We start from the raw sequence: 105,929 nt of genomic DNA on the forward strand, positions 1-105,929 counted from the left end.
GATGTATTAGATGACCTTGAGACCTATGTTAAAATTATGCTTTTGTTACTCTCTTTTGAATGAAATGCTACCTTTTAAACTCTGTTGTTTCTATTATCTTGTATGATGTATGCTAAGTGGCTTGTGTAGGGTCTCTCGGGGTCTGATACGTCATGTCACGTCTAGGGTGTACTTTGGATCGTGACAATCAGTATATGAGATTAGATTTGGAACCAGATCGAAAAGTTAAGAGTTTTGGAAGTTTTGAAAACTTCTTTTTAAAATTGGTAGCATAAGGAGTTTTGAAGGCTTTTGAGTTGGAAATGGGTGACTTTAGTCAAAATCCAGAGCTATGAGCATCAGAATGAAGTTTTGTCAGTTCCATCAACTCCGGAACGTGGAATTTAGTCTAGGAGGGTTGTCACTTTCAATTCCAAGGTTTTGATATGGATTTGAGCCTGTGAGTTGAGTTCTTGGGAGACTTTCGGCCAAAGTTCGACTTTGGTGAGCATTCGAGGTTCGGACGCTCAAATTCAATATCCATCGATTATGTTGGTTTCATGTGGTGATTTTAGGCATAGGTAGGACTTTGGTTCAGTTTACGAGGATTCCGAGAGCATTTTGGTCTTTTTGGTGAAGAGTTAGTAAGTAGTGGCCTTAACAGGTGTCGCGATCGCATAGACCAAATATAACACCTCGAAAACTAGAAGTTGAGTTGGAAAGGAAAAAGGTCAGTTTTGGGCGCTGATGCAAAGTCTACGAGTCCTACCTATGGATCGTACGAAGTCCTACGGGACTAGCGCTAGGCATAAATACCGAAAAACTGAAATACCGAACCGAATTTTTTCGGTATTTCGATTTCGGTATATGTTTTCGTATTTTCGGTGTTTCGATTCGGTTTTCGGTATGTATTTTTGTATATTTTGGTATCTTGATTAAACCGAAATATATTATATTATAATATATATTAATATTATATTAATTATTAATATTAAATATTATAGAGAAAATGCAAAATTAAGTTAGGTTTTTCACTTTTCATTTTTCAACTTTTAAAAATTAGCCATTAGGCACCAGCGAGTAGTTACGTGGCACTTCCCACTTCCCTGATCCCTCACCATTCTTTAATTACCCCCGCCGACCAGTGACCACTGCCAACCAGCGACCACCGTGACCAGCAGCAGATCAGCAACCAGCGGCGGCCGACCAGTGATCAGCGGCAGCTGACCAGTCAGTGTCTCAGCAGTCAGTGATTTCTCATTTCAGTGACCAACGACCAGCGGCAGCAAGCCGACCGGCGACCAGCCTCCAGGTATTTGATATTATTAACAAAAATCTGAATAACAAGAACCGAACCGAACTAACAAAAACCGAACAGAATTGACAAAAATCGAACCGAGCTGAATTATTTCAGTTCGGTGTTTGGTTCACCTATTACAAAAACCGAAAAAGAAATACCAAAACCGAACCGAATTATCGAATGCCAAGCCCTATACGGGACGTAGGAAGGAAGTCGTAAGACTGGGTTTGAGTTTTGAGCCATTGACCCCAACAGTTTGGAATGATCCGAACAGAAGTTATCACTCTGTTTTCTATAGGCATTCATCTCATGGCAAACATATCTTTTAATTGCTTATGTTGATAATATTGTTATCACATGAGATGATTATAAGGTATTGCTAAATTCAAATAACACCTCTCAAGTCACTTTTAGACTAAGGATTTAGGCAAGCTGAAATACCTTCTGGGCATTGAAGTGGCACAATATGGCCATGGAATTGCTATTACACAAAAATATGCCTTAGACATTTCGAAGACATTGATATGTTGGATTGCAAACAACTGAGCAGTCTCATGGATCCAAATACTAAGCTTATTCCAGAACAAGGGAGCCATTAAAAGATCATAATAGATATCGGAGACTTGTTGGCAAACTCAACTATCTCATGATCATGCGACTAAACATCTCATTTGTTGTTAAGTGTAGTGAACCAGTTTTGATAGTCACTGGAATGTAGTGATTCGCATCCTGTGATATATCAAAAGCTCTCCGGGACAAGGTTTATTGTATGAAGACAAGGGACACACCAACATAATTGGATATTCTAATGCAGATTGGGTGGGATCTCCTTTTGACAAGTAGTCCACTTCAGGTTATTATGTTCTAATAGGAGGCAATCTAATATCTTGGAAAAGTAAAAAAGAAAGTTGTTGTAGCTAGATTAAGCGCAGAAAGGGTATTGAGCTTATGTGGTTGAGACAAGTTCTCCAAGAATTGAAAATGGGAGGAGTTAAACCGATGACATTGATTAGTGATAACCAAGTTGCACCACATATCACTCCTAATGTCGTGTTTCATGAAAGAACGAAGCAGATTGTCACTTTATTCGAGAAAAGATAGAGTTTGATACATCGGCACGAGTTTTGTCAACTCAAAGGATTAACTGGTGGATATTTTCACAAAATCACTTTGAGGATCTAGAATTAACTATATTTGTGGCATACTAGGAGCATATGACTTACATGTTCCAACTTGAGGGGGAGTGATAATTATGGTATAATTGAATAGTGTAGATATGAGAATATTTAAAGATGGTATAATTTATTTATTTTTTTGAAAAGGTAACTTGTATTATAAACACAGGAATACTCAGGATGTATTCCAGTAATACTTACAATCAGAAATACAAAAGTGTTGCTATTTTCCTATGAACTCCTTAAGGATTCTAACATACTAGTGATATCCTCATCTTCATGAGGATATTCATGTTTACACCAAAAATAGAAAAGAGCTAAACATTTCAACTTCATCTTCTCCATAGAGCAGCTCTTGTTCTCAAAACATCTTTGATTCCTTTCCAGCCAAATAGTCCACCAAATGCAGGCTGGGACAATCTTCCATCTCTCCCTGTGCCCCGACTGATTTCCATCCCGATTCCAACATGCCAAAGCCTCCTTTATGTTTCCTGGCATAGACCAACTGATGCCCCTTTTATTGATGAAAATTTGCCAAAGTTTCACTGTCTCCTTACAGTGTAAAAAGAGATGATTTATTGTCTCTGTCTCACATTCACAAAAAAAACATCTGGAGCACAAATCGAGGCCCTTCTTCATACGGTTATCCTGCGTGAGAACAACCTGTTTTGCTAAGAGCCAAGTAAAACAGGCCACCTTGAAGGGCACCTTAACTTTCCAGATCATTTTCCATGGCCAGTAGAGCTTGATTGAGTGTGTGTCCTCTGTGAGTTTCTGTAAGCTGTTCCAACTGAGAATCTCCCCTGTGTATCTGGAGCCCATAGCAGTTTGTCTTCTCTGTTACTGAGTTCCTTGTATCGTTCCAGAACATTTAGAAATTCAACCATTCCATTCACCTCCCAATCATTTAAAGGTCTTCTGAACTTTAAATTCCAACCTTGAGCATCTCTCATTTCTTTGACAGTGGCCACTTTCTGTAGACTCAAGCTGAATAGGTCAGGGAAACTAGCTTTGAGTGAAGATTGTCCCGCCCAAACTTCCTCCCAAAATAGAGTTTTTCCACCATCTCCTATCTTGATTGTGCACTTGTTTATAAGTTTTGGCCATAGATTCCTGATTGTCCTCCACACTCCGGTGCCATATGGTTGTGTTGCTATGTTGCTGATCCACCTTGTCTCCATTCCATATCTAGCCTTAATGGTGTCTTTCCACAGCGACTGTTCTTGTGATGCAAATCTCCACAGCCATTTCATTAGCAGGCTGTGGTTTTGTATTTTCAGATTCCTTGTTCCTAGTCCCCCTTCTTTCTTGCTGACTAAAACTTCATTCCACTTGACCAAGTGAAACTTATGCTTATTTGGATCGCAGTTTCCTTGCCAAAGAAAATTTCTTCTAATGGCATCTAATTTGTCTCTTACACTTGCTGGCATAGGGTACACCGACATCATGTAGGTAGGCAAAGCATCAAGAACACTGTTGATGAGAGTAGCTCTGCCACCCAGGGATAAATACTGACTTTTCCAATTGGCAAGCTTCTTCTCGCTTTTCTCCAGTACATTGTTCCATATGCCTTTTGATTTGCTCTTATCTCCTAGAGGCATTCCCAAATATATTGTGGGCAGCTCCCCTATCTTTCCTCCCAGAATATTTGCCAGACTGTCAATTCTAGGTACCTCATTGACTGGATAGATGTAACTTTTGCCCCAATTAATGTGTAGACCTGAAGTTGCCTCAAACAATATCAATATTATTCTTAAAAACTTCAGTTGACTGATGTCTGCATCACAGAATATTAGCGTGTCATCTGCATAATGGAGATGTGAGATAGCTAGACTCTGTCTATCCCCCATGTTTGCATTGAAACCCCTTATCCAGCTGTTTGTCTGGGCTGTTCTTAGCATATCATTGAGACCCTCCATTGCCAAGATAAAGAGAAAAGGAGATAATGGATCCCCTTGTCTCAAGCCTCTCTCAGATGAGAAGAAACCTGTGGGAGAGCCATTAATCAAAACTGAAAATTTCACTGTAGTGGTGCAAAATTTGATCCAGTTTATCCATCTTTCCCCAAAACCCATGTTTTCCAAAGTCTTCCATAGGAAACCCCAATTTAAGTGGTCATAGGCTTTCTCTATATCCAGCTTACAAAGAATGCCTGGGACCTTGCTAATTTGCCTCACATCTACACATTCGTTGGCAATCACAATAGCATCCATGATCTGCCTGCCCTTAATAAATGCCATCTGATGTGTATCTACCAGTTTTGAAACAACTTTTTTCAGCCTCTCAGTCAACACTTTTGAGATGATCTTATATATGCTACCTATTAAGCTAATAGGTCTAAAGTCTTTTAGTTCTTTGGCCCCCAATTTTTTTGGGATCAAGGCTATGAAGGTGGCATTGAAGCTTCTTTCAAAAATGTTCTGATTATGAAAGTTCTGAACTGCTGCCACTACTTCTTTGCTTACTATTTCCCAGCAATTGGTGAAGAATGCCATGGTGAATCCATCCAGCCCAGGTGCCTTGTCCCTCGCACATGCCATCACACATTCTTTGATCTCAGCCTCACTAAATTGACTTTCTAGCATTAAGTTATCTTCTTCGCTGATAACAACACCTGATCTATGATTGAATTGAGGTCTCCATATCTCTGATTCTGTATACAACTTCTGATAAAATTTGACAATCTCCTCCCTGATCACTAATGAGTCCCCTGTACACTCACCATCCACCAGAAGTTTGTCTATATTATTATATCTTTTGTGACAGTTTGCAGTTCTGTGAAAAAACTGTGTGTTCTTGTCACCTTCTTTCAACCATATAGCTCTGGACCTTTGTCTCCACGCGACCTCCTCCTTTTTTGCATTTTCCTCAAACTCCACAGTGAGAGTTGTTCTTAGATAGATCTCATCATCAGATAACTGTCTCTGGTCTTGTATTACCTCAAGCTCTGTCAACTGACTTAGGATACTCTGTTTTTGTAGTCCCAGGTTGCCTTGGCTAGTCCTACTCCACTCTTTTAGCTTGCCTTTCAAATATTTTAGTTTGTCAGCTAAAATATAATCTGGTCTGCCTCTGCAATGGTGAGATTCCCACCATAACTTTACTTTCTCCTTGAAATTTTCTGTTTGCAGCCACCAGTTCTCGAATTTGAAGAAAGAAATTGATCTCTCCCAATTTCCACATTCAAGAATTAGGGGACAGTGATCCGATGTTACTCTATGTAGGACTGATTGCTTGATGTTCCTAAAAGAGTTTTCCCAAGCTTCAGAAATCAAAAATCTGTCTAGTCTGGCTGCAGCATCATGGCCTTCCCCTTTCTTCCAAGTATACTTGTTCCCTGCTAATTGTAAGTCCACTAGCTCCATATCCTCGATGAACTCTGAAAAATCCCTCATGGCTTTATTATATCTTGAACAGTTCTTCTTTTCTGAAGGAAATCTAACGGTGTTAAAATCTCCCGCCACCACCCAAGGACCTGTGAAAAGTCCTAAAGATGGTATAATTAGATAGTGTAGATATGAGGATATTCTCTAATCCCTTCAATTAGGCAGTTAAACAGATTATGTAATATTTTATTAGTTTCTTTCCTTATTTACATTATTCGTAACAACTATTCAATTCCATCAACATGAGAAAATAATCAACGAATTCAATTCCCAATATCTCCTCCTCCTCCTCCTCTTTTTCTTATTCTTCTTCTTCTTCTTCTTCTTCTTCTTCTTCTTATTCTAATTTCTCAGAGTTAAATAAGTTAAATTTGACTTGTACATAATATTTGCAATAATTGGGTAAAAATCAAGGGTTTTTTTAGAGAGTCTGAAATAAAAAAATCAAATCCAAATTTAAAATTTGAATATTAAAAGGAATTAGATTCTTGAAATTTGTGAAACTTATAGAATAATGCCAAAACTGGAATAGTGTAACATTTTAGAACATCCAAAGTAGGAGTATCACACAATTTAGGGCAGATAGGTCATTATTTTATACAATTATCACAAGTTTCAAAATTTTACATCCCTGATAAATTAAACTTGGATACATTGGTTTTCTCTCAAACTAATTTCTTAACAATCACTTGGGTATTTTTATCTGCCACTCATATATTAGACGAGTCAAAGTTAAACGTTGTACAATCCATGCTCATTCAGATAATGTCAAAAGAGATGGATTGGATTACGTATTGCTAGAAAAAATAACTCATAAAAATTCGATCTTCCTATGTTTTCTCCCTATAATCTACCTTTTCCAGCTTCCACCAAAATAAAATAGCACCTAAACAACTTCTCCTATTTTTTCCATTGCTTAGTATCTTAATCATATTCCAGATATCAAAAATCTCAGAAACACCCCATTACTACACTGAATACTTTCACCCCCAAAAAAAAGTGAGAACAGGAAAATATCTTAATTATGAGGTTCTCGATGGAAAAAAAGAAGAAGACTAGAACAAACAGAAATTAGGAACTCGAGAATGAAACAACAAAAACTAAAAAAAAAAAAAAAAAAAAAAAAAGGGAAAAGCACAAAATTAATACCAATAACTAAGAAGAATGAAGAATATGAAAAAACATGTATAAGGAAAATAGGGTTTAGGGTTTTACATGGAAGCAGAGAGATGATGATGTAGCTACTTCTGAGGTGAATCCAGTGGCCGTTGGAGAAGGCAAAACGAATAAAATAGTCTCTCTATATTTATATATACCTTTTTGCTTCTTTCGTTTTCTTAATTTTAATTTAATAAATTTCTAAGCATGAATATATTGCACCGAATATATGAGGCAAAAAATAATATTCATCTTGAATTTTTTATGTTGAAATACATCTGACGTGATAGATATGGTAGACATCTTTAAAGATAATAACAAACATTAAATCGAGATCCAAATAAAGATAAATATATTTCTGTCATTATTTTATGGTGCTTAAAAATATATTTTATGTTTACACAAACATATTTTGATTGGATCAATTTAAGGCAATAAAATTTGAAATCTATTCATGAGTATATAACTTTTCATTGTTTAAAATTATTTCACAATTGATATTGTGATAAGAATATCATTAATGATATCTTGGAAAAACCTTCACCATATTTTGAAATAAATTAAGTGAATAGTCATTCACATTTGGAAAATTATTTAGTAATATTATAAATTGTAATTGTTCTAATATCAATATGATAAAATAATATATCTTAAAATATCATTTAAATAGTTTGACTCTCGAAAAATGAAATCAAACATGTATTACGAGATAAATGAATTATAACTATTCAAGTACTAGTGGAGTTCATATTGGATTTTGCCTCAGAATCCAAGGGAGCTAAGGTAAAAAAGTTTTGCTACTCTATAATAATCTTTTATCGGGTATAAGATGTGGGTAGTTTAAAAGAGCTAAAAAAAATATTATTTAGAAAAAAAAAGAATAATGTGACATTTCATCTCATAAGGCGAGATAAGGATATTTTTACTTGTTAATATATTTTGAGGAAAATAAAAATAACATGGTGATATTATAGTCCTAAAAGAAACAAAAGTAATATTACTAGAAAATTTCCTAAATGTGAGTTACTATTTAGAAAATATAAATGCGTACCCAACAAAAAATTATTTATCAGTTTGATGTCAACATTATTTTTGACCAGTTATATAATCTAGAAATATAATGATTATTTAAGTTATATAAAGATTGTATCTGAAATATTTCTAGTTTGAATTTAGGATCGAATAACACACTAATATACCGATACAATGATACAAAGTGATTTGATCACAAATTTCAGAAAGTGTAGAGTGATACTGCGTGTGTTTCAATAAGTATAAAAATCTCATCTACCCTGAGTTACAACCAGTAGGAACAGAACTTTCTAATCTCTAGAAATTTTACATTAAAACTGCAAATCCAGCAAAGATTAATCTAAAGTAACACCAAAAGGCTCAACAACTGTGTTCTACCTCTGACCACAAAGAGAATCTGTACACTGGGAAACAAAAGGTAACAATAAAACAGAACCAACCAACGACCTTACATGTAAATCTGGTAAGCAAAGGTTAGCTAACACATGATGCAGGGAGCAGTAATCTTGAAATTCGACCTGCAATGATCAGTTACTTCCTTAAGAGTCCACCAAAGAAGAACAACTCTAGGAATCAGCAGTTGTTCATGCTCTTGGTATCAGAAGTCGCAATATGCTGCATCTAATAACCAATTTTAATAGCAATCAACGTTTTTGCTTCTGAGATACAAAACGTATTCCTTGCTTTCCAAGTTCCAAGTTCTTCTTCTTCCCATCATCAAGAGCAACAGACACAACCGATGACCCTTCAAAGACTTCTACGACTGTCCCTCTATGCCTGAAAAAGAAAATGAATTGAAAGGTCAAACTAGCACACATCAAAGAAAGTATGGTACTTATTTATATGAATACTCATCTATTTGATAGTTAAAATCCCAAATGAAAATTGTAACTACATAATGTGTTCCTTTTTTTTTATCCTTGTATTCCAATGCAATCCACTTGCTCTATTAATTGCCCTTTTCTCATCGCTATCATGATTACTAATCCAGAATATCACAGCACGCATTTCCATTAAAGTTGCATAAATTTCAAGTATGCATAGTAGTCAGCTTGATGTGACAATTAGCTTACCAGGTATTATCAGACGAATGATGAACTTCCACTCGCTTTCCTTTTGCATCTTTTCCCAACTTCTGCAGTATCCAGTTAGCATCCAAGAACTCATCCATTGTATTGTCTTCATACCGCTGTGATGAATTATCATCTGCCCTGGTTGATGCTTTTTCTCCAAAGGTTGGTGCTCTCTTTCTCTTAGACCTCTGGCCCTTAACCATGCTTTTATCCTCCTCTCCCGGAGAAGCCCAGGCATTTTGATTTTCATGGTAAGGATTCTTGAACTTGAGCTTTAGGAGAGGTTTTGGATCCTTTCTCGTTGAATTTGATACTGAAGGTGTGCTATTTTTCTCGTCATTCAGGTCATCACAAGAAGCGGGCCCAGCTTCAGCATGTTTTACAGAAGCCAATTTGTTGTCCCTTGTAGCAGGAACTTCAGCTCCAGCCCTTGTAATAACACTACCGTCATTGCTTCTTTTTCCTATTATACCAAAAGTCTTGACTGGAGGATAAGGTCCAGATCCATCGGCAAAATTTCCACCAACTTTGGCAGGCAAATTAGTACCTTCTGAGCTAACTTTCTTGATCTTTATTAAGTTGCTTTCTTTACCCCTATGATTTTGACCCTTTATTTGGTCCATATGATCCACCTTATGTCCTTCAGACACAGAAACGAGAGCCAAAAGAAAAGTTATTAATAGAACACCAAAAGTATGGTCCTAAAAGCAACAAATACAATATTATCTTCTTTCCCCACCCCCAACATAGAAAGTAAACAATTTACAACACGTCTTACCTTTTCCACCACCAAGTTTAGCTGCAGTGTCATTCCTTTCCGAGTTCTCATTCTCTCTCAGCTGAACTAGATCCTCACTACCTGATTAACAAAGAAGTACATCTAAGAATATTTTTTGAAAAGATAAATAATGTTGTTAGTGTTGGGAAAATACCATATACAAGAGGTATACCAAAAAGTAGAGAATCTACACCATATAAGAACAGAGCATGGAGTATTGAAGCTAATGTAGCATAGAGTATTGAACAGATGCAAGTATTCACGCAGAGGAAAGAATCTCAACTAATGTAGCATAGAAATTAGAGAAGGAACACCATAGCAGAACAAGAATTGGAGAATTTAATCAGGCACAGAACAGATCTTTCATTACCAGACCAAAGAAAACTAAATATACATGTCATGTCACCTTTATTGTACTAAATATATACACACACACACCTTCCATTTGCTTTACTTTCACAAGAATTTCTCACTTAGGTCAAGAAGAAGCAAAAAAAAATAAAAAATAAGAACAAACATCATTTCACATGATTACCAAAGCACACAGTCTTCATATGCCAAATAAGCAACCAATTAACCAAGGAAAGGAGAAGAAATATGCTGCATAAGTTTACAGCCATGCTAGTTTTTTATCTAAAACAAAATGCATTGCAAAAACATACATTAGAGATACTTTTGACTTCTACTAACAAAAAGCAACCCAAGAATCACGGTACTGTATGATATTCCTTAGCCAACTTATATGTCTATTCTTTTTAACCAAGTATATTAGAAATATTTATGACTTCTACTAACAAAAAGCAACCCAAGAATCATGGCATTTCATGATATTCCTTAGCCAACTTATATGTCCTTCCTTTAAAACAAGAAATCCTCGATGGCCAGTGACATAAGGTTCAAAACTGTGGGGAAAATGAGCGCGCCCATCTACTCTTCTTCACTTAAAATAGGCCTTTGTCGACAGCAGGGTTTGAACCAACGAATTGCACTTAATCCACATATCACGCGATGCGCTCTTAACATTTAAAGCCATAGGGAAACTTATATATGAAGTCTTACCAATCATAGAAGAAAATCACCAAGAAATAATAATGCACAGAGGAAAACTATATACATCTTTCTCACTGGCGGAACCTTTTATCTGGATGAGACAACAATTTAGAAAACCATAGCTTTTGTGTCATAAGTGACGCAAACTAGTAGAAAAGAATATTTACAGACATCAAATTCTAGGGAGAAGGCATAGTTTGTAGACAAGATTCATCCAAGTAAGAAATTGGAAAGAAAGAGGAACCCGAAGACAATATATAGAAAGAAAATTACCATTTGAAGTAGTCAAATCTTGCTCTTTCTGACAGCTTGAAGCATCGGACTTCGGGGAACCTGCTATGTTTTTATTCCGCGAGCCCAAATGTATAACAAGCTTTGGCCCCTTAGAGGTCTTTGGCATGCTTGTTTGAATTCCAACATCATCCTCATCCAAACGTTGAGGCTTGCTACCTTTCATTTGGACTGTCCTCTTACCCGTGTTTCCAGTAACCTCATCTATAAATTTGTGCTTTATGACCCCTGCCTGATTAATTGAACATATACCTTCTGTCAAGCTACCAACAGGAGAAGAAAAGCTATCCAATTCCCCATAAGCCTGCAATTCTTCATTCTTGACATCACCAGCACTATATCCACCTGATGGAGCATCAGGGTGTCCTTCATTTGGTCCAGTTAACCCCTTCTTTTTACCATATTTCTTGTAAGAAGATTTCTTTCCATATTCCTTGCTCTTTTTGGGAGATTTGTCAACTAAACCTTTAAGAGAAAACTTCAAAGATCGACTATGTTCATTTTTTACTACAGGAGTACTATCTTCATCATCTGAAAAGGGTGAAATAGAAAATATTTCATCTTCTACTGGCAACCCAGCTCCTGCCCTCAAACTTGCAATTAAATCCTTATCAGCTACATCTCTCCTCCTCCAAAGCTCCTGAACAGCATCCTCAAGATTTCTCACCTGAGAACATTAATAGAAAACTATCATGATAGAGTTCTCGTTTAACTTTTATAGTGAAATTAATCACTGCCGTAAACAAACCTGATAACTATTTCCGCGGCATGTTGGACAAGCATAAGGCAAATTTCCATCCACTTGAAACTGCAAATATTTTTCATCGCTGCAAAGAAAATACCCATTTTCAAATTCAAAGTTCCCATGGAGTCCCTCTCTCAAAGCTTCAGTGGAAGGTACAATCAAGGTTGCATAAGTTAACAGCTTTATATCGCATGAATGACAAGAGAACAAATTGGCAAGCCACAAAGATGTCAGGATATTTATATAGTGAAGGGAAGAAGAGGAGCTTTCTGGAAATCAGAACTAGCGCCCAGTCAACTGACTCGACTCTTAACAAGGCAGAATGCAGCATAAACAGCAGTTCCTAAAATGTCGTTCAATCATTCAATGAAACAATGAAAGTCAAGGGGAATGATGAGAATATTCTTGGAAATACTTCCCTTAATTCGAGTTTAAGAGACACAAAAAAAGTCCAAGTTCTTTGTTTCTCTTGTTCAATTAAATTTTATATTTACTCATATTAATTCATTTCAATAACTATTCCAGGAAAAAAAATCATTTCAATAACAATTCCTGGATTATTTTTTTCGAATTCTTCATTTAAGAGAGAAATGTAAATCTTCTGAATTGCTCCAAAAAAAATTAACTCAAATATAATAAAAGACTTCTCTTCATTAGAATCAAATATAATTGATCCGTCCATTTGCATCTTTCCAATTTCCAACAAACAATTCATCTAGTCAATGAAAGATTAACAAGCCAACACATTATGTCATCACGACTTTTGAAATTTGTGGCCTACCATTTGTATGACTATAAATCATTTCATTAAGGCTGAAAGGGAAAATTCTAAAGTTAAATTGTTTCCAATTATAAAAATTGTGACATTCTTTTAGAGACAAATTAACTTCCTCCACAACTATCAACAAATTATACTATACAAAATGTTCATAATGCCAATTGTATGCCATTGTTTGAAACGATCTGTCATAAGTTAATCAAGATCTTGAAAGGCCCTTGACCCTCCAATGGATAACAGTTCTCCTTGCCAAAATTTAACCCTTCTAATGAACTCAGTTGCCATATCTGTGAAGCAGTTCTAATCTTTTTCCTACCAAAATAGGACAAATCCTAAATAGTTGAAGGGTAGAGGGCTTCAGTCATAATGCAGCACACGGTAGCTTCGCGTCACTTGCTTTTCGACCAAGCGCGATGACCCATTGTGTGAATTGAAAGTACCTCTCGTGCTAGGTTAAACCTGCCTCCTTGGGACTTGGCTCTAAAAATGAATTCCAAGTTAGCCGATTACCTAGCCCACTGAAGCTTATCCCCCTTAAGCACTCACTTCAACTCATGTAAAACAGACCAGAAGCTTCCTCTTTCATATTGAGGAAAGCGCTAGGCACCTCTTAAAAGATCCAACTTCCCCCTTGACAGAGTACAAAAATGTACAGATCCTAAATAATTGAAGGGGACTTTTTTTGTTTAGTATCTAAATAGCTGGAGTTACAAACAGAAGGAGCCCGAGATTGCAATGCTATCAAATCTCTAGAAAATTTAAATTAAAAGTCTTAACGTAATGCACATTCAGTTATGTAGCATAAACAGCAGTCCCAAAATGCCATTCAATTATTCAATGAAGCAATAAAAGTCAATGGGGAATGATGAGACTATTCTTGGAAACCCTTTCCACATGTTAACATAGCAAAATCTGCTGCAAGAACGCCATAAAAGGTACAGGATACTGTCAATAATAAATTTGTGATATTTAATTCCAGAACAGAAAAGTCTTAACGTAATGCACATCCATATTTGCCCCCATATTAAGAAATAAAATTGCACTTCAAGAGAAAGGCACCAAAGCAAAACCAATAAAGTAATAATATTAAAAGCAATATCTAAGGTAAACCTGATGCCATCGCATTGGCAGTGCACCCAGCGCTGGCAAATGTCACAGCAGACCATAGGGGTTGATTCAGAATCTCTATATACCTACAGTATATAAAACAATTAATTGCATTCCCCATAAAAACATGAGAAGAAAAATACTCAGTTGCTTAGGAAAGGCAATGAAAGCAAAAGACATCACGTAGTACTAGCCGACAAATTTGCTACGCCGCATAAGTAAACCACCATAGTACAAAGAACCTCATTGTAAGATTAAACAAAGAGAATCTCAGATAATAAAAACCACCATAACATCTACCTTCAAACAAACAGGACAGTAGTTTCCCTTCACAAATAATCTTCCACAGGCATCACAACAAGTGTATCCTAAAAACCACCTGCCAGAGATCAAGATATCAATAGTTCAGAGGCAATAGAAAATGCAATGCCTTAAATGATTTTCATAGGATATGCAAAGCATTAAATAATTTGCATAGGATATGCAATGCCTTGAATGATTTCCATACATCACATGCAGCACACAATATTATTTTATGCTATTGCAATAATTTGTATTTGGAATCTCAAAAAGACATTAGTGTGGAAAATTCACGGTGCTACAGGCAAGCCAAAAACTAGAGAACTGAGTTATATTGCTTTCAAAGCCCTTATCAGAATATATAAGGTGAACCGGAACTCCTACATGATGTTCCTCTGTGAAGATACAGAAAAAACAACATAGAGAAGTACATGAATAAGCATTTTAACTGAAATGGAGTTAATTAGAGTGTTCAATTAACATTAACAGCAAAACTTGAATACAAGAGAATGTCCCACTAGCTGCTCATGGCCCCATACTACATACCTCACGCTCAGTCCGTTTCCTGGAACATTAGAACTACAGCTGTGACACTTCGTGTGTTTGGGGCATAAATAAGGCCCACTGCTGACGTTCTGCACATCCCAAAAACAACTAAGTATAATCTACTTTTATCATTATACAAAACTGAAAGAGTAAGACACGAGAATCAACCTTGTGTGGAGGCTGCATACAGTAACAGTGATAAGCTGCATCACACCTTTTGCAAAACATGAACTTGTTTGGATCTCCAGTTCTTCGACAGCCCTACACCAAATGACCAAACAAGGAGCATACATACAGTCAGTATATATGAGCAATATAGTGAGCATAAGAACATGAGTTGAACAACGACATAGACATCAAATAGCCAAAAATGCAATAATCACAAGAGAATGATCCAGAATGCAAGTCCAATTATCAAACAGAAGAGTTTCTTTATGCAAAAGAATACTTAAAAAAAAAAAAAGACCAGCCCATAGTTTCATTTATAATCCTACTCGATAGGGACAGTTCCTCACCCGCTACCATACACATGTAACACCAACTGACGCAAACAATGCGCACCTTCCTCGGCACCCTTGAGATCCATATTGCTATATGGAAAAGGTCATCTCCTCCCTAACCAATAGCTTCTCATGAAAGGACTTTACAAAGGACATTCCATTATTTCCAAACCCCACCTCCAAACATTGGAATCAAAGAACATACCATTGCTTCCAACCCTCCCCCCTCTCTCCCTCCAAACATCGAAATTATCAACCAGATTGACTTGTCTATGTAGTAAGGCAAGGATTCTGTATATCCTTAAAATTTCTTTTTCATTTTTCTTCTTCAAAGATGACACTTTCCTTGTATGCAAGTCCCCATCTTCAACTACTGCTAATTTTGAGCTTCTTTTTGCTTCCCTTTCAACTTTATGTATAGTTTATAAAGCAATTTAATATGAAATTGGATGCTGCAAAATAATTCTTCTTATAGTTGATTAATTCTTTTTATAGTTAATTTATTGAGAATCTAAAATCAATGCTGCTATTGACCATCACTATTTTGTGACCTTGTTGAAATTTATTTTATTTCTACTTCAGTTTATGTATTGAGTTTATATATAGTCATTGTTGTATAACAGGTACTGAAAATAATGATGTTAATCACTATTTGATCTTATAAGTACTAAATTCATTTATTTAGGTAATTTCATGTGTTTGATGAATCTAACCAATAGTGACTCATTTCACATTAAATGACTTCTTTTTAAATAATTGTGGCGCCCCGACCAACTTGCAGGGACTTCAACTAATTCCACTAGGTACCTTCCACCAGCCCACTTTCTAGGTAACTGTCTAACAACCCAAGAAATCATCTAGTGTCATCAAATAACTTCTCACAACCAGGGATTGGGGTTTCAACATGGGTTTATCATTATAAGCTATTATCGCTTGCAGCTAATTAGCTTTGACATGGTGCTTATCTGAATTGGGTCCACTTGATCTAGCGGAAAGTAGTCTTACCCTGTTTCTTACAGGACAAAGGATAGTTGATATGGCAAGTGTATGATTAGTGGCTAATGGGATTGCGTATAAGTGGGCCATGGGTCAAATGCTACTTGTTTCACTATCTCCATTGACTGTTGTACACCATACACATATAGACGGATCCATTTAAGATCATTAACTTAAAAGCAATATCTTTTTCTCAATTGACTGTCCATGCCGACAGAGATGTTGAAAAAAACCTCTTTCCGTAGTTTTGACATCGCCTTTGCCAGGATCTTATTTTTAATCAGTGTACCTAACCCAAGATTTGTGAGTCAAAACTGACATGGGTGACCTATCATAGGGCTAGGCAGCAGGCTAGAACCAAAAATGCCTAAATATGAAAACCTCCGGTTGTTACATATGGCTAGCAAAGAAAATTAGGGCATCAGTTAATATCTCTGATTAATTTATTATTTCCATTTTGTTAGGTAATAAAAGTCAATGTCTTGTCGAATTAGCTTTGACCTTCTTATTCTCAAAAAAGAAAAAGAAAGCAACTCATAGTACAATTGCCACGTTTTGGGCAGCTATTAAAAAGCAAAATCAACTATGTTTTATCATTTTATTGAAATGAATCAAAAGTTTTACCTCACAAAGCCGGCATGACGGACATGTCCATGAACTCCAATGGAAGAGATCTGTAGGAAGGGGCATATTAGCAAAAGTACCAACACTAAAAACTGACAAATCTTGTGGCCTATAAAAGTACCTCTATGTTGACCCCAAGCTTTCAGGCAGTTTCGGTGATACTTCTTCCCGCAACTTTTGCATGACATCATTTTCCTTGCTCTTTCACCTCCTTCATTTTCACCGGAAAAGCATAGCCTACACATCACTTTGACATTCGATAGACCCTGTTCTTCTCCACCAACATCTTTCATGGAGCCCTGAGGGCAGATATTTATTTGTAAATAAAAAGATTGAATGGTATCATGTAACAATTTATGATTCCAGCTCCCAGCCTCCACACCCCCAAGAGGAGAAGAAATGAACATCAGTAGAATGAGTAATGAAAAGGGGTTATTACATGTTCAGTAACAGTGCACCTTTAGAATATGAAAATTCTGCTGGTTAGTGACAACATCTATTTGGTTGAATTTGAGGAACGACAAAAGAAACATCCCAACCATTGTTGAGATTTTAAATCCAAATGACTTCTAGACCACTGCTGTTTGGAGCACTAGCAGACCTGTACTTTTACGGGTCACTTGGTTGGCATGCTAGTTATGTGAGGAGGAATTGTTTATATGGTGATTAACAATGATGGGATTGTTAATGCAGTCATTAATAGCAAGAAGATTGTTATACATGAATTACTTACTTTAAAAGGGAATTTTTGTATTGGGATGGGTTAATCCCCACATTGCGAATATATGTATTCTTATTCCACATTCTATTCCATATAAAATAATAACCGTTTCATACACAACTTAATGCAGGTATTATTTAGGGAAAAAAGAGAAGAGAGGGGGAGAGGGATTCATCACCAATATTTGATTGGATCTCTAATGCCGTCAACCAAACTTTGTATTTGTTATACTTTGATTAACTTTTTTCATGTGGCCAACCAATTAGGGGTTGTTTGGTAGAGTGTACTAACAAATACAATACATGCATTAGCTCTGTGTATTAGAAATGATTGTATTAGTTATACACTCCATTGTGTATTAAAGTGTGCATTACTAATACCATGAATTTCTAGGTATTAGTAATGCAAGGGGATAAAATGCATGCATTAGCATGGTTATTGTGGAGGATATCTTTATAAATAAATATTTTTATGCAATGCATGCTATTTTTAATCCACCAAACCAAGCAATGCATAAGAAACAATCTATGTATAATTAATGCAAGCATTACTAATACACTCTATTTAGCATTATTTTTATACACCCTACAAAACGACCCTTTGCTTGATTATGTTATGCGGGGTTTTATGTTGATATTAATGTTAATTATTGCAATACATCAACCACAAAAAACTTAGAACATTATGTCTAAAGTTGTCCACTTCATAGAACATTCTCACACTCTCAAGTCATTATAGCCAAATAACTTAAATGTACTACTGTGATATAATACAAAGTTTTGGAAGGATAGGTGGATGGACAATATCATTCTGATGGAGGAATTCCCATGTCTCTTTCAAATAGCATGTGAACCAAATTCCTCCATCTCTCAGAATAGAGAAGACAACACCTGGAATGTACTATTAAGGAACCTACAAGACTAGGAAATCAAAGAAGTGGTCAAGTTGTTTTTTAGGCTAGAAGGCCAGGTGATAAATGTCTGGGAAGCAGACAAGTTAAGTGGGGCAGTGACAAGGTAGTAGATACTCGGTGAAAGCAGGCTATGCAATCTCATATGCTCCTAATGAAGTGTTTGATAACTGGCCATGGAAGTTGATATGGAAGACTAAGCTCCTAACAAAGATCATATGCTTCAGTTGGACAACTCTTAATGAAGCTTGCCTCACTCAAGACAACCTTAAGAAAAGGAACTTTCAGATTGCTCTATGAAGAGTTGTCCAACTGACTAACCCATAAATTACTCAATCCTATAGGAAGCACCATGAAAAATCTTTCTCAATCCTGTAGGAAGCACCATGAAAATTCATTCTCTTTTGAGATAAGATATCAGAACAGGCTAAATATTCTGTTGTATCTTTTCTCCTCCTATAGTGGAATACTATACAAACACTTAAGAGTCTAAAATGTAAATGGAGTTAAATTATCAAGTACCCTAAAATCATTCATACAAACCAGAATATCTATACCTTTGTGGGCCACATAAATTATTTTCTCCCTCAACAGAACAAGCCAGCATTAAAATAAAAAGAAACACAATAGTCATGGCATACAATCCACATGAAATATAAACAGACAAGTGATCTGAAAACAGATCTTCTCAGCAACCATCTATGTCAGTATCCTGACTATGATAAATAGGACAACAGAGAAGTCAATTGATTTAACAATCACAATTTTCACATTCCACATTCAAATTCATGCAAATCTACGTTTTTTAGAACTGCGGTTCCTAACCTCCACATCACCAGACTCAAATCGTCTAGCAAAATCCTCAGCCACCATAGATGCAGCAGCAGCTTTTTTCTGCAAAGCAACACGCTTAGTCTGAGCTGAAGCAATAGCAGCCGCCTCCTCACCATCCCCGCCGCTTCCACCTCCCCCATCACCTACAGGCGCCTGTGGGGGTGGAGCAACATTAAGCTTGGGCACCTTAACCTGAATTGTAGCAGGTTGTTTGGCCTTAAGACCCCATGGGTCCTTGAGAAACTCCTCAAGCTTAGTCACATCTCCAAAGAACTCATTTTTACCCTTCGGGAACCCATGAGGGCAGAAGCAGATCTTTCGACTGCACCAAAAAATACCAAAACACTCAATTGGGTCAGAAATTCCAAACAAAACAACAAAACACAAACCCAAGAACCCGATTTCACATCCATCGATAAAGAAAGAGAAAGAGAAACCTAACAGATCCTCCTCTACACCAAAAAATCACCAAAACCCACCTCCAGAAACACTCAATAGGTCATAAAAACCCCAGTAAACAACTTAAAACCATAAAACAAAGAACCCCATTTGGCATTCTTGGCCTAGACAAGAGAGAGTAAAGAGAAAGAGTGATAATAAAAGAGAGAAAGAGAGAAAAATAAACAAAATTATAATCAAATAATACATAAAAATAAAAGAATGTAGTACCAGGTAATTGGGCAAGCTGTGTGAAAGGCCATACGCGAGATAAAGATTTATGTGTATTGAGGAATTTTTGAAGAGTTTAAATTGGGGAAAAGCCCTTTTGAGGGAAGAGAGAGAGAGAAAGGGGAAGGGGCGTGGCTTGTGAGAGTTTGGGGATACACAACTTTTGTTTATAAGATGAGGTAAACTTCAATTTGGCCTATAGAAGTTTTCAAAATGTCAATAAAACCCATGATGATTTGTATAATAAGAGAAGAAACTTCGAGAAAAACGCCTACGATTCTTAGAGATAAATTTTAAAAAATTATTTGACCATAAAATTTTGTCTAATTTTTAGAATTTAATTACATAAATTTATTTATAGATGAGGTAAAGATTAAAAAAAAAAAATCCATCAAAGTTTTTAAAATATTTATTAAATTCACAATTATTTGTATAATAGTGGGAAAAACTCAAAAAAGGAAAATTATAAAAAGAAAATAAGAGAAGAAATATTGATAAAAACATCTATGGTCCTTGGGAATAGATTCTCAAAAAGTATTTGACCATAAAATTTTGTATGATTGAAAATTTGGTACAAAAAAATTTTTTTAAGCAATTTTGATTCATTAAAAATTTTAAAATGTTAATTGAACTCATACTTGTTTGTATAATAGTGAAAAAAACTCGAAAAAGGAAAAAGATTTAAAAAGAAAATAAGAGAAGAAACCTCGAGGAAAACGCCTATGGTTCTTGGGAATAGATTTTAAAATTTTATTTGACCATAAAATTTTATTTGATTTTAGAATTTTATTTTTTAAAAAAATGTTTATAAAAGTGAGGCAAAATTCAACTTTGGCCCATTAAAGTTTTCAAAATGTTAATAAAATCCATGATCCTTTGTATATTAATAGGAAAAACTTTTAAAGGAAAAAGTTCTAAAAATGAAAATAAGATAAGAAATTTTGAGAAAAACGCCTATGATCCTTGGGATATATTTTAAAAACTTATTTGATGATAAAATTTTATTTGATTTTGAAAATCCAATATATGAGTTTGTTTATAATGTAAGGCAAAAATCAAATTTAGCTCATTGAAGTTTCCAATATGTTAATATAATCCATGATTATTATTTGTATAATAGTGAAAAAAACTCAAAAGAGGAAAATAAATAAAAAATAAATAAGAGAAGAAATCTCGAGAAAAACGCCTAATAGTCCTCGAAAATAGTTTTTTAAAATTTATTTGACCATAAAATTTTGTCGAATTTGAAAAATTCATACAAAAATTTATTTGATTTTTTTCATACGCGTTATTTTTATTGTTATATTTTATTTATTTTTCACATTAACTTTTGGATTGTATTAATTTCACTAAGAATATGAATAAGGAGGTAGATAAACACTCATAAACTTAAAGTGCTAAAATAAATTTGATTGTCAAATTCAAGGGGTATTTTACGTATTTTCTCTAATTTTACTATAATTTAAAAAGGTGAATGACATTGATGCTGATATTTATTTTCTTTGATTTTAGATAAGTATTTGAGTTTATCTAAACGCCAGAAGAAAATGAAAATAATTTTTTTTCTCACTACGTGTGATTGAATTTTATACAAGATAAATATTTATTAGTTTTTGACACTTCATTTAAAATTAAAAAAGTTTGTTGAATCATGAGGGGTACACTTTAATCAACAAAATATTATTATAGATAGTGTTGTAGTCAAACCTTAAAAAAAAAAAAGTGTGATTCTTCAAGATTTTACAACAAGATCGTATAGACATCAAACTTAATTTTATTTAATCTTATACAATTTGTAGAAATTTGAAAAGTCTAAAATGTAATGTATCATAAATCACACAAATAAATTTGAGTATATCACAAAAGTCTCTCACAAAAAAAATCTATCAAGTGTAAAATTTGATATTTAATTGAAAAATATTCATTGAAAGTGAACATAAATTAATGAATGATTTTAATGAAGTAAGGAGGAGTTCAAATCAATTGCTATGTAGGAAATATCTTTTTAACTAGGCTTGATTCAACACCATTAAATGATTCATGACACGATCTTTTAAATTATATTCGTTTATTTGTATATATTGATATTGATCTTAAATATGTTGTAGTGTCTTATGTAAGTTAATTTATGTCATTTGATTATTACATGAATTAAAAAGATCACGAGAAAATGAGATTAAAATATATACATGTTAAATCGTTGTAAAAGCGCGTTTCAAAAGTTTGGAACATTTGATTCTATCTTTCACTCATTGCTTCTTCTATAACTGACAGGTTTTGTATTTTAAATCTTGGCGGTTGTCTTAAAGTTGAGGAGATGAGAAAGGACCTGGTCATATATTTATAGGCATCAAGCCTTGATTCAATTGGTCTCCTCATAACAAACTTTACTAGGTTTTCGACCTGACTTATACTACTGTCAACACTTACCAATACGAAAAAAATTAGCATAGCATAACAACTTGTAGATTTAACTTGCAAAAAGTACATCGCTTTTATTTTTTTCGCAAAAAAAATAATAACATTTTATTTGGTATTCAAAAGTCACGTCTATTTTTCTTAAAAAGTGGATTTTCTTTTTAAAATTTTCTCTTTATAGACATTATTTTATTTATTGGAAAGAAAAATTAAATGTATACATTTTCAAATTGAATGTATACGTAGTTGAAAGTATGTATACTAACATGATTTTATGTATTTAAATATTTATCGAAAATTAATATATCCATACATATCAATAGCTGCAAAATATACTTATGTATACTAATAGTGTATACAAATAAAATATAATTAAGGTATACAATTTATTTTCAATAGATTTCAAAGTTCACCACATACTAAATGTATATGTAAACTTATATTGGACGTCTAATACTAAGTTTGGAGTATTGCAAGTGGATACACAAACATAATATGAAAATAAATTGTGTATACATTATAATGCAAACATCTAATTGATCAAATATATTTAACTGAATATACGAACAAATCTATAGTTATATTTACATTAAACAGATGTATATTATAGTCCACATTTAATATAACATATAAAACACATTTACATACATTTAATAATTAGTACATATTAATTGAGGATTAAAAATATTTTTTATGCCTTAAAAGTAATTACAACCTTTTTCATGAGTTAATTACCAGATTTAAAAAAATCCTTCCTTAAAAGTAGTTCTAGCATTTGTTAATGTACTCCCTCCGTCTTTATTTAGTTGTCCACTTAAGAAATGACACAAAGATTAAGGCAACAATGATTAGCATAGTAAAACTATAATTTTACCCTTATAGTACAATTTACTTCCAAAATAAATTCACTCAAGATAACTAATCAATGCTGAGAAGTTCATAAGTTTATTTACTTTATTTATGACAACTTTTCACTTTAAATAAGGGTATAATAGGAAAAAAATTGTTGTCCTTTTTTGATTTGTCAAAATGGACAACTAAATAGAGACAACTAAAAGAGGAAATATGGACAACTAAATAGGGACGGAGGGAGTATTAATTAAGGAATAATTTATATTTTTCATTCCTTAAAGTAGCAGCAGTTATTTCCGATTACTTTGTGGCAATACTTTGATTCAATAAACCAATATAATTCTTGTTAAAACTCTGTTCAAGCGGTATTGTCATCTTCGCTAAAAACAAAAATGCTAAAATAAAAATAGCTATATATAGTTCCTGAAAATTTGAAATCTTAAATTGAAAGCAAAAATCTTGAGGGTCATCTGAAGCATGACGTCTGAGGCATTCGTCAAAGCTCTCCTTTTGCAACCCTTAGCTCCATTTCACTTTATTTCTCACATTAATTGAATTTTCATCTAACAAAGTAGAAAAACTATCAAAAGACATTGTCCTTGCTTAAGAACTCACAATTATTCCTAAATAAAAGCATCAAACGTATCGTCAAATGCCGGGACATCAACGAATCGAAAATCGAACCAAATTGCAAACTGAGTTAAATCGTAAAAAAAAACCTGACTAATGATTTGGTTTGACTTGCTTTGGTATTGAAAAAAAAATTCAACTTTACTTGGGTCAGTTTGGTTTTAACTGAAAAAAGTCAACTCGAGACCAAACCAACTCGACATTATATAGATAATTTTTAAAATATATTTTATACATAAAAGTATTTACTTTAATAATAATTTCAAAATTTTTTTTTTATACTTTTTCATAGTTTTTATCTTTTTACATATTATTTCTAATATTTGAGACTTATAATATTGAATAGTTCAATAAAGGCTATAGTCCAAAGATATTAATAACTCAATCAAAATCAAATCAATATGAGTGCTAACAAAAAAAAATGATTCAACACTAAGAATGACAATAATGTTGAATATTTGTTCTTTAGTTTTACATTGGTTTAGACATTTAAAATATATAACCTAATTTTATTTGTTCTTTAATGTTTAATCATGTGATTAATACTTATTATACTTATTTTAGCACAATTTAGTATTTCTAAATTATAATCATTTTCATTATGACTTATAATTTGCAATATTTATTTCATTCGATTTCATTATTATTTTTTGTTGAATATTTTAGTGTCATCACTCTCTCATATTTTGTGTTATTTTCTTATAAAATACCTTAGAATGTTGTATTTTAGTAGGACTAGATAAATATTTGGAGCACGAGTTAATTATATTTTTGTATGATTACAATCCGAGGTTGAACAACCCGAATTTTATTAGTTTGATTTGATTTATAGATTTAAAAATCAAACACGAATGATTTGATTTGATATTTGAAAAATCTGAATCAATCCAATCACGTACATCCACACTTTATGGCATAATCTCTCTTTATTGATCAAGTTAAATAATACAAACATTTTACATGTATTTGTTATCGTGCTTAAAAGATTCAACATAAAATTCATTAATAGGCATAATATTAAATAGATCATTACTTGACGATAAAAAATATATTAACATCCAGGAGTAAAATAATTACATGAAATTTGTAGCACATATTAAAGCTCACCACTATATAACAAGTACACAAATAAGTCATAACAATACCAAATCAATAATAACATATTAGGAAAAGGCATCAACTCATGATCACAATATAATAAAGCATAACATAGGTTGATAGAACCACCTACCACAATACAATAATTAGATTACTTGTATGATTACCACCAAAACATGTGGTACACAAGTTGCTTCTCCATTAATTAATAATTTCCATATAATTTATATGTCGTTTGGTAAATAGATCGGAAATAAGTTATTAATGTTTAAAATTACTACAATTTTTGGTTAATAGTTAGAAATCTGCATATCTAATACATATATAAGTTATATTATGAGGGAACTTATGCCTTATTTTATGTAGAATAGGAGGTGTAATAACTGAAACATGAATAATAATACATAGATGCACTCATATACAACTAATCTCTATATTACTAATACATGCATAATTCTAACTAGCTACGAAATGACTCTTTATGAATTTCGCTTGTGAAAAAAATCCTTTATAGGGAGTGATTATCTCAAACTTAGAGTCAAAAAAATATTTCGCTTTTTGCAAATGGATCCTACATGACATCAATTCAGATTAGAAAAATTGATCCTTGACAGAGAAAACCATACACGACATGAGTTTAGTTTAATCAGACTGTATTGTAAATAATGAACATTGAGAACACTAATGAAAAAATATAAAATTATATTGTTACTAATATCGTATGGAGTATATTATTCAAATTTTGTAATTCAAAATTTATGGAGTAATAGTATATGATTTGCTTAATTATTTATTTTGTGTGGTGTTGTCCTGCCTCCCACCAGCACATAGCCGTTGCGCAATTGTTGATGCGAGTAATAAAACTAGAGAAGGAACGTGAATCCCATGCAAAACGTTGGGAGAGTTCATATTGAAATAGACAAGAAAATACCCATTTTCTCTCCCATTCGTCTTGCCGTTTGAGGAAGTTGGAGATCTGTGAGAATTCTCCGATCTCCCTCTTTCCTCTGGCATTCAATTCTCCATTTTCCTTTCTTTTTTTAACCATACCCATTTCTCTAATTTCTTCTCTGTTTTTTTGCCAATCCTGAATTGGCCGAGTAAATTTTCGTTTTTGGTGGGTGTTTCTTGAAATTCAAAACTAAAACAGGAAAACCCACCTCGTGTTTTCTTTGATTTTGGAGAAAAGGGGAAATTTTTTTTGGGGGGAATTTTAATTTGTTGAAAATGGGTATTTCTCATCAAATAATGCCGGCATGTGATCAGCTCTGTGTTTGTTGTCCGGCAATGCGGACAAGGTCCCGCCAACCTGTTAAACGTTATAAGAAGCTGATTTCTGATAGCTTTCCTCGATCTCCGGTTAGTCTTGAATCAATTTTTTCGTTTCTTATTTGATAATAGAGAATGGATTTTGTTATTTTTTTTTATGTTCTTTTATTTGGGTGTTTTTGATTACCTTCGTTGTAGGAATTAGGAAACATATGTTGCCTCCTTATATGGTATTGTATTGATAGTATCATCTCTTGAGTTAGCTGTTTGGTCCTGAAAAAAAAGTTAGCTGTTTGGATTGGGTTAGGCCGAAGATCCATTTATTTACAAGTTATAAGAGCTTGATCCATTCATTTGATTGTTTTACCCAATGTTGGACCCCCGTGTTATGTTATACAGTTATGGGCGTGAAGGGGTGTTAAATGTCCTACATTGGTGGAGGAGATGAGGAAACATTGGTATATTTCAGATTGAGTTAGACCTATGATTCATTTCTTTACTGCGTGTATGAAAATAAAAAATTAGAGAATATAGTGAAAATTGTATGAGAATCCTTTGGATTGCAATATGATCAAGAGGTTGAACTGATTACTCCCTCCCTCCCTCCACCCCCCACAAAACAGCTCCTAGGTGGGTGTTGTGCTCTGTCTGATGAGATGTTGTAGAATTTTGTGTTCTGATTAGTACATGCAGTTGAACCTTATATAAGAATCATAAAGGTAGTTGTCTAGCGATTGGAAGTGCATAGCTTGGGTGTCAGCTGTTCCTGTTTGAGAAACTTATAATTTTTCCTCAATGTATGTTGGGATTATACTCCTGTAACATCCTGTAGGTTGTTTTTTTTGATGATTCTCATGTTAGGTGTCTAGACGTTGTTGTATAGTCTATTGATTTTAGATGTTCAGCCTTTCTGGTAGTTTTAGATGATTAAAGGCTTCATTTAATAGTTACTATGTTATTTTCTACGGAGTTAACAAACTCGTTTCAGCATGTGTTAGATCCTTATTTTCTAATTTTTATTTCTGATAATGAGTTAATTTTCTAGTTGTTACTAAGATCTGGAATATTCTTATCAGGGAAGTTTAACAAATTCTCCTCTAGTATTGTAGAATGAGATTAAGCACTAAGCAAAGTGAAAAGTCAAATGGTTTTACCTGTAAATATTTGGGTTATTCTTTCTTTGAGGTTGCAAATATGGGATTGCAAGAACTCCTGAAATTTATAGATTGCTATGCACTTTTGTATCGTGATACTCTGAGTACTCTGGATACAAGCTCTATACATACTGTGTGCAATATATCCATCCACAGATTCCTGATGCAGAAAGAGGAGGCAACAATTAATTCAGTCTTAAATGTGTTTTTAGAGAGTATTCTTATACCTGAATAGGTAGTGGCCTCACTTAAACCACTGAGCCAACCTTTAGTCTTATGTTAAGAGGATTCAAAATCTCTATATATACATTAAAAAAAATAAAAAAACACCTTATATATATAGGTGAACCTCAATCATCTCACCACATCCATATTGATTAATAACACATTTGATTATGTAGTCATTGATAAATTCTGAAAATTAAATAAATCCTATATGAGCATTTATGCTTCCTAATTATCCAGAATTTGCTCCACTCTTATATATACAGCCAAAGTATGGTGCCTATTACATGGTAAAAGATGTGAAAGGTCATTACTCATTAGTTGCCAACATGAGTTTTGAATAATAACACTGTCTAACAGTTGTAGTTCTGGCTTAGTTGGAATTAGATTAAGTTGGTGTGAATGACAAAACTTGGCCCCAGTTCGGATGGAGAGATGAAGAAACTTTAGCACATGTAGGTTTTGATGTTGTTCACTCTGGAGTATGAATCTTTTAGGATTATAGACCATCATGGTAGCAGTGATGTATCCTTGATATTTGCATTTGAGCTTCTTGAATAACTTGAGGTAGGATAATAACCTCCTTAACGTTTCCTATGCTTTCTTTACTCACTGGAAGCATTAGAAGTTGATTTTTTTATTGGTTTGAAAGGACTAAGTTTCTTCAAGAACTAACTTATCTTTTATTTATGACAGGATGGAGAGCCTAATGAACGCATGATCAACAAATTGTGTGAATATGCTTCAAAAAATCCACTTCGGATACCCAAGGTTGTGTTAATGAGATACTGAACAAACTTGATAAGATGGACTTATTTTTATTTTAAATTTAAGATTCATTTCTTGTTCCGTTTTCTCCTTAAAAGCATTTAAATAGTATTCTTACAACCATACAATAATATATGGATTCCCAAAAATTGTTGAGATTTTGATAAGCCTCTATGCTATACCATTATATATTTTTACCCTATTTCAAGTTTGGGAAGAGCTGATGAACTTCAATCTATGGCCAGATAACAACTGTTCTTGAGCAAAGGTGCTACCGGGAACTAAGAAATGAGAATCTCGGGTCTGTAAAGGTAGTCATGTGTATCTACCGGAAGTTGCTTACATCCTGTAAGCAACAAATGTAAGTTCCTTGCTCTTTTTACATTGATGGAAGAAGGTTTCTGATCATGAAAAGGATAATGTTGTGAATATATGTGCTAATCTTTCTTTTACATTGTCTAAAGACATGATGTTAGTTATACAAGGTTCTGAGCTGTACATCAGAAAAGTAGTTTCTTCTCTTCTCATGCTCTAATGTTTAACGAGTTTACTAGTTTCTTTTTTTTTACTTCTTTGGTATCAAAAAAGACAAAGTTAGTATTAGGCCATTTACAATGAATTTGATGTTTTATTGATTGTCATGGTAATAATTCTATTAGAGTAGTGAAGGACAGAGTTTGTATGTAGTATTTGTGATGTAGCAAAAAAAGGGAGAAGAAAAGAGGATAAAGAAGAATACAAGGATAGAGGTCAATTCCTAGATACTTATTTTTCAAAGTAAGTATGTTAAAAATAAAATGCCAAGGTTCTATTTATGTAGTAAGGAACCCCGAATAAAATTCGTTCCTGAAATAATGAAAACGTCATCTGTAAGTAAGAGATAAAGGTAAAATCAAGGATAAAAATAAACAACCTGACAGATAATGAAAACATATAATCTAATCAACCTAAGCCTAATTTAGAATCTAACTGATTAAAATAATCTTTTTTTTTGATAAAGTTAACTGGTATTATAAACAAAAGGAGTACACCAATAGTGTGCTCCTACATAGTTACATCAAAAGTATGAAAGGACAGCCCAAAACAAAATCTATCTCCTATATAGGGAAGAAGACTAACAACAGTTTCTAGTAGAAGACTAACAACAGTTTATGTTTTTCTACTGTTAACTCTCCTAGTCTTTGTTGGAAAAAGAATCTCTCTTAATCTTTTAAAACTTAATTATTTTTCTGGTGGAAGAAAACTTGATTCTGGTGATCGAATGGAAGTCATCCTCAGTAATCCATGTAGCATCATGTAGTGGTTGATCCTTCCGCTAAACAAGCTATACTAACCATTAGTTGATGAAGTTATGATCTCATTACTAAGTACATCTATGATCTGAGATGAATCTCTGAAAGGTGACGGCTTGGGCCCTGGGATACTATAAAAAAGAGAACGGAGGCTCAAATATGCCTCTTTAAGGTAGGTCAAATGCCTTTTAACACTGTTTCCAACTTCCAAAGCTTCAGAAAAGTTGAAGGTGATGAATGGAGAGACCAAGCCTCCCTTTTGTGGTCTCGCTTGAATGTTGTAAAAAGACGATTGGAGATCTGTCACCTTTATAGTGTTCGAATGTCCACAGCTGTCACTCTTTCAAAAAGTTTCATCATATGAGTCATAAATTTAATACCCTGATAGTTTGAAACAAATTCGAATGTGTCCTCTGTTTTATATACCAGAACCAAGGTTCTGCTTGTCTACTTGTTTCGCATGTTTCCACTCCTTAATATAACATTAAATAGCTGGATAAGTCACTACATATAAGTTTAATATGTCAACACGATATAGCTTCTACCGTCTAACTCCAATTGCTTTATATTCTTCTTTTCATGTTTCATTTTATACATTGAAAGAAGAATGGAGATCCACTTCTGTCTTCCTAAATAGTACTCCTTTCGTTTCAATTTGTTTGTCTAACTTTGACTTGACACATAATCTTTGAATCTTGTGGTCTTAAACTAAAAATATATAGAATGTACCAAAATGCCCTTTAATCTTGCGGTCTTAAACATGCCATGTTAAAAGTTAGAACTAAAGAGTTGCCAAAAAAGGGACGAGGCATTCCTTGCGAAACAAACTTAAAAGAAAAGTAAGACAAACAAATTGAAACAAATGGAGTTATAGATTTAGCTATCATCCTACATCCATGACTGTCACGACTCACGACTCACAGCTCAAAAATGGAGGGCTTGTACGATTACCTAGCGGAAATGTCCTTCTCCAAGCGACCCTTAAGTTGCCAATCTTCAGGGAGAAGAAACTCCATTTCCTTGAGCACGTCGTCCTAAATTAGCAAATCTCCATGTTCTGTGACCTTCATTTGCCAGAAAAGCACCTCTTGTGCTGTTGCGCTTCAAGTAATTTCTGTCGAGTGAGCTAATCGAGGTTTGGCTGGGGCATGTGGTTGAAACACCATTTGTGCAGTCACACTTTACAAAGGAAAATTGTCTGAAGCCCAATTCAACTGTTGTTGGTGCGCTTTCTTTCCAGACATGCTACTGCATAGCACAAAGGAAAATTGTTTGGCACCCAATCGAACTGTTATGCTTTCTCTCCAGATTTGCAACCACAACGCACAAAAAAATTGGTTCTTCTCTTGATTGATTCCCAGATCCAAGTTTTGAGTTTACAACTAGTTGAAACTTCTTTTGCCCTCCAAACTCCTCCAAGTCGTTTTTGAAGCCCCAATCCCATGAGCAAACAACGCATATGCAAATGCCTCAACTATATTACAAGCATCCATATCATGAACTCAAACGCCTATACACACATGCACAGTTTACTAGAAGGCCCATGGTGTTTCAATTTTCCACTTTTGTCTGTCCTAAAAAGTAATGAGGTAAGCTATCACCTCACATCTAGCCCCACTTGCTTCACATTCACATATTTCTTGAATTTTAATTGCACAAATCTATAGTATTACCTTGGATATAGAAGTCAAACCAATTATCTCACTTTGAATGCGGTTTGTTCAATATCTTACCTTTTTTTGAATGATGATGGTGTTCGGGCAAATTTGCACGCACCTCGATTAATTTCATAGAGTACCTGCTACCTCCCACCAACACAGGTACCAAATAACTCTTCCAAAAAGGCTTGGAGAGATGGGAAAAAATCACCTGGCTTTTGCCTCCACTGAGAAACCTCACGGTTCTCAACCCACTTCATTGACCACTAAGTCAAACCCATACCCGTGAGTTCAAATATGTTACTTTTTTTAAGGACTCGTAAGTCATGTCATATTATGAGACAACAAAATATATCTTGAAATCACAAGCATGTCTCAACATGGCTTACTTGCATGCTTGACAGTTTTTCTGCATAGAGGTGTCACATTTGATAATTTGGCTACTGCAAGCTCAGACTTCAATATACTAAAAATCAAACTGAGGCAAAGCCCTTATTTTAGGTGCCGTAGTTTACTCTCTAGATTCTTCAACATACCAGGTCTCCTACCCATGGAGGCCATTATATGGGTAATAAAGGAGATTAGAAACATTGGCCGCAAAGCTGATGGATAGCAAGATTTCTTGGGAGAATATTATGAAATGGAAGCTTTTGCACTTACTGAGGGTTAAGTGAGGGTAACGAGGCTGAAATGAAAAAAACCCTGATATTTCCCTCATCTGCTAGTGTGGGAAAAGAAGCACTGATTCTTCTTCTACTAGGATATCTATAAAAGTCAAGGAAATGAGGATCATCGTGTACAAAATTTCAAAAGTTTACCCCTTTTCAGATATATTCACAGTTCCATGATATAATTGCTTCTATCACTTGTTTTCCTTCAGTTTTTAATCAATTGGAGATCATTGATTTGTTTCTGAACTATGGGGTTTGTTGATTTTCTTACTGTTTTTCGTACAATGAGTCCTGTAGACCTGAACTAGTACAAATGCACCGCAGGCCACTATTTGCAGGCAGCTTTCTCAGTATAATACACATTTTGCTGGATCAGATGAGACATGATGAAATGCGCACAGTTGGATGCCAAGCTCTTTTTGACTTCATAATTAACCAGGTTAATAGCTTCTTCTTTTGGCTTTACCCTATATTGGTGATAGTTATCTTTAAGATAACAGTTCTCCTCAACAGTTAAAGCTTATTTTCGAATTTGACTGTGCATTATGCAGAGGGACTCTACATATATGTTTAACTTTGAAGGCCTGATTCCTAAAATCTGTCTTCTTGCTCAAGAGATGGGTGAGGACGAAAGGGTGATTAAAATGCGCTGTGCTGGTCTTCAAGCTCTGTCCGCCATGGTAAATTACCAGATAAACTTCTTGTTATTTTCTTTTTTGAGACTGGTAAGTTTGTATTCTTCAGCATTAAGGATATGCAGACCACCACCAAAAGTTAAATTACAGACTCCCTACAGATCTATAGTCTGTTAAGTATCTTCTAAACATAGCTGTTTACAAAAAAGTAAAAGATACAATACAATTCCATTTGACTTTATTAATGGAATTGGACCTATTTTCCTGATGCTCTTTCTGAGGTGTAAACTTTGTTTGATTAGCTTGAGTTTGTGGAGATACAGCCATGAACGGTGACTGAATATTTTGTCAGAGACATCTTCCATTTAGTTGGATGTTCCAACAACTTTACAAACAGATCTACTAGTAAAGTTGTATAGCAGCCTGGTCTTTGTTTCTACATAAGCATATGCTAGGACAATGGCTTAGATCTTTGAAGACTATAGCTTTTTCATCAATCCACGCATTCATTGTATAATTGTGGCTTAGATCTTTGAAGACTATAGATTTTTCATCATTCCACGCATTCATTGTATAATTGTGCCCCAAATTTTTTAAGTGGTGTCTTATTGAAGAACATATTCATCATTCAATATTAGAACTGCAGAGATATGTCTAACTTGAAGAAAATTGCCTTTTAGGGATTTGTAGAGAAGTCTTTGAATTAGTTCCTGCACCTGCACCATTGAATTTTAGAACTGGCTACGCTGTGTCAAAAATTGTAACACAACACCTTGAAGGTTTTTTTTCAGATTTTCTTTTCTTTGATATGCTATATTTGAGCCAAGGGTCTATCGAAACAATCTCTCTGTCTCCAAAAGGTGGGGTAAGGTCTGCGTTACACATCACCCTCTGACTGTTTGCATCATGTGTTAATAATATGTGAAACTATATACTTTTGGAGAATTCATTGCTTCTAACTATAATGAAGTTTATGCTTAGCACTTCGCTGTGAATTGCTCCTCTACTGCTTCCTTTGCTGATTATAAAGATGTGCTTTGATAAGGAAGTTGCTTATGAGTTCTTTCATGGTGAGTTTCATTTTAATGTGTGGTTTCTGTCTGATTAGTGATGTGGTTTTCACAGTAAATGAATCCCTAAATTTGGAAGCATGTAAGATTGATGTAGCTATTGGAAATAATGAGTGTGATCTCACAAGCATGCTGAAAATTTGAAGTTCCCTAGTTCAAATCTAAGTAAAGAAAATGATTTTTGAAATTGAGCTAATTTGTAACTAAGATTTAAAATTACTAAAACTAAACTTAACTTGTGTGTTTGGTATAATGGAAAATATTTTCTGGATAAGTCACTTCGAGTGCTTGGTTGTCAAAAAATCTTTTTTCTAGGAAAACATTTTCCACAAAAAACGGTTTGGGTCGTGGTCAGCCTAACCAATTCAACATCTCTGTTATTGTAATAGAAGAGTTGGTGTGGAAAAACTTATAGAATAGAGTTTGAAGGACTTGATGTCAAATGGATTGATGATCTTGGAATCATTTGGCTGGTTAGAAGAAAAAAACTTGCATCTGCATCTCACTCGATGCATAATCTAATAACAAAACAGAACACTGTTTTAACCCAAAATAAATTCTACTAAATTCATAAACTAGTATATGTAGTTCCTCCATTAATTAATTCTTCACAACTATCAATTAATAATAGCTAATTCTATGGACTACAAATATTACAAATAATTTATCTAAATAAGAATTGATCAACCATTTGAACAAGTTACAGTAAACAAAAAGATCCAAACGAAAATAGCTTTTGGTCAAGGAGGTATAGGAATCTGGAAACTGAGTAAGGTTGTCACTGCATAGCAATGTGAAGAACTAAAGAGCTGCTCCTGCAACAAAGAACTGAGAAGAAGCCTAGGACTCTTGGAGCTTGAGATATGAAATGTGGAGAAAATTACATCATCCGGTAAATGTTTAAATTGAATAGTGTCAATGGCAGTGAAGCTTTTTCTTTCCTCCATTTCGGCAAAGAAAGTGGATTTCTACAATAATAGCTCGTTGTCTAGAAGAAATGGGCTCATCATACCCTAGAAAGGGTGTAGGAGCTCTCTGGGGGCAGAGGGGGAAAGAGACAAAGGGTGGAAGTACTCCCCCCCCCCCCCCCCCACATTGAGTTGTAACCCTTAGTGGTGCCATTTGTCTGCCCCACTGTCTTCAGGCCTTATTCATTTGGATGACTGCGTTGCTTTAGCAGATAAGGCAACATACATGGCTTGTTTGTGATGGTAGATCAATGGTGCATTTTCTAGGAACATGTAGGAAGGATTGTTTGGCATGTAATGAGAGTGTTTTTCCATGAACATGTTGGAAATACCATTTTGCATGTTTGCTAAAGCAGTTATTTTTCAGTCTGGATGTATGGACATTTTGCTATCAATCATTGTGGGCCAGATGGATAGAATCTAGAAAATGTGTTAGCTGGCAGTGGTGTTTTGTGTTTGGCTAGAATATAACGAAGGACTTCTAATATCAGTGCAATTCGTAGAAATCCTATAAAAAAGAGCTAATTATATAATGTAAGGCCATTGCTTTAATATCACCTTACCTTGACTGATCAACATCCAGATTGCAATATTTGCTTTCCATCTTTAGTTTCTTTTGATTTGGAGGAATCTTGTCCTTTGCTATTCTCTCCAAACCTTCTTTTCTTGTAAATGGAAGGTCCTGTTTCTGATTCCGGAAGTCGGAAAGAAACAACAACTACATGCAGCTCCATTGGTTGGTCCGTGTGAGGATTTTGATATTATTGACTTTTGATGTTTGTCTTTCCACTTACTTTGTCAGTTTCTTTAGCTTTATCTCTGGATTATTTTGGTGAAATCTGAGTTCATTTATAATGGATAGTCTGAGCAATTCTGTTTCTTTTGTCAACTTTTCATGTACAGATATGGTTTATGGGTGAATTTTGTCACATGCCAGCGGAATTCGATAGCGTAAGTTATTGCAAACTTTTTTTATGCTTCTCTGGTTAATCAGTTGTTGATACAATCAGTACTTTTTCCCAATTTCAGAACTATTGTGTTATTTAGGCCAAATCTCTTTATCTGCCACAGATATTTTTGGTTGCACCTAGTTCAAATTCCACCTTGCATGTCTATTATTATTCATTTAAATTGGTTCACATTTTTATTGTCATGAAAGGCTTTATATATTTTTGCATCACAATTTTTTCTAATTTGCCTATACTATGTGTGAAGAAAAGAGAGAAGAATATGCTGAGAGTGAATTCTTTGATTACTCTCTCAAGTTAGTGCAGATTAAATGGTGTTTACAAAAAATTTCAGGCTGATAATCTTGCTAGATTACATAACTATACGATAGGGGATTCTTTTCATGTTAACAAATTCTTAATGATCTTCTCCAAGTTGGAGTGTACATATTGTGCTCCTAACTCATAGCAAAGATAAAATTGATCCTCAATTTTCAAATGATTTTATAAGAATATCTCTAAATGCTCCATTTGAATTTACATAGTGGTAAGTGGTATTTTGTCCGATGAAGTGTCAATCTATTTCAATGTGCCTTATTTTTCTAGTGAAACAAGAAGCCTATTTTACGAGTAAAAAAGAATGTGCATATAGCATTTGCTTAATTCAGGATTACTAATACTTGTTTAAATTCTAACATCCACATACTAACACTTGCATTTTCTTTGGGAAGTATTGGGAAGTCCTGTCTGGTGATTAAGATTATTTTGGTTTAATGTCATTTATCTTTCCAGGTGACGGCTGCAGTATTGGAGAATTGTGAAGGCCCTAAAGAGAAGCTGGATCTTAATAATGATAATCAAGATAAACAGACTAATGGAGTCCAACCAGTTTCTTCCGGTGGAAACCAGATGCCGTCATCTGCTAATGAATTGACAAGGGCAACTTCTTGGAGGAATGTAGTGACAGACAGAGGCCTTAACGTGACTGCGTAATTCCTCTTTCCATGGTGTATATATTTGTTAATTATTTTTATTTTTGTAGATCATCTCACCTCCAATTACATTTCTCTTATAAACAGGGAAGATTCAAGAAACCCCATGTTTTGGTCAAAGGTGTGCTTACATAACATGGCGAAGTTAGCGAAGGAGGCAACAACTGTACGGCGTGTTCTGGAGTCCTTGTTCCGTTATTTCGATAATGCTGATCTTTGGTCTCCTGAACATGGAGTTGCCCTTGGTGTTTTGCTTGACATGCAGTCTATTATGGAAAATTCTGGTATTTGATCTTTCTTTAATCTCAGTGATTACCCTTTTTTTCTGTTGAATCTTGGGGTTAAGCAGCATATTTGTCACCTTAACGCCTTGGACTCACTCTGTGCCTTTCCATGAATGCAGGGCAGAACATACATTTCTTGCTGTCTACTTTGATCAAGCACCTTGATCATAAAAATGTCCTTAAAAATCCAAATATGCAGATAGAAATTGTTGAAGTAGCCAGCTCCCTTGCTAAGGCAACAAAGTCTCAGTCATCTGTGACGATAGTTGGTGCGTTTAGTGATATGATGAGACACCTCCGCAAGAGCATACTCTGTTCCCTTGATGATTCGGAACTTGGGGAAGAAGTAATTCAATGGAACAGAAAGTTATACACAGCTGTTGATGAATGCCTTGTACAACTGTCCCTGAAGGTAAATTTCATGCTTTATCCATAAGTCTAGTTTTTTTTTTTAATTTCCACTTTTCAAGGTCACCAAAAGTATGCACTATACCATATTTACCTTTTTTCTAAATGATGTTGTTAAAAATCCCACATCGGTAGAGGGATGAGAATTTGGTCTCCTTATATGGACTTGGACAAACCTCCCCTCCACATTGGTAGAGGGATGGGAATTTGGTCTCCTTATATGGACTTGGACAAACCTCCCCTCCACATTGGTAGAGGGATGGGAATTTGGTCTCCTTATATGGACTTGGACAAACCTCCCCTCATGAGCTAGCTTTTGAGGTTGAGTTAGGCCCAGGTGTCATATCTTCACATGGTATCAGTGCCAGACCCATCCCAATTTATTGTTCACCGATGTTGGGCCCCCATTTAGAAGTGTTCACACTCCAGTTGAGGTTTGAGCGTGCGGGGGAGTGTTAAGAAGTCCCACATCGGTAGAGGGATGGGAATTTGGTCTCCTTATATGGACTTATATGGACTTGGACAAACCTCCCCTCATGAGCTAGGTTTTTGAGGTTGAGTTAGGCCCAGGTGCCATATCTTCACAGAGGTTATCAGTTTTGAGAAATTTTGTTTCGTGAGATCCTCAGAAGCATCATCCTAGATGAGACAACATCGCCTGACAAGAAGAGAGGAAAAACTTAATATACTGCCTACTTTTACATGGCCGAGTGTAAATGATGTAAATTGTGATCCCTCTGATAAACAGGTAGGAGATGCTGGTCCTATTCTTGATGTGATGGCAGTGATGCTGGAAAGCATATCAAATGTAACAGTTATGGTGAGGAATACAATGGCTGCAGTTTATCGAACTGCTCAGATTATTGCATCCTTGCCAAATCATTCATATAAAAACAAGGCAAGGAGGACTCTATTCTTGTCATCTCTATTTTCTCTTGGTGACGCTTTCAACTGGTTGATTGTCAACATCCTTTTTCTCATTTTTTCGTCTATACCTTTCAGGCCTTCCCTGAGGCATTATTCCATCAAATTCTTTTAGCTATGGTCTCGCCAGACCATGAAACAAGGCTTGTGGCACATCGTGTCTTTTCTGTTGTACTTGTCCCATCTTCAGTTTGCCCCCGTCCTAAATCTGTCCATCCATGGTCAACAAAGGCTACTGGTATTCAGAGGACCCTATCTAGAACCGTTTCAGTGTTTTCTTCTTCAGCTGCACTTTTTGATAAATTGAAGAAAGAACAAACTCCCGCTCAAGACAATATGGCTGGAAAGGAAAAAACATTCAATGCTAAATCATTGGTGAAAAACCAATCCATGCTGAAAAGATTAACATCAAGCTATAGTCGAGCTTATACTGTGAAAAGGAATTCATTACCTGGAACTGATGAAGGAAAAGAGAATGGTAACACAGAAGAGGAGCAGGTATGTGTTTGTGCTGAAGATAGATAATATTGGTTGTCTTTCTGAAAACAATAACAAAAATATAGTGCATTTCAATTCAACATTTTACCTTTGGTTGGAAAAACAGATTTGCTTTCTTGGCTGCCCCTTACCACATTTCATTTCATTTCAGGATGGAATTTTTCTCAAGCTGAAAATTCGACAGATTAGCCTCTTGCTGTCTTCACTGTGGGTGCAGGCAATCTCCGCTACAAATACTCCAGAGAATTATGAAGCAATTGCTCATACTTACAGCTTGGTGGTGTTATTTTCACAAACAAAGGTGGTGATGTTTTTCTTGCTAGTGGATATTAATCTGCATCACTCATATATTTTCCAACCTCATTTTTATTTTGCTTCTTTATCTCTTTTATTTCTTTCTTTAAACTTAGTAGAACTTGAGCGTAGAGGTGCTTATGTATCTATATGCTTCGTATTACTGAGTGCAAGTTCTTTCACCCCCTTATGCTAATTTCTAGAGGTGCTTAGTTTGTACTTTTTACTCTAGGTACTATTGACTCTATGATCTTGAGGGTTGCCTAGATATACAACTTTTTAGGAGTAAGAAATTAGTCCACATTGTGTAGTGGCAAATCTTTAACGTATATTACAGATAAATAGGGCCAGTATTTTGAGTAGGTATCTGACTGAAGATTTGGTGGAAACTTCTGTTGCCAAACCATTTTTTGGTGGTTGATGTGTGTGTGTGTGGGTGGGTGGGGGTGGGGGTGGGGTGGGGGAATTGAGGATGTCGTGTCTAAAAGCTTCTAATTTCTGGGAATAAATGAATTTCAAACTTAGAGCAAAGTTTGGAGCTCTGTTTGCTTCTTATGTGGTGGGCATCGTGCAGAGCCAATTTTTCTTACTGTTGAGGATATGTTTCTTTTTTGTGATAATGTTGTTAAATGACGTTTGTGTGATGAGATAGATTGCAAAAACAAAACTGGTATGATGAAATTAGTACGAATGGATTTCTAGAAAATAAACACAAATTCCAGGATTTCAAAATCGAAGACCAGGGGTGGAAAGCAAAGATATTGGAAGTGTAATATTAAAAAAATTGAGGTGGATAAATAAAGCCTATAATTATCTTTCTTCTTTTGAAAAGCTGTGGACTAACACGAATGTGATTGTGGAATTTTCAGTAGCAGCTGAATCTAGTCTTCAAATGTTCAGATTGAAACAAATTCATTTAGAATATTTGCGTTAGTCCAGAACAGAACCTTTTGTTACAAAAATCTTGTGGGGTGTGCATGCAGGGTGTTACAACCCAACAACATAAAAATATTTGGGTACTATTAGATAAGGGTATATGTTATTAGACATTTCTCTTGTTTTCAGTCAATTTCATGTTCTTTAGTTTTACTTGTTCCCCCAGATGCTATGTATCAGAAAGAAAAACTCTTGAATTTGCTTAGTAACATTTGTAATAGTTGACTAGGCAATTGTTGATGACGTGCTTGTATCTCATCTTCCAGAAATCCAGCCATGAGGCTCTTATTCGAAGTTTCCAGCTAGCATTTTCTTTGAGGAACATTTCTATAGCAGGGAAAGGTATAACACAGTGGTCTGAATCTGAATAAAAGAGCATGATATTTAGATGTTTTACAAATGCCTGCATTTGATCTGATATACAGCTAATTGGTGCTGTATTATTTGATCAAACCAGTGATAAGTTATTCCCTAGTAACACACCGACATTGCCTCTTGTCATCTTTATTGTGTTTGCAGGATCTCTACCGTCATCACGTCGCAGGTCACTCTTTATGTTGGCAACATCCATGATTATTTTCCTATCTAAAGCGTACAGCTTTATCCCTGTCGTTGCTTGTGCTAAAGCTGCATTAACAGAAAAAACAGTAAGGACTTGCATCAGTCATGTTTTGTCCAATGTGCTCATTTGTAGATATTGTAAACAATGCTTTTCCTGCGATGTTGTCTAGTCTAATTCAATGTTTAATGCCTTCAACAGGTTGATCCTTTTCTTCAGCTGGTAGATGACTGTAAACTGGAAGCTGTAACTGGTAAAACAGAGCATGCAGTTAAAGTTTATGGATCAAAAGAGGATGATGATGATGCCTTGAAATCACTTTCAGCAATACAACTATCTAGTAACCAAACTACAGAATACTTTGCTTCAATAATAGTCGAGAGCTTGAGGAATTCTTATAAAGTAAACATTGTATATGTTCTCATTTTGTGATTCAATGATAACTTACGCAATGTTGAATGCATTTTGATATTTGACCTATGTGCAGAACAAGACTGCTGCTATAAAGGATCAGTTGCTTAAAGATTTTCTTCCTGATGATGTTTGTCCTTTGGGAGCTCAGCTAGTCTCAGAAACATCAGGGAAGATCTACCGATTCGGTTCAATTGATGATAATAGTTCGGACGAGGTAGTTGGAGCTGCTTCTAAGTCTTTGTATCTTTTTCTCTATACTACAGGTAATCTTATATCCTGGTTTTCTATTAGCAGGTTGGGGACTTGACTCTGCCCATCTTAGAGGATGGTTTAACAACTGAGAATCAGAATTTATCCAACTCACATCTTACTCTGCAAATTCCAGACCTTATAACTGTCACTCAGTTCCTAGATTCGGTACGTTTCTGCTTGCATACTACCTTCTATTTTTTGTCATGCACATAGTAACTGCAGAATTGGATAAGGAAGAGTTTGGCTGTCATAATTCTTACTAGGAACTTCTGGAAGATGTCCTGAAACTTTTTGTTCTTTTATATTAAGAAAAAATAGACTCCTTTTTTCTCCTTAATTCATTCTCAAGAAGGTTGTACAGGGGAAGTGAAGGTTCACCAGAATAAACTATTAAGCCACCAAAAAAAAGGGGTTTGGGCTATGTTCTGGTCAGTTCTGTGGATAAATAGGGGCCTGAAATTTTAGGCTTCATGACCTCTTGAATGGGGAATTACAGATTTTCAATGGTCATTCCTATGCAAAAATTCCAATCTGGTGGTGATATTACTAGAATAGCAAAGCTTTTTTTTGCCATTTCTTTCCCAGATATAGTTTTGAATTTCATCAATGATTTCAAGTGAGAATTTCATCAATGATTTCAAGTGAAAACTGAGATAATTTTTTTAGGTTTTTTTTTTTTGCCCCTATAAATAATTGAGAGGGTTCATAAGAAATAGGGGTGGTTGCTCAACAGAGCGGGAGCCCTATGGGCATGGTTGTAAGTTATTTTTCCATTGCATAATAGTAGTAATTCTGACCTTTGAGATAATATCATGTAGGCAAGTCTCTTTCCCTAGGCATAGTTAACTTTCTATAATCATTTACTGAAACTTATGCAGGTATCTGATACAACACTTCAAGGAGGAAGACTCTCTGTCTCAACTTCTGATATGACTTTCAAGGACATGGCAGGCCATTGTGAGGCCCTTCAAGCAGGGAAGCAGCAAAAGATGTCACATCTAATGATTGCCCAACCGTCTCAAGAAAATTCTTTTGATTTTTTCCTGTCAAATATGAAGCCTGCAAACAACTGTGATAATGTGATATCTCCAGTAAGTATAAAAGAATTGTGTTCGTCTTATAGTTTTGACATCCATCATTTCCATAACAAGACTGAAAGATTTAGTTTTTAAACCCGGTATATATGTAGCATTACAAGAGAGGGAATAGCATTTACCCATTTTTCCTTTCAAGAAAAATCCATTTCGTACTATTTAAATAGGAAACTTTAGGTTGGTAGACTTCAAAGTGGCATTGTGGAGGGCTACTAAGAAGCAGCTTCACATCGTAGTGCTAGTTTATGGCTGTTTTTCTATGGTACCAGTTGTTGCTTCATTGAATTTGCTTCGACTTTAATACGTTCATACTTCCTTGTTAGTGTACATGTTCATTAATATCCATAGTTTTTCAGCTGTGAAACTCATGTATATTGCAGGTTGAACCTACACATGTGAAGCGTCCCTCTGAGTCGAATCCCTTTATCACTACTATCCCTCCAATGCCATGTGCAGCAGAATCCAACTTCTTTGCACTACCTGCTTCAAGTCCATATGACAACTTTTTGAAGGCAGCTGGAAGTTAAAGAAGTTTTTAAGAGATTAAGAGGGGTAGCAAAAGCATGCTTGAAGAATCTCTCTTTTTATCTAAATTTTGCATCATTCTGCTGCCAATAATTTTCTGATTGTAAACAATTTTGAGATCTTCTTATTGACGTACTTGAACGTATTCTGATATCTTTCTTCTTGTTGTATCCTTCTTCCTATCCATTTGATCAGAGGGAAGGTGATACTAAGTCGATCGAACATTCATGAAATGAGGAATTTTGTGTAGAGCTTTTTCAAAAGAATACAACATTATAGAAATAGAGGATTATGAAACTTCTATTTTTATTTTATTTTTAAAGCTTAGGTTGGCAAATATCAATTCTATGTAAAATGTACATATGTTCTATTATAACTATCATATAATTCATAAATGAAAGCACTAATTTTTCTTCCCTGTTTTTAGTTCTTTGGGTAAAGCTTTCTCTATATATTGAGTATTTGAGTCTCTTCTCTTTAATTTCAATATTTAATCTTGTCGGGAGATAGAGAGATTGTTTTTCTCGTATATATATATATATATTTCTTACAGAATTAATATATATTTTGTTGGTTTATCACAATTGCGGCGGCAAGACACCGTAGCAAGCGGCCGCAACCACCGATTTCTCAGAGTACACCACGTGTACGTCCACCGCTATATATATATATATGCTTCTCTTTCACTTTGTATAAATTTGTGTAGTAGTAAGCAAGCAAGCAAACAAATAAGATTTTATTCATTAAATGGAAGGTTCTGATTTTGTTAGAGTTAAGGTAAGAGATTAATGTTTTCATTCAAATTTTCGATTTTTTTGAGATGTTATTAAATGTTTATTACGTATATAAGTTAATTATTTAATTATGTGAATTAGTCTCAATAAGTCATAAAACTTCAAACATATTTCAATTTGAGGATAAACATATTGAAGATGACGTGTATAATTAGTCATTGGAAGTTTCTAATATGAACACTTTGTTATTTCTCAATTGGAACAAAACATAGTTTAAGTGTCTGAATGAAATTTGATGGCAAGTTTTGAGGAGCTGTCAATGTATGTGTGTTACGTGCAAAGCTAAGATTTGAACTTTATGGATTCAAAATTCTAGGATAGCGATATTAGGTGTTAGCTATTATGTTCTGAATTCTTCTCTTCCTTGCAGAGGGGAAAATCAGGTGATTCAGGGATCATTAAGATAAAGGTATACCACCTCCCTTTATTTTTATCATCTAGTGTGGTGCGGGAGAGCGAGATATCCACGCTTCATTCAGAATTTTTTTTTATTTTCAATTATAATATTGTAATTTTCATCAACAATGATAGAACAGATTAGCATTGTTTTGATTTTATTTGCAGAGGACATCAACGCCGGATGATGTAGCCTCCGTTCTTTTGAAGGTTAGGAATTTGCTATTCTTTTCTGGATTTGTCTTTAGTTTCAGTTGTTTGTTTGCAAGGGATTATATTTTCTTTTCATGTACTGTCCATCAGGGTGATTTACGGGTAAAAAATGTTCGTCTTTACTTGTTATAATAGGTGAAATGTAAATGCATAGTTTCATGGTGAGTAAAATTCAGTGACCATACGTGAAATTTAACCAATGTTAGGCTATTGCGCACGACTTCAAATATCACTTGCTTTTTGGTTTTTAGGCTGCTTGTATTTCCTGATGAAGTAATGTGCTTTTTGGTAAGCAATTGTGATGTTAGTAACTCAAATTCTAATTTTGTGATCCTTTTCAGGAGAGAGAGGGGCATGGTGCGGATAGAGAAGTTGACAGTACCAGAAAACGTGACGGGGATGATGTAGAGAACAAAGACTATGATGATGATGGAGACGAAGATGAGGATGATGGAGAAGATGTTGATGACCCTGAAGAAGATGGTGGAGATGTAGAAGTCAGTGATGCAGAGAAGCAGCAGCAGAGACGTGTCAGCCACGGATTTCATTTAGTTGAAGGGAAGATGAAACATGGGATGGAAGATTATCTGGTGGCGGAAAAAAGGAAAATGGATGGACATGATCTTGGGCTCTACGCAATATTTGACGGTCATTCCGGACGTAAGGTTGCAGAATATTTGCAAAGCCATCTTTTCGATAATATACTGAGTGAGGTATGTTGAATTGCGTGACCATTTCGTCTAAAAGTTTTGGAAAGTATACACTTGAATTAGTTTCAATGATTTTACTATAACTCAACAACCTAGTAGAGTTGTAATCGTCTGTATTCTGAACAGCCTGATTTTTGGAGGAAGCCTGTGACTGCATTTAAGAAGTCATATAAAAGTACGAATAACCACATTCTGGAGAATGTGGTTGGTGCACGAGGTGGCTCAACAGCGGTGACAGCTATATTGATTGATCAGAAATATCTGGTTGTGGCCAATGTAGGTGATTCACGTGCAGTACTCATTCGGAAGGGGAAGGTCAAACAAATAACAGTCGACCATGAACCGCAAAAGGAGGAAGAAAAAGAGGTAGTCGAGAGCAAAGGAGGTTTTGTTATTAAGATGCTAGGTATAACTTCCACTCATCTCATACAGATTCCTTGATTGTTGCGTCAAATTTGCACTTAATTGCGGAATTGTCATGGATGTCAAGGTCGTAAACCTGAGATACATACCATTTTGACTAATATGAACTGAGGAAATGGAGTTCAGTTCTAAGCTCCTTTCTGGAATAGGTTAAAGAATAGATTAGAAGATAAAAGGCAAGAGATATTGTCAAAGAACAGAGAAATTCTGTACAGTAATTACATGTAGAATTAGTCGAGGTGCGCCTTCCAGACCCTGCAGTTATTTTAAAAAGAATATTTTCCATCTCATTCCGTGATATGTGTTTTTCCTTGTACTTGACATTTCAGTCCTTGCATCCGGATGCCAACCCGAGAACCTGCTTTTATTCATCCTCAGCTAGCTAGTGTAGAAGAACGTTACGTGTATGATAATATTCGTTTTACTTAGCTGTTGTTTAAAATGCAGGGAATGTCCCGCGGGTGGATGGCCAACTTGCCATGACAAGGGCATTTGGAGACGCAAAAGTGAAGGACCATATCACTGTGGAACCTAGTGTGACAATTGAGAAGATGGACAAAGACACTGATTGCATAATCTTGGCAAGTGATGGCTTGTGGAAGGTATAATTTACAGTGCAACAACTTGTAAGAATGATAGTTGTACTTTTACAACATGATGAATCTGGTAAAAACCATGATTGTACATTTATAATGCGGGTGTGTCGTATTTTTTAATCTGTTTCAAGAAGAATGACACACTTATAATGCAGGTGATGTCGAACGAGGAAGTGGCAGAATGCGTAAGAGGGATAGAAGATGGGAAGAAAGCAGCAGAAGAGTTGATCACTGAAGCACTTGTGAAAGGGAGTCGTGATGATATTTCTTGTGTTGTAGTCATGTTTCACTCATAGTTCATTTAGACATGTACTAGATTAGCATTTTGTGGAAGTTATTTCTAGCCGTTGTTGTCGTGACGTAGACCGTCTATTTTAATACAAGTATTTATGAATTTAAGCTTCTCCTTTTGTAATACGAGAATAAATTTATTTACTTAAATGTCTTGCCTTCTTTTTAAACTGGATTAAGCCAAACTGTTGGTTTATTAAAATTAAAAAAAAAGTCAGATTAAAATATTTTAAGATCATGAAATTTCGAAAAAAATAAACTATACGGAATTGAACCAAAATATGGAACTGAAAAAATAAAGAAAATAAAGAGAGATTTAATTTTGTTTGGTCAAACTCCTTCACTGGCATATAGTGCTAATATATAAGCCGTTTCGCTATCGATCTCGAATCTTCTTCGATAATTTCAAAGCCATTTTCAGATAAACCCACCTCAATTTTCTTGGGATTTTGACACTACATGCGCTGAGAAATACTCCCAATTGTCAAGAAGATTAGTACTTGGTAATACTTCTACTTATTGTCGCTCTTCTTGCGAAATCCTAGTTGATTAATACTTGTAAATTGTTGGATTTCTGAGCTAAACTACTTCAATTGTGATTTTTTCTTTGTGGGTTTTGATAAAGATTTGATTTTTTTTGTTTCTTTCGAGTCCCAGTTTAGTTTTCATAATACAATCGTTATTTGAAGTGAAGGGCACTTGGGTTTCTGCTGCTATTCTGGGGTTTTAGAAAATTGAGCTAGATTTCGAATAATGGCTGAAGTAGAAGAGGAGCAGCAGCTGCAGAATTCATCAGTTGGTAATGCGTTAACCTATGGCTTTCTTCTGCTACTCAGCTAAATAATACTATCATTTATGGATTATTAGCTCTTAATTCAGATGATTGTGATCTAATTCTGATTCCTTGAATAGCTAATCTTATGGTATGATTGGTCTTTGAAAATTTCCCCTGGTTATTATTCACCTTTGCCCCTTTAATTGGATGATGGTTGTTTAATATGATTTTGGAATATGAAGTAAATTTCAAAGTTTGATTCACTGAAATGGTAATGCTGGGTTGACTTCAGTTGTAGAGTTACGTGTTCTAGAATTTTCTAGTATTTTAGAGACATTCATGTTGTTCTTGAGAGAGCAATTTCCAGCTACTTCTTAGACTATGATCTTAAATCTCTTAAAACTTGGAGGAAATTTGGTTAGTGATGAAGTTACTAGTACTTTGCCATATTTGAGAACTTTTTTCTCCTTTTGAATGTTTCAATGCAAATGGAAGCAATTTTCTATGAAGATCAACTGATTTCACCATCAGTATTGTAATTTATGTTGTCACCATTAGTTCCTCCTGCGCTTTTTTTTTGTTATTTTGCAAGTGCACTTAACTAGTGACTAGCCCTATGTCATGCAGTTAAGGATTGGGATCATGGATTATGGAGGAATTTAATTTTAGGGTTGAAAGTGATGGTTGCTTATCAGCAGAAGTTGGTCGCCTTATTGAAAATGTGCCTTTTCTTTTTGTGTTAATGTTTAACTGCAAAGAGTAGTGGTAGGGACAGTCTCAGTATGAGGTTAGTCTTCTAGGATCAACTTGCTTCAAAGTGACCATTAATTATTTATAATTTCAGGAATGATCCTATCAGTGATTATGTACTAGGCTTATCTAATGAATTGAGTCTTCCAAGAAAGGTTTCTAATGTATCTGCTAATTGAGGTTCTAGATTCATATCTATGTAATTACGGTCTTTGTTGGCTGTTGGGCAATATCAGTCAGCCACAGACCCCCGTTACAGGATCTAATCCTCCACGAAAAGTAAGAAATTCCGCATATTTTTGACCAATTCTAAGTGAAGGCTATTCTTTTGGGTGAAATTAGACCTAAAGTCTTAAACTACTTCTTCATACTTGTTTCTGAAGAAGGTTTGCTTACTGAAATTAAATTATATGCAGACCAGGGTGGTACTGATGAAATCATCACTGAAGGCGCTTCAGTTGTTCGTGGAGAACTTCCACAGGATGATGCTGGGCCGCCAAAAGTTGATTCAGAAGTGGAAGTCCTCCATGAAAAAGTAACCAAGCAAATTATTAAAGAAGGTCATGGTCAGAAGCCATCAAAATACGCAACATGCTTCGGTAAGTCAAAGCTAAGATTGTTGTTGTTTGGTTGTTTTTTCCCCTTCCTGCCCTATACCATCTTCTGGTTTCAGAAAAAACTGAACTCATACTATATTTTGATTGGTTGGAGTATCTATTTTAAGCTGCCCCTGTTTCGATAAATTGTTATTGTTTTTGTAATTTTAACAATCTCACTTATTATATCGAGAAGGATTCTATTTGTCACCTTGGTTCAGATATATCTATTTGATTTAATTGTTTGGAGAACATCTTCTCTGTTAAAGTACATGTATCTTGTTTTCCTAAATAGTGCTCTTCAAATGTCAGTTGTTGCATTCATCTTTTATACATGTTTAGGAAATATAATGCCTGCTTCTTCTTCTTTTTTCTTTTTAAATCTTTGTGGGTTCTTTGAATCAATTAGCTCATGCATATGTTTTTCTTCTTTGGGTTGGTGCTTCTTTGGCCCAGCTAAACATTATACTTTTAATGGTGACCAACATTAACCATTGTTTTTTTTGATAAAGGTAACATTTTATAAACAGAGAGATGCACCAATAGCGTATTTCAGTAGTAATTACATCAAGAGTAAAGAATAATAACCAAAATAAACTACTACCTACATTATCCATTATATGCCACACAGATACATTGCAGTCTATCACTGCAATCACTAGTTAAATTTGCAGTTTCTTTGTTGTACTTCTTGTAAAATCATTCAAATTTCGGTGAGGTAGAGTCTGTCTTTCTTCCCTTTCAAGTGCACTAAATGACTAGAATTATCTTTATAGTGCATTACAGGGCATGGGCTGAAAGCACCCAGCACAAGTTTGAAGATACATGGCGTGAACAACAACCTCTTGAGCTGGTTATAGGAAAAGGTATATAACCAATTTACCATTTTGCAGGACATTCAGCATATCACTTTTGATCATTTTATCCTCAGTTTTTGCGATAGTAAATTAGCACTTGATGGTTATAGAGCAGGGGCGGAGGCAGCATATAACCCCTCGGCGAAAAATATTACTATTTATACATGGTTAAAATTATTTTTTAGGTATGTATAATAAATGTCGAACCCCCTTCCACTAGTTCGTGTGTTTACTTCTCAGATTTTGAACCCCCTTATTAAAATTTCTGGCTCCGCCACTGTTATAGAGTATTAAGTTTTGTGATAGCTTGCTTCTGTATGTGTGTTTTTCCATTCGTGGAAACAAAGCAAGTGTCATTAAATGCTTGTAACTTTAAAGAAATTACAATAGAGTTTTGAGGAAGTTTTTTTTCCAAGTTCCATTGGATTTCTGAATTTAATTAGAGGGTGTTTGGGTAAAGCTTATAAGTTGGTCAAACTGGCTTCTGGCTTATAAGCACCCTTTTGCCTTCTCTATGCATTTGATAAACACCCAAAGTACTTTCAGCTTATTAGCACTTCTAGTTTGACCCATTTTTTTTTATACCTGGTGCTTTATTGTCATCAATTGCAAATAGGGCATTTTCACTTCATCTTTGGTGACTGCAGACACATTTCCCTTTGTTGTTGCTGAGTGATCCTGGCCCCTTGTTTCATGATAGTCATATCAATACTAGGAAGTCTGTCAACAACTGAAAATTTTAGCATCTCCTCCTCTATGTCAGTCTACTTCTGCAAAATATTACCATTGTCATCCTTAAGCATAGCTATAGTATTGGAGCTAGCCTTTGCCTTCATACAGTTGAAAACATATTTATAGTTGCCATCTCCAGTTAATTTCCCATGTTCTTTGGGGTTCTGTCTCAAAATTCTTTCCTGAATAGTCAGCCATTTAGTCATTTCTATTTGAGCTTCTCTTTCCCTTTCTAGTAATTTAGTAGTAGCATTCATAGTAATTAGAGTTTGAATATCCTTTAAGTTTCCTTCTAGATTCCTCCACTCTTCTGTCCACACTTTCCAAACCATCATGTTTCAGTTGCTTAGGATTTCCTTACATAGTTTCAATTTGTTGGAAACTTGGAACATATAGCTACCCTGCGTGTTCTGGATCCAACAGTGAGTTACAATATGCATAAAATGGGCATCATTAGCAAGTACATTCAAGAATCTGTTTGTCCATATAAAAAATCTTCCAGGTGATTTTATGTCAGCTAGAGCAAGAGTCTATAAGCTACTGAAAATCTCTGGTCTCAATATCTGCAACAGGTTACCCTCCAATTCTATCCTCAAGCAGTAGGAAGTCTTGAAATCACTCATGGTTCTTGGACAAACCTGTCCATGGTGTTTGCCTCTCCACACTACATGTACTTCCATAAACCACTGTTATTGCACTTTGAAAGTTTGTGTGTGTGTCAGTAACATAGCAATGAATATACTGACTGCAGGTCTCCAGGATATGGCAAAGACATCAGTTTAAACCAAAAAAAAGACATCAGTTGGTTTCCACAATACCCAAATTCTACCATTTGCTGCATATGAATAGTTGTTAGCATAGTTCCATCCCTTAGCAACTCTATTCAAGCTAGAAATAAGCTTATTCTCTGTGACTTTTGTCTCCGACAAGCCAGCTAAACAAATTTTGTGTTTCCTTAGATAATTCCCCATTTCCCCTTGTTTAAAGGGCCTATTCAGCCCCCTCACATTCCAGATAAGTCAATTCATGAATCAACAATTGGACTTCCTCCCTTAGGAGGCTTCCAATCGAAAGTGTGCCTCCCTTCTCCCTAGTCAGTGGTTTAAACCTGTACAAAGCTTGCATCACACTAGTATTCTGGGCTTATACAGGGCTTTGCCAGATCAACTCTGAGTAAGACATACTGCCCATTCTTCCAATTGATGGTGATGAACCGCTAGCCTGTCCCTGTTTAGGTGTTGTGCCATACACTTCAGAAAGCTTAAGAGAAGATCAAATGAGCTATTGCTCATAGGTGCTTTAGCCGTCTGTGTAGATATCATAGGTGTGTCACTAGTTGTATCCATCATAGGTGGAGGTAGCTTTATTGTTTCTGCTTGACCAGCTGGAGCAGGGTACTTGCTTTGCCAATGCTGAATCAGTTTCTTACCTCTCTGAGCACCTTTATCACGCACTGCTTACTTCTGAGTGACCTGATCAGTTTTAGGAGGGTGAGCACTGCCCCTCCCAGTGTCTCCTCTACAAACATGTCCAAAATACATTTTCTACAAAACACAGGTTTTCAATCATATTCTGCCTTCTGGGAGAATAGTTTGCTTGAGAGTTCAATAATGTCAATCTCTGATGGAAGCTCCTGAATGACATCCATATCAACAAGAACTCAAGATAAGAAATCCTACTCTGTTTCTTAGTGCATTCATCAGCAAACATAGGCTCCACCAAACAACTAGCAATTCTGCTCGAAGTAATTGGTCCCCAACTATTCAGAAGTAGGTTAGGAAATCTAACCCATAGAGGAATTGTTCTGGGAAATTCCTGCTAAAAATCAAAATGAGGAGTCCACATTTTCAGAATCAGAGGCACACTATTCATTGTGTATGGGCCTGAGTATAGAACTTCATCTCTAACCTGACTACAATTGAATTTCACTACAAGAAAGCCCCTCATCATGAAAATATAAGTCAAGGCAGGCCACATAATTCCAAATTCTAGTTATATAGTTTCTCATATAATTGTAATTTGGAGTATCCCCATAGTATAGTGAATAAGTGCATTCCTCTATTTGTCTGTTCCTAAATCTCATCTTTCTCCAATGAACTTCTAGCTTACCATTTACAATCACCGGAAGGAAAAAAGATAAGGGCATACCATTAGTTGCAATTCGATTTTCAGCATCTTTTTGTCATACACATCAACTTTATGATTAGTTTCAACATTTCTATCCAAACACATAACTGCTAATTTATAAAATCAGTTTTAGCGCTTAATATTTATTAGCTATTTACAATTAGGTAATACAAAATAAGATGTATTGTTTTGTTGTATTCTTGCAGAGAAAAAAGAAATGACTGGCCTAGCTATTGGCGTTAACAACATGAAATCCGGTGAGCGTGCTTTATTTCATGTTGGCTGGGAACTAGCCTATGGAAAAGAAGGAAGCTTCTCTTTCCCTAATGTCCCACCTACAGCTGATGTATTGTATGAGGTTGAGTTGATTGGCTTCGATGAGACAGGAGAAGTGAGTTATTTGTTTCATAACTAATTTCTGGTTTGTACTTACTAAAGGTGCTGGTACTCATAATTTTCTAAGCAATATATTTAGGGAAAAACACAAGGAGACATGACAGTAGAGGAGAGAATTGGGACAGCAGATAGAAGAAAGATGGATGGAAATGCTTTATTTAAGGAAGAGAAACTGGAGGAGGCTATGCAACAGTATGAAATGGTCTCACCACTGCTTATAATTGATTAGGTCATATTTTCTACTACCCATATAAGTTTCATGTATCCTCATAGTACATGTATTCTATTTGTGTTCCTTAGGCCATTGCATATATGGGAGATGACTTCATGTTTCAGCTGTTTGGTAAGTTCCGGGACATGGCTTTAGCTGTAAAGAATCCCTGCCATCTGAACATGGCAGCCTGCCTGCTGAAGCTCCAGCGATATGATGAAGCCATTGCACAATGTAGCATTGTAAGCATACAGTTCTTCAAAGTTTAGATACCTATTGCTTTCTCCCATTTTTGTAGATAATTTTTGTCCTTATTTTTTTCTCTTTCTGTGGCTTACTATCTTTTTGTTACCTCATGGATTCTCGGGAAAAAGTAATCTGCATGGCCTTACTTTCCCTAGTAGAAGAGAGGTCTATAAGTTTATAATTCTTGCTAAAGACCTTGCCCCGTTAGTTTGCTATGACCTAATTATTTGTTCTGGCATTATTTTTACCGTTGAGGATACAGTTGTCCAATTTTTTTCAGGACCAAGTGCATCCATGCCAGTTGCTGGGTGACTGAATTATGAAATTTATTTGCTTTATCTTCTTTCAGTGCTCTTAAACTCATTGTTCGGAGAAAAAAATTACTAGTGTTCAAGTTAGTAATGTTGAGCTTGATTCGCTGATGATCATTAGGTCCTAGCAGAAGAAGAGAACAATGTAAAAGCGTTGTTTAGGCGTGGAAAGGCTAGGTCTATACTTGGTCAGACTGATGCAGCTCGCGAGGACTTCCTTAAAGCACGTAAGCTTGCCCCACAAGATAAAGCCATTACAAGGCAATTGAATTTGATTGCAGAACACGAGAAGGCCGTCTATAAAAAACAAAAGGAACTTTACAAGGGACTATTTGGACCAAGACCAGAGCCTAAACCAAAGTCAAGAAACTGGCTGATTGTCATTTGGCAATGGTTATTGTCACTCTTTCATATGCTTTTCAGGCGTAAGACGCGCAAGGATGACTAACTGAATATGGAGAGATGTTATTGTTGATCCCAATCTGAGAAACTACTTCCCACCATTTTACTCTAGCAACAGAACTCTGGTGCTCTAGAAGCTTTTTCATTGACCTTTGTGTTAGAAAAAAAAAACTGACCAAAGAAATAGTGAAGAAATTTAATGTTTTGATTATGTAATTTTATTAGTAAGATAACACCTTGCTAATTATTTCCTCATTCTGATTTCAAATATTTGCTCATGATACATGTATTCTGGATATTGCAATTTCTCTTGGTTTAGAAGTTAAAGTTTTCCCCTACTAGCTACAGCTGACACAATGAGGGCAAAGAGTGTATGCATAGTAAAGTTTGAAAGGGAGCCTCAGAGCAATGATAAAGTTGTCTCCCTCTAAGCTACAGGTTAGGGTTCGAGATGTAGACGCATCACTAGTAAGCTATTTACATCACACCTCTTGGATGTGATCCCTCCCTGGATTTGAAAGGTTGTTACAAGAGTGATTGATAAAATTGAAAGTCAAGATTTATTGAGTGAAATTAATATTTCACTTGAAACCCAAATGAAAGACGAATATTTCACATGACGTTCAAATATATTGAAGTTTCAAACTTGTTTTGAAAAATAATTCTAAGTCTCTCAAACTTGTTTTGAAAAATAATTTTAAGTTTCTCCAACTTGTTTTGAAAAATAATTATTCTTGAGTCGACTATTTATCGAAAATCGTAAATAAACAAAATTAGTTTTTGTATTGCCATTGAACGGAAAGAAATCAATTTTATTCAAAGTCTACCTTGAACGCTGTGCTGGAAATCTGGGGTTGAATGGTTTATTAAAATAAGAAAATTCAAGAATAAAAAATAAAATTTTAAAAAAGAAAATTAAAAGTCAAAAAGTCATATGCTCTGATTTATCTGATTGGACCACCTACCAACTGAAGCGGAGCTGGAAATAGGAGTTTGGAGTTCTAAAAGCGGAGCTGGAAATAGGAGTATTAAATTTTAGGATAATAGAGAAAAATATTGCAAAACACGCTTCCTTTAGAGGGAAAAAAAGAGAGAAAGGTTTGAAAGACATTTTCACCCGTCCCTTTTTTATCATTGAGCTGTCAATCAATTTTGTTATCATTGAGCTGTCAATCAATTTTGTTAGGGGGTTTACAAGTCACTAATTTTCCGTAGACCTTTTATTTGTATTAGAAAATTAAATAAATATTTATTTAATTTTCTATTACGAATATAAAGTTTACCAAAAAATTAGTAAGTTCATCCGAACCCACGAAGCCCCACCTCTGTCAAATTCACCAAGTTGGACCAATTTTTTTAATTTTAAACAAGTAGAACCTACATGTTTAATTGTTTATAATATTTTCACACTATTAATCCTTAAACTTATTAAAGTCTCTTTTTTCAGTATGTGCCAAAAAGATATCTCCAATCGTCTTTAGCCGTTTATTCTCACTGAAACATTTTAGTTTCTGTGGAAATAAATGAGGTATTTGAGTATTGACAAGTAAAACAAAAATTGGTACTATATATATATATTTTATTTTTTTAAAACTATAGCTTACTTTTAAATATATACTATACCCTGTAAAAATATTAAGACCATATGGGTGATTTGTACAATAGGAAACACACTTGAAAAAAATGAGAAAATATGTTTCACCAATTTTGTCAATTGGGCATAATTTATACTTTATTTATCCCGTTAAATTGCTGACAAGTCTGAAATGGTTAAATGTGTACTTAAAATCAACAAGTTTTTTTTTTTTTTTTTTAGAAAAAAAGGAGAAATATTAAACATAATTAATTTCGGTATCAAAACATTGGGTTTTAATTATTTGTTAGCTTCCGGCTATTTTTCAATTACAATTATAAATTAATAAAAAAATCTTAAATTCTAGTAAAAAGAACTTAATAATTTGTTTCAATTAATTTAACCGATTTTTTTTAAAAAAATCATTGATAAGCCAACTAATAACGAATTGAGAAAGTAAGATAAACAAAAAGATAAATGAAATGAAATAAAATAGAAAACGTAAATCACTAAATGATATGATGTAGTGATAAAACTACTTCTTTTTTAGTCAGATGTTTCAGATTTGAGTTTTGGGCATAGAAAAATCTTTGATATGGAGCGTTTCCCCCCAAATAAACTCTACTTAGCACAAATTCAAAATAGTCGAGCTCCAATATGAATACTGAATATCGAATAATTTTATTAATTTTAAAATAAAGACAGGTTTAATTCAAAGTGTAGTTTAGAGGGTGAGGTGGAAAGTTAAGAGTGGTGCACTTTAACTTTCAAACATAGTTGACTATGCTTCATTATTTTAACATGCGCCGTACGCGCAATGCACCACTCTTGTTTCAATTCGTCCAATATTTTATTTATAGCACTCAACTTATATATTTTACACTTTTAGTCCCTCATGTTATTACATTTACAACCATATACATTTAGTTTATTTAAAAAGTACCATTGTGATATTTTTATTAGTGATTTGATAAAATTGAATACACCTCTACGTTATGGACTATAATATTGAAGTGTTCTAAAATCTCTTTATTTTAATAAATCGATTTTCATTGTGATAGTTCGAATCCCCATTATTAATGAAATTAAAATGATCAATGCTATTTATTTTCGCAATAAATATAATCAAGGCGAAAATAAAGTTATTGATCTGTTTTCACGTATTCCGATGTATACCACATGTATACAACCCATTTTCAAACTTTTCGGGACCTATAATCAATTTTCAGCCCTTCGTACAGCTGTTTCGATGACCTGTCATTCGGTGTATTATGATATTTATTACGCAAATTCTAAGGAAGTGACATGATGAGAGTGAACCAAATCAGTAGGGAATTGGTCATAAGATTTCACATGTCGTTAAAAAGTATTCAACTACCACATGACGATGTCCAACATTCACAATGTAGTCATACGGGAAAATTTGTGGGACAACCTCCTTGGTTCATAAGAATTATTATATTGTTTTAAAGGAGAAATTATTAGTAATCTCAACTAAGCTTCCATAAATGTTAAAATTGTTAGTTTTAAAAGGTATGAACGTAAAATGAAGAGTTATGGCTTTTATAAAGAGTTGTGACTTTTATGAAAACTTAAGACTTTTCTGAAGAGTTGCTTTTCTCAAGAATTATGACATTGTTGAAAAGTTGCGACTTTTCTGTAAGGTTGCGACTTTTACGAAAGGTTACGAGTTTTGACTTTTCCAAAGGATTGTGACATTTCTGATAAGGCACGATAAATACTTGTTCAGACTACCCTTTGTTGTCTATAAATAAAGGGTTTCCTCTTATTTTTCAACAACCAATTTTTTGAACTTCAGAATTTCTTCTTTTCCACAAATTTATTGTCATTGAGTGGTTCGCTGACACCGTGATTTTAGGTACCCGATACACCGGTGAGTAAGATCATTTTATCTTGGAAAGATATATTCCATTAGCCTCGAGTACTTGAGGGAAATAATTTCCTTAAGGAAATACTATGAATTCAATAAGCTCAGTTTTCTTCCTTGAGATTTTTCTTTTCAGGGTCTTTCTGATTTTGAAAAATATTCTTTAAACTTTGTTGTTTTTTACCAAGTTCTTCAAAGTTATTATTCTAAATATTTTTTAATACAAATTAATAACAAAATGTCATCCTTTAATGAATCAAAAGGAATCTTTGTCTCACTTCTCATTGTTCCAATTAGATGCACAAGTCACAACCACAACAAAAAACCAAACGAATTCAAAAAAATTTAATTGTCCCTAACTTCATTAGTCGTTATTAAAACAACAAAAAAAAAAGATAATTTTAGACAAGCAAAATAGTACAAGTATATTGCTTAAATGAGATTATATATTAGTACTATATGCTACATTTACGTTGTTCCCTTAGAAGAAAACACACGTGTGCATACAAACTATTAAATTACTTTCACATTAATCATCTCAAGTTTCAACTGAGTTGCAGTAAACGTTAAAACAACATCCTTTAATGACTAGAAAAAATCTTTGTGTCGTGTCACTTCTCGCTCTTCCACGTGCAAGTCATAACCATAAAAGAAAAATCTAATGAACTCAGAAATGTTAACCTAACGAACTCGAAAATGTTAACTATCTCTAACTCCGTTAGTCGTTAAAAACAAAATAAAAAAGAAAGAAGGTATATTTTAGACAAACAACATTGTATAGGGTGATGAATGTGACAATTACCTCAAATACAAGGGTGGATTGTACAAACTTTGTACCTTTTTAATATATCCCCTTGACCGATGCGTTCTACGCACTTTGCGTATTCAAGTCTCCTTCTCTTTCCTTTAACACAATTCACACCCCACCATAAAAGAAAGCATACATAGACCTACCCAAGTAAGCTAGCAGTTAAAACTCCGTTGACTAATAGCAAATTTCTCTCTCTTTCTAGGTGTGGAAGAGAAAACTCCCAAAATGGTCTAAATCTTTGAAGAAAAGGGTTCATTTTTCTCTTCGGAAAATCTTCGCCGGCTGACATTTTGGAGCTGTTCCGGTGGACTATTGTGGTAATATGAACATCTTCTCAAATGGGGTTTTGAATCTGAGCTGTGTTGATGTATAAAGTTGTAATCTTGAAAAACCCCAATTTGGGTTCTTGGTGTGAATTGTAAAAGATTGGGTTTTTATATAGTTTGTGGGTTTGTTGTGATTTAGGTTTCTTTACTTTGTGATCTTTTTTTTGTTTGTGGAATTAGTATAGTTCTGTTGGAGATCTGTGTTTGATGATGGTGATAAAGAGTTTTTTTTTTCCTGAAGATGAAAGTTTTTTGGTTGGGTTGTTTAAGCTTGAGTTTTTTTTTAAAATTTTTACTGAAGATTTGTTCCTTTTGTTTGCTGTTGCTTTTGTACCCTTGGTAAAATCAGGTTTTGAAGGGTTTTTGTATGTTTGGTTTGATGCATTTAGAAGAGATGAATGAATTCTGGTTTTGATTGAAGTTGAATGAAACCTTTTTGACTTGTAGGAAATTGGCTTTGTGAGCTGACAATGAAGAGATTGAGGTCTAGTGATGATCTTGAATCATGTGGGGAGAAAGGTGTGTTGAAAGATTGGGCTAGAAGGGAGGAAGATCCGAGTTTGCATCGTTCATCTTCCAACAGGAGCTTTTATTACAAGTCTGAGAGTGGGAGAAAGGGATTATCTTCTTCGTCGTCTAGATATGATAGGTTTGAGGATGACCGTGAGAGTCTGAGACCGATAAAGAAGAGATCAGATTATGATGTGGACAACTATGATAGGCGGAAGAGTTACAATCGATACAGTCATAGTAATGATAAAGGGGTTCTAAGCTCTTCTCCAAGGGGTGGATATGGTGCTGAAAGGATTCATAGGTCAGAGAGTTTTTCTGGACCAAGGAGGGAAGTCCCAAAGGGGTTCAGATCAGAGAGGGATAGGTCCAGGCGAGAGGGGAGTGTGTCTTCATGGCGCAGGTTTGGTGGCGTGAAAGATAGTGATGAAGGTGCGAGGAGCGGTGGGGATTCAGCAAGAGGAAGTAGAGTAGAATCAGAAGATATTGACAAGGTAAAGTCACCCCCAGGATGGCGAGATGCAAAATCACCTGCTTGGTCAAAGGACTCTGGTAGTGAGCAATCAAGGAGTGTTGAAGTTAAGAAAAGTGAAGGCTTGCCAATGGAGAATGGTGGACATAGCAGTGAAATGGAAGAGGGGGAACTGGAGCCTGATCATCCATCTTCTGCCACTGAGCCTGCTGCTGAAGATGAAGCTTCTGGTGAGGTGAACCGCTCACAGATAGAGCATGAGAGTGAGCGTCAAGTTGATAGTAAGAGACAAGATGATGGGGTTAATTCTTTGTATGACCAGAAGGTTGAGCTCAGTAAAGTAAGTATTACTGCTGAGCAGTCGGAAGAAACACAGTCAGATAATGTCCAAGACATTTTCAAGGACGGTGATGGTTTGTCTGATCACGGCACTTCAATGGGGCACAGTGGAATGGGAAATGGAACTGAGACTCTGATAGATCATGTTGGTGAAAAGAATGGGTCCACTAGGAAAAGCAATGGTTCTAGGGAAGAAGAAAAGAATGTAGATGCTGAGAAGTTACCACCTAAAAAGAGGGAACAAGGGGAGGAGAAAAACAGAGATGCTAAATCTAAGATAAATTGTATTGAGATCCATGAATTAAATAGGGAGCTTGTTGGGGAAGGTGGACCACCAGACTCTGTTTCTTCTGTTGCACATGAAGATGTATCACTAATTGTCAAGGACAAGGGAAAACGTCTCGCTGTTTCGCCTGATAATATCACTGCCCCTCCTGCAGATGATTTGATGATGGATAACGAGCCAAGAGGCATTGTTCCTTGTGGAAACTCTGATATGGAAGGACCAAGTACGAGGGGCCTTGAGTTGTTCTTGTCTGGTCCTGTCAAAAAAGCTGAGAAAGCAGACAAATTTAGTAATTGCATGACCAAAGATGAAAAGTTTGGTCTGGAACCACTTGAGCTTTCTCTTAGCTTGCCAAATGTCCTGTTGCCTATTGGTGCACAGAATGAAGTCCAACCTCCTGGTTCTCCTAGTCAAGGAAGGAGTTTCCAATCCTTTGCCAGCTCATTTCGCACAAATTCTGATGGCTTTACCATGTCTATGTCCTTTTCAGGGTCACAACACTTCACTCATAATCCTAGCTGCTCAATGACACATAATTCAGTTGATTATGAGCAATCTGTTAAAAGTCGCCCCCTCTTTCAAGGTGTCGATTGGCAAGCTCTCGCTTCAAATGAGCAGAAGAATAATGACATCCCAAATTGTCAAGGCATGTTATCAAATGGAACTGGTCTGTATCAGCAGTCTCAAGCATCTCAAGGAAATTCTAGTGGTCAAGCTGTAGCAAAACATCTCAGAGCTGCAGAGGAAAGCTCTAGATTACCTGCAGGGCTGGACAGGCAACTAAGTACTGGTAAAGCATCTCGTCATCCAAATGGAGCTAGATCTCCTACACAGAGTGTTGGGTCTCATGAAACTGGGTCAGAATACAATAAAGATAAGAAACAATTAACTAAAGCAAAAGATAGTAGCTTTTATAGGTTCGGTGGTTCTGATGGCAAAGAGCTCCAACTGCCTGTTGGGCCTGACTTCATCGAATCAGTAATCACAATCATGGTTTCTGAACCAATACATGTGACTGCCAGGAGGTTTAATGAGATCTCTGGGCAACAGTTGCTTTGTGTGAAAGAGGCACTCTGCGACATCATCACAAATCCTGGCAAACATTGGCAGCTTAGTACTCTGCAAAAGGCACTGCAGAAGAGGTCTGACATCACTTTGGATACACTACTGAAATCCCACAGGAGTCAACTAGAGTTGTTGGTGGCTCTGAAAACTGGTCTCCAAGAATTTCTTCGGCCAAGTTATGATGTTTCTACATCTGACTTGGCGGACATATTTCTGAATTTAAGATGTAGAAATCTCACTTGTCGATCTCCGTTGCCGGTGGATGAATGTGAGTGCAAAGTATGCTCACAGAAGAATGGTTTCTGCAGTGCTTGCATGTGTCTTGTGTGTTCCAAGTTTGACATGGCATCTAATACGTGTAGCTGGGTTGGATGTGATGTATGTCTGCATTGGTGTCACGCTGATTGTGGGCTACGTGAATCTTACATCAGGAATGGACGTAGTGCTTCTGGTGCAAAGGGTTGTGTAGAGATGCAATTTCATTGCGTTGCCTGTAACCATCCATCTGAAATGTTCGGCTTTGTAAAAGAGGTTTTCCAAAACTTTGCAAAGGAATGGACGGCAGAAGCATTTTCCAAGGAGCTTGAATATGTGAAAAGAATTTTTTGTGCCAGCGAGGACATCAGAGGGAAACGCTTGCATGACATTGCTAATTATATGCTGTCAAAATTGGCAATTAAGGCTGACCTTCAAGAAGTTCAAAGTCAAATGATGCATTTCTTCCTGACAGGTGAGCTCTTGACAGTCTATCAGGTTTTGTTGATATTCCTTCTTTACTTAACAAATTATCTTTTTCTTATGTTGTATTGTTGATATTGAGTTGATGATGGATTCTCAGCTGGTAACTTTGTTGTTGAAGTCTTAAAGCTTATATTATGTTTCAAGTACTACATATCTTCCCATGATAGGATATAAATTGGTAAACTTGCAAGTTTTTGTTTGGAGCCCTTGATATTGATATGCATGGGAACCACATACTTGTGAGTTGTGACCAGTACATGGTGGCTTATTTACTGTCCCATTTGTCTGAAATCCGACATGCCCTATTGGTATTGATGCCTGGCGGGCATAATGAACTTTAGTGTCAAAGTGGCAATTGATCTGGAGTTGTGAGATGCTATTTTTGTACATTCATTAGAGGCAGAAAGGATTTCCATAATTTTCTGAACAATCAGTGGGCCAAAACAAAAGAAATGGATAAAATGTATTGAAAGAAGAATATGATTGTGTCAGACTGCCTTCTAAGCCCTCTAATCCCCCTCTTTTTCTTTCCTATCTTTAACCCACCTCCTTCCTCCCTTAATCATCTTCTGTCTTATCCTGCTTGACCATCTCTCTTGGCCTCACACGATTAAGTCCCCTGGCACCCCAGAAGAGGAAAAAAAAGAGGTAAATTGAACCAAACCCTTGTAATGAGCTCCATTTACGCATTCCTCGTTGCTAATTGGAAAATAAGGATTATAATGTACACCTTTGTAGTTGAGTTGAGGTCATAAGTTGGAGATTGCAAAATTCAAATGAGGTTATATGTTATGCCGTGGAACTTGTCAGTTACAACTTACAAACTTGTTCGATGTAAGTTGAAACTTCTGGTTTATGTGGAACTTTAATCCTAATTTTATAGAATCTGATTAAATGGAATACCATGTCCGGAAATGTACCCATGTCTTTACTTACTAAGGAATAGAAATTGCGATCGTCTCATTTCTTGCGATGAAAAATGCTGAAATTACTGGTATGGCTTGTTTCACTTGTTTCCTCTCTTAACCATGGACACCCTTGGGTCTGTTGAGTTCTGTCAGTCCCAAGTCCTAATGTTAATGCTCAATTCGACATGGATGTTCACTTCATTTTAACTTGTGAATGCAGAGCCTGATTCAGTCAAATCTGACAATGCTCCAATTATTCAAGGAAAGGAGTTGTCAACAAAGAACCATGAAGGGAACAATGGTATTGCTCGGCCCAGCCAGGGAGCAATGTGGCTAAAATCAGTTAGTTCTGAGAAGGCTCCTCAAGTGGAAAAGCCTACAGGTTTGCCTTCAAGTTTTGATAGCCTCCGGAATGAAAAGCAGGCAATGAACTTGAGTTTTCAGCCAAGTATGGAAAAGGGACCAGTATTTGATGAACTAGAGAGCATTGTTAGAATCAAGCAGGCAGAAGCTAAAATGTTCCAAGCGCGAGCGGATGAAGCTAGGAGAGAGGCTGATGCTCTGAAACGCATTGGTGTAACTAAGAGTGAGAGAATTGAAGAAGAATATGTAACTCGAATCACAAAGTTGCGATTGGCTGAAGCTGAGGATATGCGGAAACAAAAGTTGCAAGAGCTGCAGTCTTTAGAAAGAGCTTATCAGGACTACTTCAATATGAAGATGAGAATGGAAAATAACATCAAAGATCTCTTGTTGAAAATGGAAGCTACTCGAAGGAATCTCAGTTTGTGATTAATTAGTAGCACCTTGTTTAGGACAACCTTGTTTTTTTTTTCTTAAGCAGCATTTGCAAGGTTTGAAACACCTCAAGTATATTAACTTGTAGGTGTTCTTTAGTCTAGTATTCCTTGTATCCTGCTAACCAGATTCTGTACAGAGACCACCTTATGTCTTTATGTTACAGATGAACTCCAGTTATGCACAAGATGTGAAAACCAGGAAAATAGAGATTCAGTACTTGATCATCCAGATGAGTTATTTTCCAACTTCAGCAATGTGCCTTTTTTTTTTTTTTTTGGTAATGCTGTGTCATCCATTGTGGTGGGATGCATATTGATAATTGTTTGGGCCACATCCTGGCCCTGGGAAATATTTACATAATTGTTTGTTATCCTAGCATAACGAGTTCCTAGAATGTCTGCTTCCATCTCCTTTTGCACAAAATGATTGGATTATCAAAAACTGCATTCTTAATCTCCCTTCGTTGGCCATTACATCCGTCACTCTATTCTGCTCTCTGAACACATGGGTCAACCTTGGAGCTACCAGCTTCTGCATTAAGTACCTGCACTCAACAATCTGATTATTATATAGCTAGTGGTCATGTGCTATCATACGTATGACATCAGTTGAGTCGGTATTGATTTCAAGGGGAGTTAGCTTATGCTCTACTGCAATGAGGAGGCCTCTTCACTGTGCTCATATGGGATTAGTGAGACGGGTGTGCTCCATGAACCCAGTACCTAATGTGCAATGTGCTTGTGTTGCAACACCCATTTAGTTCCTGGATTGTGTATATTCTAGGGATTTCTAACTACCACTAGATTGTTCTGTGGACCAGGTAGAACGTGCTACCGGGTGATTGATTCTTAACCATCAAACTTAAGTAGAAGAGGAAAAAGAAATTACTACTACAACACTTATTGATTTGTTAGCTGAAAGGGATTTTTTGATTTGTTAGCAGCAATCAAGTTTACAAGAAACCAACAAGCTTATTGGTTAAAAGGCCTAGAAATTCAACACATCAGTAACTAAAACAAAGATTTTACGGAACACTTCAAAAATTTTGAAATGAGCAACAGCAGCTAACATCCTCTCTACTCCGAATCTCCATCAGAATCAGTATCAGAAAGTTCAATATCATCGTTATCCTCTTCAGAATCAGAATCACTGATAACATATGTCGTCTTCTTCGTTCGATTTGCCCTTTGTGGTCTAGCTTTTGGAGCGACAACAACTTCACTGACTTCCTCCTCCTCTAGACTGCCCAAGGAAGGAATAGGAGGACTTACTTCACTTTCATGTGAAGTACTACTACTACTTGTGGTCCTTCCCATAACAGCTCCACTTTTTTTGTTAAATGGAGATTCCCTCATTTTCCTCACTTTTCGATCAGGTGAGACACCAGCATCCTCTGCAGGCTTCAGAACTTGAGTTATGAGTCTCTGACCAACACTTTGTGATTGCTTATTAGCTGGTGCTCTCTTCTTAGGGGGGGGTTTAGGTGCTGCTGCTGCCTTTGCAGCTGCTGGTTTCCTCCCACCTTTCTTTTTCCCTCCCACAGCTACTTCTGGCGCAAACTCATTATCATCACTAATTTCAATCTCATCCTCACCTTCAGAAACATCTGGAGTGGATGGCAGAGCCTTCTTTTGTGCAGCAGCCCTTTTAGCAGGTGCTTTCGTCTGAGCTTTTGGCGCTTCAGACTCCGTGACTGCAGGGAATGGTCATTAGTTCTAGAGGACAAAATATAATCGTGAAAATAGTCTACCTCCCATAATATATTACGGCACATTTCACTTACCTTCTGATCGATCTGGAGAAGAGTTAAGGTTGTAAGCTGCAAGTCTATCTTTCAACGCTAGCACTTCATCCTCTTCTTCTTCATCTTCTACAACTACAGGTTTTGCCTGCTGCTGATAATAGGTATTGAAATTTAATGTATCAGCAGATGACTACGATAATAAAGAAAAGAATATCCTTGTTGAAACAGAATGTCGGAAGAAAATCTAATTTGAATCCACACCTTTGCAGGAGCTTTCTTTGAACCTCCTCCTCTGCCTTTTGGCTTCGCAACCTCAGTAACATTGGCTAGAGAAAAGATAAGAAAACCCAATTCAGTACATCAATAATCCATTAAGAGTACAGCAAAAGCCATGAAAATTAGATACTGACCTGTTTCCGCCATAGAACCAACCGACACATCCATTGGTTCAGCAGTAGACTCTACTACAGCAGCCTTCTTAGTAATTTTTCGGGGTTTAGGCTTAGGTGCTTTTCCAGCTGCATTCATCACCTTCTTCTTTAGCTTCTCTCTAGCTTCCTCAGTTTGGATATCAATTTTATCTTGTTCCTGAAGTATATAAGCAAAAGCGTTTATTAAGATGAGTAAGGAAAGGCAAACTAAAAAGTTGGATAGAAGGAACTTTCAGTGGCATACATCAAGCTGTTTGTCAAGGACATCAAGATCTTTCATCCATAAATCCTTTGGAGTTGCATTTCTCATATCTTCAACTTCAGCATTCAGTTTATCCCTGTCAGCACACAGTTCTTGAACCTTCTCAAGAGTCAATGTTCCTATTGCCATCGACAGCAAGTAGTCATAATCACTTGCCCTAACTCCTTTATTTGACTCCTCTGGACTCTCTTCGCTATCTTCTGCATCATCAGTTGAGTCTGCAACAACAGCTTCAACTGGCTTTTTCTTGGGGAAAGGAGTAAATCCTTTGTTTTTCAATTCAAGCAAGAGATCAGCTCTCTTCCTGTTGTTCACAATGATTTCGCCTTTCACAACTCCAAGGATGAATCTCACCTTGTTCTCAATTCTCAGCAACTCCAATTCGAGAATCTCCAATAGAGTTTTCTGCATAAGTTACAAGTATACGGTCAATGACCAGCATTCAGGAGGAAGAAATGTATTTCAGTTCGGTTATTTCATAGACTTGCCTTTCTTTTCTCATAATACTCGAGTCGTACATGGTAGAACTCCTCAAGAACTGCAATAAAAGAGTTTAAATGGTAAACGGCAACATCTATTTTCCACTAATCTAATGTAATTTTGTGTGAATTACGTACTCTCTTCTGGGGCATCATATTTCTTGATTTTCCCCTTGGAGTCGAAAAGGTGCATATTGCTGGTACTTATTGTAGTCGTCAGCTTAAATTTTTTCAGCAAACCCTCTTGCTGGGCCAATAGCAGATTCTCCTCAGACATGATCACTTCAAAACATACAGAGTTCTCATCACCATACGCTTTGACTTCCTGCAAGAAGAAGCTCCTTATTTCTTGTCTACATTGAAGTACTTTCCCAAAGAAAAATAATTAATCAGTGATAACTCAATGAACGTACCTTTATGAAAGAATCCTTGGACTTGTCAGTTGAGACTGTCATGGATTCCAAAAACTGCTTATAGTCCTCTGTCCACCTCCGAACTGGCAACTCAGAAATCCTAAGAGTCGTTTCGCTTAACTCTTCTATAATACCAGTGACAGTGTACGTTGCTCCAGTTTCTTTTGTTGCTGTTTTCTCTATTGTCCCTTTGAAACCTTTATACCATGGATCCATTGGCTCCATTAGCTCATCATTCAGTAAACGCCTTACATTAGCAACAAGGTCCCTTGGATTATAATTAGGAACGTATGAACTCCAACCTGTTCCTATACCTTCACTTCCATTCACAAGTACCATTGGAATGATAGGTACATACCTAAGTGAAAAGGAAATCAACCGTTCAGCTATTTGCAATAGATTGATTTTTCTTCACTAGATATGAAATAATTGTCTGTTACATTATACTTACCAAGTAGGTTCAATAGACTGCCCATCTTCATTCAAGTAATCAAGAACGGTATCATCATCCTTAGGAAACAGAAATCTTGCGATTGGTGAAAGCCTAGTGTAAATGTACCTAGAACTTGCATGATCTTTGCCTCCCTGCAATTGAAGGTTTTCGGTAGATGAGTAAGTGAAAAGAAAAAGGATTGTGTGATATAAAAGTAAGTTCCAAATAATGAAATTGTCTCTCACCATATTTCGAGTGCCAAATTGACCATTTGGTTGCAATAGATTTACATTATTGCTGCCAACATAGTCTTGTGCCATGCCAATTATGGTGCTGCTAAGACTCTGCTCACCATGATGATATGCTGAGTGCTCAGAGACATAACCAGAAAATTGGGAAACTTTTGCTTCCTTAACAAAATTCCTCTTAAATGCACAGAACAGAATCTTCCTTTGACCCGGTTTCAAACCATCAAGCATTGAAGGAATAGACCTTTGAAGGTCAGCCATTGAAAACAGAATAAGCTCTTTGTTAACAAATTCAGTGTATGAGATGTACTTTTCTTTCTGGTCTAGATGGGTACCGGGCTGCAAAGTACAAGAAAAATAGAGATTAAGAGTCAAATCGTGAAATTTTGGATGGATCACAAACAATACTAGGATAAAAATATAATTGTTTCCAACCTCAAATTGTCTAAGCCAATTCTTCCTTGCTTCTATCTTCTTCTTACTGAAAGCAAGTTCTATTGATTCCCCATCTTGGTTATCTGCCCAGATAAAATCTTTCCTGTGTTTCTGAAGATCTTGGAAGTACTCTTTTCCTTCCTTTGAAGTACTTGTTCCCAACCCCTATCAAGGCATTAAAGAGAACAATTAGCAGAAAGCCACATCTGATGGTTTCATGAAATGTTTGATAGACAAACCTTATAGTACTTGATAGACCAACCACTTGAAGTAGCACCCAAACTCCTTCTCCATGCCTCATACTCAGGCATGGTATAAAATGCCAGTATCCTCCCACTTTTATGAGTAGCCTGCAAAAGAACAATGTTCAGACTATTGTACTTGCTGAAATCTTTTGGACCTGATTGATGTATTTTGTCTGTTTAAAGAAAAGGTATAAATTTCACCTTCACAATTGGTGTGATAAACTCCACTAAGAAAGATGGAACTTTCAGCAAGGACGGCCAAAAAGTGTGGATGAAATTAATTAAGAGACCCTTGATGTGTGAACCATCATGATCCTGCACAAGTACAAAAATATAGTTCAATCAAGTGAATAGAAAAACCACAAACCATTCAACATATGCAAATATTGCCGAAGAATGGGCACCTGATCAGTCATAATCATTAAATGACCATATCTGAGTGATTTGACACTCTCATATTCTTTGCCTGTCTGAAGTCCAAGAATCTTCTTGATAGATTCAATTTCTTTATTTTCTGAAACCTGTTTATGACTTGCTTCCCTTACATTTAGCAGCTTACCCCTCAAAGGGAACACACCATAGTGATCTCTCCCAACAACAGATATTCCAGCCATCTGTGAAACAGCTCAGTTCCCTTAGAAACATATCAAAGGTGGTATTGAACATAATGAGGTTAAAGAAAGTCAAAAAGATAGCATACAGCTAGAGCCTTGGCTGAGTCTCCTTCAGTCAAAATCAATGTGCATTTATCAGAATTCCTCCCTCCTGCATCATTAGCATCTTCTAGCTTTTCCACCTTGACCTTATCAGATTTTTTTCCATCAGTCTTCTTAAGGTCTTTGCTATTTTTAAAGTCTGCCCAGGAGAGAAGAGAGTCGACAATGCCAATATTCTTCTCAACTGCAGTAATATCAGAATATTAATAATCAAAACCACATACTTCATATAACAAATAGCATAATTGGTCTTCGCAAGCATCAAAGGAACAAATCTGTAGTTGAACTAACATACCTTTCTTCAGAAAATCTGGTTGAAGTTCACATTTCGAACCGAAACTGCTCTGACGCAGGGTCAAGGTTTCTTTAGTTTGTGAATCAAACGCAGGATTGTCAATGAGAGCATTAACAAACATCCATAAATGGTTCTTCACTGCGTGGGCTTTGATGTTAGCATTTTTGTTCTTCCTGTTCACTACACCCATTATGTGGTTTGCTATTTGGTTGGCCACATAATCAACGTGAGTTCCACCCTTAATAGTCGCAATGCTGTTCACAAAACTGACCTGCCCAAATCATCATGCTAGACCATGTTAGTTTAAGAGCTAAATATTTCATAGATTACCACAATAGTTGTCTCAAACAGCTTGTCATCAGTACCTGTTGAAATTGTCCTTCACTCAGACTTACACATATCTCCCACCTTAATACTCCGTTTGCGTCATTAACTTTTAGGAACTCCCTGCAAAATTAGTGAATGTTAGCATACATTTCAAAGTAAAAAACTTGAGAAAGAAGTACAGATTAGAAAATAGATTTTTTTGACAATATACCTTTTCACATCATTAGAATCTAAGAAAAGCTTGCAATACTCTTCAAATGATTTGACGGGAATGCGCTGTTCATTGAGTTTCACCTTCACAGTCTTTCCAAGGCATCCACCCAAGTCAATTACTCTCTTTCTCATTAGTGCAACTACATCTGCTTCGAGCTCTTCCATGTTAAACTTTGCCAGGTCTGGCTTAAATGAAACTTTTGTCCAATTCTCACTTGCTTTGCATTTTGTTATAATTGGTTCACCCTTCTTTCCCATGTTGTTCGAGAAAACCTTCATTGACAGAACACAGAATTCAATTGTTTAGTAACAGCACTCAACCGACAATCAGCTACAAGAAACAGAATTTCCCTTGAAGGTACTGGCAACTTCCAGAAAGATCCATTAATTTAGTGCATCCTCATTAGCAAAGGATAGAAAAGCTTAATCAAAAATCCCAAATTTGCAGTACCTAACTAAGAAGATCTTCAGCCAGCTCTAAGGATTACAAGTACAGATGTAAATTCTATCATCCTACTCTAATATTCGTCAGTACTAATTTAAGATCTCCGTCAGAAAAATATGCACACAGCACCCTGCTTCTAATTAAGTGTTTCGCGTACCAGAAACTAAAATCTCACAATCAAGTACAGCTGTGAATTCTATCATCCTACTCTAACATTCGTCAGTACTTATTTAAGATCTCTGTCATTAACAATATGCACACAACATACTGCTTCTAATTAAGTGTTTTGCGTATCAGAAACTAAAATCTCACAATGATTAAAGATTTAACACGGTATCCTTCAACATTTTCCACAATATTACGAAATAAAAACAAACATTTCAAAACTACTGAAAAGAAATCGCAAAAAAAAAAAGTGAGAAATACCTGCTTATACTTCTTCTGCCGCTTTCCATCAGCAGTTTCAATGACAAATTCAGTAGAAAAGATATTCGTAAGCTTAGCACCATATCCATTCCTTCCACCAGTGGTTTTCTTCTCAGCATCATCATAGTTACTACTAGTCAACAAATGCCCAAAAATCAATTCCGGCACATACACACCTTCCTCCTGATGGATCTCGACAGGAATACCATCACCGTTGTTATAAACACTAACTAAATTCTGTTCAGGATCTATCACCACTTCCAACGCGTCCATTTTAGGATCTCTCTGTTTGTTATCAGCTGCATTGACTAAAATCTCGTCGAAGATCTTGTACAGACCAGGCACGTAAGTGACTGGGCGATGAACCATGGCGTCATTCTCCCATACCCAAAGAGTTTGAGTGTGTTTTTCAACAGATCCGATGTAAGTATCGGGACGGAGAAGGATGTGTTCAAGCTGGGTCTTCTTCTGGTAGGTTTGTTCAATGGTTTTTCCGTTTGCATTTGAAATGTTGGCGTTGCTACTTGATTGTAACGGGAGCTTTTTGGTTGCCATTGTTCCAGCGGTGGCGGAGGAGGAAGAAGCGGAGGAGGAGAGACACAGAGATGGTGTCTTTTAGAGGAATTTGAAGAATGGGAATAATGTTAGCAATGGAGGTTAGGGTTTATAGTACCAAAATAGGCGCTTTAACGGTAAAGTTAGGAGATTTTGAAATTTGAAATTTGAATTTCTTAATTGGAGGGCTGAGATGCATTTTCGATATCTGACGGTCGTGAACTGTTGGTCACAAAACGAAAATTACTACTACTATATACCAATTTATGTAATACATTTCAAATTTTGAGATTTAAATATGTTTATTTTTAATCCTAAATTTTCTATATATCTTTATAACATTTTGAATTGTCAATTATTGTGACTTATAATACTTTTTACATAGTTTATAAATATATAAATTTCAGTTTAAAAAATTTAAAGATTTCGTGAAAAAATTCTCGATCACACTGAAATTGTTTGATTTTCAAAAAATGAAATGTGTCTCTATAAATTGAGACAGAGGGAGTATTATTTTCTTTTGTGAGTTCTACTTCTTTTTCAAAAGCTTTTAAAATAGAATTTGGAAATTTTCAAAAGAAATTTACTACGTACTTTTTTCGCAAAATGTCTTTGTATGTATATTCCTATTTAGTTCTCTTTATTTTGGAAGTCAATTTTATCCAGGATTGCAAATCTCAAATTTGACTACGAAGAGCAAATTTCATATTCTCTACTCCTAAATTAGCCTAATTAGATTCATTTTTTAAAATATATTTTTTGACTTTCCAGAGTTTTTTTTTTATACTAATTAAATTCACGCTTTATAAACCATAAGATAAGTAGGCCTCTCTAGACCATACAAGTGCGCATTGAGCCCTTGCAAAGGTTTTAGTTACTTAGGAACTTCAAAGCTACTGAAAATGCCATGATTAAGCATTTACTACTAAGTTTTTATTAAATTACATTCACTCGAAAATGTGTAAACTTTTGCACTTTATAATGATTTAAACTCTATTTATGAAGAACTATTGTTGTAACATCTTGATCATCAATTCTTATGAAGTGATTAACATTACAAACCTAAATTGAATCTTGATGACTCAATGAAGTTATAATATTCCTTTATTGATATGGACTAATGGCATCACACAACATACATGAAAATATGTCTTATCTACAATGGGATGATTCACTTTCTATAAACAATGAATGGAACTTAATAGGCTTAAGTCATTTGCGGCCTCTTAAATTGTCCACATAATTCACTTAGACACCTCAACTAGGACTAGTACCTATTGAACACTTCTTTTGCCATATCTGGTGCCCGTATCTGATCTTTTGGTGCTGGTTGTTCTGTTGCTTCTGACTGGGACAAATCTGTCGATGACTGTGTCTAAGAAACTAAAATATGCTCGTCTCCATGACTTTCTAACGAGCAAGATATAGTAAGGAACAAGAATACCTGTAATAAATCCCAATGCAACACTAACATAAAACCATTTATCAGGAAATTCATCACTGCTGTCATTCTCTAGTACTGTTCTATTGTCCGAGTTTCCATTTTGACATAGTACTACAAGTGGAGCTCCACAAAGATGGGGATTCCCCTCAAACGCGGACACTGTAAAAGTTGTCATCTGCCCCTTATAAGGAACCATACCGGATAAGTTGTTGTTTGAGAAGTTAATATAGCTCAAGAATGACATTGATTCCATGCTTGATGGGATGACACCAGACAGTGTATTACTCGAGAGATCAAGCGATGCTAACTGATGTAAGCTTGAAATGTTTTCTGGTATTTTTCCACTGATTTGGTTTCCGGACAAGTTCAAAACTATGAGGCCATGCAAGTTTGTCAATTCCACAGGAAATGCTCCGTTGAGGTTGTTTCTCGACAAGTCTATTGAGGTAAGAAGTGATAGAGTCTTGGTGTACTTTTGGAACTGGTTTTTCAAATTCACTACCAAGCTTTCTTCATAATAAATCCCTCTATACTTCCCATATAACAGATATTCATTCACTTTTTCCTCTTGTACCATGGCGTTCAGGTCTCCTATGCTTGTTGGAATGGCGCCAGTTATGTTGTTTTCTGCAAGATCAAGGACCTGCAATGAACTCAGTTTTGACATTCCTAAAGGAAGTTCTCCGGAAAATGAATTTGACCTTAAGCTGAGGATTCTAAGATTTTGAAAACCATCAGATATCCACGAGGGGAACTTTCCAGATAGTCTGTTGTTGCCTAGATCAAGTGTCTCCAAACTAGATAAATTTTTCAAAGAAATGGGGACCCCTCCAGAGAATTTGTTGTCATTTAAGTGCAATGACTGGAGCTGAATCAATTGGCCCAAAGAACTCGGAAATGAGCCAGATAGACTATTGTTGCCAAGGTCTAAAGCTTTCAAGTAAGAACATTCCCCTATGCTTGAAGGGATACTTCCTATTAGCTTATTGTTTGATAGATCAATGACTTGAACAAGAGTCATTTTTCCTATGGTAGCTGGTATTTCACCCGAAATTTCATTACTCGAAAGAGACAGAAATATCAAGTCTGGCATGACTTCGGAAATATTCTGAGGGATGAGACCTTGGAGCATATTGTGTGAAAGATCAAGCAATTCAATTGAGACACTAGGTAATGGAATGGTTCCGTTAAATAGGTTTGAACTCAGATCAATAGCTGCAAAGGGGAATACTGGTAATGGATCTGGTAGAGTACCACTTAACTGATTAAAAGAACAATTCAGCAGGGATAAATTAGAAGAAATGTCCCAAAACCATCCTGGAATGGAATCTGAAATGCTCGCATTTGAAATGTCTAGGAACTTGAGCTCTTTCTGAGACTTGAGCCAAGTAGGAAAAGAAGGACCTAAATGGCAAGACCCCATGTCAAGATTTCGAATCTGAAACGGAGGAATCCAGTTGGGATTAACAATCAAGGTCAAGGAGTTGGATGAAAGGTCAAGAATCTTTACTTTGCGCAGGTTCTTAAAATGAACTTCTGATAGAGTACCTGTGAGGAAATTAGAAGAAAGATCAAGAACAGACAATTCAGAAAGCTGTCCAAAACTCTCCGATAGAGTACTATTTAGCTGGTTTCCTGAAAGTCTCAAGTTGGTCAAGTTTTGAAGCTTTCCGAAAGAAGCTGGTATAGGGCCTTCAAAAAAGTTGGAAGCTAATCCAAGTTGTTGAAGACTTTTCAACTTACCCAACCATCCTGGTATTTTACCAACAAGACGGTTGCTGCTCAGCTTTAAGTACATCAAATTAGGCAAAGGCCTCTTAGAATCACATTTCTCCATTCCTTCGAGTTTTTCAGGTAGACTTCCTGTCAAGTTGTTTCCTGTTAAATCAAAGTTGATTAAACTGCATAGTCCTCCAATAGTTGCCGGTATTCCACCTTCAATGTTGTTTAAAAAGAGATCGAAATGAGTCAGATAAGTCATATTCCCAACGGATCTAGGCAACTTTCCATGTAGTTTGTTTGAACCTAAATCGAGAACTTCTATCTGTTTCCAACTTCCTCTAAATAGCTCAAGGCAATTGGCACTAAGGTTCTTGTTTAGCGCAAGGTTCAAGTATCTTAACCTTGGAATCTCACTGATGCCAAGTGGAATTCTGCCTCTAAAACCAGAGTTGCTCAAGTCTATATATTCAAGACTGGTGATATTTACAAGCCAACTCGGGAACGTTGAGTTGAAACTATTGAAACTAAGATCAATAACAGCTAGTGAAGTGAAGTTGACAGGAGTAAGATATGAAATGGAACCAGATAAGCCACAAGATGAAAGATGCAATTCTGTTAAATGTGGAAGCTGGTTTAGCTTTTCCAACCAACTCGATCCTACCATAGAGAGCTCTACTTGGTTCATCCCAATATATTTTAAAGAAACAAGACCAGTTACCCACTGAAAACTTTCAACAGTCAATGCTGAGAACTCTGAAGAAACATCAAGATACTGCAAGTTAGTAAGGTTTCCCAAATCAGGATGTAATGTACCGAAAAAACCAGCTTTCGAAAGATTCAGATATTCCAAATTCTTCAAAGAACCAACAAATCTTGGAATTGGTATTCCACCAAATGTGTTTAGACTCAAATCCAAGTATCTTAAAGATTGGATTTTTACCAAAGAAGGCCTAATCTCCCCACTCAAGTTCCAAAATCCATACCTGCTAACATCAGCAGAATCGACAGGAAATGGATTGTGAAGGTCTATTTTGATAACAGAACCAGTAGCATTACTGCACCCTATTCCTCTCCACATACAACAGTCTCTTCCTTGCCAGGACGAAAGCCGGTTCTCAGGATCATTCAGGCCATTCTTGAAATCAAGAAGTACTTCAAGATCACTAGCTGAACAACTTGTAGCAACATTTTGTCCCTTGCAAGCAAATTCTACCGCCATCGATTGCAAAATGACAACAAAAAGAATACACACTTGGAGCCTCTCCATCAAGTCCAAATCTTGGAAGTAGAAAAAGCACAACACCTTATTCTTCAAGAAAGGATTATAAGTTGGTTGAAAATAAACGATGTATTAGCAATTAGTACCTTACTATTATCAAAATGGTTGTCACTTTCCATCATTAGTTGAATAAAGTACAAATAAAGGGATAAGCAAAGTCAACTGGTCTCTATTATTATCACAAGATTTGGAAATGATTTTGTCATGTTTCCTTTGGCGTCAATCTTTTGTATTTTGTCGTTAGCTTTTGTTCTTTATATTATCAAGTTTTCAGAAGTCAGCAACACAACAATAAACAAAAACAGAAAATATAAAGGGAGAAGGTGTAGTGAACTTTCCAAGTTGACCATTACAGATAAATTCTGAATTGTTTAATGTTGAACATGTGGTTTTTATGTAAACATTTCAATTTTTATACAAAAAAATCCATTCTGCAAATTTCTTGGATCCTGGTAAAATGATTCTCCAAACTTGCAAAAGCATACAACAATGTAATTAGGGTCTGAAGAGGTTAGTTTGTTCGTAGATATTATCCCTGCCTTGTTTGTCCCTACCTTGCAAGGTAGAGAGATTGCTTCAGATATATCTTCGGCTTAATTAAATAAGAGGAGTGAGAAGAAAAAGACAAAATACTAATACAAGCTAGGATACAGCATTTTGAAAAAGGATAACTAACCACAACAAAATAATACAATAATCCAAAAACAAGGAACAATAAACACTAACAAAAAGTGCAGGGGGTAAAAGGTATTTTCCAATAAACACTAACAAATAGACACGTTACTATTTATAATTATGCAATATTTATGATGTCCACGTGGACACATATATACCTTTAAAATACACTATTAAATAGTGCAGGGGGTAAAAGGTCTTTTCCAAAGTTCGGTATCATAACAACAATTTCGGCCAAAGTTCGGATATATTTCAGACATTTTCCCCTAAAATAATGATCAGAAATAATAATTTCTCATTTTACAAGCTTTCCAAAATTAGTTTATACATTTCCGGAATGATTATAAATAATTAAAAACAAGTTAATAGGTATATAATTTAATAAAATAATTACTATAAAAACTTGCAGTAGCTTATGACTTTATATGATTTTCTATAACACTAATATTATAAGTTCAAAAATACTTTAAAGAGATAAAAATAATTTTAGAAAAAGTCTTTTTCACTACCCCATTAACTACACATACATACAATATATGTTATTTATTTATGTCATTTATTAAATTAATAAATTTATATTATCTTGAGTTCGTAGTTATAAAATTTTTGCAGAAATTGAAGAGTTGTCTTTTCATTATTTAATACAGATTATTATATTTATCAGCTCACACTTTTGCATTACTCCTCTTTTACTCGACATACTTTCTTATTCATGGTTAGGTAAATATATTCTACTGATTTTTTTCTTCTCTTCCTCTTCTTACAATTTTACATTTTTCATCCAATTTATTGATACTATTTTTCCTAATTTTGTGTTTCCTTTTTTTAATAGAAGTTGTTGTGTGCAATCCATATTATAATGAAAAAAGAAAAATTGACTTTATAGTGTTTTCAAAAATATAGATATAATTGTTGTTATGCATTTCAAGTTTTCTTTATATATACACGGCTGAATGTTGATGTATGAATTGCAGGGATTATTGCGAGATAAGATGAATTAAACTCAATTAGAAATACATATTCTTATTATGCTTATACTTTGAAGTTTGAGGATATCTATTTTGATTTCTTATCTTATTACATGTTTTTCAATTTATATTTATAATCAAATATTATTTTTTATTTGGGATATATGTGCAACGCACGTGTCCAGGACTAGTATATTAGTAAGTTGGAACCCCTTTTTCATTATTAAGAATATTATAATTTTTTTAAAGGGTGGTTTAACGCCAGGTGCAGCATACCAAACCGAGAAATTTGGACAATTATTTTTCTATGTGCCAATTGCTAGTGCATTCATAGCCTTGGTGCAGAGCTATACTTAGTAATACGGGAGAATGTGGTCCAATTATCTTGTCCAACATGGTGATCATAGTGTGAGATAGAGTGGTGAATTGAGTTTCAAATAAAAATATAGCGAGCAAGAAGGACCAACGTTATGACATTGGAATCTACTTTACCTTAATTAGTTGTGGGTGGGCGAGAGCTTAGTAGTTGCTTAGATTTGCATTTATTGTGGAAAAATCATTTTTCTATGATTAATATCTTCGTTTCTTTCTAACACATAATTTCCGATCAATTTATTCAACATTTCCTTTTTAGAGGACAATTTAACACGTTTGACTTATGTATTAAATATATGAATACCCTACCCCTTTTATCTAAAAATCCCGGTTCTCGCTGTTGGTAAAATATGTTTGATTCTTTCCTTTCCTCTTGATACTTTCTGATTGAGATGTATAGATCTTATTCATGGATTAACGAAAAATGTGTAAAAGCTCAATTTGCTTTTGTCTTTCTATGAGTTTCTTCCAGGAATAAGACCACTTGGATTAGAATAACATCTAGAGAAATGTTCTAACATAGAGTAAGAGATTCATTGACATCACTTAAAAGATGGACACCTATTTTCAATATCACCGAGCTTCATCAGTGGAAGTTAGTTGGACACCGTGATTGAAGAGGGTGTAGGTGGGTTAGGTGCACCTCTCACCAGTGGAAAGTAATGAGGCAAGTCTCCCCCTTTTCCCCTTTATATGTACGTGTGTGGGCCACCACCTTTCTGAAAAGCGAAAAAGTGGGAGAACCCATCTCAACTACATGATGAATATGTTTTAAGCTAACTGCATGTCGAGCTCTTGAGCGAAGCTTGTGCTCACTCGTTTCTCGCTTGTTCAAAAGAGCTTCAAATTAGATTCAACACTACATAAAGCCACAATTTACTTACTTGCTCGAAGATGAAGGGAAAAAAAGAGATACCACGACTTGAGTAATTGAAGGAGACATGAAATGAACTCGGAAGGGACGCCACACGAACAAGAGTGGAGTGAAAGCGAAAGAGAAAAAGGTGTGAGAAATAGTCACAATCATTCATTTATGAAAAATACCATGATATTTAAGATATAGAACAAAACAAAGCATCAATCACATCAAAAGACATAGTAAAGAGTGGTTGGATTTATCAATTTCTTTAAAATTACTAATCCTCAAGCAGAGCCATGTAATTTCCAGATATCAATGTTCAATCAAGAATCAGCCATTTGGATAAACCTATAAATTCCCACCACCACAAAAAATCTCAAGATTTCTCTTCCCACAAAAACCCCATCAAAAGAAAAAGCAAAAAAGAGAAGATCTTCCCAGAAATCTTGTATTAACCAGAATCACCATGACTGCTTCTACTTCAGCTTTCTTCTCATCATCAGTTCTCAACATACCCAATTCCAAGAACCAATCCCTCATCATCCCATCTCACAAGAACATCTTAAACCCTAACCCTTTTACCCAAATCAAGATTCATAAATCAAGAAACCCACAAAAGCCAAATGGGTATTTCATTTCTAAGTCTGTTACTGTCGATAACCCCTCCACTGTTTCTTCTACATCTTCGTTGAGTGTAGATGAGGGAGTTGATGAAAAAGATGCTGCGGCAATGGGGAAAGTTGGGTCTAAGGTTAGGGTTACGGTTCCGTTGAAAGTGTATCATGTTCCGAAGGTTCCGGAGTTGGATTTGGATGGGAGAATTGGGACAGTGAAACAGTATGTGGCTGTTCATAAAGGGAAACAAATATCAGCTAATTTGCCTTACAAGGTGGAGTTTGTGGTAGATGATTTGGAAGGACGAAGTACTCCGGTTAAGTTCTCTGCCCACCTTAAGGAAGATGAGTTTGAGTTTCTTGATTGATCCATTTCAGTTTTGATCACAATTTAATTGCTTTTTAATGAACTCTGTGTACTTCTGAATATATGAAAATAATCATGTGTACAAGTATTGTTTTGTGTATCATTTTGTAGATTTCATTTTTGAAATAAAAAAATGCTTACTTTAGTTCATCTCTTTGTGTTTCCATTGATTTGATTTAACTAATACTGAATCTCAGACAATGGTGATAAACGTCTAAATTAATACGTAAAAATTCAAAGAGCTGAAGATGATGATACATCATAATGTGTGGTAGTCTAAATAACAATTTGTAAGCAAGAGCAGGATATAAAGCCAACAGTTAGTTGTTTTGCATAGAAGGTTTTAACTGTCTACTCTTGATTGGATGTTTCTGTTGAGTCCTTTATCTCTTTTCATCTGTAGCTACTCTACTGTTGTAACAACCAGAAATAAATGTGAGTTAACTTTTCTTCAACTTGTCGTTGAATCTCGAGATTTATTCTTTAGCTTGGTTATGGTTGGGCATGTATTCTTCAAAATAGAGAAACTTACACTCATAGTCTTTATAGGAAATGGTGAGTTAAGCAAGAAGAGTAGGAAGACTTGAAATTGGTGAGAGTTCCAAACTTGTTGGTGTAAATGTTGGTTTTCTCCCATGTGGGTAGCTTGATTTACTAGCCATGGTTTTATTTTAAAAGACTAACTAGTAAAGTAATAATGCAAAAAGAGGAAAACATCAACTGTTAATGAGCTTCCATAGCAGATTAAAATGCTGCATTTCCACGTATTTTTGCTATCTATGGTTTGTTGTGTTACACTGTGTGCTGAATGAATTTGACACTCTGAGCTATTCGCCTTAGCTGAGGCATGTTTCCTCTATTGAGGAGTGTATGCACTTGCATTTTCATATCACGCAATTGTAAAGGAAGAAGATATGTTATAATTAGAAGAGGGAAATAAAAAATAAGAAAAAGATTAGAATTACACATGATATACTTGTCAAAAAAAATTTGTAACAAGATATTAGTATGAAATATTACGCATTTTATTGTTATTAGAAACTATAGGTTATTACTCGGAATCTGACAATAGAGTATAGAGAGTAATTTCTGGTATACATTCAGCATCTTCTGGTGCTGCTTTACATTTGAAAAAGGATTACCATATTAAAAAAGAAGAAGATTAGTTTTCTGCAAATCAAATCAAAGACAGATGATCCCTGGCTTAGAGATGTGGAATGAAACAAGTGCTTCCAATTAGGGATATGTCGGTGCAGAGAGCAACAGAATGTAAACCTCAGGTGCGAAGGCATTTACCTTTGTTGATGGCATGTTTGGTATATAGAATTTCTTGCACATTTTTCAAAAATACACTGCATAAGCTAGAGAAGAATCAGTACTTTAACTTCTGGCAGTATTGACGGCTTATACCATATTTCTGATCAATATATGACTGCTTCTATCCTATTTTCTATATGCATAAGTTAAATCATGCTCCAATGTGTCAAATATACTTTGGACTTGAGGGAATATGCCATTTGTGGTTACTTGCATATCTAATTTACTATTTTTCCCAAGGCTTTGGTCTAGTGGTAAGGGCGTAGCACATGATATGTGGGCTAGGCGCACATAACGGGTTCGAACCCTGCCACAGACAAATGCCTGATATTTAAGTGGAGAAGGGGATGGTCCATTATCCAGCAAGTTTCGAACTGTGTGCCACTAGCACTCGGGGATTTCTCGGTTATTAAAAAAAAGAACTTACCTTTCGCATTTTTGGCTCTATAAAGTTGCCAAATTCTGTGAGCATACTGCTCGGTTCAATATCTGAAAAAAACTACCAGCAAGTTAGTTGGTTCACTTAACTTTTACCATTTAAAATAAAGTTAGTTGTTTCTCTTTGCTGTTTTTGCAATTCCAAATACAGAGGTTTATGTTGGAGATAAAGATCTCAAGTAAGATCATCGTGAGGACTTGAATGTGTACTTTTTTTGTTTGCGTTATATAGTTGGAGCATATACGTAAGATTGAAATATCCACTTTGGATAGTGGAGAAGATTTAATGGACCTTTGGATGAAAAAAATGTGAAATTTGGAGGGAAAAAAAGTAGTATTTGGAAAAAAGTTGAAAAATGGAATGGAAATTGGAGTTGTGTTATGACATGAATACAACTTGGAAAAATGATCATTTTTTGTGAGTGATTTGGAGTGAAAACAGGTATTAGGAGTTTTTCGAATACCGGAATTCATTCCGGCAAAAAACTGAAAACTACCCACGGACAAATGGGCCCTTAGGAAAGCGCAGCTTGCTTGCAAGTTCCATTAATTTCATATGCAATCATTCCTATCCCCAAATATGTTTTTCAAAAAATTTGTGCTAGAGCAGATGCTAGCTCTGAAAATTTGTCTGTAAGTTGTAGTATGGTGAACTTACAATATATTTTGCCTTGAAGCAGCTGTTCATAATGTGCTCTTGCTAGTTTCCCTGATTGTTAGGATTGCTACAGTAAAGAACAAAGAATGGTTGTGTTAACTGCTGAAGCTTTAGATGTAGAGTCTAACTATATGTTGTTGAGACTTTCATACTGTTGTTGTATATGCTCATCCATTGATATATAAGATACATATATCAATGAGCCTGCTGTTTCATGGTTAACTAAGCAGTAAAGAGTGGATTGTCTGTATGGTGTTCCAGTTTCCACCTCCTTTTTTCCATCTTGGTACTGCCATTGTTTTTTACTTCAGCTCAGACTCCGGGAATCTGAGGTCCAACTAATTTTCACGTCACATATGTCATGGTAAGTTTAATACGACAACAATAACAATTATACCTCGATTCAAAGCTAGTTGGGGCTTGCTACATGAATCTGCTATATTCATCATGCATGCTCAATAATTTTTTGTAAGACAAATTAGGTATACTCTAAAATTAGAGACTATCTAAATCTCACACTTATCCCTGCACGGATAGCTAATCTAAGTGCATGAGTAACAAGTAACTTAAGAATACCTTACTTTTATTGTGTTATGTTCTTCACTAAGCTCATATGGAGATTATAGGTATTTTGTGGCGATTCCACTCCATGTCGTCATATGTTTATCTTATCCTTTCTTTGCACCTTTTATCGTCACAGTGGATCATATGTGGAGGTCTGTTTTAAGACGTGATCATACCATCTGAGTTGCACCTTGTGTTCGATTGTGGTCATTTCTTGCCCTGTTTGATTTTTTTTCTGGTAGCACATCCATCTTAACATTCGTATTTTGTGTTGCTCATCTTATGTGGACATGTTAAACCTTAGAGGCCAACATTGCTGGTCTCATTCATGACTATCTGATAAAGCTGCTTCATGTTGCATATAATCTCTTGAAGTATCATATAGAAAGTTTATATGTGCAGTTGCAGAAGCAGTTGTTAATAACGTCAGTGGTAGAGTGAGTTTAAAATTCATATGGACATTGCGTGTTACGTCCTTACCACTGAATTAAAGTCTAGTGAGCATTAATTAGGTAACTATTACGTAGATCGATGGTCCAAATTCCAATACCTAACCTACTATTCTAATTAATTCAGCTTCATGTCACGTAGAGTTCATAGTCAATGATCAAATCCACTTGTACAAGAATTCAAAATGATTATCTTTTTATATACATCAAAAGGCTATTTCAATAAGGTGATATATAAGATTTGGATAACATTTTCTCATCTAACCCACTATTATAATTAATTCAGTAGAGTTAATTGTCAATGATCAAACCCACTCGTACAAGCAATTAAATACAAATAATTGCCACTTTGTCCTTTGATTTTGTACCGAACTACAAAAAATTGAAAACCACTAGTTTGATTGAATATTAAGCAATTAAATAGAAATAATTGAGCCAAAACGAATTGACCTGTATTAATCACTTTGTATCTTCTCGTATGTGTATATACTTCCTCTGATTTAAAATAATTATCATGTTTTATTTTTCGAGAGTCAATTTAATTAATTTAGAAAGTTAAAATTTGATGTTTAAAAATTAAAATTTAAATATTAAGAAAAATACTTTACTTTTTCGATGTTTGGCACATTTTTGCCAAAACAAAGGTGAACGTTTTTTCCTTTAAATTGTTCATCATACTTTTTCCTTTAATTAGCATAATTGTTGGAATTTTGACTTTGCCAAACAGTTTTCACATTTTCTTCATGCCATTGGTAGCAGTATCGTAATGGAATGTTTCAAAAAATATTTTAATCTTTGCTGACTTGGTCATCACAAATGATAAATTAAAGCCATTTATTACATGGCATATATGTACTGCTCTCTTCGTCCCCAAAAAAAAAAAAAAAAGATTTTTTAAGTCCAAAATAACAAAAAAATAATATTCGAAGTTCAAAGATGTACTCCTTCAATCTACTACTATACATGTCCACTTATTCTTGTTCTGTTTGAAAAATCAAAAGAAAATGTATTATTTTATACCTACTTTACTCTTATGACCTATTTGGCTCCAAAAATACTTGGGAAAAACTTAAGAAGTTGTGTTTGGTCATATAACTCGGCAAATATATTTGTCAAGTATCTCAAGTTTCAAGGTACTAGAAAAACTAGTATGTGGGTCAAGTTCCTATATTTAGGAATTTTTAAAAAATTCAAAAATTACTTCAAACTAGTATATCAATTATTGTTTTCTTAATAAGTGTGTCAATTTAAAAGTGGATAAGTAATTAGGGATACTGGATATTTCATAAATTTGTTGTGTTTGGGGGGTTAAAACTGAAGAATTGTTATTAGCTAGGAAACAAATTGTAAGAGAAAATTGAGCCAAATGTAATTTGAAGGGTTATTATATGGAGTATCTTAGAAGGAAAGAGAACTTGTCTCCCCTATTTTTTTTATCTTTTGAAGTGAAAGAAATAAAAGACAGTATTTATAAAGTAATTATAATTTTTGGTATTTCTTAATTTATTAAAAGAGAGTACTTTTACTTTTCGTCAAATATATTGACAAATTATGTATTTAAATTGAAGTAAAACTTTGAAAACAAATATGTTTTTTTTTAACTTAACATGAGCTCGTATTTATATCCTCCAACTTTGAGGAAATGTCAATATCCCTTCTAATTGTTGGGTTCACGTAGATGATGTGTATAAATAAATATTTAAATTGTATAATGTTGAACGAATAGAAACATGTGGTCTATTGACACCTATATGTATTACGTCATTTAGAACATGTGTGTTTACTTATTCCACTCTATACAAAATTAATGGTCTACTTATATACATCTAAAATTGAAGGACAAAAATACTAATCGAGTTCAAATTAAATGACATGCTTATCTATTGTGTCACTGATTTAATTTTCTACTTAAATGATAGTGTTAGAATTTTTTTTTGGTTTCCCACCCTGTGTTCGGAGTCCACATTGAAGCTCCGATTAAATCTAAATCGCGCTTTGTTGGGCCCATTCGGGAGTGGTGCTTCCAACAGGATTTTCTCCAGACCCATTGAAGCTTCGATTAAATCTGAATCGCGCTTTGTAGGGCCCATTCGGGAGTGGTACTTCCAACAAGATTTTCTCCAGACCCATTGAAGCTCGAACTCGAGACCTCTGATTAAGTGTGAAACACTCCCACCAATATAGTGTTAGAATTTATTTCAAGAAGAAAAAATAGAAAAGGGGAAATGAAAACCATGGATGGAACATTGTATTTTTTGTCAAATACACAAAGAACAGAGAATACCCATATTCCGTAGTGAGTCAACTGATGAGATCCTCCATTTTATTAGCCAACAAGATTACTCACCATAGAGAAAAGATCGGTTTTTTATCCCCCTTTGAAGTCAATTCTATAATTCTTGTCACAAACCCTAAATTCTGTACAATTTCTTGATTGCATTCAACTCTGTTTGGTCGTGATCCTTCAGATTCTTGAGACACGACGAAATAGGTAAAAATATTGGCATTCCTTGCCTTATTTCATATGGGTTTTTCAAGGTCAATGGTTTCTTTATCTTGTCATTGGTTTTCTGTAAAGATTGTTCTTTTTTTGGTTTCTAATGAATACCCATTATTGGATATGTGATTTAGAGGTAATCTATGTGGTTTTGTAATTTCTTCTGTGGGTTTTGGCATGTTGGGGTTTGTTAGGTGGGAATGTTGGTTTGTTTATGAAATCTTGTTGATGCCTTTTGTTGTTTTGGTCTGTATCTTTGTTGCTTTGCCTATTAGTTCAAACTTTATATTCATATGATTTTTAATGTTGAGCTTGTTGTGTCTGGGGTTTTGAAGCCTGTAATGTATTAGTATAACAGATTGTCAACTGAATTTTGATGGAAATATCGTATTTAGTACTGACTCTAATGATAGACGGACGAAAAGAGTAAGCTTTTTTGGTAGGTAGTAAGTACAACGCCTGATAATGAGGTATCTTATCAAGAAAGTTTGAATTTTGTTAGCTCCAAGAGAAGGCTAAGTTTAATCAGTTTGATTATATTCAGGGTTTACTAGTGTTGTAGTTTTTTTAAAAGGGGCTTACTAGTGCTGTAACTGCTGTTTGGGATATCATCTAATCATGGGCCAAGTTCACTTGCAGTACAATTTTTGACTACTGAGGAAAGACTGTTTCTCTGAATTCAGCGTATTCAGGGGTTATGATTTCGTGTTTGAGTTGTTAGACTCTTCTTTTGTGTTCCTTGTTGTCTGGCTCTTGTACTTCATTCTCCTCCATCTCAGACAATTCTCCATTTTAATGTTAACTGGCGAATTCTCTGAACAAGTTTATCGTATTTAAATTATTTGGTGAGTATATTTAAATTACCAACATGAACTATTAGGTTGAATAAAGACGATGCATGGATTGTGGAAACTTAGGTGCAACAAGTTGCTACTTTGTTTTGTTTGCTGTTGGTCTTCTTATGCTTGTTCTATTTGTCTACAGTACTGTTGAATTGGTTGAGATCTAACTGTACTATGATTTATTCTAGTGCAGAACGGACCAGTTACACCCTTTGACCAGCAGTACCAGGAACAATAATTTTTTAAATTGATCCTTGATTCAGTATGCCATGGGTTTTGATTGTTGGAGAAGTTCACCACAAGGTTATTTGTTCCAAAGGGAGTTAAGTCTGCTGACATCTGTAGCCTCTGAGATGATGAATTTCCAATGACTCTCTTGATGATTATACTGGTTTTGAGTAATTTCAGGGCTAGAATGATTTGCTGATCTAATCATGAAGAATATGGGGTTGAGATTTGTGCAAGTTCTTTTATTCTTTCTGTTTGTATCAGCTTTGATTTCTTATGTTACAGCTGCATCTGAAGAAGTGAGTGTACAAAGGGTAATAACTGCTCCTCTAAAGAATGTCCGAACCAATATAATTGATGGCTCTGGTAAAGAATATGGTATTGATTCTGTCAGTATGGATGGAAAAGGTGAATGGACAGGCGATAATACCAGAGTGTCTGTTTCAACAGTTGCATTGTTCACTTTGGCAATGGCTGCGGCTAGTGGTTTGGGTGCAGTACCATTTTTCTTTGTGGAGCTGGATCCTCAATGGTCGGGAGTATGCAATGGAATGGCTGCTGGAGTGATGTTGGCAGCGAGCTTTGACCTTATTCAGGAAGGACAGGAACATGGAAGTGGTGGATGGGTTGTGTCTGGTATTTTGGCCGGTGGTATCTTCATATTGCTTTGTAAGAAGGTGAACGCCCTAGTTTCCCACTTTCGTGTTGTCCAGTTTTCATCCTTCAATTAGTTTTATATCATATCTGCTATTGAATAACATTAAATAATTTTATCATCATCTCTAATATCACGTATTTTTGTGACTATTAATCTAGATAAAAATGGAAAATGGTTCATGAGTAAGTAAAAGCTTAATACATGGCATTTGCTGCTGGTCTTTCAGTATCTTTGACTTGTTATTTTTCAAATTCTATGGGGCTGCAATGTTTATTAGCTTTCCCACTATTTTCAACTTCAGAGTACTTATGATCAAAACGAAATTACATTTCTCTAAAAAAAATTGTTTGATCAATAGGAAGTTGCGGGATCCTACTTTCAAACTTCTTCTGGATATCCTAGCTTCAACTTTCTTGCAAGTTAGTGTCTTGAAACAGTATCTGTTCTTGAAGGAAATTCATGAACGTCCACCTTTATTTTTATTTTAGTCCTTTTTTATTCTAAGAAACACATGCACGACATTCCTTTGATTGGGGACTTTCCAGACACATCTGATAAAACTTTACTGTTCCACTCTCCAGGCCAATGTTGTCCATGATTCCATGTAGTAGGTTTAGTTCATGTATAATGTTTTCTTGGCAGTTGCTATCTCTAAAGGAAAGAACTCTACTTTGTAAGCATGGCAATATTGGAATTTAGAGGTTTCAGATCAAACCGATATCTGTTGATATAGGAAATTTGTAAATGTGCAACTCTATTAAAAAAATCTTAATGTGCATTACTTCTCCTTACATTTAAGTTTTTATTCCGAATCACTGCCCTTCAAAAACATATATACTATGTTGCTTGGATAAGGATGTCCACTATGTCTCCTTTCTTTTAAGTTTTTATTCTCGAGCTTTCTACGTATTTCTTTGCTTTTATGGACTAGGCGTAATTTTAATCTTTAGTCTTAGTTTATCAATGAAGAGAATCACTATGCATTCTAAAGGGGATGACTGAGTGGTTGAGGTTTAGGAGTAACTGTTGAGATTTTTGGCTTGAATTCCAACAAAATATACTTAGTATGAGCCATATGGACAAATTTCCCGTGTATGTATGATGTCGCAGGCTGTTCGTGGATTACTAGAGGTGTGCATGAGCTAGCTTGACCACTACCTTTATAAAAAAAAAGTTAAAACCAAAGAACAAAAGAAATGAATGACTATGCTTTAGCTGCAATTATTAAGATTTAGCAGAATATATAATGTTCTAGCTAATATTCCTTCATTGAAGTACGCTATTCATATATCTTATCTCTTGAGTGGGATGGAATTTGCAAACTAAATTTACAACTTAATGTTGACTTCCATATTGGGAATTTGGAGGTGCTGGTAATGGGTCTTATGGAGTTAAGTAGAGAAGCTACTGCTTTTCAGTTCCAGTCATTCTGTTGAGTGGATATTAAATGTAGTGTGTTGTGTTAATTGTTTCTAATTTCTATTTACTGAAGGACATTATAAAAACCTTGTCGCGTTACTAGCGAATGCTAGTTGTATTAGCTTGATCTGCTGGCTGAGTTTAGGATTCTTAGTCTCATTTGCATTTGAAGTAAACCTAATTCTGTTAACTTTTGTGCATAACTCTTGTTACTGTTGCATAGTTTGACAAGTTTCGTCATTCCCACTTTTTGTTTCTGTGTTCATATTCAGTTTCTTGAACAATATGGTGAAGTAAGTATGCTGGACATTAAGGGAGCAGATGCAGCAAAAGTCATCCTTGTTGTTGGAATTATGACACTTCACTCATTTGGGGAGGGTGCTGGTGTTGGAGTATCCTTTGCTGGCTCGAAAGGTCTTTCTCAGGGTATCTTGGTAACTCTGGCTATTGCCGTGCACAATATACCAGAGGGTTTAGCTGTGAGCATGGTTCTTGCATCAAGAGGAGTTTCTCCACAGAAGGCCATGTTATGGAGTATATTGACTTCCTTACCCCAGGTGATTGAATATATTCCATCTTTTACAAATTGGAATTTCTAGTTAGACAAGTGAAAGTTGGGATATATCTACATTTTGCTCTCACTGATCCCTACAAGTATTACCTGATTCTTATACAAGTCAAACCAGATTTTTCCATTTGTGATATGTAGTCCAGTGTTTTTGTTAGAAGTGCAAAGTGAAAAAATCAACAAGTCCTGCTTTATGCTTTAAGCGCAGAGCTCACTTCCTTGAAGTGAACTGCAATTTTAAAAAAAGACCAAAAAATCAGAAACTAGCAAGTAACTGCCTACTGGAATGTTAAAAAAAAAGCTCATACAATTAAGTTAATAAACTCAAAAATAACAAATAAGAGAAAACATAAGTCTGCTGATTGATGAAGAAGAAAATAAGAGAAAAAAAGGAGAAAAAGAAAATAAGAGAAGCCAGCCCCTTCAGCAGAGGAAAAAATAGTGGAGTCCAGTGACCCCGGGAAGAAAGAAAGGAAGAATGGGAAAAAAATTGCCAGCCCCTCCGGCACCGAGCCAGCGACAACAAAGAAGAAAAACAATGGAGGAGCCATACCTGGAGCTTGAAGAAGAAGAAGAGCAGCAAAAAGTGAATCCTAGTTGTAGTTCGGAGAAGAAAGTCACACCAAGCAATGAGAATGGAGAAACAAAAGAATATTGTTCTGCGATTTCTTTTTCTTCTAAAAAAGTCCAGCTTTTTAAAATTTTAAATTGCTTCCTGCTACACACACTTCTCGCTTTCATCTGAGAAGCGACCACCTTTTCATTTCACTTCGCACTTTAAAATCAACAAACCCTCGCCTCGCTGAAGCGTTCGCTTTCAACAACACTGATGTCGTTTTTGTCTTCTATAAGAGGTGCTTGTGCCAATCATTGGAACGATAGTTTATACTGTTCATGCGTATACTAATATAAATTCATTGCATATTCACGAACAAGTGAGGTATGACATATGATTTTTAGTTTCCGGTTTTAGTTATAGTTCAATTATTTTTCCATCCCTTGTTAGGACTCATGATATATTGATGTCTAAGTAAGCGATGAAGCGCTTACTTTCAACAACACTGATGTAGTCTTTGTATTCTACAAGAGATGCTTGTGCCAATCATTATAACGATAGTTTATACTGTTCATGCGTGTACTAATATAAATTAGTGCATATTCACAAACAAGTGAGGTATGATATATGATTTTTAGTTTCCTGTTTAATTATATTTTGATTATTTTCCATCCTTTGTCAGTAGTCATGATATATTGATGTCTAAGCCTTGAATTCTTTCTTAATGCAGCCAATTGTTGCAGTACCATCATATATGTGTGCTGATGCATTTCACAAATTTTTGCCATTTGCTACTGGCTTTGCTGCTGGGTGTATGATTTGGATAGTTGTTGCTGAGGTCCTTCCTGATGGATTCAAGGTAATTTGTTTAATGTCATCTTAATTTTTGAAAGACCTTTCATAACTTACTTGTATAGCTCTACCCTACAAAGGGGAGAAAAGGAGAAAATAAAGGAAAAGGAGGGAGAAAATGAGCATGTTACCTGATAAAAAAAAAAGAGGGAGAAAATGAGGATATAAAAAAATATTAAAAAAATGCACTCTTATGAGTTATGATCCATGATGATTTTAGTTGGCAAGAAATGTACGTATGTTGAACTCTAATATGTAGAGAAGCACTTAACATGCTGTTCTATGAAACTTTGGATGGAATTGGCTCCATGAATTTAATCAACTGATAGAATCAGTAGATCGAAATGTTTATGAAACTTCTATTTAGCTAATATTATTGATGTTAGTTGAAAAGGAAATACTCTATTTTGTAGTTTTTTATTGACAAATTCTCGAGATGGTGGTTAAATTAATTCCACAACCTAAAGCTGGATCTTATATTTTGTATTCTAATACTATCTCGGATAGTCCTGCACAATCAGCGCTGAAATATTGATTACATTTTCCTTTTAATTTATGGTTCTCTTTGTGCAGGAAACCTCACCATCTCATGTTGCATCAGCTGCTACTCTTTCAGTAGCATTTATGGAAGCTCTTAGTGCTGTGTTCCAGAGTTTTGGCCACAACTACAAGTGAGTAAATCTTTCACCTACTCTATATCTCTTCTTCCCCACCCCTGCAATGACAGGAGAAGAAGTAGAAACAGATTGGTGAAGAGAAGTAGAAAAGACATACTTTTAGTCTTAGGATGATTAGAGTTTCGGCCGCCAAGATGTCTTCTCTTTTAGCTGCCTAGATTTCATTTTGAAATCTTCTTTTGCTTTTAATTAATTGGTTAACTGAGATTGAACCTGAGGAGGACCTCCTATTAGTGGTAGTTGTATTATGTTGTTTTAGGTTTATGGTGTAACTTGTTTGTTTGTCTATATTTTGACATTGATGCGGTCTACTTGGAGGGAGTGTGGCCAAAAGATAATAGGGAAAAATCTATAGACATTGTATATTAGGGAAAACTGGAGCTTTTCTGTGAAGGTCGTGTATTGTTAAGCTTAGAAAATAATATTCAGGGTTTTATGGTATGTTAAGATTAGTTCTTTGGAAGTCGAGAATCATTAAGTTTTTTTTTTTATATCTGTAACATCCCACTGAACTTGCACGTATCTTGACTAATCCTCTAGGCTTGAAAAAAAACCAGGTAGCTTGTCTTGCCCACACACATGGGTTGCTATAATTTTGCCCAATAAGTCTGAGAATCATCAAGGGTATTTGTAAAATATTCTTTATAATTATAATAGTCAAGTGGATAATGTGGAGAATATCTTTAATTATATGTCATAATTTAGAATCAAAGGAAGTGGATATTTTATGTCATAATATATCATAGTCAAGTGGATATCAAAAAAGAAACAAGAAGTCATGGACATGTTAAATGCTGTATGGGGGAGAAAATGATGTCAAGGAGGAAATCGTGGGATTCTGTACCCAAATGTGCAAAGAAGACGAGCCATGGAGACCAACACTATGTGTGATAGAGTTAAATCAGTTAGAGGGGGAGATCTTTCTCAACAAAACAAAAAAAGAAGTCAGATAGAGGGGGAAATGAATGTGTGATTGGAGACGCTTGTCAAAAAAAAAGATGAAAAAGAGTGGTTGGCGAGGGAGATATCAGAAACTTGAAGGTGAAAGAGAGAACTTTGAATTTGTTCTCTTGATGTTTTATTGAACAAAGAGGTAAATGAGAGTTGTACGACTGGTTTAAGATTGGAGTCAAATGATTGCAGCTAAGCCCTTTTCCCAGCAATGCTCGACATAGTAAAGGTGATATCATGGAGACAATCATTTCCCTTCAGGAGTCCCAAGAGTTTGGAAGTGTCTCAATACTAGTGTTATTAAAAGCGAAAAGCGTAAAAAAACTCTAAGGTCCGTGGGGGCTTTAAGCGCAAAGCGCAAATAAAGCGTGGGCTTTAATGAAAAAAGGCGCAAAGGGTGAAAAAATAAAATGTGTATGTTTAGTCCAAAACTAATAATTATTAACATGAATGACAAATATATGACCAAAGAAATTGAATTTTTTTATGATTAAGTGATATATCAATTGTTTAGCCTCACTTCTTCATAAGAGGCTCATTGAAAAGGAAAAGTTTTTCTTAGAACTTTGATGACGACACTGAAGCACACATAATGAAGCGCACATAAAGCGAGGCGAAGCGCTCAACACGTTTTGAGCCTCGCTTTGGGGCTTAAGGGCGCCTTTGATAACACTGCTCAATACACCCTTCATTGCCATTATTATAGAAAAAAAGGAGTAGCAAACATAATATACAAATTTACTAGTCTAGTGAGGAACACTTATAAGATAATTGTCAACATGCTTTCCATTAAACTTAGCCATTTGGACATCAAATATTACAACATTTTAAATATTGAACTTCAATATTTCTAAATACTGGTTCAGCCAACAATAGTTGTAAATATTGAAGTTCATATTTGAAGTTCTAGTGAAGCATTCAAATTCTGGTTTGAAGAGTATTTCAAGTGAAATTATGGTTTCCGCTCACTAATCTTTCATGTTCACGCGCTTTCTTTCCAATTGAAGTTTATGTCCAAATGCAGTAACTTGCTAAATACTTTTTCTCAAATTGAACAACAAAAACTCATTCCTTCAACTTCAATAAAAAATTATCCTAGTGCCTAGTAAAGGTGGTGTCACATGAGATAGTGTCGATATCTTGATTGCAGTCTTTGAAGGTATTGACATACTTCAAATGTGACATCAGTGGCAAATGAGGTGGTGGATCCCGGAAGAAAGCAAGAGTGTGCAAATTAGATTTCGGAAGGACTTGTGATCATGTGAATTGAGATTTTCTGAATTTTGCAACGATGAAGATGGATTTTGTGGAAAGGTGAAGGAAATATATCAAGCTCTATATGACAGTGATTTCTGTATTAGTAAATGGGAGTCCTTGTGGATTCTATCTAGTACTGGAGGATTGAGATAGGGACATCTGGGGCATCCCATTGAGCAGATAGCAAAATGAGTAGCAGGGAGTGCATCTGAATGATTTCTAAACCAGCGCGAGGCACTCTCGTGGTTTATAATGCAGAACGGCTGGCCCTCTTTTAGTTTTAATTAGTCTCAAGATTTCTACTTTAACTCTTATAGAAATGAGGTTATTTTCTGTGAGATAAGCAGACAACATGGAATAAGTTGCAAATGTATTCAATTATAGAATTTGGAAATTTCCTATGACCTATCTGGGGAGATGTTGCAGAGCATCCCACTAGAACTATGCAGTATGAAACCTAATGTTTGGAAGGATGAACTATTGGACATCTTCATCAAAAGAAGGAGGAACTATTGGACACAAGTGTTGAACTCTCCGTACTCATGCGACCACCTTCAAATTTTGTCCTTGAATACCTTCAAATCGTTTTACTTGAAATTCCCCTTACTCATGTGGCGGCCTTTCCAATTCATTAGGTAAAACTTATTTTGTTCAGTAGCAAGAAACTAATAGCCTGAGTCTTTGTCTAGTTATTGAAAAAAAAATCCTGCTCTAGCAAGCAGCTATTGGATGTTGATACCAGTCTTCCAGAACAAAAATGTCTCATTGTACCTAAGGTTTGAAAGACTTAACTGGAAAATGAATATGTAATATTTTTATGCTATGTATGTTTTTAGTTTGATATGGATTCTTCATTAGTGATGTGTTCTGTCCTCTAACCAAATCATGTTGCAATGGCAGTTCGGAGGATGCTTCTGCCTTCCTTGTTTCTCTACTTTTTGGATTTGGTCCACTGCTTGGCGGTGTATCTCTTGTTGCATTTGCTCTTGCTTTTCGTCTTCAGCATGCTCTCCTAACTGGTGTAGCCTGTGGCACGGCCTTCGTCCTTGGTGTATGGCGTCCATTGCAGCTAGTCTTATCATCAAAGATGGAGTTTATCCCCCTCTTCTCTCTCCTTGCAACAGGATTCTCACTTTCCCATTTTTCAACTTCTAGTGTTATTAAAATTGGAAGTCGCAAGAGGACTTCAGCAGATGCTTTATCTGCTGTAACAGGATTGCCGGTGAGTGGTCTCACTCTTCAGTCAATTTTGTGTTGTGCTGCAGTTGCCCTCCATGCACTATCAGAAGGGCTCGCTTTGGGTGTTGCTGCACCGAAAGCTTATGGACTTGGTCGGCACATGGTTCTTCCTGTCTCACTTCACGGACTCCCACGTGGTGCTGCTGTTGCTAGCTGCATTTATGGAGCAACTGACAGCTGGCATGCGTCCCTTTTAGCTGCTGCTCTTATTGGCTTCATGGGTCCTTCATCTGCAATCGGAGCCATACTTGCAGGTATTGACTACAGTGGTTTGGATCACCTTATGATGTTTGCATGTGGTGGATTACTTCCATGTTTTGGGAGCATTTTCAAGAGGGCAGTGAGCCTCCAAAAGCGGAAGAGCATAACAGGACTGATAATAGGCATTTTGTTTGCGAGTATTTGTCTAGCATTTACAAAGTTGGTTTGCTTGCATACGCCTTACTGCAACTCTGCACCAGAAGCTGTTAGGTGATGAAAGTTGAACAAATGATAACGTTTTGAATCAAAAAAGCTCTCGTTAACTCCGTTTGCGCGCAGCCTCGCGGACGTCAAACTTATTGAAAGCTGTTGAGTCGATTTTTGCAGCAAACAATTTACAAAAAGAAAAGCATAGGAAGTTGAGGAAAAAGATGGGATTGTCTATTGTACATTAGTTAGACTTTGTTTAGTTGGAAGTGAAATGTTCATTTCTAACCAGTACAGATTGGTAAGCCTTTTAAACATTAATTTTGAAGAAGTATATTCTTGAAGAATAAAAGGTATCCTCTGCGTATTATGTATTTAAATTTAAATATTGTAAGTTTGTAGGATGGTTTGTTTGCACTTTTAAACTGCAGAGTTATTTTAAGAACTTCCCTCGTGCAACCAAGGAAAAAAAGCGGCATGAACCCTACTCTTTCACTGCTCGATTTTTCTGAAGCTGTTAACTTGTTTCCTTTGACTGAACGATATAATTCTGTCACCGCGCTCTACTTCCTTGGGGGAGATTAGAAGGATGGTCAGTCCTCTCTCCTTTGGGCCCTCTTTTTCGATAAGGGGAGGCCCCTATCTTAACTAGATCACGACTCATAGAGAATATTCATACTTGGAAGTTGAGCTAGACCATCTTTGGTCGAGAAGTTAACTAACTTATGGTGCTTTCCGCACCCTGCCCCGTAGAGGGAAATTTACCAGTGAATGCGGTGCGGGAGCATTTCACATTGATAGCCTCCCACCTTTTAACATTCATCATCTTCATCTTCACCTCTCATAGCCTCCATCTCCACCACCCTTGCCCTCTGCCTGAGTAATTTCCCTGGATAGTCACCCATGTTTGGGAAATTACCTAGGAATATCACTTATGTTTGTTTTTAGGACCACAATATCACCCAACTTTACCTCTTTTCCTCAAAATAAACTTGACACAAAAAAAACATTATCTTTCTCCTAATAGGATGTTATGTCACATTATTCTTTTTTTATTATTAACATTTAAAAAATAATAATTAGACAACCCATATTACCTAGTAAAAAAAAATTACATAGCCCAAAAATTTCTACCCTAGTGCTGGGGGATTAGGCGGCAAATCCAAATATGAGCTCCTCCGATTCTTCAAGAAAATATGTGGCTTCCTCCGGTTTTTCAAGCGAGATAATGTTTTTATATGGGCACTAATGGGCAATGGCACCTTTTTGTTGAGTCCGGAGCCAAAAGGACATATTTTTTTCTTTAAAAAACAAAAAACGACACATAAAAAAAAAAATAACCAAAAGGGTAAAATCGCTCCTGACGGAGCGATTTTATTCTGACAAAAATTGATGTCATTCCGCTAAAAGAAATAAAAATCGCTGCCTTCGCAAAGATTTTCTCAAAAAAATATTTTTTCTTTAAAAGTAAAATCGCTGCTATATAGCAGTGATTTTGTTTAAGATTTTTTTTTAAAAAAGTTCAATTTTCTTTAAGAAATTAAATTTTAAAAAATAAAATCCTACCCTTGCAGAGAATTTAATAAAAAATTAAAAAAAATTAAAACTGAAGCTAGCGATTTTCATAAAAAGCTTTGTTTAAAAAAATCTTTACCCTTTCAGCGATTTAAATGAAAATTAAAAATTAAAACTGAAAACCGCTGCCTCGGCAGTGATTTTTTCTTTAAAAAACTTTTTTTTTTTTAAATGGCTGCCGCCAGAAATTTATGTAATTTAAAACTTGTTCTTTATATATTTTTTTTATATAAAAACGCTGCTATAGCAGCGATTTTAAAGAAATAATGTTGTTTTTTTTTTAGAAAATTGCTGCTAAGGCAGCGATTTTTATTTCTTTTAACGGAACGACGTCAATTTTTGTCAAAAAAAATTTGCTCCGTCAGGAGCGATTTTACCCTTTTGGTTAATTTTTTTTTTTGATGTGCCCTTTTTGTTTTTTGAAGGAAAAAAATGACCCTTTTGGCTTCGGACTCCCTTTTTGTTGATATTTTAATTCATTAGAGTAATAAGGTAACCATATTGTCAAACTACAAAGGATATAATGTTTTTAAAGAATTAAAAAAAATGTTAATAATAAAAAAAGAATTAAAAAATGTTAATAATAAAAAAGGAATAATGTGACATGACATCCTATTAGGAGAGAGATAATGTTTTTTTCGTGTCAAGTATATTTTGAGGAAAAGAGGTAAAGTTGGGTGATATTGTGGTCCTAAAACAAACATAAGTCATATTCCTAGGTAATTTCTCAAACATGGGTAACTGTCCAGGGAAATTACTCCCTCTGCCTTCACTTTTACCTCTCATATTTTTCAGATAATATCTTTTTTTTTCATACTGAATACAAAAAAATAAATAAGAAATCTACTTATTTTCTTAAAATATATTTTTCATCATACCGAACACGCCCTTGGTTCACTTTTTTCCTCTCTCCATAAAAAATCTCTTTGTATCTTTTCTCACTTCCTAAAATCTCTCCATTTTAGTACGGAAATCTCTTAAATTGTTTCACACATATCATTGCAAAGTCTATATAGATATTTTAAAGGGGAACTTTTGCGTATAGCCACTCAAAAATAGTTTAATTACACGTCATTGTTATAGTTTGCTAATTACGATTCGTAGATGCATGTTAGAGGGAGGAGAGTGGCGAGCGAGATTGGGAGAGGGAGGAGAGAGTCGAGCAAGAGAGGGCAGAGAGGAAGTTCATATTTGAGTGATTTCTGATTATGAAGTGCAGCTAAAGCAAGGAAACAATATTGAAGAACCTGATCCATAAGCTTATGCTTTATAGTTCTTAAGTCTAGTTTGCTTGTACTGCGTTTTTATCGAGTTGTATCTTTAATTCTTTTTAGATCCAATGAAGTATAAACTGGTGTAGAAATAGAGTCTTCAAGTTGGGGTGATTTAAAGATTTGGCAACATAAACCCGAGGGGTTGTGTTGGAGTTTAGGAATCAGAGTTAGTTCCTAGGATTGCAAAAGTTGTAATTTGAATTCATAACTTGAAGTGGGGTCAACGATCTAGTTGAATGGGTTTTCTGCGATAAAATATTGTATCATTACTTTATTTGCTTTACATAACGTAACTGCTGTAATCTGCAAAGAAACATATAGAATATACATGTGTCCTTAGGCAAATCTGGGTCAGAATTCCAACATAGATACATCCAAGAAAAACGTTACATTGGATATAGTCGTGAGGGTCTTTTGAGGAAGATGAAATATTGCATGACATAGTTTGAAAAGGTATTTAACGTGGAACAATACATTTGAAGGATTTATCTACGGGTTCAATAATTTTCATGTAAATTGTAATTTTTGTATTTGTATTAAGAATTTTATTTAATATCTATAAATATTAAATTCAGAATTCAATTAGTGACACATGATGTCGCACTTCTAGAATTTAAAACCTTTAGCGATTGTTTGGTTGATACTTGATGGCATAAAGGATAATAATCCTGAAATTATATGTAAGTTTATTTTATCTCATGTTTGATTGAATTTTTTAATTCAAATTTTGCAATCTGAAATTAATTTATATCTCAATTGTGATATATATATATTCTATCTCACATCGAGGGATTGAATAATAATCCTGACTCCTCAAAGTTTAAATTCTAATTCCACTTCTAATATTTACCTTGTATTTGTTAATCACAATTCACATTCTTTCTTTTGGCTCTCTTATATTCTTCTACCGAATTCTCCATTTTCTTATATTGGTAGCTTTATGTATCACTCCCTTCTTACTTTCATTACGTCTTTGCAATACGATTGAGATATTTTATATTTTAAAGCGTTACTAACCAAAGTTCTTTTTATACGCACACTCTAATTTAAAGCTAGCTTCTTGACATTGAAGTTTTAAATGTAATGTTGTTGAACTACTAGCAATTTATAAGCATTAAATAGTACTCATAATTCATAAAACAGCTAATTAAATGGTAACGCGTTTAAAATTCTTAAATATCAATAACAACAACAACAACAACCAGAAGAAATGCAATTGCACCCCATGTGGATGGCGGTGTGATATTAAGTGAGCGTGAAATATAAAAGATATATTTGATAAAAAAAATTATATAAAAGATATCCCTATTGAAAACTTTTTAAAATTTAATGCAAATATTAGTTTTGTTTTAAAATTATTTACCATCTTAAAAATACTCTTTTACTTGACTAACTAAATTTAGATACACCATCGATCCGTCATATAACATAGTAAGTGGTTTCAAAGAGTTAAACTCTTGTAGGAGCATGAAGTTCTTAATAAAAAATTGAGAGAAGTTTTGAAAATATTCCCAAACTTGATGAGAATTTAGAAGTGTATTTCATTCATTTGTAAGATCGAGGGTATATTTATGTTCAATTAATCAAGTAAAATGATATGTTAAGACTGTCAATAATTCAAGAATAAAAATAATAATTCATGTTGAGTTTAGGGTTCAAAATACACGGTCCATCTGCTTGTGGGTCAGGGAGGAAAGTGTTAATGTCAAGATTTCACATGCCAAAAAGAGTAAATCACGGCAACAACCCCACAATATTTTTCTTAAACGCCAAAAATTGCCCCACAACTTTGGATCCCATCATAATCGATTTTTTTTTTTTTGGTTTCCCGTCCGGTGTTCGAAATTCATATTGGAGTCCTAACTAAATTCGAATTACGTACTGCGAGATCTATTCGGGATGGCGCTTTCAGCAAGATTTTCTCTACACCTAGAGCTCAAACCCGAGACCTCTGAAACACTCAGCAGTGCACCACAACTCATGTTGGTATCATAATCAATCCTTAAATTCAAATAACACCAGATACGGTGATCAACTAAAGGGGACACTTCACCACTAGTTAATTAGTTATATTCACACTAAATCACACTACTTAATTAGATATGAATTTACATTATTTTATTATATACTCATAAATGATAAAACTGTATAGAAAAGATAAGTGATATATATATATATATGGTAATGTTAAATGGCTAGAAAATTTGGACAGAAAATTAAAAAGTCTATAAAGTTTTTTTCATTTTTTAGTTAAAAAGTATTAAAGTTAAAAGGATAAAAATGTTCAAAATAAAATAAAATAAGATAGGTAAAATATCATTCTGGCTAAATTCTAGCCAAATTTTCTGGCCAAAAGAAAAATATATAGGTTGTATACTAGTATTCGTAGATATATATATTGTATTTATTGATCTACGAATACTAGTAAATTTAAAGAATTTGTTTGGTTTTTGACGTATGATAAATGCTAAAATTTATACAAGAGAAGAATTTAGCGGCTAATTAATAGAAAGATTTTATGACGCAATTTTCTACCCGTTAGCACCATTTATTCTCTCGTTTTCCGCGTAACATAATTGAAAACTCCAAAAAAAACAATAACCAACTTCACGTGGATATCCCATAATAGTTTCAAATTCAAATATGTGTGAAAAAACAAATATTACAATTAAAGGTTACACGTAAATATTCATCCATGTTTAGTAAAAAATCTTCAATTTGAATTTGACTTTTAAAAATATTTCATTTTTAATACTCCAATAATAAAATTTTCCATTGCCAAATTGAATATAATTAAGAGTAAAGACATAAATATACCATCAAAGTTGTCCCGTATTTTCATAAAGACACCTTAACTTTCAAAGTGTCCTATCACCCCACAAAACTATTTAATATCTTTGTAAATGGGCCACTTTGACCCATTCCCTCGTCTATTTAGTGGCGCATGTTGCTCACTCCCTATGATGAGAAAAGACCCGACCCGACCCGACCCGACCCGACCCGACCATGTTCTTTGAAGAAAGTCGTTTCTCCTTTTCTTTTCTTATTTCTCAACTTTCCCTAAAATCTAAAGAAATAGAAAAGTTTTCTCGTCGTGTTGTTGTTGATAATCTTGTTGTTTATGTGTCTTGGAGAAGATTCTTGGAGATTGAAGGTCTAACATGTTAGGACTCTACATCATATGATAAAAATCTTCTCTTTTTTCGATTATTATGATTTTAGGGATTATTAAAATCTTCTTGTAAAAGTGTTGGAATCGACCTCCTATTGTTGCCATTGTTAAGATATTGTTAGGATATTATAGTTTTTCGTTGTTACAGGTTGATCTTGCTATGGAAAAAACCATGAAATCAAAAAATTAGGGCTATTTTGGGTTTAAAATTGGGGAAGATGACATAAATTGATTATATAATTAATAATAAAGAAAGAAAATGACACGTGGCACTTTTAAATTGGTCCATGGTAGTGAAAACACGGAATGACGCGCCTCATGTGCGTGGTAACAACCCAGACGGGGGAATGGGTCAAAATGGTCCATTTACAATGATATTAAATAGTTCTGTGGGGTGATAGGACACTTTGAAAGTTAAGGTGTCTTTATGCAAATACGGGACAACTTTGATTGTGTCTTTATGTCTTTTCTCTATAATTAATTAATCAGACCCTAAATTAAGTATCAAATAGAAATAAATAATTCATGAGCCATCTTCTTCTTTGAACTATACAAAGTTGAAATATTTATATGAGTGAGTAGTATAGTATTTCGGATCGGGCTCCTCTCCATTTTTCTTTCCTCCATTTTTCCCAAGTTTTTGCTTGAATGTGAGACACATGGGCCATGGCATAGGTAAAAATTAACGGTTAAGATTTAATTGAATTAAAATAAGATACTAATTATAATTTAGATAATTAATATTTCATAAGAAAAATGACAATAACACAATCATAACAATATATTATCTTGCCCATAAATATATTATTAAAAAAATTCCCTTTTTCTAATCTTTTTCTTTCTAGCATTATCTTCTCTCTTTTTTTCCATAAATATATTATAAAATAATTTCTCTTTTTCTAATTTTTTTTTCTGTGAGATTATTTTTGCTATTAATTATATGTAAACTAGTTTTAAAGAAAAAAAATTCAAATTTGCTATCTAACACTTAGGGGTGTTCATGGTTTGGATAAAAACCGATCCAAACCGAAAAACCAAACCAAACCGATTAAATGAACCGATTTAATTTGGGTTTTGTTTTGATTATGGTTTTGTTCGAAGAAATAACCGAACCGAACCAACAAGTTATATACATAAATTTTATTATTATACATACATAATATATTATATTCATAAACAGTATTAAAGATTTTATATATGTTTCATCAAAATTTATTTATAATTTACTTATGAAAGAAAAAATGTCCAAGGTGAGAACATTTTTCTTATTGGTTTCATGTATATGAGTGTCTATGAAATTCATTGTGGGACTGAAAATGTCATTGTCTCTAACTTCTACGCCAAAATAGTGAATTTTGAAGTTTTATTCAGTAAATTCAATGATCCAAAGTTCTGCAATGCCAACCATTCTAACTATTTTTTTGTTTGAATGGATTGTTGTCACTTTTTTCACGTTTTGAATGAATTGTTTCTTTTATTTTTATGTATGGTTAATAACTGAATAACCGAACCAAACCAAAGCAAAACCGAAAATAACCAAACCGATAAATGTATATTATATTTGGTTTGGTTTGATTTTGATAATTTTAAAACCGATTAAGTTGGTTTGATTTTGGTTTTCAATAACCGATCCAAACCAACCCGTGAACACCCCTATTAACACTTGCTCAATTTTTTTTAAAAAAACAAACGGAAGATAAATACTCTTAGGAAAAAAAATAGAAAAGAGAAAAGTTTTTATAATATATTTATGGACAAGATATTATATTGTTATGACTTATGATTATGTTATTATTATTTTTCTTATGAAATATTATTTATCTAAATCATAATTAAAATCTTATTTTAATCAATTAAATCTTAGTCATTAATTTTTATCTATATCATGGAGTCCGGAGTCAAAAGGGCAAAAAAAATTGTCAAAAATTTCAAAAGGGCACATCAAATTTTTTTTAAACCAAAAGGGCAAAATCACTCCTGATGAAGCGATTTCCCTCTGACACAATGACCAAAAATCGCTGCCCTGTAAAATAATTTTTTTTTAATTAAAAATCGATGCCACAACAGCGAGTGGCGGCGATTTTAAGTCAGAATTTTTTTTTTCTTACACATCGTTGCAGGTGCAGCGTTTTTCATGCCTAGTGCTATTATTTTCATGCCTATTGTTAATTACTATAATATTAAAATGATAAACAAGACGGACAATATACTCAATAAAATTGTTGAAGCATGAGGAAAATTGAATTATATATCATAAATAATAATAAAAGAATATTAAATTTAAGAAAAAAAAAATTAAAAAGAATTCTTAACCAAAATCAACAAAAAAAGATTTTTTTTTTTTGAGAAAATCGCTGCTATATTTTGAAGAAAAAAAGATTTTTTTGTTTGAGAAAATCGCTGCTATATTTTGAAGAAAAAAAGATTTTTTTGTTTGAGAAAATCGCTGCCTTGGCAGCGATTTTTTTTTTTAACATACGACAACTTTTGTCAGCGATTTTGGTTAAGAATTTAATTTGTTTTTAATGTAATATTCTTTTATTATTATTTATGATATATAATTTAATTTTCCTCATGCTTCAACAAATTTATTGAGTATATTGTCCGTCTTGTTTATCATTTTTATATTATTAATAATTAACAATAGGCATGAAAATAATAGCACTATGCATGAAAAACGCTCCCCTGCAGCGATGTGTAAGGAAAAAAATTTTTTGACTTAAAATCGCTGCCATTTTAATAAATAAAAAACAAAATGCAGCGATTTTTAATTAAAAAAATATTATTATTTTTTTACAAAATCGCTGCCCTAGAAGCGATTTTTGGTCATTGTGTAAGAGGAAAATCGCTTCGTCAGGAGCGATTTTGCCCTTTTAATTTTAAAAAAATTTGATGTGTCCTTTTGAAATTTTTGACAATTTTTTTTGCTTTTTTTGCTCCGGACTCCTATATCATGTGTCTCACATCTAAGCAAGAACTTGGAAAAAAAGAAAATGGAGAGAAGCCGGATCCTAGTATTTCATATATACTCATTTGACCATAACTTATTTCATGTAAAGTTTAATTAAAGTAGAATAATGCAATTAAAATTCTAATTAGTTTACTATTTGTTGCATGGATTACGGAGAAAAAAGTCATGTTCAAAGTTTCTAAAGCAACATAGGGACCTGTCTTTTAGACATTCCGTCAAAATTATGAGTGCCTTGAATGGCTCCCTCACTTCTCTGTCCCCACCACTAATTTTCGATAAACGGGTGCGATCTAATTCATCTGAATTCAATACTTTCGATAGCAAAATATAAATGTATAGGTAAGGTTTTCCTATTTTAATTATACTTTTATACTCTTAAATCAATTGTCATATTTTACTTCTCAAAAGTAATAATATATGAATTTTGATAAATATTTTAAAATTAAATTGATATGAGAAAATTTTGCTCTAATTTTTTAATTTAAATTATAAAATATTGAATTAATTTAATTTAATTTAGCTTCAAAACTTAATTGAAGTACCTCTCAAAAAGAATAATATGATAACTAATTTAGGAGTAAGAAAATAATAGTTAATAGATCTGGGACTTATAGCTTTTACATAACTAATTTAGGACTAAGAAAATAATAATAGTAGTTAATAGATCTGGGACTTATAGCTTTTACTAATATATAGTAATAGAATTTATATTAAATATTTAATTCATTGATTTAAATATTAAATCTACTTTATTTTCAAAAAAAAAAGAAGCAAAATTCAATTGAGCAGTAGCTATTATTGGTGGATAATCTACTATATAGTGGTATTCAATTAGACAAAAAATCTAGAGGGGGAAATTTAGTTACATATCAAAGATACTTTAGAACTTGTAATTCTTAATATATCATAACATTAATATATTTATACTATATATAAGAAAAAATCCTTAAGATGAAATTAAATTTTCAAACTAGAAAATTCCAATTTATTAAAAATGTCATTGATTTAAAAACAAAACCGACAGTAATTGTGGTGCACTAGTGGGAGTATGTCACCCTTAACTAGAGGTCGTGGGTTCGAGTGCTGGTATGGAGAAAATCATGTTGGGAGTGCCACTCCTCGAATGGGCCCTATAATGCGCGGTTCGAATTTAATCGGAGTTTCAATGTAGGCTTCGGACACCGGGTGAAAAACCCCCCAAAAAAAAAATATATATATATATATATAACATAGGGATATGTGAAGAACAGTAGTACTAAATCCTGTAATTCTTAAACCCTTTCATATAATACCCTCTTACCTTATTCTTTCTTCTCCTCAGCTTCTTCTTCACTCTGCAAATATGGTGCTCAAAGTTTCAGTTTTGCTTCTTTTCTCATTTCTCTTCACTGCCTCTGCTGTTCGCCCAGCTCCTCCTCTTGAAGGTAATACTAATCTTACACATTCTGCTTTTAGTATACTCATTTCCATTACTTGTTTTTGTATAAAAATGCAATCTTGAAATGACTTGTTTTAGTATAAAAATGCAATCTTGTTTTAGTATATATTTCCAGATTTTACTCTATTGTGTTCAAGAATGCTTAGTTCTGAACTGCTTTTCAGCTCTGTTTAGTGTGTCTACAGTGTTTCGACAGGAGGGTTCATATTGTAAAGCTCTTGTTTTTAGTTTGAAGAACATTTTGCTAGGATCTGTACTTTAATTAGTCTTGTTTGCTTGATGGGGGTTTCTTTATTTTGAATGGTGTTCATGGGGTGGGAAAAAAGGTTGAGTCTTTGCTCAAGAGAGCTTATTTTTTGTTTAAATGAAGAGTGATTTTTTGGATGTGTAGTTTGGTTGCAGTTAATGATATTAGGGAGATGTTCTGTTTTCAGGATTACTTCCAAATGGTAATTTTGAAGAGCTACCAAAGCCAAAAGACCTGAAGAAGAAAACAGTGCTTCAAGGTAAATATGCTTTGCCCAAATGGGAGATTAATGGCTTAGTGGAGTACATTTCTGGCGGGCCACAGCCCGGTGGGATGTACTTCGCAGTCGCCCACGGTGTCCACGCTGTGAG

General features: G+C 34.9%; 10 protein-coding genes across 14 annotated transcripts in view; 7 read left to right on the forward strand and 3 right to left on the reverse strand.

Moving 5' to 3' along the window:
- Window positions 1-8,142: 8,142 nt before the first annotated feature.
- LOC125814883 (uncharacterized) lies at window positions 8,143-20,100 on the reverse strand. Of its 3 annotated transcripts, XM_049494334.1 has the most exons (14): window positions 19,953-20,055; window positions 19,275-19,605; window positions 16,940-17,117; window positions 16,819-16,868; window positions 14,867-14,959; window positions 14,699-14,787; window positions 14,153-14,231; window positions 13,856-13,938; window positions 11,971-12,049; window positions 11,205-11,889; window positions 9,882-9,962; window positions 9,651-9,743; window positions 9,104-9,566; window positions 8,143-8,807 (listed from the first exon to the last, which is right to left on the reverse strand). In XM_049494334.1, exons 1-14 carry the CDS (start codon window positions 19,982-19,984, stop codon window positions 8,675-8,677), a joined length of 2,469 nt encoding a protein of 822 aa, XP_049350291.1. In that variant the 5' UTR covers window positions 19,985-20,055; the 3' UTR covers window positions 8,143-8,674. The 3 variants fall into 3 exon arrangements, with proteins under 3 accessions (XP_049350291.1, XP_049350290.1, XP_049350292.1); XM_049494333.1 differs by having other exon boundaries at window positions 9,104-9,743; window positions 19,953-20,100; XM_049494335.1 differs by lacking the exon at window positions 19,953-20,055 and adding an exon at window positions 19,763-19,869 and having other exon boundaries at window positions 9,104-9,743.
- A 6,054-nt stretch (window positions 20,101-26,154) lies between these two features.
- Window positions 26,155-43,068, forward strand: LOC125814825 (protein SEMI-ROLLED LEAF 2-like). Its single transcript, XM_049494266.1, has 19 exons — window positions 26,155-26,309; window positions 28,295-28,369; window positions 28,612-28,727; window positions 32,312-32,426; window positions 32,539-32,667; window positions 35,564-35,611; window positions 36,400-36,596; window positions 36,687-36,883; window positions 37,003-37,295; window positions 38,040-38,189; window positions 38,294-38,713; window positions 38,865-39,014; window positions 40,210-40,285; window positions 40,463-40,590; window positions 40,704-40,904; window positions 40,990-41,130; window positions 41,211-41,333; window positions 42,047-42,259; window positions 42,643-43,068. Exons 1-19 carry the CDS (start codon window positions 26,178-26,180, stop codon window positions 42,787-42,789), a joined length of 3,051 nt encoding a protein of 1,016 aa, XP_049350223.1. The 5' UTR covers window positions 26,155-26,177; the 3' UTR covers window positions 42,790-43,068.
- Window positions 43,069-43,534: 466 nt separating this feature from the next.
- Window positions 43,535-46,215, forward strand: LOC125814851 (probable protein phosphatase 2C 28). Its single transcript, XM_049494299.1, has 7 exons — window positions 43,535-43,564; window positions 43,952-43,990; window positions 44,146-44,187; window positions 44,532-44,903; window positions 45,027-45,306; window positions 45,771-45,925; window positions 46,075-46,215. Exons 1-7 carry the CDS (start codon window positions 43,535-43,537, stop codon window positions 46,213-46,215), a joined length of 1,059 nt encoding a protein of 352 aa, XP_049350256.1.
- Window positions 46,216-46,527: 312 nt separating this feature from the next.
- LOC125814868 (peptidyl-prolyl cis-trans isomerase FKBP42) lies at window positions 46,528-53,950 on the forward strand. Of its 2 annotated transcripts, none has more exons than XM_049494319.1 (8): window positions 46,528-46,713; window positions 46,900-47,009; window positions 48,152-48,334; window positions 49,108-49,197; window positions 52,254-52,438; window positions 52,523-52,645; window positions 52,744-52,896; window positions 53,333-53,950. In XM_049494319.1, exons 2-8 carry the CDS (start codon window positions 46,964-46,966, stop codon window positions 53,657-53,659), a joined length of 1,107 nt encoding a protein of 368 aa, XP_049350276.1. In that variant the 5' UTR covers window positions 46,528-46,713; window positions 46,900-46,963; the 3' UTR covers window positions 53,660-53,950. The 2 variants fall into 2 exon arrangements, with proteins under 2 accessions (XP_049350276.1, XP_049350275.1); XM_049494318.1 differs by having other exon boundaries at window positions 46,905-47,009.
- A 4,004-nt stretch (window positions 53,951-57,954) lies between these two features.
- On the forward strand, window positions 57,955-63,557 carry LOC125814885 (protein OBERON 4). The gene is made up of 3 exons (XM_049494338.1): window positions 57,955-58,202; window positions 58,659-61,613; window positions 62,753-63,557. Exons 2-3 carry the CDS (start codon window positions 58,682-58,684, stop codon window positions 63,322-63,324), a joined length of 3,504 nt encoding a protein of 1,167 aa, XP_049350295.1. The 5' UTR covers window positions 57,955-58,202; window positions 58,659-58,681; the 3' UTR covers window positions 63,325-63,557.
- An 852-nt stretch (window positions 63,558-64,409) lies between these two features.
- On the reverse strand, window positions 64,410-71,018 carry LOC125814871 (DNA topoisomerase 2). The gene is made up of 19 exons (XM_049494322.1): window positions 70,446-71,018; window positions 69,573-69,847; window positions 69,400-69,481; window positions 69,035-69,305; window positions 68,724-68,923; window positions 68,428-68,637; window positions 68,225-68,338; window positions 68,018-68,128; window positions 67,779-67,943; window positions 67,341-67,682; window positions 67,114-67,247; window positions 66,663-67,020; window positions 66,388-66,574; window positions 66,259-66,308; window positions 65,753-66,175; window positions 65,488-65,665; window positions 65,339-65,403; window positions 65,117-65,225; window positions 64,410-65,026 (listed from the first exon to the last, which is right to left on the reverse strand). The coding sequence occupies exons 1-19, from the start codon at window positions 70,998-71,000 to the stop codon at window positions 64,410-64,412; spliced, it is 4,446 nt and encodes a 1,481-aa protein (XP_049350279.1). The 5' UTR covers window positions 71,001-71,018.
- Window positions 71,019-72,274: 1,256 nt separating this feature from the next.
- Window positions 72,275-75,385, reverse strand: LOC125814872 (receptor-like protein EIX1). The gene has a single exon (XM_049494323.1). It carries the CDS (start codon window positions 75,383-75,385, stop codon window positions 72,275-72,277), a length of 3,111 nt encoding a protein of 1,036 aa, XP_049350280.1.
- Window positions 75,386-78,619: 3,234 nt separating this feature from the next.
- LOC125814850 (ferredoxin-thioredoxin reductase, variable chain-like) lies at window positions 78,620-79,453 on the forward strand. Its single transcript, XM_049494298.1, has one exon. The coding sequence runs from the start codon at window positions 78,789-78,791 to the stop codon at window positions 79,302-79,304; it is 516 nt and encodes a 171-aa protein (XP_049350255.1). The 5' UTR covers window positions 78,620-78,788; the 3' UTR covers window positions 79,305-79,453.
- A 5,500-nt stretch (window positions 79,454-84,953) lies between these two features.
- LOC125814826 (putative zinc transporter At3g08650) lies at window positions 84,954-95,261 on the forward strand. 2 transcript variants are annotated; one of them, XM_049494268.1, is made up of 6 exons: window positions 84,954-85,220; window positions 86,257-86,973; window positions 88,646-88,930; window positions 90,228-90,356; window positions 90,923-91,020; window positions 94,135-95,261. In XM_049494268.1, the coding sequence occupies exons 2-6, from the start codon at window positions 86,503-86,505 to the stop codon at window positions 94,946-94,948; spliced, it is 1,797 nt and encodes a 598-aa protein (XP_049350225.1). In that variant the 5' UTR covers window positions 84,954-85,220; window positions 86,257-86,502; the 3' UTR covers window positions 94,949-95,261. The 2 variants fall into 2 exon arrangements, with proteins under 2 accessions (XP_049350225.1, XP_049350224.1); XM_049494267.1 differs by having other exon boundaries at window positions 84,972-85,220; window positions 86,262-86,973.
- A 9,847-nt stretch (window positions 95,262-105,108) lies between these two features.
- LOC125814827 (uncharacterized) overlaps window positions 105,109-105,929 on the forward strand; it is a 2,158-nt gene continuing 1,337 nt past the window's right edge. Inside the window, exons 1-2 of the mRNA XM_049494269.1 lie at window positions 105,109-105,297; window positions 105,746-105,929. The exon at window positions 105,746-105,929 is cut by the window's right edge and continues 317 nt beyond it. Of these exons, the coding sequence (XP_049350226.1) occupies window positions 105,216-105,297; window positions 105,746-105,929 (266 nt within the window). The 5' untranslated portion in view covers window positions 105,109-105,215. The remainder of the gene's footprint in view (window positions 105,298-105,745) is intronic.

Source organism: Solanum verrucosum, unplaced genomic scaffold, assembly GCF_900185275.1.
Source record: "Solanum verrucosum unplaced genomic scaffold, falcon-dt-bn FXZP01000034.1, whole genome shotgun sequence".
In the NCBI taxonomy this organism is placed as follows: Eukaryota; Viridiplantae; Streptophyta; class Magnoliopsida; order Solanales; family Solanaceae; genus Solanum; species Solanum verrucosum.

What these genes read in the sequence shown, in the direction of transcription:
- LOC125814871 (XM_049494322.1), bottom strand. Translation starts at nt 71,000, where the DNA reads ATGGCAACCAAAAAGCTCCCGTTACAATCAAGTAGCAACGCCAACATT. An exon ending in TAATGATTATGACTGATCAG is followed by an intron (nt 68,339 to 68,427) that starts GTGCCCATTCTT and finishes GTACTTGTGCAG; the next exon opens with GATCATGATGGTTCACACAT. An exon ending in CAGTCTATTGAACCTACTTG is followed by an intron (nt 67,021 to 67,113) that starts GTAAGTATAATG and finishes CTTTTCACTTAG; the next exon opens with GTATGTACCTATCATTCCAA.
- LOC125814885 (XM_049494338.1), top strand. Translation starts at nt 58,682, where the DNA reads ATGAAGAGATTGAGGTCTAGTGATGATCTTGAATCATGTGGGGAGAAA. An exon ending in GATGCATTTCTTCCTGACAG is followed by an intron (nt 61,614 to 62,752) that starts GTGAGCTCTTGA and finishes TTGTGAATGCAG; the next exon opens with AGCCTGATTCAGTCAAATCT.
- LOC125814850 (XM_049494298.1), top strand. Translation starts at nt 78,789, where the DNA reads ATGACTGCTTCTACTTCAGCTTTCTTCTCATCATCAGTTCTCAACATA.
- LOC125814826 (XM_049494268.1), top strand. Translation starts at nt 86,503, where the DNA reads ATGAAGAATATGGGGTTGAGATTTGTGCAAGTTCTTTTATTCTTTCTG. An exon ending in TATTGACTTCCTTACCCCAG is followed by an intron (nt 88,931 to 90,227) that starts GTGATTGAATAT and finishes TTCTTAATGCAG; the next exon opens with CCAATTGTTGCAGTACCATC. An exon ending in TCCTTCCTGATGGATTCAAG is followed by an intron (nt 90,357 to 90,922) that starts GTAATTTGTTTA and finishes CTCTTTGTGCAG; the next exon opens with GAAACCTCACCATCTCATGT.
- LOC125814825 (XM_049494266.1), top strand. Translation starts at nt 26,178, where the DNA reads ATGGGTATTTCTCATCAAATAATGCCGGCATGTGATCAGCTCTGTGTT. An exon ending in TTGTACAACTGTCCCTGAAG is followed by an intron (nt 37,296 to 38,039) that starts GTAAATTTCATG and finishes TCTGATAAACAG; the next exon opens with GTAGGAGATGCTGGTCCTAT. An exon ending in CATTTCTATAGCAGGGAAAG is followed by an intron (nt 40,286 to 40,462) that starts GTATAACACAGT and finishes TTGTGTTTGCAG; the next exon opens with GATCTCTACCGTCATCACGT.
- LOC125814851 (XM_049494299.1), top strand. Translation starts at nt 43,535, where the DNA reads ATGGAAGGTTCTGATTTTGTTAGAGTTAAG. An exon ending in CTGATTTTGTTAGAGTTAAG is followed by an intron (nt 43,565 to 43,951) that starts GTAAGAGATTAA and finishes TCTTCCTTGCAG; the next exon opens with AGGGGAAAATCAGGTGATTC. An exon ending in TAGCCTCCGTTCTTTTGAAG is followed by an intron (nt 44,188 to 44,531) that starts GTTAGGAATTTG and finishes GATCCTTTTCAG; the next exon opens with GAGAGAGAGGGGCATGGTGC.
- LOC125814872 (XM_049494323.1), bottom strand. Translation starts at nt 75,385, where the DNA reads ATGGCGGTAGAATTTGCTTGCAAGGGACAAAATGTTGCTACAAGTTGT.
- LOC125814883 (XM_049494333.1), bottom strand. Translation starts at nt 19,984, where the DNA reads ATGGCCTTTCACACAGCTTGCCCAATTACCTG. An exon ending in TGCCAATGCGATGGCATCAG is followed by an intron (nt 12,050 to 13,855) that starts GTTTACCTTAGA and finishes TTTTCTTTGCAG; the next exon opens with CGATGAAAAATATTTGCAGT. An exon ending in TAAACTTGGTGGTGGAAAAG is followed by an intron (nt 9,744 to 9,881) that starts GTAAGACGTGTT and finishes CTGTGTCTGAAG; the next exon opens with GACATAAGGTGGATCATATG.
- LOC125814868 (XM_049494319.1), top strand. Translation starts at nt 46,964, where the DNA reads ATGGCTGAAGTAGAAGAGGAGCAGCAGCTGCAGAATTCATCAGTTG. An exon ending in AAAATACGCAACATGCTTCG is followed by an intron (nt 48,335 to 49,107) that starts GTAAGTCAAAGC and finishes TTATCTTTATAG; the next exon opens with TGCATTACAGGGCATGGGCT. An exon ending in GCTTCGATGAGACAGGAGAA is followed by an intron (nt 52,439 to 52,522) that starts GTGAGTTATTTG and finishes CAATATATTTAG; the next exon opens with GGAAAAACACAAGGAGACAT.